A 144,179-nucleotide genomic window follows, 5' to 3' on the forward strand; every position below is an offset into this window, starting at 1 on the left:
GCACACAACACCCAGTCATCACGAGGCAGAGAAAATCCCTGACCCCGCCGGTAATCGAACCCGGGAACCCGGGCGTGGGAAGCGAGAACGCTACCGCACGACCACGAGCTGCGGACTAACTTTGTATCACACACCGTTTGTTAAACAGTACATACCTTACATCATTAGTTTTTTAACGTTGAAAATGACAATTACTGATCAGAAATTTCAAAAAGTATTAATAATTCATCGATCAAAAATAAATCATCTGTCATAGAGCAATGCTACGCTCCAAGTGGGCACCAAAAATTCGTCCAAATTCTACTTTGGCTGTTCCCGGAAGCCGAACAACCTGTGTCAATGACCAATAGATTGTCAGCTAGAGGGAAATGCTGAGCAAGTTGCTGCAAACACGGAAGCTATCGCAGCATGGAACGACCGAGAGCCGAAGTCTGCGAACGAAGTATAGTTATGTCATGTAAACCGGGGGATACCGTCACATTGGCGACAAAGCAGAGTGTCATAAGAGACGCTAGGTACAACGCGACAATAATTTTTCATGCACTGAACCAGTGGAAAATAGCCTCTGAAATGTGAAGCTGTGGAAGTCTGAAGTCTCTAGGATAGCTGACAGCGAGGGAAAACCAGTATACATCATGTTTAGGCCATCCCCACCGCCGCAGAGCTCTCCGGAAGCGCCAACATAAATATCCCACCCTTCTTAACAAATGTCTCATTACTGAGTGCTGATTGCCGACTACCCAGAGCGTAGTCTCAACCCTTGTTTCAGTTGCAGCTATTCAGTGAAAGAGGAAGTTATGGAGGTCAACCCTGAGCACACCTATAGCTACCTGAGATCGTCTACAGAAACACGAATATTGCTAGAAGAACTCTGCGGCACTGCCAACTTCCGAGGCAACACTGATGGGGCACGGAGGTCGCCATCAGCCTGGAAACCTGCTGTGTGACCTAGATGCTATCCGCCATCCGCCTTCGAGGGGGGGGGGGGGGAAGGGGGGGGGAGCACCGCCACCGATGTTCTAAACAGGGAAAGGAAGAAAGATTGGGTTTACTGTCCCATAGACATCGAGGTCATTAGAGGCAGAGCACAAACTTGGATTGTACCAAGGGAAGGGAATCGGCCGTGCCCTTTCGAAGGAACCATCCTGGCATTTTCCTGGAACGACTTAAGTAAATCACAGAAAACCTAAATCTGGGTTGTCAGACATGAGTCAGAACCTCTGAAATGTGAAGCTGCAGAAGTCTGAAGTCTCTAGGATAACTGACAGCGAGGGAAAACCAGTATACATCATGTTAAAGCCATCCCCACCGCCACAGAGCTCTCTGGAAGCGCCAACATAAATATCCCACCCTTCTTAACAAATGTCTCAATACTGAGTGCTGATTGCCGACTACCCAGAGCGTAGTCTCAATCCTTGTTTCAGTTGCAGCTATTCAGTGAAAGAGGAAGTTATGGAGGTCAACACTGAGCACACCTAGCTACCTGCAATCGTCTACAGAAACACGAATATTGCTAGAAGGACTCTGCAGCACTGCCAACTTCCGAGGCAACACTGTTGGGGCACGGAGGTCGCCATCAGCCTGGAAACCTGCTGTGTGACCTGGATGCTGTCCGCCATCCGCCTTCGAGGGCTGGGGGGGAGGGGAAGGGGCGGGGTGCACCGCCACCGATGTTCTAAACAGGGAAAGGAAGGAAGATTGGGTTTACCGTCCCATAGATGTCGAGGCCATTAGAGACAGAGCACAAACTGGGAATTGGCCGTGCCCTTTCAAAGGTACCACCCTGGCATTTTCCTGGAACGATTTAAGCAAATCACAGAAAACCTAAATCTGGATTGTCAGACACGAGTCGGAACCGTCGTCCTTTCGAATGCGAGTCCAGTGTGTTAACTACTGCGCCATCCGACCTAAACAGGGGCTGAGAGCCGACCCCTGCGAGCCAGCGAGTGCTTCAGGTGGACCTGGGGCGAGACTCCTGTGTGCAAACCTTCGACATCAACGAGAGCACTCTGGGAATTGATAAGAAGAGCTGGAGGCCGTCGGACTGCATGGGTCGACGACCGCCCCATGACGCAACAGAGACCAATCGACGCTCTGTGTTGGCAGCACTGCAAGTCGAGCTCACGCTGGCCTTTGCTGATGACAAGGCGCTGCTCAGTTGGCATGGCTGTGGCGCAGCGCTTTGGAAGACAGTCCTGTATTACTACCTAATACACTGAAGCGCCAAAAAGCTGGTATAGGCATGCGTATTCAAATACAGAGATATGTAAACAGGCATAACACGGCGCTGCGGTAGGCAACCCCTATATAGGAGAACAAGTGCCTGGCGTAGTTGTTAGATTGGTTACTGCTGCTACAATGGTAGGTTATCAAGATTTAAGTGAGTTAAAACGTGATGTTATAATCGGCACACGAGCGATGGGACACAGCATCTCTGGGGTAGCGATGAAGTAGAGATTTTCCCGCACGACCATTTCACGAGTGTACCGTGAATATCAGGGATCCGGTGAAACATCAAATCTTCGACACCGCTGCGGCCAGAAAAAGATCCTGCATGAACGGGACCAATGATGGCTGAAGAGAATCGTTCAACGTGACAGAAGTGTAATCCTGCCGCAAATTGCTGCAGATTTCAATACTGGGCCATCAACAAGCGTCAGTGTGCAAACCAATCAATGAAACATCATCGATATGGGCTTTCGGAGTTCTCTTTACTGCTTGCTCAGGGACTCATCAGCAGATCACCTACAGAATTCGCCATGTTACTTGCACAATACTTTACATGCAACTTCAAAGAAAAATACTGACTGGTGCTGTGAGCAACGTAGCACCCTTAGGAGCAGCAGAGATGAAGTAACATCAGAGCATGCACAGTCGAATACACACAGCTGCCTCCCTTCTCTGATTTGATCGTACGGCGACTGACCGTCATTTCAGCACTCAACACTGGTTTCTAGCTATCGCTGAGAGAACGCTACAAAACATGTTTTCGTCCTTTTTCTTTGCATACCAAACACATTCTAAGAGAAATGGCGTAATTTTAGTGCGATTTCTGTTTCGCATTTGAAGAGAAATGGCATTATTTTAGTGTGATGTTCACAGTGTGCTGCAGCACATTAGCACATGATCACAGAGAGCCACTGGTGCCAATACTAGATATCACCATCTCCCTTCTCTCTTCATCATACAACAAAAATATTACGCCAAAGTACCACCTTAAAATAGCACACTAGTCGGTTCGGAGCTCTGTAGATAGTCAAGAAGTGATATCAGGCAGTCATGTAACTCCCTACGGCTGACATATGTTATGACAGTAAAATGGTGAGTAAGTGACCATCAGTTATACTGAATTAGAGCAACAAGAAAAGTCGACTTGGAGACATGACCAAATGGCAGAAAGCAGCGATCACGTTTGGGTGTGCCCATGACCACACTGTTAACGAAGCTGACACATAACAATGTGGTCTATCCAGTGTGTCTACAAGGAATGGTGTACCACTTGTAGCCTTGTAACATGGCGTAGGAACAGTGGTCATAGAAAGATCCCAACCGACAGGGACCAAAGACGAGAGTCATGCATTGTCGATGGCTGTTGGTTTCAAACCCTACAGGGATTCCTGCTGACCGTGAATGCTGATCCGTCTTAATCAGTTTTTGGGCAAACATTGTGACAGAAACTGCATGCAAATGACGTCTAATTGGGTACCTCACAAAAGGCCATTGCTCGTGGCGGCACAGACAAGTTGCACGTCTTTGTTGGGTCAGATAACAGAATTCTGGACAGTAGCTGGCTGGAAGCGAGTTGTGTGACCCACCGAATCTCGATTTTACCTTTTTTCAAATGATGGAAAGGTTGAGTGCACCTATACATGCTCTCTAAGTGCGCCAACCGTCCAATGAGACGTTTAACCCGAAAAATGTGAGTGTGCAAAGTACACTGTCCTTAGGCATGAAGTATTACACATCATTGTTAATACTTTAGGCCATAGCATACTGTGTCAATTTTTTTCTTGTAGTGCCTTCCAGAGAGTATAAGCAGGTCTTGAAATCAAACAGATTTGGTCCAGAAGATTAAAGTCACAACATTCTTCAAGAAGTTCCCATTAGTACACATTGTAGGAGGTGAATTGTATAGTAAACAGCGCAAAGCAGATTTATAAAATTACACCATATAGAAGAGGAAATCTAAAATTTGTCACTAAAATTTAGTCAGGTGTCATTTGAACTTCGTTTTTATCTCCAGTAAAATTCTGGGGAATGGACTTATCTGCAAAATAATTTGTATTTTGTTCACTGTAGCTGATAACAATGTGACATGTTATTTTAAAAGTTATAAACGATCTTTTATATGCAGAGAAATTATTTATGCAATAACATTCCATAAGTGCACATTAAAAGCCTCTATATTATTTTTGGAGCATAGATTTACAAACATATGATTAGTCAGTGCAGTTAGTGTCATTGCTATCCAGATTGTAATGTCTATTTCAGGCTTTAAATTAAATGTTAAGAGGAGATTTAGAACATCAATATCTAGTCTTAGTTGTTTTAAGTAGTTAATACTGAAATATCCATTAGGTTTCTTGATTGTTTTGTTAATTTGTAAAGACAAGATTGAATATTTTTTAAGAGGATATCCATATAGCCTATATTTTCCCTTACTAATTTGATTCTTCATGTATTTAAGTCTCTTTCAATGCATATATCATTTATGAAATTAATAGGTACAAATTTTATACTACTTTTGTATCAAAACACCAACCTCTGGGCATCCACACAACTCTGTAGAAATTATTATTTCACACAATATTTTGAAAACATAATATTTATTTTTGTTCTTCAAGGCACTGTCTAGTAAGATATAACATAGCACAATTTAATAGTTCACCTTGTGACAACGCAAGCTGGAATAATTTTAATTCCCTCTTGTTTTGCCATCTGCCTCCTTAAATTCGTTTTGTTGCTTTTAACTAATTATCATTAACATACGTGAATATAATCTGCATATAAGAATATAACACCAGATCTAATTTTATGCTTAGTGTTAAGTATGTAATTTATTTTCTAATTTATTTTGACTGTTACTAATTAGTATCTTTCATTATAGGGTGAAATCAGTGATAGTTCTGCAACTTAAATTCTATTGTTGACTTATAAACAAGGATAAATTCTGTAATAACTGTAAACATTTGGAAGACAAAGTACTAGTAATCTTAAAGTTCCTATTTAGCTCTATTCAGAAACACGTTAGCAAAGGCAGCCCCTCATTAATTCCAAAGTAATTAACAGTTTTGTCAAAAGTATTGTTTACATAAACATATTTCTTAATTTCACGATTTAGACAAATAATTTGACATAATCCTCATAGTAGAAGAAACTACTAAAAAGAACCAATTTTTTGATGTATTCAGTTAATTTAATGACTTAAGTTTTAATTGTAATTTCTGTAAATTTTACTTCGAATAATGTGTGGTTTCAGTACTGATTATAGTGATGATATATAAGAGCCCGATTTTTGGTCACGAGACAGTCAGTTCACAGCCGAGTTTAGGACGAGGAATCTGTGTTGCGTAGAACGACAACAATGCTTCAATTTAACTCTGAAATAAGTCTTAAACAATTAGGCTGTGTGTAAAAACCAATGACAGTGACTGCTCCATATGTACCTGATTATTCTTCAAGAACTGTGAACTTTGTGGTTAGGTTTTACTGCTTGTAGATGTTCAACAAGAAACTATTGTAGCACTATGTGTAGTTTCACCTGCAAACTATTAATGAGGCTTGTGGAAAGTTTAAACAGTAGTGCACTGGTCATACACATATAACTGTGTATTGTTAGAGGGTTGTGCAAAGTGAAAACTAAAGTACTGTAAAATGTAACTGTGCATATATCGGCTACATCATTTAAAGTAGTCAGTGTCGGAATCCACAACCCATATTTAGCCAGTGTAGCAACATAGTACAAAGACACCAAGGAAAATCAACAAACATCAATCAACGAATAAATAAAAGCAGGTGGGACCGCCACAAACTTCAAAAACATCTAAGATTTTTTATTTCCTTGTAGCTGATTGCGCATTTTGGTGAAAGATTATCAATTTTAAAGATGCTACATTATTTGAAACTAGCTTGTTACGCTGCTTTATAGTTCTGTTTCTGTGTAACGTGTTTGCCAAGAAAAATAAAACATGACTTCTGTTTTCTCTTCTGGTTTTTCCTCATATTCTGTCTCTTAGTTTACTATCTCACAGTACTTATTTTCAACATTTCCAGCACATGGCTCATGTTAAATAAAAAATTTAGCGGTGTTCTGCATCAAGTAAACAGTGGCTGAAGTAGGTGGACATAGACTTGTATTCTCCTGATGGATAAACCATGCTAAAGAACGAGTAGAAATCGTGGTGGTTATGAGATCTACCTAAAAAAAGAGAATTAATTTTGAAACTGTGGAGGAGGTGAGTGCTTTTTCAGTGGAATTGTTACGTGAAGTATCAGCAGTGAGTACATGAGAATTAAGTGTCATATTTTTAGCTCTTTATTCAGCAGAAACACAAGGCAGTGCAGCAGATGAGATTATTAATATAGTAATATCTGTATTAATGTCTGTATGTGAAAGTACTTGCAAATACAGGGTGTAATGGGTAAAAGTGCAGATATTTCTATTGGTGACTGAGGACAGTGTACTGAACAACATTGCATAAGTGTTTATGTTATTTGCAGACTAATAATTACAGCCATTACAAGTCATATGTTTTTAGGTTGGTTAGTACCTCTAAGCACATGTGGCAAGCCATTAGTGATTATTTTCTCCTGGGCAGCAGGTCTGTAGTTGAACTGTCATTGCAAGAACACATAACGGCTATTCCAAATGGGCAGGTGTAGTCTGCATAGTGGTGCAGCATGACAGTGCAGAAAAAATCAGGTTTTAAAGTTTGTGACAGTTTGAGGGAGGAATATTCAACACAGAGAAATGAAGCAACCACCTCATTGATGTGTGTAAATTTTGATGTACCACATATAAAAATATCTGTACTTATACCTGTTACACCCTGTATGGATGTAGGATAATTATTTATAACGATTTAAAATTAAATTTCCGGTAGTCTACTAATAATAGCACAGAATATGTCAAGAGCTCATGCAATTCTGTTTTTCTTTGCATAAGAACTACAAAAATGAAGCGACAGACCAGAGGCTTAGGAAGTTGTATAGATAATATAGTTCCCTCATTTGAATTGTAGCGCCTCAAGTCGTATATAACTGAGACTTGGGTGTCTGATCACTGGGTGTTAGTTCTTAGAACCAATCTTTCAAGAAATGGTAAAACTAACTCAGTTTTCAGGCAAATAATGTACATGGCAAATGAACAGACCCTGAAACATCTAACTTTCATTTAAATAATTGTAAGAAGTTGCAACTATACTGCGAATATTCCACTGATAAGTTGATGATCTTCTAGAAACACTGTCCAGAATTGTTAATATGACATTACCCCATAAGAAATTAAGTGAGAAAAACACAAGTAGATTTAAAAAACGTATAATGAAGAGCTGCTGAAGATTAAGAGAGTGTGAATTTAGTAGTATAATTGGCATTGAATTACAGGCTCTGAGGTAATAAAGAAAATATGCTTAAGAAAAATAAAAGGTATGTCCAGACCTTGAAAGAAGACAAGTGTAAAAAGAATGTTACAGTAATGCTCACATCTGAAAATAAGATCTGAACCCTGTGGGACGATGATTAATAGTGTAACAACAAAAGGAGTAAACAGAGAGGATGTAGCGATCTGAATGCTACCCATTACAATAATCTTTTTTACTGATGAAGTACAGGAAATAATAAAGAAGTTCAACACTCCAACGATAGTATTGCTTTCTGCTTCAGACTGATTGAGATGCAAGATATTTGTAATGCATTGAAAAATATGAGCAACTGCTTCAGTGGTGAAGTTTAGGAATTGAATTCAGCAGTGTTACAATGTAGACCAGTTCACCTACTAGAAGTGTTGATGGATGATGTGAGCACATGCATACAGCAATATAACTGAATAAAGGAGAATTTTACAGTGTTATTGGAAATTCTGTTGAATTACTGAAATCTTATTTTAGCAGTGGAATTTAGAAAGCTGTTATTAATGGTATTTAGTCCAGGTTCTTCCCAGTGCATATTGGTGCTCCTCGAAGTGTCGTACTGGGTCCATTCATATATACTATTTGCATTAATGACTTGCCAGTTAACGATAATGAGACCAGCTACTTGCACATATTTATTTGCCAATGACCTATCTGTCTGCAACGTCAGAAACAATAGAGATGCTGAAATATAAAATGGCTCAGACAGCATATAATACTGAAGCTTGGTGTAGTTTAAATTCCCTCTGTATAAATTAAGACAAAGCACAAGTTCTACATAGTAAGTAGAATTATTACACACATTTGGAACAGGAATTAAGAGCTGTTAATTCTCTTGGGATAACAATTGATTTTAAACTGCACAGGGACAAGCACATAGAAAAAGTTATAGTTAATATTAGTAAAAGTATACTTGCTCTCAGAAAACTAAACCTTTCTGATACTATTCCATTACTGAATTTTATTATATATTAATACATGAGCTTATAATATGTAACACCATTGTGTGGAATCATCTAAAGAATGCATCTAATGTATTTAATTACAAAAGAAGGAATTGTGGTTAATATACATCATGGCACTTAGAGCTTCTTGTAGACATAGCTTCAGAAATTTAAAAATTCTGCTTCTGCCATATTTCTATATCTTGCAGTGAGTAATGCACATCAAGGGCAACTACTGCAGATAGCAGCAGTATGGCATATGCCATATGTATAATTTCTGGAATAAACATGATCTGGTAACACAGAAATGCTTTGTACATAAATCAACCTCTTCATTGTCATACTTCAGTGTATCAGGGAGCTACCAGTTCAATGTGCAAAAGGAAAATCACAGAATTTCTATCATAACTGAATTCTTATGCAGCTGATGATTTTTTTATGGAGACCAAGTAAATGATTCAGATTTTGACACGTTTATTATTGTAGTTGTAGAATTAAGAAGTGCTACATCAGTGTGCAGTAGCGTAATGCAGTCTTTTATTGCATTTGAAATGTGTTTTAAATATATGTAATGCTGCAAAAATTAATAATTTGTTATATTATTATTATTATTATTATTATTAGTGGTGTTTTGTCCTTAAAGAGTGCAGTTAGACTAAACGACATGGCCAATTCCTTTTGCTGCCTTCCTTGCTGCCCAAACTTCCCTCATTCACACGCTGCATTTCTGTTTCCAGTCCTCTGTCCATGCTTCTTGTCGGCTATGTGTCTGCTGCTTCATCTTGGTTGCCCTTTTGGTTGCCCATGTTTCTTTCATGTTCCAGCTGTGATCTTGTTTGCGTTCTTCTGTCCATTTTACGTCTGTTCGTTTGTCACAGTGTATCTCATGTAGTTTACTTTTCTTAATGATGTTTCCGGATTTTGTTCTGTCATTTATTGTGTCTGGTGTGATGTTGAGTTGGTTCGGGTCGTTCTTTACCTCTGCCATCCATTTGTTGTTTCTAGTGGTTACCCAGTCAAAGATCTGTTTGGTCAGTCTGTGTGATGTCCATAGAATTGTAGTCTGTGTTTTCTAAACTTTTCTGTGATTGTCTCCATATGTTTGTATAGTTCATCTGTAGGTTTCTTGATCCATATTCCATTGTTGTTAGTTGCGCCAAATATTTTCCTAAATATTTTCCATTCTACTTTTTCTAGTTGGCTGATACGTGTATGCCCTGGGATTAGTGTGGTCTGTGTTGCATATAGTGCTTTGGGGAGCACCACCGTGTCGTAGTGGTGTAATTTGGCTTTTTGTGAGATACACTTCTTGTTGTAATGATTCCACACTACTTTGTATGCCATGTCCACTTTAGTTTTTCTTTCATGGTTTGAGTCTCTGCTATGTCCGTTCATTTGAAGTTTTACATTTTGTAAATCGTGCCATACTTGGTGTTCAGAGATGAGAGTATCTTTGTTCTCATAGGCTGTGTCTTTTCGTAAGAGATCTGTAGTCCAGTTTGGAAGCGATTTCATGTAGTTTTTCAATAGCTTCTTTTGTTTCGTTTGTACCTTTTGTGACGATCGCCAAATCGTCTGCAAAAGCCAAGCATTTAATCTGTAGGTTTCCCAAGGTTATCCCCTGTTGTGATATTTCCCATTCTTTTATTATATATATATATATATATATATATATATATATATATATATATATATATATATATATATGTTGTATGTGTGTGTTCCATACCTCTATTAATGCTTGTGATGTCTCGAATGATTTCTGAGGTATCTACAGAAATATTAAAATTAAATTCAGTATATACTCACCAGCCAAAATGTGTAACTATGAAAAAATCAGCTATTGTCTTCTCAGCTAGGGATTAATTTGAAAATTTGTTTAAATATAGAGTGAAATTAAACCCCTTAAGTAGAGTTTTAATACAGGTGTAATTAATTATAGTAGTTACTGCAGCATGTAGAAGATGAGTAATATTAGTGTATTCCCCTGGAGAAGTTTCGTCTTGATACATTCTTAGTAATTTTTTACTCTGTCACAAACTTATCAAAAATGTTTTAATGCAAAACTGTGAGATAGTTTTATCATTTAGATATGTAATACAAAAATAAATTTAAATGGATGTTTTAAATGGTTTGTTCCATTGAAACATCTTCAAAACAAAGGAGATTACTGTATATATGAGCATAAGGCAGAGCATACCAATGAATTCAAATACTTCATCAGAAAATACAAACTTATTTTTAAGAAAGGGTGAAATTAGCCAAGAAAATCCACAAAGACCTGTTAATGTCAAGCACTTCCTCTAAACATAAAACCATATGGAATATTGTGAATTACATTAGGGGAAGAAAATTCAATATCAGCTAAAAAAACTATTTAAATTCTAAAGGTAAAACTATTGGCAGTGTGAATGATGTTCCTAATGATTTCAACTCATACTTTTCATAAATTGCAAATAATTTCATATGCAAAACAGTAAACAGAAGATCCATATTGTCTCTCAGCAACAACTTGACAATATCATTATGTTTATCTCCAACAATATAAAATGAAATTGAGAAAATTATGAAAGTAAAACTTTGGAAGATAATATCTGCTGGTCGAATTTTACTTCATAAATGCTGTCACCTTATTCATAAACATCTGTCATACATTATCAGTGCTTCATTTACAAAAGGTATACACCCTTAGCCACTAACAAACGACAACGGTAGCACCTGCATACACAAAAGCTAAATGAAAGATGATAATTAGTTACTGACCTATCGCCATCCTTTCTGTTCTTTTAGAAGTGTTAAAATATGCTGTATTTACTCATAATAGATGTTTCTCGGAAAAATAAAATTATTTTACCTTCCCAGTTTGGATCTGTACAAATAAAACAACAGTTCATTGTTTGATTGCATTTATAGCGAACTGCAAAAATTTAGCACACTGAAACAGCCAGCTGTTGGTCTTTTCCATGATGTGACAAAGGGTTTTGACATGGTTAATTACTCAATTCTACAAATAAATGGATGTGACAATTTATGGGTTTATGAAATTGAATGAATACATAGACTCAATTATAGGAAAGGCACGTGGTAGATTTCATAGCATTGGCAGGATACTGCAAATGCAGTCAGTCCATAAAAAAGACTACTCACAAATCGCTTGTACATCTCATCTTAGAATACTGCTCTTGTATGTGGAATCCATACTAAACAAGAACAACCAAGCATATTGAATTTATTCAAATAAAAGCAGCACAAATAATCAATTTTGTTTGGCTCAATGTAGAGCATCACAGAAATCCTGAAAAACTTTAATTTGCAAAATATTGAAGATGGATACCTATTATTCCGTTAAAGTCTACCTACAAAATCTCAATAAACAGTATGAAGTGAAGATTCTAGAGATACTCTTTTGCCCTCTATGTCTCACTCCTGTAGGGACCACGGAGACAAGGTTAGATTAATTACAGTGTGCACAGAGGCATTTAAACAGTCGTTCTCTCCCCACTGCAGGCATCAATAGAATTAAAGGAAACCCTTACCTGAAATGCAGTGCAAAGTACCATCCATGTACTTCTCAGGTGTTTGCAGGATATGTATGTAGACGTAGAAAATCTATTCTAGTATATGATATGTGCTACTGCTCACAGTTGATTTTACAGCTACCCAAATGGGAGATGACGGTTTGTTGAAGTCATAAACTATTCAAAATCTGGTGAAGAGCTACATTCAGAGTCAGTCATAGGCAGAACAGTGAATGGCGTTCCTCAGGGGTCAGTCTTTATTCCAGTTTGGTTCACTGTCCACAGAAATGATCTTCTTGTCTGTTTACATAATGCCAGTTCCTTCCTGTATGCTGGTGATACTAATATATTGACAACTGGCAGCAAAGGTATGTCAACAAGAAACTAAAGTACTTACCATCCGAAATGTTGGTTTGAGGCAAATAGGTTACTTAATAATCTTGATACACAAAACAGTGTGCCTGAACTTCCATACTACATAAAATTTCAATGCAGAAAATCCTTCTGTAGCCTTCTGTGAAAACAAACAGTTAACAAAATTCCTTCTGCTCTACATTACTGATGTACTTAGCTGAAAACCCCATATTGAAATGACGGCTAGGAAGTTGAGCAACATTTGTTTAATGCTAAGGACAATAAAAGAAGTGGTGAATACAGATACCTTGAAATCGATCTAACATGCATGCTTTGAGTCGCTCAAGTCCTATGGTTTAATTTTTTGGGGCAAAAGCACTGAATCTCAAACCATTTTCAAAATGCAAAAAAGAAGGCATAATGCTAATATTCTTTAAGGGGATACTTGAGCACTGCAGACCACTCATCACGCAGCACACAATTTTACCACTTCCTTCTCGCTGGAAATCTGAAATAAACTGCTTCGCGTGACAAAATTTAGACAAGTTACGCACAAGTAAATAAGTCATGGTCATAACATAGAACAAAAAGTCAGTTGCAGATAATAATAAGTAAGACAACATTGTGTACTGGTAGTGTCAAGTGTATGGCTATAAAGCTTTGAACAGCGTCGCACAAGAAATAAAATTAAGTAAATCAGAGGCAAACTTTAAATCCAATCTAAAACACCTAATATTGGAATAGTGTTTTTATTTTGTTAAGGTGCTTAAGAGAATTCAACTACAGAAGTTTAATAGTGTGTAAGAATTTGATGACGAAGCATGTCTGACATATTAAATTCTAGTGCCCTCGTAGGCCTCACTATGTAGATGTAATATATCTTTGCTTAATTATGTATATGCCTAATGTTAATTTTTAATTACGGAAACCTTCATGATGTAACGTAAATTCTAGTAAAATCATATTATAGCTATTTTGTGTCAGCATAGACTTAAATAGTCTAGAAATGGATTTAAAAAATTGTGCCATCTAAGTTTCAATTATTACTACATCCAAATTTTGTTAGGCTGAGTCTTCTACTCGATTGAAGGGTTTCGTCAAAGAAACTCATAAATTTAATGTCATAGCTTAGTGTACAGCTTAATTATAATTAGCATCGTAATACGTTAAGTTAATGTCATTTAATTGTGTTGCGCACTTAAATGTAGATCCCTGATTTCTCTTCGCATCCCAGCGATCACCTTTCGTAACATCCATGGTATATGACTAATCTAATCATCTCGTAAATCACGCACTATCACTTCATCACATTGACATGTCTCATTTGCTCTGTACAAGCCTAACATAATCAAGACCCCTCGTACAAATAAAACGTATGAATGAATGAATGAAATGAAATGAATGAATGAATGAATGAATGAGAACTATGGTCTGTGACTGGCACCCAGTAACGCACATAACATTCTTGTCAATATCACAAATTCAGCCCTAGCGATAAAACAAAGAGTGTTCGGAAAAATTGTTGTGATAGTAATCTGTTTGTTCCTCGCTTGTCGTCTATGGCAATGATTATGTGGGAATAATAAAAGGTCAATTTCAAAGTGAAAATTTATGCTGTATAAAATCTGTGTTGGGGACAGTGTATGCGTTTCTCTTTGGTAGACTGGTGGGAACCTGCTTGAGTAGTAAACCAAGGCGATGCTTGTTATTTAAGTGAAGGTTTGCGGATGTGGTAGAGGTGCAAGGGTAAGCCCAGTACATTGAAAATATTTGTGTAGGGCGATTAAGTTAATTGCCATGACATGCCTGCACTTTCTTCGCAATGGTGGTGTTGCCGCAGCAGCAAATTTTTGCCTGCTGTCAAATTGATCTTCTGAAAACAAGTTTAAAGGAACATTTGTAAATAATGCGTACTTTGTGTTTGCAAATAATCTTTTTGTTACTTTCCATTGTTCAGTCATTTAAGTAGTTGGCCTCGATTTGTTTAACGCTTGCCAGAGAATGTGGATTGGTAACCCCCATTTGACAGTAGGTGTAAGTTATTTATTGAAATCCAGTTGTTTGCAATCCATATTGGCCAGTTGTGTGCACACAAAACTTTATAATACGTCTTCTAATTGTTATTGATTCCGATATCACGTCGGCTACTTGGTCTTGTAATGCTGCTATGGGGCGAGGAGGCCAACGGCAATTAAGTCGTTAATTCGTAATGTATCAACGAAGCCGAACTATTTCAGCCAACGAGAGAGTTCTACTTGCTATATAAAATCTTACACCACATCATGCGAGGTAAATGTAGGTCAGTTGAGGTTTTCAACCACGGATCACCCATTTCATTTTAGCAAGGTTAGGAATAAGCTCCTAAAGATGTTCTAGTTTGGTCAGTTTCATTAAATGTAATTTGGATAATGCAATGTAGGACATTCATGATCAAAGGTCACTGTTTGAATACTGAATTGGAAGCTAAAGTAAATTTCAAATATAAATAAGTAGTTTAAATGTATCTTCTACTGCTGAGGTATGAAACAAGATGTAAGTTTTATTGTCAACAAGAAAATGGATAAAAATTATATCCTGTTTATATTAAGTCTGACTATAAGAATTCACCACCATTATTAGAAAGTGGTGGCTTATATAGTCCTCTCCAGCTATTGATCTAGATTTCTTACTGTGACCCTAAAACACATTTAGGCAGTTAGTGGACTGATTCTCTTACAGGTATGGTAAGTTCATTCCATAAATGAGGTAGTTCTCAGTTTTAAATAATTTATAAAACTGATAAGAAGTTAAAGTACTGTCCATTTTTAGTAGTGATACTGAGTTTGAAATTAACATAGCAGTGAATGGAATGTATGCATCAGTATCCTTGTAGTAAAATACTCCATTTGCTGTTTATGTAATACAGTTCAGAATTTACCTTGCAGTTTCAGTAGTGGTAATGGTATATACAAGGAATCAAACATAAAATGAAGCTGTACTGCAGATTAGTCTGTTAACACCACCTTTATTTTGGATTTCACATTTCTTGTTTTTTCCTATTTATTCAGATTGGCAACTTCCTACCTAACAAATGTTGGTGCACCACCATAATAAAGACTTTGTGTATACATTGTCACATGGTTTTCAAGTGATGTTAAATTTGAATGATTAAAATTACACAACTTAACAGAAGTGAAAGTTAAACTTGCTTATATTGAGACACTACAAACTTAGTTGTGTTGAGAAATGATAGAAAAATTATTTGCTGCTACTGAGCAGGGCAAGTAAATTGCACAAAAATATTGGACAAACTGAGCATTAAACATAATAGTAACAGAACTGCAATGAAATTAGTTACAAAAATTCAGAAACGCTATAGAAGTATAAAAGGAATTAGCATTAATTCGATGTGGAACAGTGAAAACACAGCTAGGAATGATGGGATGAGAACTTGAGAAATATAGTGGGGGTAGAGGAGAAATTAACACTACCGTGTTCACAGAATTCCTGCACAGGCTATATCCAGTGTTTGAACAGTAATACTTACATGAGAAGTAACAATTAGTGTGGAAAGCCTAGGAGGCCGTGTGTCTGTGCTAAAACTCACTTGTGCATGAAGTGTTAGATGAATGCATAACATGTGGTTAAATTTGGTGTCCCTGTACAATTCCTTGCCATAGAGATGTGGATGTAAGTACGTACTGGAAGTGGTTGTAAATCTGTCATTTGAAGTTGCTTGAAAATTGCCCATCCTTTGACCTTTGACATTCTCCAACATTTAAATGACATGAACGGTACAAAAAACTCTTGTTCCTTTGAGTGCCCTGGATGGTGATTGTGCAATTATTAGCCAGTGAAACCTCTGCCACAGTGGACCTGTTGGCAGTACTAATCCCTGAAGCTGTCTTAACAGGCACCTCACAGATGCAGAATCATACAAAAGCTGGAAGAGTGAGAGAGCAAAATCCAAGGAAAATCTTAATGATAAAAGCCTCCACCAAGAAACGGACTACGTCACTTCACCTCTCTTGAAGAGAAGATATAGTAGTCTGTCACATCTGTATTGGTCATACTTACCTCTCACAAAGCCAGTTACTACATCAAGAGAACTGCATCTGCAGAACAACCCCAACAGTCCAAAACATCCTTAAAACATGTAAAGTCTCACTTAAACTATGGCATAGATCACATCATGATGAATTGTTGCCACATATCCTAGCTAATACAATCAAAGCATCTACATCTCACTCTTTAAAACCCAAATTGTACCTCCATATACTTTAAGTGTATGTACATTGTCAGTTGCCCGTAATACATGGAATGAATTTTCATGATCTCCTCTTGTTGTGGTGATGCAAGGGGATGAAGGAAATAGTCCTGAAATGTTTTTCACCCTGGCCATATTCTGGAAGAACCTTTGTTCACCCACTTCCTCCTCCCACCAATCTACCTACACCTGTGCATGTTCTAAATTGTCTTTTCTTAACAAGGGAACCTCCCCATCGCACCCCCCCTCAGATTTAATTATAAGTTGGCACAGTGGATAGGCCTTGAAAAACTGAACACAGATCAATTGAGAAAACAGGAAGAAGTTGTGTAGAACTGTGAAAAAATAAGAAAAATATACAAACTGAGTAGTTCAAGGGAAGATAAGCAACAATAAGGACTGTAGGAACGCAGGAGTGCCGTGGTAACGTGAGCAGCTGCGGAATGAAAGGTCCTAGGTTAAAATCTTCCATCAAGTGTAAATTTTAATTTTTTATTTTCAGTTTATGTGACACTCTTATGTTTTCATCACTTTTTTGGGAGTGATTATCACATCCACAAGAAAACCTAAATCGGGCAAGGTAGAAGAATCTTTTTACCCATTCGCCAAGTGTACAAGTTAGGTGGGTCGACAACATATTCCTGTCATGTGACGCACATGCCGTCACCAGTGTTGTATAGAATATATCGGATGTGTTTTCCTGTGGAGGAATCTGTTGACCTATGACCTTACGTTCAAATGTTTTCTGTTCCCATTGGAGAGGCACGTCCTTTCGTCTACTAATCGCACGGTTTTGCAGTGCGGTCACAAAACACAGACACTAAACTTATTACAGTGAACAGAGATGTCAATGAACGAACGGACAGATAATAACTATGCAAAAATAAAGAAAGTAAAATTTTCAGTCGAGGGAAGACTTGAACCAAGGATCTCTCGTTCAGCAGCTGCTCACGCTACCACGGGACCACGGCGCTTCTAAGCACACTTCGTCCATGATGTTGCTTATGTGGCCCATGGACTACTCAGTTTGTATATTTTGCTTATTTTTTCACAGTTCCACACAACTTCCTGTTTTCTCAATTGATCTATGTTCAGTTTATCAAGGCCTATCCACTGTGCCAACTTATAACTAAATCTGAGGGGGGTGCGATGGGGAGGTTCCCTTGTTAGTAGTCTCATTACACTGTTTGCCATAATTCTTGACAGCATCACAGCTGTTGACCCAACTATCCATATTGCTCCCAGAATGTGTCTACTGGCACATTATAAGGCTGAAGGGATCATAATCTGCTATTGAGTTCCTCAGATACCCCACTCAAATCGAAGGAGTTGCCCATGTACCTTATCTGCTCAAATCATCAAATATTGGCAGGAGGGCAGTTGGAGAAATTGAAGTTGGGTTTGTGAATTCATTCATTAAAAGATTCCTGATAATGAGGTGTAAATGACAAATCACTGTGTATGTAATATGATGTGGGCAAAATTAGTGTGGAGGTATAAAGCTGAAGATATGTGGAGTGTCAAGTACGTGATTACAGATTAAATCTGCTCATAATGTAAAGAGAATTGTGAGCTCACAGAACAAATATAAAGCTGTATAGTTGTAGTGAAAGAATGTTAGGGAAAAGGTGAGTGCTCAGCATGTTAATTTCTGTGATTCGGAGAGACTGTTATTGTTATACCAGTGTTGGCCGAGATAGGCAGCTCAAAAAAGTTGCATGTTTGTGAAATTGTGTAGGCTTAGACTTGGAGCTGTTAATGCAGGAATACTCTCCCCCCTTCTTCTTCTTCTTCTTCTTTTTTTTTTGGGGGGGGGGGGGGGGTGGAGGAGGAGGAGTAGATAGATAGATACTGTTTGGTGAAATGTTTACATTTGTGAAATCAAAACCATCTGATGTACCATTTGCTAGTGTGTTCTCCTCTCTGTGTGTTATAACTTTCTGGGATCCTCCTTAGTAGGCTGTCAACAAGGTGGCCAAGCTGTTGCTCAATCCTGCCCTACTCTGTAGTGGGAACCATTCTGAGGTCATCCAGTGTGCAGAAGATTCCTCTGATGACACATTAAGTTTCAGCTAGTCCCAAGCATGTTCAGTCTGGTTCATCTTGGCAGAAAATTCCATTCAGTTGATTCTGGACTTGTGGAGGAAGGTATTCTTCAGGCAGATGCTGAGTGTTCAGGATCCTCTCAAAAGATGAACCCATCGCCAGAATGTTGCCTGTTGGGTTGGAAAATAGGTTGGATTATGCACTCTATTTATTGCACAGTCCTCAAATTACTGTCGTTACTAAAGACAGGTGTCATATATTCATCCATGATACTGGCCCAAAGCATGACTGACAAACCTCCCTAATGAATCTTGGGAGCTACGTGCTGGAGATATGCATTAGTATATATCCTCCTCCACATTATCAACAAGACTTTGTCTGTGAAGGGAGATGGTTTCCATAGGGAGATGCTTGCTAATGGTTTCCATTTAAACTTTCCGGCCATTCTGATTTAGGTTTTTCTCTGATTTCACTAAATCGCTTATGGCAAATGCTGGATAGTTCCATTGAAGGGGCACCATGGCTGCTTTCCCTCCCCATCCTTCCCTAATTTGATCTGGTGCTCTGTCCCTAATGACCTCATTGTTGATGGGACATTAAACACTAATCTCCTCCTCCTCAAGGCATTTGCATCCTATTTGGGTTAACACAGCTTGGTTGCTCCCCAGAAGACAGCACACAGATATGTTGCATTGGCGTCAGAGTAGCTACAAGGCATAATTTATAGGTAGCTATCCCATCAGTTTTGTTGATTGTGGGTGTCCCCTATGATGCAGATATTCAAATGTTTCATCTCATGATAGTGGTTGAATGTTCAGATGATGATGCTGTGGTGTAACTTCCAATGCTGACAATCCTTCTTGCTAGAAAGTAACAATATGCACAAAGTCATAGGTCAAACTGACCCTTTGAGCCATACCACTAGACTCAACAGACAAAAGGGCTGTGAAAAACTTCGACCAGTTTGTTAAATAATGACTTAATCAGTAATTGTAAAACTGAATAAGTTTTTATCACTGAAGAACACTTGCTTCGGCACAGTGATACATGAAGCAGTCTTGTGGAGATCAGTGGACCATACATTACTAATACTCAGCTACCTGTTAAACTTTCCTGGGGAGGGGAGAACAAGGTCATGTAGAAAATGGCAGTTTAATGTCTTTATTCAGTTAAAGATTTTTCAAAAATGAGAGCAGCAACACCTCACTATGCATGCATTTTGTTTTCTCCCTCCTCACAGTTCTGACCCAGACAATGTGGTAACTTGTGCTTACTGGCATTTTCTGTAATTTTACTCACAATGTATAAGGGGTGCATTGTGCTGCATCCACTTTTACAGCAAGATTGTTTTGGCCAATTAAAATGTAACTGTTTTTCTGAGAGGTTGTTGATACTTTGAGTTAATGTTGGGTACAATGTGGCTAAAAGGCTAATAGTGTACGCAGAATTTTTTTTTTTCTTGTCTGTCTGTCTTGTGAATTCGAGCAATTAAAAGTATTGTGTTAGTTTTGGGAATTTTTTTCTCTGTAGACATCCTTTAAATAATTTGAAAGTTCCTTTCATTTCCAGTAATAACCATTTCTGTTGGAATAGTCATCTCCATGTGTTTCTTTTCATCAGCTGACTAATGGCTTTATTCATCTTTTGGCACTATTTCCACCGATCAGAGTGGCGCAGTGGTTATCACACTGGACTTGCATTTGGGAGGATGACAGTTCAAACCTGCATCTGGCGATCCCGGTTTAGGTTTTCTGTGATTTTCCTAAACTGCTTCGGGCAAATGCCGGGATGGTTCCTCTGAAAGGGAATGGCCAATTTCCTTCCTTAATCCGATGGGACCGATGGCGACACTGTTTGGTCCTCTCCACAAATAAACCAACCAACTTCAGCATTGTTTCCAGAAACTTGTTAAGTATGAGTACTAGTAAGCAATTGAAAATGTACTTGCATGTGGCAATAGTCATGTTAAGACCTTACTTGTCTTACAGCAACTGAACTGATTTCAATGTAAACTTTCTAAATTCTGAGAGGAAAAGTGAACTAGAAGTGTTATTAACAACATATAACTTCGAATCAGTGATCAGTTTCCCTACATGTATGGCTAAAGACAATAGCATGCTAATAGATCATGTATTTGTACAGAAAGAGGATGAAAACACACATGCTTTCCCCTAACAGGGTGTACAGTTTATAAACCATTAAGTAAAAGTGTGAGGTTGCTCAACCCAGTATCTATAGAGCACTTCAAAGAAAGCTTAAGAAATGTTAATTGGGGAAATGTATATAATGAGCCAAATGCTAATAATAAATGCAACATATTTCTTGATAAATTTATATTCCTTTTTGAACATTGTTTCCCAAAGAAAATTACTAAATGTAACACCACACGCTTTTCAAAGAAACCTTGGATTTCTACAGGTATTAAAGTGTCTCCAGAAAGAGAAAGGAAACTTTATGATACAGCAAGAACTAGTAAAGATCCAAAAGTAGTTTTACACTATAAAAATTATTGTAAGATACTGAGAAAAGTTGTAAGGAAATCAAGAAATATGTATGTTAGAGAAGAAATTAACAACTCCAGCAATAAAATCCAATCAATATGAAATGTTGTTAGAAGGGAAACAGGAAAAGTAACCTCTGGGGAAGGTAGTATTACTATTAAGGAGAATGAGACCATCCTAACCAACAGTACACAAATGCTAATGTATTTAACAACCATTTCTTAAGTGTAAGAGAAAAAAAATTGGTCAGAACAGTTCAAAAGAAAAAGCCAGGCAGTACAGTCAGTTTGAAAAAATTGTTAGATTTTCACCTAACATCCTCTTGTGAAATAAGTAAAATTATTAAATCTTTGAAATATAAGTGTTCTGTTGGGGTAGATGACCTCTCTAAGATGATGATAAAACAATGTGGAGCAATTACAGCTGATGTTATGAGTCGTGTATGTAATGCATCGCTAACTCAAGGTATTTCCCCAGACAGGTTAAAATATGCCATTGTCAGGCTGCTCTACAAAAAGGGGAACACCACATATGTCAATAATTATCGGCCAGTATCCTTGCTTACAGCATTTTCAAAAATCTTGGAGAAAGTAATGTACTTGAGTGGTTAGCCATCTCAACAGTAATGGGATACTTACTAAATCACAGTTCAGATTTCAAAAATACTGTTCCACTGAGACAGCTATATACAAGTTCACTGTCCATATAATAGTCTTTAAATAGTAAAATGTCACCAATAGGAATTTTCTGTGACTTGCCTAAAGGATTTGATTGTGTGAATCATGACATTATGTTACAGAAATTACAGTTCTATGGTACAAATGGAATAGCATATGAGTGGTTTAAGTTGTACCTATAGAAGAGGAAGCAAAAAGTTTCCTTATATGGGTCAAGTGATTTAAATAAGTTTGTCACTTCATCTAACTGGGGTGAAATTACATTAGAGGTTCCGCAGGGTTCAATCATGGGTTCCCTTCTGTTCTTGATATATGTGAACGACCTCCCTTCCTATCTGAAACAGGAAGCTGAACTGACAATTTTTGCTGGTGATAAAAGCATAATTATTAATCTGGCAAAAGAAACTCCAATTGAAAGTGATACAAATAAGGTCTTTGGAAAAGTCATTAATTGGTTTTCTGCAAATTGGCTTGCTCGAAACTTTGAAAAAACACAGTACATCAAATTTTCTGCTGCAAAAAGTACAGTTCCTTCAGTAAATATAACACAGCAACAGTAGTCAGTAGACAGGGTAGAGCATACTAAGTTTTTGGGTGTACATGTAGATGAGAATCTTAATTGGAAAAGTCATATTTTGGATCTTCTAAAGCGACTAGTTTCTGCAACTTTTGCAATCAGAATAAGTGCCAATTTTAGAAATTAGTAAGCTGACATACTTTGCATACTTTCACTCTCTGATGTCGTACGGAATAATATTTTGGGGTAACTCAACATTTAGACAAAAAATATTCACTGCTCAAAAGAAAGTGGTTAGAATAATGTCGGGTTCATAGTCACACATCTTGTAGGCATCTTTTCAAAAGATTAGGAATTCTCACAACAGCCTCACAGTACATTTATTCACTAATGAAATTTGTTCTCAACAATGTGGACCAATTTAAAAACAGTGACATTCATGATTATAATACCAGAAAAAAGAAAGACTTACACTATTCTTTACTCAACCTGTTTTTGGCACAGAAAGGGGTAAAATATGCTGTGTGTGTGTGTGTGTGTGTGTGTGTGTGTGTGTGTGTGTGTGTGTGTGTGTGTTAAAAATCTTGTTTCATATGTGCATTTCTTGTGCGCTTGACATGTTCCACATCATAACGGCTACTGTACTGTGCGATTGATGAATCACGCAACTAACCAACCAACCAACCAAAATACTATCTTGTTGTTCAAACCTACTGGTAACATGTATAGCAACCCACCTCTCAATTGTTTTGCCTTCTTCCTTTAATCTGACCAGGTGTGCATCCCAACACTTGTGCAGTACTTGAGAAAAGGTCACACTAGTGTCCCTTATGTGGTCTTCTTTAAAGATAACTGTTTCCCAAAATTCTCCCAATCAATTGAAGTCAACCATTCACCTTTCCTATCACAGTCCTCACATGCCCCTTCAATTTCATATCACTTTGCAACATTACGCCTATTTAAGTGATGTAACTGTGTCAAGTAGGACACTACTAATACTGTATCTGAAGCGTATGAGTTCTTTTTCCTACACATCCACATTAACTTAAATTTTCCCATTCCTGACACCAACTAAAAATGTAGTCTGTCATCTTGTATCCTCCTACAGTCACTAAACTAAGACTCCTTCCTGTACACTGCAGCGTCATAAGCCTGTCCATCCTGTCGGACAGATCATTTATGTGTATAGAAAGTAAGTGGTCCTATCACACTTCCCTGGGGCACTCCTGCAGGTACTCTTGCCTCTGAACAACTCGCTGTCAAGGACAATGTACTGGTTTCTATTACTTAAGAAATCCTAGAGTCATTCACATATCTGAGAATCTATACTATTAGCTTGTACCTTTTAAGTCTGCATTGAGGTACCATGTCAAATGCTTGTCAGAAATGTAGTAATATGGAATCTGACTGTTACCCTTCATCCACAGTTCACAGTACAGCATGTGAGAAAAGGGCGAGCAGAGTTTTGTGCAAGCAATGCTTTTTAAAACCATGCTGGTTCATGAACATAATCTTTTGTTCTCAGGAAAATTTATTATATTTGAACTGAGAATGTTAAGATTATACAGCAAACCATGTTAGGGATATTGGTCTGTAATTTTGTGGGTCCATTGTTTTGTCCTTCTTATTTACAGGAATCACGTAGGCTTTTGTCGAGTTGCTTGGGACTTTGCACTGGTTGAGATATTTACAATAAATGCAAGCTACATAAGGGGGACAGTGCTACAGAGGTCTGTGTGTAATACTGAATTGGGATTCTATCCACACCTGGTGACGTACTTGTTTTAAAGTCTTCCAGTTTATCTACTCCAGGGATGCTTATGTCATCCATATCACACTGTGATAGATAGTCAAACGATAGTATGTTTGTAGGATTTTTCTGTCTGAATGATTCCTTAAATGATAAATTTGAAACTTTAGCTTTCCTTTTGCTATTTTTTTGACCCCCACGTCAGTCTGGTCAACAAATGACTAGATGGAAACCTTAGACCCACTTAGCAATTTTATATAGGACCAGAATATTCTTGGGTACTCGACCAAATCTTTTGCTGAGGTATGACTGTTAGTTGCAGTATGCTTTGCACATAGATCTTTTCAGAAGGCGTATGAATCTCTACTAACCTTTGCCTGTCGTCATTTGCACATTCTCTTTTGAACTAAGAGTACAACAGGCTTTGCTTCCTTAGAATTTTCTGAATTCCATTGGTAAACCGTGGTGGATCCACTTACAAGGCACATAGTCCTCCGTACCACAATTTATAATCTGCTTAAAACTTTTCCCATAATTCTTCTGTCCATCTTACTGGAACTAAGTGATGTCAGTTTGCTGTCTGATAGAGATGCTAGTGATGACCTCATGATCACCAGTCCCCATCTCTGTACTGATGGTCTCAACAAGTTCGGCCTGTTTGTAGGTACGAGGTCTAAGATATTTCCATTGCGCGTGGGCTACTGAAATAACTCCTCAAAACAGTTTTCGGAAAAATGTTCAGAATTGCTTTACAAGACTGCCTGTTGTAACCCCTACAGTGAGTCCACCGATGTCCCAGTCTATACTCGATAGATTGAAGTCGCCTCCAACTAGTGTTGCATGATTAGGTATTGATGTGCTACTGACCATTAACTTTTGAATGACTCTAGAACTGTGATAGTGGAATCGGGTGACTGGCAAAAACTTCAAACAGTTAACTTTTTTCACTTAGGCCTGTTATGTGACCAGATAACTTCACTGTCACATTCAACTTTGGCCTCAATAGAGAGAATATTTTTGTTCCACTCCTCATTCTTGTGGCACCTAATACATCCCTGATGTATGTTCCATGTCTCGCTAAATATCTCGGAGCTTTTCTGCTTCAGGTTTCAGCCAGTTTAGTCCCAAGAATAATTGTAATGCATGAGCTTTTGTGAAGAGCAGTAAATTTGGAAACTTTGTTATGAATACTTACACAGTTTACTGATAAAATTTTGACAGTCAGTGTCTTTACCTAAAACGCAGTCTGAATTCACTATCTATATTTCAGCTGCCAAGTGTTAGTCAAACTACCACCTTACCTAAAAAATAAAATTAAAAAAAAAAAACTTAAAAAAAGTGCACTCCACAGGTACTATGCTACTAAATTAGCTGCTTCCTTTGTGTAGTGGACCGCAGACCTGTCGAGGGGAGTTCTAAAATTCCCCACCCAATAATGCAAGTCCAGGAATCTGTAGCAAAGACTGTTGATGGAGCTTTTGGTTGAGACCCTTGACTCTGCTCCAAATCGAAGGCCACAATCAGCTCTGGGAACAATGCTGCAAATTTCAAGCTCTGCTTGCATCCGAGATGGGAGGCCAGCAGCAGCCTTTGCCAGCTTGCCAGTGTGAACTAAGAATGGCCTCGGAACACATGCAACAGCTGTCATTAGTGCTGACATGAGCCACAACTTGCAGATGACTGCACCCTGCATACTGGAGAGCCACCAAAGACCACCTGTACATCTCAGATAAGACCCTCTGGCAGACATACCAAGTGCACATTGGCTTTCTTGTGAGCCCTGAACAATAAACAATTACCTGTATGTCAATTTTCATTCTTTATTAGAGAAGGTTAACAGTTTATCGTTGCTTCAGAAATCGCTCCTTTTGTTGTGCTGTATGTTTCTGTTAATTTTTGTTCTAAAGATAATGTTAATATACATCCACTGATTCTATACATGAAACATATTTAAAACCTAATTATCCTATAACATTGCTGACCAGCCACTCCTTTTGTTGTTATAGTAGCAATTGAATTTGTAATAATTAAATTTGAAATGCAATCTTAAATTACTGTTATAAGAAAATTAGTTGCATTTGTTCAGTGACTGTTATTCTTTTCCTCCTCCAGGCATCTTGCAGCTGCACCAATTTTGGTGTTTGTACGGGACACTCAGATGGCTCATGGAGGTCAGTCTGCACCAAATGATGGCTGTGTTGAAGGTGTCAGTGCCTCAACCTCACAAACACCTAATGATGAGTCTCCAGATGAAAAAGATTCTGTGGATGGTGCTACCAGTACTTTTGTGAACTCTCAAGAGGATAGAACAGATGCTACAAACACAGCAAATACAAGCACTGGTGATGCTGCTGTCAATTCGCCCATTGCAGTACCTGGTCAGAAAATAGATTGGTCCATCTATAAATCAGAAGTAGAACGCCTCAAAACATTCCGCAACTGGTCAGTTTCCTTTATAGACAAAGAAAAACTAGCTGCTGCTGGATTTGTGTATTACTGGGGCAGTGATGGTGTGAAGTGTGCTTTTTGTCACGCTGAAATTGGACATTGGGTTAGGGGTGATGATCCATTCCAGGAACATAAGAAATGGTCTCCCACATGTCCTTTTGTATCTGGGTTTGATGTTGGTAATGTGCCAATAGATGAATCAACATTACCATTTCGGCCTCAGAAAAATCGTGCTTGTGATACCTGTGGAATATTTGGAATGGATGCTCCTGCACCTGGAGAGCTGATGGGTAAGCAGTTATTGATGTTTGTGCAGGGATCAATTATGGCCAGAACTACTGATTCATTTTTGTTGTCACTGGAATATTAGGGTTGTTCATAGCCGAATCATTTCATAAGAATGGGGGTGGGACATTAGTTTTGTTTGTTTCATGTGGTGGTAAGAAATGAATTTGAGATACAGAAACATGTGAACCAAAGTTGTAAAATTTGTGTGATATGGATTAATTTTTGTATTGTCATTACTTACATCCTGTTATTTCATAGTTGTAACTTCTGATGCAGTACAGTATGAGAATTTTTAAGTGTGCTAAGGCTTTGAGGATAGGTCTGATTTAACACGCATGTATATTTGCACTAAGATTTATATTTTCTGGGAATAGATATAAATTATTGTTTCAGTACACAACAGGTGTGCTTACTAATTAAAAAAAAAAAGATAATTTTGAAATGTAAGTGTAAAATGACACCATTGAGACTTACCTCTAAACGGATGTTGGGAGTACTCTAGTTAAGAGATTGTTCTTTCCTGTATGGTATTAGGTTAGTGCATAAGTTCATAGTGTTTTCGTGAGACCTTAACTTTTTCCTACGAATTGAATGTTCAAATAATTTACGGGTTTGCTGCTGGGTGACGTCGTCGACCACCGTCGATATTTCAGCAGGAGCACACCCTGCCATTCTCAAGGAACAACTGCAAGGAGGAAGCAATGTGCACGGGAAATTAATACCTCAGTTCACAGAGGAGAAACAAGGAAAATACCACACATAGAACAAGTAACCCCAAAGCCAACACACAACCAAAGAAAACCAACATCAGAAATATCGATAGTGACTATTAATCAACAGGTGAGGTAGCACTAATTCTGTCCCTCTGTGGTTTTTTTTTTTTTTTTTTTTTTTTTTTAGACAGAGCCGGATTCCAAGCAGCAGTTAGACAAAATCCACCATCTCTGTTTATAAGGTTGCTTGATAGTTTGATTTAAACAGCTTCCTTAATGACACTATCCCAATAGCTTGACATGCAAGCCAGAATCTCCGTGTTGTTTTATTCCATACTATGACAAGTGTTCGCAATGTTCTGCAATAGCGGATTTGCTCGGCTGTTGTAAGCGTGTGCTACGCTTATGTTCAATATACCGGTCTTCCACAGTCCTGATTGACCAATGTATGACATGCCACAACTGCAAGGAATAAAATAGGCACCAGCCAACCAAGATCATCTTTTACGGACGCCAACAGGGCCTTAATCTTAGAAGGTGGTCTAAAAACACATTTCACATCATATTTCTGCAAGATATGGCCAATCCTGTTAGCCTTTTTGCCGTACGCAGGAAGCATTTCTATCATCACTCACCTGTTGCATGGAAGGCTGATAGTGCAACGCACGTTTGATCTGCCTCTCACTATAACCATTCTGACGAAAGGTGACTTCGAGATGTGATAGCTCAGCTGCCAAATTTTCAGGGTGAGAGATAATGTGGGCCCTGTTAACCAAGTACTCCTTCACACTGAGCTGGATGGTGCCAACCATCAGCTCGCAGATACAAGGCTTCCTATAAACCGAATGTCCCAGTGTACCATCAGTCTTCCTTCTGACCAGCACATCAAGGAAGGGAAGGCATCTGTTCTTTTCCACCTCCATAGTGAACTGAATATTGGGGTGGATTGAATTCAGGTGTTCCAAAAACGGGTTTAAAGTCTCACTACCATGAGGCGAAACAACAAAAGTATCGTCTACATATCTGAAAAGACATGCAGGTTTCAAGGTCGCTGACTCCAATGCACTTTCCTCAAAGTCCTCCATAAACAAATTGGCTACAATAGGTGACAACAGGGTTCTCATTGCAACTCCATCAGTCTCTTTGTAGTACTGACCATTGAATAAAAAGTAAGTGGAAGTCAGCACATTTCGAAACAAATTTGCTAACTCTACACCAAACTTAACCTCAATTAGCTGCAACAAATCATAGGAATGCAAGTGAAAAGAGAAACGATATCAAAACTAACTAAAATATCAGTCATTCAAATGCAATCGCTGCAATTGACGTAAGAAATCTGCAGAGTTCTTGATGTGGTGTTCACACCTACCTACTAGAGGGCTGAACAAACTAGCAAGATGTTTAGCTACACAATTTGTTGGAGCACCAATATTAGAAACAATGGGCCTCAACGGGACAGCCTCTTTATGGACCTTAGGGAGGCCATATAGTCCAGGTGGTACAGCACAGTAAGAATTAAGACTCTTGATAGTCTCCTGTGACAAAGACTAATAACCTCCTAAAGAAAAGTTCTTTCTCTCAACACTCTTAGTAGGGTCAGCACCAATTTTGCGATACACCGAATCGGAAAGTAGTCACTGCATCTTTTGAATGTAATTGTGCTTATTCAACAAAACCGTGGCATTTCCCTTGTCTGCAGGTAAAATAACATCAGGATCGACTCTGAGTAAACGTAAAGCAGGCGCTTCAGCTTCTGATTTGGTGTATCGCAATATTGGTGCTGACCCTACTAAGTGTGTTGAGAGAGACTAATAACCTCCTGAAGAAACATTCTTTGTCACAGGAGGCCATCAAGAGTCTTAATTCTTACTGTGCTGTACCAACTAGATTATATGGCCTCCCTAAGGTCCATAAAGAGGCTGTCCCGTTGAGGCCCATTGTTCCTAATATTGATGCTCCGACATATCGTGTAGCTAAGCATCTTGCTAGTTTGTTGAGGCCACTAATGAGTAGGTGTGAACACCACATTAAGAACTCTGCAGATTTCTTACGTCAATTGCAGGGATTGCGTTTGAAAGACTCTGATATTTTAGTCAGTTTTGATGTGATTTCTCTATCCACTCTCATTCCTCTCTCTGATTCGTTGCAGCTAATTGAGGTTAAGTTTGGTGTAGAGTTAACAAATTTGTTTCGACATGTGCTGACTTCCACTTACTTTTTATTCAATGGTCAGCTCTACAAACAGACTGATGGAGTTACAATGGGAACCCCGTTGTCACCTATTGTGGCCAATTTGTTTATGGAGGACTCTGAGGAATGTGCGTTGGAGTCAGCATCCTTGAACCTGCATGTTGTTTCCAGGTGTGTAGATGATACTTTTGTTTGGCCTCATGGTAGTGAGAATTTAAACCTGTTTTTTTGAATACCTGAATTCAATCCAACTGAATATTCAGTTCACTATGGAGGTGGAAAAGAATGGATGCCTTCCCTTCCTTGATGTGTTGCTCAGAAGGAAGACTAATGGAATGTTGGGACATTCGGTTTATAGGAAGCCTACTCACACTGACTTGTACCTGCTAGTTGGCACCATCCAGCTCAGTGTGAAGGAGTACATGGTAAACAGGGCCCATGTTATCTCAGACCCTGAAAGTTTGGCAGCTGAGCTATCACATCTCGAAGTCACCTTTTGTCAGAATGGTTATAGTGAGGGGCAGATCAAATGTACGTTGAGTTATCAGCCTTGTGTGCAATGGGTGAGTGATGATAGCAACGAAGTGGCACCTAAGTCTATGGCCTTTTTGCCTTACGCAGGAAGCATTTCTAACAGGATTGGCCATATTTTGCAGAAATATGTGAAATGTGTTTTTTGACCACTTTCTAAGATTAAGGCCCTGTTGGTGTCCATAAAAGATGATTTTGGTTTGTGTAAGGCTGGTGTCTATTGTATTACTTGCAGTTGTGGCATGTCATATATTGGTCAGACAATCAGGATCCTCCAGGGGGTCCACAACTCTTTTGTGGATAAGTGCGTAGCTAGCACGGGACCCCGAGCTAATGTGGCCCTCCTTCCTTTCCGGGCTGCATACCTCCCTTTTCCGCATCCTTCCCCATCCCCCATCTTCGCCCCACCCCCCCCTCCCCCCCTCACCACCACCTCTTTCCTTCCCTTTCTGCCCCTCTGGGAGTATGTTTTGTGCCTACGTCCGGAGACGGACACTCGAAAGTGTAACGCTTTCTTCGCTTTCTCTGCTTGCAAGTCTTCAGCCTTCCTTTGTCCTTCCCTTTTTCCTTACCTCTTCTCTTTACCCTTTTCTCCGCTGTGGCGTTTGAGACCTCTCTTCTTTCCTTTCCTTTTCTTTGTTTTACCGTTTCTCTTTTTTCCTCCCTGTGTGTGTCTGAAGGCCGACCCATGCATTTCCATGCGTAGCCGGTGACGGGGTAACGCGTAATTCCCCGCCCCGGGTAGACAGGTAGGACATGTACGTACCCCTTGGTAACGGCCAGGCCCAGGGAGGGGTGATTACCCGAGCTGATACCTTCCGAAAGTGCCGATTGGTCCCTCTGTCCGTTTCTCGGGAGGTGTGACCTGAGGTGGGAGTGCCCTCAGAGACGGCCCCCACAAGGAGGAGCGCGCCATCGGAGACGCCGGTAATCATGGGGGATTCTTCCGCAATGGTTTCCTCATCTTCCACTATGTCTGCTCACAAGCGTAAGTTCACTGAGTCTCAGCCTCAGACAGTTCTTCCATCGTTGCCACAGCTCCTTGTTGTTTCTCGGTCTGACGAAAGTCGCGACTTTTCCACGGTCAACCCTTTCATTATTCAGAAAGGTGTCGACGCAATTGCAGGTCCTGTAAAGTCTTGTTCCAGATTACGAAATGGCACCTTGTTGTTAGAAACAGTCAGTGCCCTCCAGGCACAAAAATTGCTGCATACTTCACTGCTCCACACCTTTCCTGTCCAGGTGGAAGCGCACCGCACTTTAAATTCCTCACGTGGAGTCGTTTATACACACTCCCTCGACGGATTGCCGGACGAGGAAATTCAACACTACCTCTCTGACCAGGGTGTAACGGCTGTTTATAGTCATGAAAAGGGTTGACACAAACATCGTTCCAAACCCGTACTGTCTTCTTGACGTTTGACAGAGTTAAACTCCCATCAAACATAAAAGTGGGCTATGAGAGAATTTCCATTCGCTCCTACGTCCCAAACCCTACGCGTTGCTATCAGTGTCAGCGGTTCAATCATACCAGCCAGTCCTGTTCCAACCCGGCCAAATGTGTTAAGTGTGGCAAGGATGCCCATGAGGGTGCATGTCCACCTCCATCTCCTCATTGCATCAACTGTATGGGTGACCACGCTGCTTCCTCTCGAGATTGCCCCATTTTTAAAGACGAAAAGCTCATTCAGGAAATCAGAGTAAAGGAAAAGGTGTCGACCTTTGCTGCACGAAAATTATTCGCCAGTCGAAAGCCCACTGTGCCTCAGACAGGAAAATACAGCACTGTCTTTGCCTCTCCTTGGCCAACAAAGAAGGCGGCCACACAGACTTGTGATCTCACCTTTAGTGACACGGTCGTCAGATCGGCCAGCGCAAAGGTTGCCCGTTCAACCTCCCCACTTTCGCCTGCTCACTCTATGGCTCACCCTTCATCGGGTTCTGCTAAATCTCGATCCCAAAAGTCAGACACCCGGACTTCCAAAAAAGAGCATACTCGTGAAGATTTTTTACGTACCCAAACTTCACAACCATCGGTTCCTCAATCATCTAAACATCATGTTTCCAAGAAGGCTAATAAGAAACTCGGTTCCTCTCCTCCTCCGCCAAGGCGTGTGTCATCTACAGCACCACCTGGCAGTAACCGCCCTCGGCCGTCTTCTGTGTCGCCGAGGCGCACTGCTGGCGGCCGATTGCCGGTGGCAGGAGCTGCTCCTGAACAACCTATGGATCAGGATCTTCTGCCTTCGGCTGAGTGCCATTCCACGCTGTCGGTTGCAAGCTCTGAGCAGTCGTTGAGTTGAGGGCAACCTTGGTCACATTCTTCCATTTTCTGTCCACCCTATGTCCATTATCCATTGGAATATCCGCGGCATTTGAGCCAATCGGGATGAATTGACGATCCTCTTACGATCCTACTCGCCGGTCATCTTCTGTCTTCAGGAAACAAAGCTGCGTCCCCACGACCGCTTTGTTTTCCCCCATTTTCAGTCAGTCCGATTCGATCTCCCCTCTGTTGAAGGCACTCCAGCACATGGACTCATGATTCTTCTCCATGATACTCTCCATCACCCACTTAAACACTTCCCCTTAAACACTTCCTTCCAAGCAGTCGCTGTCAGTCTTTCCCTTTCTGGATACACATTCTCTCTTTGTACTGTATACATTCCATCGTCCACACCAATGGCACGAGCTGATCTCCTTCATCTTCTTGGTCAGCTTCCACCCCCCTATTTGCTGGTTGGGGTCTTCAATGCCCACCACCTGCTTTGGGGATCTCCACATCCTTGTCCACATGGCTCACTATTGCTAGACGTCTTCCACTTAGCGGATCTTGTTTGCCTCAACACTGGGGACCGTACATTTTTGTCTGCCTCCACGACAAATTTCTCTCATTTGGACCTTTCAGTCGGTACTGTTCCGCTAGCTCGGCGCTTTGAAGTGTTCACCCTTGCTGATACACACTCGAGTGACCACTTTCCATGTGTCCTTCGATTGCAGCCACAACTGCCATATACGCACCTGAGACGCTGGAAGTTTGCCCAAGCCGATTGGACACTTTTCTCGTCTCTAGCGACATTCGATGACCGTCACTTTCCTAGCGTCGATGATGAGGTCACTTATATTACAGACATTCTTACAGCTGCGGAACGTTCAATACCTCTCACCTCCGAATTGCCCCGGCCCCCCCTCCCCCCCCCCTCCCCGCCCCCCCCCCCCCCCCCCCAGTTCCTTGGTGGAACGAGGCATGCCGTGACGCAATATGTGAGCGGCGACGTGCACCTCGCGTTTTCAGACACCATCCTACTTTGGCCAACTGTATCCGCTCTAAGCAGTTCCGTGCGCGGCGCCGTCGCGTCATCCCTGATAGCAAGAAGGCAAGCTGGGACTTCTTTACCAGCTCATTTAACACCTTCACTCCCTCCTCGGAAGTTTGGACTCAGATTCGACGGTTATCAGGCGCGCCTTGTTTCTCCCTGGTCTCTGGGCTCACTGTCGTGCGTGATACATTAGTGGACCCCGTCGCAATTTCTAACTCACTGGGTCAACACTTTGCTGAGATTTCAAGCTCTTCAAATTACCCGCCAGCATTTCTCCCGAAGAAATGTGCAGCGGATGTGCGACCTCTTGCTTTCTCCTCACAAAATTGTGATAGCTACAATACTGTTTTCTCCATGCGGGAACTCCAACATGCACTCTCTTCTTCTCGCTCCTCCGCCCCAGGACCGGATGGTATCAACATTCAAATGTTGCTGCATTTATCATACCATAGTCTGCGTCACCTCCTTCGCCTTTATAATCGAATTTGGACCGACAGTACTTTCCCCAGACGATGGCGGGAAGCTATCGTCGTTCCTGTTCTGAAACCTGGAAAGGACAAGCATCTCCCCTCTAGCTATCACCCCATTTCTCTCACGAGTAGTGTATGTAAGGTTTTGGAGCGTATGGTGAATTGTCGTTTAGCTTGGTGGCTGGAGTCCTGCAGTTGACCATCTTGTTGCTCTCTCCACTTATATCATGAACAATTTTCTTCAGAAATGCCAAACAGTAGCAATATTTTTTGATCTGGAGAGAGCATATGATACCTGTTGGAGAACAGGCATCCTCCGCACGCTGTTCTCTTGGGGCTTTCGAGGTCGGCTGCCCCTTTTTCTTTGCGAATTTATGGCAGAGCGCAAATTTAAAGTGCGCGTGAACACTACTCTCTCCCGTACTTTCTCCCAAGAAAACGGGGTACCCCAGGGCTCCGTGCTAAGTGTTGTACTGTTTGCCATTGCCATAAATCCAATTATGGATTGTCTCCTTCCTGATGTCTCGGGCTCCCTCATTGTGGACGATTTTGCGATCTACTGCAGCTCTCAATTGACCAGCCTTCTTGAACGACGTCTTCAAGACTGTCTAGATCACCTCCACTCTTGGAGCATCGAAACAGGCTTCCGCCTTTCTCCCAGTAAGACTGTTTGTGTTAATTTTTGGAGTCGTACGGAGTTTCTTCCACCTTCCTTACATCTAGGACCTGTCAACCTTCCGTTTTTGGATGTCGCTAAATTCTTGGGTCTTATGTTTGACAGGAAACTGCTGGTCCTCCCACGTTTCCTATCTTTCGGCTCGCTGTCTGCAATCCCTCAACACCCTCCATGTCCTGAATGGTACCTCCTGGGGAGTGGACCGAGTGGTCCTGTTCTGCCTCTATCGCGCCTTAGTGCGCTCGAAATTGGACTACGGAAGCATAGTTTACCCCTCTGCTCCGCCGTCTATTCTTCGGCATCTCGACTATCCACCACCGTGGATTACATTTAGTGTCTGGAGCTTTTTACACCAGCCCTGTGGAAAGCCTTTATGCTGAGACTGCTGAACCTCCGCTGTCCAATTGGCGAGCAGGCCTTCTGAGTCGTTATGCTAGCCATCTGTCTTCCATGCCTGCTAATCCGGCCCATGACACTTTTTTCGACGCCACCTCTTTGGATTTAGGGTACTCCCTACTACCACTGGGAGTCCGCTTCCATCAACTGCTCCATTCTTTCCTTCCGCTTTCCTAAAACCCTCTTGACAACTTGGGGTACAGCACCGCCTTGGCTCCGTCCCCGGACATGCCTGCTCTGTGACCTTCGTCAATTTCCCAAGGCTGGTACCCCTTCACTTGTTTATCGTCGGGCATTTGCTGCTCTATGTGCACAAATGAAGGAAGCCACATTTATTTACACTGATGGCTCGAAAACATCGTTAGGTGTAGGGAGTGCCTATATTGTTGGCGACACCCCAAATCGATTTCGGCTTCCCGACCAGTGTTCGGTTTATACTGTGGAGCGTTACGCTGTTCTCCAGGCTGTCCAATATATCCGTCGCCATCAGCGGATACAGTATGTTATCTGTTCATATTCTCTCAGCTCTCTCTTCAGTCTCCAAGCTCTCTACCCTGTCCACCCTCTGGTCCACCGGATTCAGGACTGCCACCACTTGCTCCACTTGGGGGGGGGGGGGCATCTCTGTGGCGTTCCTCTGGATCCCAGGATGCATTGGTATCTGTGGAAATGAGGCGGCCGATATAGCAGCCAAGGCTGCAGTCTCTCTTCTTCAGTCAGCTATTCGCACGATTCCCTTCGCCGATCTACGGAGTGTTTTATGTCGTCGTGTTACTCTTTTATGGCATGCACATTGGTCGACACTTCCCAATAATAAATTGTGGGACGTGAAAGGTCTTCCCTGTGCTTGGACCTCTTCCTCCCGAACGTGTCGTTGGGAGGAGGTAATTTTAACTAGACTCCGGATAGGGCACTGTCTTTTTAGCCATCGACATCTTTTAAGTGGTGATCCTCCCCCACTCTGTCCCCACTGCTCTCAGCTGTGGATGGTAAGACACCTTTTACTTGAGTGCTCCTTTTTTACTCCGTTATGCGTCCGTCTCCAGCTGTCGCCTGATATATCTTCAATTTTAGCAGATGACGCGCTCAGCCGTTCGCGTTCTCAAGTTTATTAGTGCCAGTGAGATGACGTCAGTCATTTGAAGCTCTTTTTGGGGACAACCAACCCCCTTCTATAGTGGTTTTTTAAGCTTTCCTTCTATTTTTAGTTTCTCCAATTTTTTGAGTTTCGTTCCCATTTCTGCCTTTTCCTAAGCCACAGACTGGGCGCTAATGACCGTAGCAGTTTTGTGCCCTAAAACCATAACAAAAAAAAAAGACAATCAGGACTGTGGAAGACCGGTGTATTGAATATAAGTGTCACACATGCTTAAAACAGCCGAGCAAATCCGCTATTGCAGAACATTGCCTTGACACTAGTCATCCTATGGAATAAAACAACTCCGAGATTCTGTCTTGCACGTTCAGCTATTGGGATAGTGTCATTAAGGAAGCTGTTGAAATCAAACTATCAAGCAACCTTATAAACAGAGATGGTGGATTTTTTCTAACTGCTGCTTGGAATCTGGCTCTGTCTCTTATCAAAAAACACAGGGACAGATTTAGGGCTACCTCACCTGTTAAGTCACTATCGATATTTCTGATGTTGGTTATCTTTGGTTGTGTGTTGACTTTGGGGTTACTTGTTCTATGTGTGGTATTTTCCTTGTTTCTCCTCTGTGGACGGAGGTATTTAATTCCCTTGCACATTGCTTCCTCCTTGCAGTTGTTCCTTGAGAATGGCAGGGTGTGATATCGGCAGTGGTCGACGATGTCACCCGGCAGCAAACCCGTAAATTATTTCATCGTAGAATTTTCGTTTTGCGTGTTCATATTCCAGTTGCTATAGGTTTATTTACTGTCATTTTTTGTTCATACGATAGTTCACTGTTGCTATTTGATTTTACATGTTGTCATTTGGAGGTAGTGAGTGGAACTGTGGATGCCAGAAAATGGAATGTCAAGTAATGAAATCGGAACATTTCCAACTTTCTTCTGTTAATTCAATAGAGGGCTGACTGCAGAGCCCTCCAGAAACATATGCACCAGGTATGGGGATAGTGCCATTGGACAGAGCACAGCAAAAGAATAGTTTATTCATTTTGAAGAGGATCGTTTTGACATTAGTGACTCCCAAAGTTCAAGAAGACCTTCTGTGTTTGATGAAAATAGTTTACACACATGAATCTAAAATGATCAACGATAAGCCAAAATCATGAAAACCAACAGGTGGCCATATGGGCATCTCTGCTTGCTTGTCACAAATTGGCTTGGAACAATGTTGACCATCCTGCATTATTACTGATGACCAGAAATGGTATTTTCATGCTAACATAAGGGAAAGAAAGGAATGGTTGAACCCAAACAAAGCAACAACTCCCTGCACAAAGACTTGTACACATCCGCAAAAGATAATGTTACGCATCTGGTGGAACAGTGACCATGTGGTGTACTAGGAATTGCTTGCTGAGGTGTAATCATCACAGTCCTAAGACAATGGCAAAGAAGACTGTGTGAAGTGATGCTAATCAAAGATAATGCCTGCCAGCATTCTGCTAGACTGACAAACGTAATGATATAGGAGTTGGGTCTGGGAAGTCATTTGCCACCCACCTTATTCAACTCATCTTGTGCCCTCAGATTTTCACATTTTCCACTCTAGCAAACAACCTTCAAGGAACTTCCTTTCCAGCATCAGTTGAGGATATTAAACTAAATTAAGATTACAGGTACTTTCTGTGAGTCACGTGCCAAGAAGAGACAAACCTGTAATTCAGAATTTTAAGATTGTTTTCCTTAAATTTAGTGAACTGTGAAATTGCCCATAGACCAGACTAAATTAAAAAAAAAAAAAAAACCTGCCACTGCACCTTTGTTTTGGTCAGAAGAATAATTTCACTACAGGAAATATAGTTGAGGCCATGGTTTAATAGAAATTAATAACATTGCTTCTTCCCACAGTGCCATTCATAGTCTGCAGAGAGAGGTGGCAACAAGGGGCACTTACTCCCTTACACCCCCCCCCCCCCCCTTTTCCCTCTTGGAATCTCGAGTACAGAGTTTTCGTTAATTACAGAATTCTCATACACTTCTATAAGTGATTTCCCGTGATTCCTTTATACACCTCATTTTACCAGTTATGTCATTATGTGGCTGATGCGAGACAGTTCTATGGCATTAGCCATCTACAGCTATACTACACAAATCATTGGGAAGTGTATGGCAGAGGGTATGTCTCATTCTACCAGTTACTAGGGTTTCTTCCCATTCTGTTCACGTATGGAGTGCAGGAAGAATGATTGTTTGAAGACGCTGTGCCTGCAGTAATTATTCTGATCTTATATTCACAATCCCTATGTGAGTGATACGTAGGGGGTTGTAATATATTCCTAGAGTAGTCCTTTAAAGCCGGTTCATGGTACTTCGTTGATAGACATACTTGGGATGGTTTATGTCTATCTTGAAGAGTCTTTGAATTCATTCTCTGCAGTATCTCTGATTCTCCCATGGATCAAACAAACCTGTGATCATTTGTGCTGCCCTTCTCTGTATACATTCTGTATCCCCCTGTTAGTCCTATTTGGTATGGGTCCCACACACTTGAGCAATATTCTAGAACTGGCTGCATGAGTCATTTGTAAGCAATGTCCTTCGTAGTCTGATTGCAGTTCCCCAGTATTCTACTAATAAACTGAAATCTACCACCTGCTTTACCCACGACTGAGACTACGTGATCATTCCATTTCATGTGTAACATACTGAAAATGGCAATTGTAGATTCCTGGATAAATTTGTGGGGACACCCATGGCGCCATTATACGAATAAGGAACTTTAAATGAAGCATTTTAACAGCTTTTTGTAATTGCTGTGTAAATGGGAATTTACATTGCTTGAAATTTAGCTAAACTGTTTTGTATAACCGTACTCTTAACAGCTTTTAACTTTATTGGTAATGTGAATAATGAAATCGGGCAGTTTTGTAAGACAGGTACATTGAAAATGAATACCTTGATCAGAGATAACTATTTTGATGGACTATGTGTAATCAGTTTCTCTGAAAGTGCAGCAATAGAGGATGCCATTCCATTAATAGGTAAATTAGTTCTAATGGAAATCCATGGGGACAGCTTTTGCACACAACAGAAGTGTTAGTTTTATTGATTCCAAGAAGATACTTAGTATGCATAACATTTCACGTTTTTCCGTAGTGTTTCATATGCAGAGTGAGACAGTTTCTTTATGTAAATACATTGAAGTCATTTAATCAGAGTTGATAAGAGGAAAGTTTTTATCTTGGGTTCACTGTGTTCTAAATAAAACAACATAGCGGTGAGTGAAAAAGAGTGGTTAACTATGTTAAGTTATAAAAACATTTATTGTCTTTATCCCGAGAGGTACTGCATTAATGGGTGCAATTTATGGACAGTGACAACTGTAGTGGACTGCAGGGAGTAGTTTCATTACCATCTCTTTTCCATGGTGCACTGTAAATGGCTAGTTCTGATTTAGATTCTTTATTGCCTTTTACCACATGTAATGGAATAGGCGTTACAGTGATGATATGATAAAATAGCAATAATTGTATTAATGTATGTTCACAGTACATTCACAAATTAATCCTACATTAACATATTGTGCTGAATTGCAGTCATAATCTTAAAACAAATTTCTACCCAAATAGCCAAGAATTCTCTTAAACTATAAAATGCATTGTGTATTAACTAGTCATACAGCTTACTTTTAAAATTTGTGGGAGATACATTGACTGCAGAAAGTGGCAATTCATTAAACATTTTTGAGTAGTTCTCTGTGTGGAAGTAGCTTGTTTTTGTCAGCCTATGCTCAGGAAAGTCAGGACTAGTATTGTTTCAGGTGTAATGACCATGTATGTTCTCTCTGGTGCTAAACTCTGTGTGTTGTTTTTATTGTATATAGTGATGCATAGATAAATATTTTTATCACTGTCAATATTTTGATCGTAGTAAACCCTACACTGTATTTGTAGTGCCTTTTTCTGAATCAGTTGTGCATCCCTGACATGAAAAGGGTGACCCCATAGCAACAGCCCATCAGGTATGAAACTGAAGTAGTTCAAAGTAAGCTATCCTAAGATATTTCTCACCAGATCAGCTAATTTCTGTACGAGATAAGACTCCTGTGGTATCTTTGTGTGGACATGGTTAATGTGAGGTTCCCAGTTTAGCTTGGAATCAGTATGTTTTCTGAGCAGCTTAACAGAATTTGATTTTACATCTTTAGCTTGTCCCAGCTGCAAATGCCTGAGTTTTCTCGTGATGTTTTCTCGTGAAGACAGTAATTTGTTAGATTAGAACCAGTTACGTGTTAAGGAGAGATTGTCCTGTGGTTTCTGGTGTAACCTTGACGTATGTAGATATGCTGTTATTAAAGCTGTATTGTCCGTATAGCAGATAGCTGACTGAAGCACAAGATAATGTGGTGAATCATTGATTGCAACAATGAAGAATGGTTGAAGGGCAGAGCCCTGAGGCACATGAGATGTGACATTCCGCAAGGAAGAATGGCTGTTTATAATTGACGCATCTTCTCCTGTTCAGATAAGAATCTGTTACCTCTGCTGTTATGTTTATTCCACAATACTGTAGTTTGGCTAAGAAGCACTCAAATAGCACAGCTCAACAGACTGTATTATTTTCAAGTACAGTTGGTGTCTGATTAACAACTTAAAGGACTGGGGAAGTGGTTACTAAGATGTATGTGGAAAAACTGCTTCAGATATTTTGGAATAAGTTGCAGCAGTAGACACTGGTGTGAAGTTCTCAGGGAAATACTTCTCTCCTTTTTGCATATAGGTATAACTTTGAAATTTTTGTCTGGTCAGAGAAAACACAAAATTGTAGGCATTTATTCATAATAAAAGCAAGCAGTTTGCTAATAAAGTGTATTGTCCTTTTTCATCATGTTAAGTAGTTAGTAGCAGTAAATGCTTTTATTAGTCTGAAAATTTTGAAATGAAATTTACAAAATTTGTGGGTGTAAAAAGATCACAATGTATATCATGCCCTGCAGGAAGCTGATCAGAAAGTCTCTCAGTTGCTGATGTTTGGCTGGATAATTTTCGATGTTAAATCGTGTACTGCAGTAGTAAAGCATTGACCGAGCTGTTCTGGCTCAATCAGAATGTCTCAAATTTGGATAGAAGTGAATTCTTATGTAATAATATCCCAAGCAGCCTTGCACATGTTTGGAGCTCCTCCTATGTAATCTTCATAGGCAACTTGCTTTGACAAGTTTAATTTGGCTTTTATATACATATTTTTTTCTGTCAGATTTGCGGATTTGCTATTACTTTTATACGTTCTGTACAGTGAAAGAAATTTTCCCTGATACCAGCAAGGTCATCAGTGTACCATTTAAGCTTTTTAACTTTACAGTCATGAGCAAGAGTACCATTACTCAATATAGGTCTTAAAAAAATTATTTAAAAAATTTCAACATATGATTTATCTGTAATATTTATAAATGAAGTCCCAGTTTACATTTCTAAGGCAGTCTGTGGATAACTTCCTCTTTCTGAACTTTAACCCAGGTCATGCATGTCTTCTTATTTGCAACCACATAATCAGGAGACAGAAGCTGTAGTTTCTTAAATCAGTATGTCTTCAAATGGCTATTTGTATCTGATCTGGCATAATTTATTGTGGAAATTTGTCTAGGGTTTTATTTATACACAGCTGCACTTATTGGCCTTGTATCTACACTGCCAAATTTTAATAGAATGAAGTTTATTTTTGTAGTACTTAATTTGATAGAAAAATGTAGTGACAAGTAATCTGAAAAGTCGGACATAAACTAATAAATGGAAAGTAGAAATCTTGGCTGTTCAGCTTTTAATGTTGAGCAGCTCATATAACTGTTAACATTTGTGTCATTATTTGTTTCTGGATTGATGGTTAATATCATGACAGTTTACATTAAAATGCCATGGAAGTGTGCAATGGAATTAAAACACATCTTTCATTTTCTTAAATACTTCAAAATAAAACCCTTGCTAATTGTGTTTGTATGGGTGCTGAGGGCTGAATTTTCAGGAAATCCAATCCAAATTGGCCATTTGTTACTTCCCTTTCTGTGTTGTCTCCATGAGACTTGTGCAGATAAACTGTAAGCAGTAAACCATATTTGTTGTTAACTAAAATAAATGTGTGTCGGCAGCACTAGGTTAAAAGGTCAGATTCTGACACTTTGTAGTCAGTTAGGTAGGAAAGTGACTCTGTATCATCTGCATTACTAGCCATAAAGTGTTATCAGTACCATAAAATATTATCAGTAGTAGAAATTTTAGACTTAGATTTCAAAACAAAAAGACTACTTTTTGTGTAGTGAATTGTAACTGCCTAGTAAGATAAGTGCTTAGTCTTCTTATGAAAATGTTCGAACCTATCTTCAACGTAATTTTAGCAAGTTGACTGCCTGCATCAATCAGTTTGGAAATGTTTTTACTTTTTAGTTTAATGAAAGTGCAATAAAATCCAGTCAAGGAGGAAAGAATTCAACAATTTGAAGGCCAGTTTGTGCACCAGTACCACAGTGGTTATTATTAGGCAGTTCACATTATCTGTTACTACACAGCTCACCAACCAATCAAGGCAGACTTGGAATTAAACATTGGATTCAGACAGAGGACACACAGTGTAATTTACATATTGTGATTCAGGCCACAGAAAACTTAAGTGATTGCTAATTGTCTGTAGCTATTGATGGGAAAAACTTGTAAAATGCATTAATTGAAGGAAGAGGGTTTATTATTAATAAACCATTATTAGGTTATTCTTGACATGTCCTTTTAGTAATGTCTTTACTTGTCTGTGCAGGTAGCTAGCAGCTATCCATCACACTAAACTGCTTTACATGGTGCTATTTAATGCTCAGTTTGAATGTGTAGGACTTGGTTGAGGATGTTTTCATGTGGGACCTGCCTTGTATTATTTTATTACAGTTTTTACTCAGACTAGTTATTTTTTCCAGGTGGTTTGTCAGAAACTATGGAGAAGCTTGGAATTGCATATAGTTCCAAGCCCTTGTGGCCAGAGTTTGTCACAATTGATTCAAGACTGAAAACCTATGAGAATTGGCCTATTTCCATGAAACAAAAACCTGAAACACTAAGTGAAGCTGGCTTTTTTTATACAGGCAAGTAAATATGTGCAGCAGACTATACATACTTCCATGTGCACTTTACATAAATGTGCAGAAAATTGAAACCAGTGTTTGAATAATTCAGTTTCAACTAATATTACTGCCACAATATGCAGTTTACTGCCACAATATGCAGTACACTGTCTGGGAGTTACTGCAAATGTTGAGGCATTTCTGTACACTCAGCATGTCAGTGTTTTTTAGAGGAAAGAATGTATGTAGTTAATCAGCAGTTATCATACTTTATAGTGCTGACTCTGTTTCATGTTGCCTCCTGATACAGAGCATTAAATTTTTTTGCAGCTTTTGTTAGGTATGATGTGAAAAAAATTATTGTGGACTGTGATTTTAAAGGTATAAATATTGTTCCTAGTCATTTGTGTGTTATTTTTAAGGGATGTAAAATTTGGTGAAAATAGTGTTAAAAATACCTAGAAGTGCTATTTTGTAAGGGAAGGGCTGTGAGTAAGCAAGGTGTGTGCTGTTCATTGGACATTATGAATTTTTGCTTACATATAATTATTTAAAATATCTTCTAAGCTGCATGGAGACACTAGTCACTTCAGCTGTAACTGCCTTCTGATCTCTGTTTCCTACATGTATGGTGATCAAATTACAAAGTGCAGTGTTTGGGCAGAAGGTGGTCTTTTAGCCAATCTTCCTAAATCTTTCTGGTGTTGGTGCACAAATTTTTCACAACTACAATAACAGTAAGCGGTTGTGGAACTCCACTATTTGAGACAGATTGGTTACCAGTCAAAATTTTGTGGCAGGATGCCATTGTTCTTAGGTACAATCCTAAATCTTCATGGAATATTAAGAATACTTTGATGTAATGGAAAGTTACAGTATTGTTAGTCTGGAACTTGCTTAACTATACACCTATATGTCATGAGTTGTGTAACAAATAGTAATTGTGTTCTGTCAGAATTTTCATATTTCTGTAAATCATTTGACTGAAGAAAATTATCCTATTATTGAGTGGCTTGCCATTGCTAGTGTCACTTTTAAATAATTACTGTTTCAAAGGCTTGCTTTAGTATAGTGTGAAGTTTCTGCCGTGAATAAGTTTAATAAATAATTCTCTTTTCTTTTTTGAGCTCGGGCTCTGGAGAGGTAAACACACAATAGAAGGATGCAGTGAATTTTTAATACAGGCAGTCTTACCTGTGTACAGCTGAGGATTTGTTTGACAAACTCCTATTTGCAGGTATCACCTTGCAATGGTTACAGAATTTTCAGGATAAACTGTTAGCAGATGTACTGTGCAGCAAGACCACTGGGTCAAGATTGCTTGGAGCTGTATTGGCCTTGACCTGTGGTTCAAATATATCCTTAGAGGACAGCTTTGAATTATTAGTCAGTTCTTCCATGGGGAGTATAGTTCCACCAGAGGTAAATATCTTGTCACACTACCCTATTTGGGCAGATCTACCACCAAAGACTGAAAAGTATAAAATTATTTACGATAGCCATCAACAGCAACTCTTCAGGGATGATTTTTGTGATGTTTTGCAGCTATACAAATGTAACAGGGCAGCTGCAGTTAATCAGCAGAAGTCTGGAAGAATAGGCTGAAAACTGGTTTTAGGTTTTTAGTGTGAAAGTTCTAAATTTTAATGAGACATGTTTTGCTGTTAACGAACTGCAGTATAGTGGTGGCACTATTTCAAATCTTATTGAATATGAGATGTTTCTGGGCCTTGTCTGTGACAAGATGTTAATATAGTTAAAACACCTAAAAGACATGAAGACAAAGTGCATAAAATTGCTGAAAATTGTGAAAAATCTCAGCACAAACATGGGACACTAACAGGTCTTCATATTGTTGTTCAGTTTACTATATCATCTTTACCTGTCCCAAAAATGCTGCTAGATGTCATTGCATTAAGTTGCCTGACTCAGTAAATTCTTTTTTAATTGTGTTATTGCAGGTTTGTAATGGCAGAATAAGGGTGGTTCAATCTATTTGCACATCCTTACTCGTAAAATTTATGAATGAGTGTCGTGCAGTGACCAGAACTTAATGCTGTGTGTGTTCATTCTGAGAGATGAGACGTTTACAGGATTAATCAGTGAGAGATAACATGTGCGCAAGAAACACTAAGTGAAAGATACAAATCCAGGTGATTCAGACACAGATCAATAATTTCCAAGATCTTATGTAAGAGCTATGAGAAAATTGAACACATCATAGTTGGTTAGGATTTCAGGGTAAAGCTTCCCATCTCTTTTGTGTTCTCGCTGTACTAAATTTTACTGACCAACCATCTGATCAGTGATCATTGTGGTTAATTTTCTAGCTAGTGCTTTATTTGTGAACAATGCTTCCTGCATGTTACATGACTTGTTTCATAAACAGTTTTGGTGTCTAGAAATAAAGAAGCACAGCATCACAGTCTCAGTTGACACCTCTTGGCAATGGTTATCTAGTTTAGCTGAAATACCATAAAATTAAATTTGTTCCAAATGTACTCATGAAACATAGAATGTGTTATGTAGTTTCTCATAAGATGAATAGTGTATTGCATGCCAGTTAGGAAGCCTTCAAAGCAAAGGCAGGTTACTTTCACCATCCTTCACAAAATGAAAAGGTGCTCATTTGACAATGATCAGCTGCTAAGCATAAAAAGAATTTATATTGGTTGGTTGGTAAGTTGGTGGAAATATTTGAATTCTTCAATCAGGTGAAGCCAATGGCCAAGATTTGTTTCTTGCGTGTTTGTTCAGGCAATAAACATTAGGTGGCAGCATTTACTGGATTCTGTATTGCTGAAAATGTTGTAGCAGTGCTAATTTAAATTGGTCATACTTGATAAACCTTATTGTTTCAAAACTATGAAATACTCATAAACAAGGATGAAACTTGACATTTCCAATTTTTAGTGAGTGAGGGTGACTCAGCAATTTCTAAGTGGTGGTCTGAAATGCATTGATACCACATAAGTATGGTGGTGGTGTACATAATCTCCATATATTAAGTGGTTGGAGAGTGAGGCCTAATATCCATTGTGCAAAGCTTACTATAAACAAAGGACTTACATTTACTCAGTGAATACATAAAATGTGCAGACTTCATACAAATAAAATATTGATGACTTTCTCATGCTAATTTAGTCAATGAATCCCAAAAAGTTTAACGGAATTAGTCATTGGCATCATTTAAACTAGAGGAAATATTTACACTTACGATTAACAGGCAATTCATAGATTCCTATGTGCTAGCTATTTGAAGAAGATTACTGATTTGCTTTTATGTTCATTATCTCCATTGTGTGTGTGTGTGCGCGCGCGTGCTAATCGTGAGTCAAGTCATTCATGCATATTATGACGAGTAAAGGACCGAATGTGGAATGTCGTGGCATACCCAGTGATACATTCATACAGAACATTTGATCTCGTTGTTGAACTGAAGAGCTAATGTATCACTCATGTATGATCTGATTAGAGTTGTGAGCCTGTATCTGGCTGACAAATGTGTTACCAAGTTCCACGACATAGCATTAACAGATAATCTCTCTTCAGATGAGGGTGGTGTGAATGTACTGTTTTTGATTTTCACTGACAGATTGGGCCTGAAACCATGCTGATTGTCGGTTAGAATGATGATTAGATGTTGGCAGATTTAGAGCTGCAATCAGTATTATACTAATTTTGAAAGAGCGGGTATGAGATAAGTTGGGCGGTAATTAAAAGCATGTGATGGTCACATTTTTCGGTAGAGGTGTAACAGCTGTCATTTCCAAAGATGAAGGGGAATGACCTCTAGCAAATGCCCAATTAATCCATGACTTAGTAGAGATTGTATATAGCCACATCTTTATAAAAGAAAAGATGGAGAAACTATAAATACCCTCTATTTTTGAGTGATATAATTTGCTGTTGGAATATGCATGACCTCCATTTTACTGCAGAAACTAATTGCTCAGTGTTGGAAGTTCTTAGCATGATTTGAGCACTAAATTTGATCATTTATGGCATTGTTCAGTTGCAACATTATTCTGAATGAATGTGACAAGCATATGGGGTAGTAAAAAGGTTTCAATTATTTTTTTGGAAAATCAGTCGCCATGAAATTTGGTGTTGGACCTTCACATACTCATCCTTGCAAGTAACAAGATATTTCATAGAACCCCTTTCCCCATAGCTTTGAATTTGTCTCCATAATCCTATAACTAATTAAATTCCAAGTGGTACATGCAAATTTACAGATGCAGGGGAGGTAGGCTCCTGTGTCCTTGAAGCCAAAAATTTTTTAGACTTCAAAGTATTTGTCCATGCTTTGCAGAAAAGCTCAACAAATTCCCATTTATATGGTGTTCTCAGATTACTTCTTTGCCATTGAATTAAATAGATACTCAAACTGTCTTTGAATGCATTAAAGCTATGCTATACTAGAAGTTACAGCTGGCCAGTTGTGTCATAGCAGTTTTATGACAGCAACTTTCTTGTTCTTTTTTAATTACTGTGCTATCTAAATAACTGAGGTGACCATCCAACAAGAAAAGTAAAGGCCTCTTTTTGCAGTAGCACAGAAGTGACTGAAGTAGCTTGAAAATTTTGATACCATGAAACCTTGAACTTCATGAATAATATGTGTCGCTTAAATAAAGGATCTGCCAAAAATAAGTCTTGTCCGAAGTCCATATGTTCGTTCATCTCTTTGATGTCCACCTCTTCCAATACAATATTTCTCCTAGTTTATTGTAAAAAAAATCATAAATGATAAAGGGATCACCTGTAGTTCTTTTACCATTCAGTTAAAGACCTTCAGATTTCAACATCAGTGAATCGCGCAAACAGAAATTTCTGAACCATTTTGCAGAAAGATTGCCATATTAAGAAAGAATGGTCAAACAATTTCGTTCGACAGTCCTGAAGAATGACCATAACTTCAGCTCTTGTCAGTGGAAATACCCATTTAGCAAGTGTCTTAATGTGGGCACACATAGTTATTTTCTCTTGGTAAGTTGTCAAGTCTGTCTTACTGCCTTGCACACCTGAGTGGGTCTGCCCCAGGCAGCTCGCCACTCTTTGGCAGGTTTGTGCTTGGCTACAATGGGGCCCCAGCCTTTGCAGCATTTTTTCCCTTCTGTGCTGTATGTCTATCATCTTGCTATATCCCCCCACCCTCCCTTGGGGAACATGTCTGGGGTGTTCTTCAGAATGTTCTGCATTCTATTGCTGAAATATGAAGTCTCACCTTTGTTTCTCGTGCCCTTTCCCTTTCTTTGTTTCCCTTCTCCTCTCATTCCTACACTTCAGTATTTGAGGATCCTCTTTTTTTTCCTGTGCACTCCTGAAGGTCGGCCCATGTGTCTTGACACGTAACAGATGACTTGGTAACGTATAATTCCCAGCCCCAGGTTTACAGATAGGGTTTGCATGTACCCCCTGGTGCAGACCAGGCCCAGGGAGGGGTGACTGCCTGAGCTGTAACCTTCCTAAATTGTCGATTGGTCCCTCCATCAGGTGTTCAGGTGGTGTGACCTGAGGTGTGAACAATTACCTAAGGTGCGTGGGTCCCCTTGTGAAGGGGCCTCCAGTTGGAAGGAGCATGCTATAGGAGACATTGGTAGTTATGGGGGATTTCCTCACAATGAGTCAATCATCTTCCCACTCAACTTCTACAAAACGTAAGTGGAACAAAGCTAATGATTCAAAGTCCCTTCCTGCTGCACCATGGTTCCTCGTGGTTTCACGTACTGAAGACGGTCAGACCTTCGCCACGGTAAATCAGTTTATTATTCAGAAAGGTGTAGATGCAGTTGCTGGCCCTGTGAAATCGTGCTCTCGTTTACAGAATGCCACTTTGCTTTTGGAGGCCATTTCTGATTCTCAAGTGCAACAACTGTTTGCTGCCTCGCTTCTCCATGGTTACCCTATTTGTGTCAATGCCGACAGAACTTTGAACTCATCCCGTGGTGTAATTTACACCAGGCTGCTCGACAGCCTACCTGAGACTGAAATACAATCTTACCTCTCTGATCAGGGTGTCATTGCTGTTCATCGTGTAATGAAAAAGGTAGATTCCTCCTTAGTGCCCATCCGTACTCTTTCTCACCTTCGATAGAGCAGGCTATGAAATTATCACCATCTGGCCATACATTCTGAACCCGATGTGCTGCTACTAGTGTCATCTTTTTAACCACACTAGAACGTCTTGTCGACACCCAGCCAACTGTCACCTGTGGTAGGAAATGTGTACGAGGGCAATTGTCCCACTCCTTCGCCCCACTGTATCAACTGCAATGGCAGCCATGCTGCTGCCTCTTAGGAGTGTCCTGTTAAAGAGATCTCGGTAAAGGAAAAGGTGCTTTATCCAGTTGCTCGTAAGTCGCTGGCTAGTCTCAAACCCTGTGTTCTCCCGTCTGGTACCTATAGTTCTGTTCTTGTTACCCCTCGCTCCGTTATGGACATGGTCACGCAGACATGTGACCTCCAATTCAGCTTTGAGGTCGCAAAATCACCCAGTGTCAAGGTAGCATCAACATCCCCCATCTGTCCAGCAGTGCAACAAGCCATCAAACTCCTGCCTCAACGGGTGAAACCACCAGCTACACAACTGGTAGGCCAGAAAGGGCAGGAGGAGTACTCCCATGAAGACTTTCTCCGTCCCTCCAGCCAAACAACACAAGAGTCTTCATCTGCCGGAAAGGCTCAAAGAAGTCCTCCAAAGACAAACAGTCTTCTACTTCGCCACCTCAGAGATCCTCTTGGATGGTGTTGGCATGTGATACCTTAGCCCGGCCTGCCTCCGTGTCGCCGGTGCACACCGACCGTTTTTCGGCGCTGGACTCCACAAACCGACCGCACAAACAAGCAGATGCTTCTGTGGACCCCATGGAGCAGGATCCTCCTGCTTCTGTGCCCTGTAGTAGTGCCTCTTCCCCAGCTGTCACTCGGCAGCCGCCGAGGTGACATCCCCACGTCTCTTCAATATGACTCTCCTCCAATGGAATGTTAGTGGCCTTCGGTCCCACAAAGAGGATTTACGGCTGCTTTTAGTGTTGCAGCATCCCCTTGTACTCTGCCTTCAGGAAACAAAATTGCGCCATCACGACCACTTTGAGCTTTCACATTTCTTACTGATTCGTTTTGACGTTTCCCCTGAGATCGGCATTCCCTCTCAAGGAGTCGTCATGCTGCTCATACAAGATGACAGTCATAGTCAAGCCATTTTGCTGACTACAAATTTTAAAGCTGTGGCAGTTTGCCTTTTCCTTCCCTACTTAACTTTTTCCCCTGTACTATGTCCCTACATCATTTGCTGTCACAAGGGCAGACTTCCTTAAAGTTACTGGGCAGCTACCTCACCCACTTTTGCTACTTGGTGACTTTAATGCACATCATCCCATTTGGGGTTCCCCCAGGACGTGTCAGAGGTGCCCTCTTGGCTGACCTTAACCAACTTAACCTCTTCTGCCTTAACACTGGAGCACCCACTTTCCTTTCAGACTCCTCGCACGCTTATTCCCATGTGGACCTATCCTTTTGTACTGCCCAACTTGCCCATAATCTAGAGTGGTCTGTTCTTTCTGACAACTACTCAAGCGGCCATTTCCCATGTGCTCTCTGTATGCTGACTCCTACCCCATCTGCATGCACACTGAAATGGCAGCTTACTAAGACTGACTGGCAGCTTTACTTCTCCCTGGCGACCTTCGAAGAACAAGAATTCCCCAGTTGTGATGACCAGGTGGACTGTCACCAACATTATCCTTACAGCTGCAGAATGTTACATTCCTCGCACTCCCTCTTTACCATGTTGTCTCCCAGTCCCTAGGTGGACGAGGCATGCCATGATGCAATTCGTGCACGGAGACGTGCTCTCCATGTTTTTAACCAACACCCTATGCTGGAAAACTGCATTCATTATAAACAGATGCATGCAAAATGTCAGTGTTCTTTGGCATTGCAAAAGGGCTAGCTGGATTTCATTCACTACTTCTTGTAACAGTTCCACACCTTCCTCTATCTCGTGGGCCAACCTCCAACGGCTCTCTGGAACCATGATCCATTCCCCAATTTCCAGCCTGACAGTAACTGACAATGCTATCTCCAACACCTTGGGCCGCAATTGTGCAGAAGTTTCAAGCTCTTCCCACTATCATCCTGCCTTCATTCATCGGAAACAAATGGAGGCAGCTTGGGCGATACCCTTCTCTTCTCAGAATCGTGAGTGCTACAGTGCTGCCATAACTATGAGGGAGCTTGGTCACACTCTGTTCATCCTGATCCTCCGCCTCAAGGCAAGATGCCATCCATATTGCAATGTTGCAACACCTTTCTCCTGTGGGCAAGCACTTTCTGCTTCACATGTACAACCGCATCTGGGCTGAGGGCACCTTTCCTGGATGCTGGTGTGAAGCCACAGTCATACCCATACTTAAGCCCGGTAAGGACAAAAACCTTCCTTCTAGCTACTGCCTTCTCTCTTACCAGCTGCATTTGCAAGGTGATGGAACGTAAGATTCATGCTCGGCTGGTGTGGTGGCTCGAGTCTCGCCATTTACTAACCAATGCACAGTGTGGATTTTGAGCGCGGCATTCTGCAGTTGATCGTCTCTCTACTTTGTCCACCCATGTTGTGAATGGTTATCTGCAGAAATCGCATATTGGGGCTGTATTTTTCGATTTGGAGAAGGCCTAAGACACCTGCTGGAGAACTGGTACCCTCCGTACTCCTTCAGGGTGTATATGACCCGGGAAATCTGGGAAAAACCCGGGAGTTTTTTCATCCGGGAGGAAACCAGGAAAAACCCGGGAATTTTTCAGAATTCTGAGAATTTTTCATTTTTTAGGTTTCAGTTAAATTTTTGTAATTTTGACTGCGGAATTAATTCTCTAGTAAAGAGTGTTATTGTATCGTGCTACTGGAAAATGATACTGCAGCAATAAAATATAAATGAGAGGGAAAAAAATAAAACTTTAGTGGCAAGGGAAGTGTGCAATTTAAAACGACAAAAAACCATGCACGCACAAGCGTCTGCAAATAGCAAAAATATGTCAAAGGCCGTAGGACGCAGACTGTAATTCTTCGTAACATTGAACTGCTTGCTATGAGTACGACGTCACAACTGTTCACATTAGGTTCATTTGACCAGTTGCCAGCAGTCTGTTGCGCATGCACATTTGACTCGCATATAAGCAGTACCTTCTCCCGCTACTTGAAGTTTGGCTGTTAGCTGTATCGGTAGTAGCAGCAAGCAGCCAGATGCAAATGAGAAAAATTTTTCTCGCGCACCCTGGCTGCCAAATTCACGCTTGCACAGAGTTGTCCGAGTTGTAGTGGGGAGGGGGTTAACCTCCACGTGACCTGTGTTTACGTTAAGTGATTTCACTGCTTATCTTCGTGTACAGCTCCCACGTCAAATGAAAACAAAACAGATTTCTGTGGCCGGGAGCTATTAAGTGAATTAAAGTACATTCACATAATTATGGAGGCCAAAAATATATTATTAATTTCAGTTTTCTGATTTTATTTTATTTCCAAGTTAGTAGCAGTCAAGCATTAATCGCCTTGCAGAACAGTGAAGTTATTTTTGCAAGTTTGCTGAAGAAATTTGGCTTTATTAATCTTTCTGCTGAGGCAATCATTTTATCTGAAACGAAGTGTTTCATTCTACAGTATTAGCTAGTTACAACTGTTCGCTGAATTTCAAGTGCACGTTATCATCTGCCATATATGGCATTATGCCATAATAAAGAACCAAAAATGAGATCGTAGAGTACTGGTACTCCAAGAAAATTTACATCCCAAAAACCAACCTGAAAAGCTTAATATCAGATGGGACGTACTTCATTGTGAATCTGGAAAAAGCCAATTTGCACCTAAAGCCGAATTATGCATTTTAGTATGGTTTACGAAATTCCGATGCTCTTTGAAGTATCCTCTGATGCCCTGTTTCTTTTATGGTGTAATGTAAGCTCTCTTAGTGCTTTATACACACAAACATATGGGCTTCCTACACCGCTACAGTTGCACACGCACAATAATGCTTGTTTTCTGGCACTCTCTGGCAACTGTTAGATCGAACCTATTTCTAACAGTCTCCGGACAGTATTGCGAACGGTGGTTAGAAAAGCATTACTTTCAAAGTAAATTTCTTTTTACGTAAGATGAATTATGTTACGTGTGAGAAAGTGGAATGGATATCTAAATCACAGATCGTTCGAAACTGAACAGTTCGAGGACCAGCCACTTACAAGAATTTCGAGCAGAGACATTTATGTCATAATTTTAAATTTACTGGCACATTTGTGTGATGTATCTTAAAGTATAACACATGCAAAAAAAGTTCAGTATTACATGTGAAAGCTTAATCTTAGAGACTAATATTATATGTGAAAGCTTAGCTTTTCTTGTAGATATACGGTACTGTGTACATTAATGTAAACCGTTAACTTTTCCTCTTGTGTGTTCGCGCTATGTAACCAGTGATCTTGCTGTTGGCTGACTATAACACGTGTCCTATGCTCTGAATAGCTGCTGTCATCGGCTCAAGAGATCTCGTGTCTTGAGATATGACTCGCTTACAAAAGGACATCGAAACCTTGGTTTCAACGCTCCAGAAACTAACGCGCTGTGTTTGGTGCAATTCAAATTTATACTTTCGTAATACGAAAATATGCAGCGTATATGTTGCTGCAAATCAAAGGTATCTCCAAAACTTCTCTGCCCTGTCCCCCCCCCCCCCCCCCCTCCCCCCGGAAGTTCTACGCGGTTGTATAAAACGTTAACCATTCAAAGGAATGATAAGTTTTACAGTTCCGAGGGAAAATCTACGGAAAACCTACTGTCATTTAGCACAGCAAAAGTGTATTTTCACCCGGGAAAAAGCATATTTTTAAACGGGATATCTGGGAATTATTTTTCCTAGTCCCCGTATACACCCTGTCCTTACACGTGGGGCTTCCGTGGGCATCTGCCCTGTTTTCTTCGGGAATTTTTACAAGACTGGGTCAATTTGACGAGACTGGGTTTTCAAGTTTCTGTGTGTGTGTGTGTGTGTGTGTGTGTGTGTGTTTTCTGCCTTGTCAGACACCATTTATCCAGGAAAATGGTGTGCTTAGGGTTCCGTTCTGAGCGCTACCCTCTTTATCACCATTAAACCTATAATGGCCTGTCTCCTGCTGAACATCTTTGGCTCTGTTTTTTGTAGACAATTTTGCCATCTATTGCAGTTCTCCACAGACCCGTCTCGCTGATTGCTGTCTTCAGCGCTGTCTTGATCGTCTTTACTCCTGGAGCATCGACAATGGCTTTCGCTTAACTCCCCCCTACCCACCCCAGATTTCTCCCACCATCTCTACATCTTGGGCCTTATGCCCTTCCAGTCGTTGAAACTATGAAATTTCTGGGGCTCATGCTTGATAGGAAACTTAGGAAACTCTTGGTCCTCCCATGTGTCTTACCTGGCAGTCCGCTGTACACAGTCCTTCAATCTCGTAAGTGTCCTCAATGGTACTTAATGACATCCGTTGGCCCATGGGCACCTTTTACACCAGCCAGGTTGAGACCTTGTATGCTGAAGCTGCTGAACTACCACTCTCCTACCGCCGTAACTTCCTCCTCAGCAGGTATGCATGCTGTTTTTCTGCCATGCGTGGCCCCCCCTTCTTTGATGATTCCTTTGATTGTCAATATGGGGCTCGTCCCTCTTCTTTTACCTCCTGGAGTCAGCTTTCGGCAGCTTAAACTTCACACTACCTGCAACTTTACCAGTTGGTGTGAACCCTTCACCACCTTGGCTTCGTGAAGTGGCCCATGTTAACCTTGGCCTTCGTTCGCTTCCTAAGGACACTTCTCCAGCCTCAGTCTATCGCCTCCAGTTTCGTGACGTTCGCACGGAACTTTGCGATAGTACCTTTGTATATACTGATGGCTCTAGGACTGATTGTGGGGTCGGGTGTGCCTTCATCATTGGCACCTGCGTCTTTCAATATCAGCTTGCGGCACACTCCTGACTATTTACAGCTGAGCTCTTCGCCTTGTAGCAGGCCATGGAGTACATCCGGCATCACAGCCTTTCCAATTGTGTCCTCTGCTCAGACTCACTCAGTGCCCTCCAAAGTCTATTTGCGCTGTACACTGCTCATTCCTTAGTGCAGCGGGTCTAGGAAAATAGTCACTTGCTCACTCTTCATGGAGCCAGTGTCATGTTTCTGTGGGTCCCTGGTGATGTCAGCATGCCAGAAAACGAGGCTGTTGACGCTGCTGCCAAGGCTGCAGTCCTCCTACCTCAGCCCACGAGTACCTATATTTGATGTTGCCGTTTTTTCAGGTGGTAGTGTCCCTTTTGGCATCGCCAATGGTCCTCCCTTCATGGGAATAAGGTTTCGTGTTTTAAGCCTCTCCCAGCACCTTGGACGACCTCCTCTCGGCCCTCCTGCTGTGATGACATTATTTTAACTCGACCGCGCATTGGGCACTGTCTTTTTAGCCATCGTCATTTGCTAAATGACGCTCCCCCACCACTTTGTACACATTGCACCCAAATTTTAACTGTCCTCCACTTCCTGCTAGAATGTCGCTTTTTTAACAATCTACATTCCATCTTGGGTTTTGCCATTTGATTTATCAGCTGCTCTAGTGAATGAATTACACGTGGGAACCAAAACTATACGGCAAAGGCCATTTAATTTTTAGTTTTGGACTTCAATTTCTGTATGGTGTTTTTGGCTATTTTCCACGTGCCTGGTTTTAGCTGTGTCCTAGTCCCTCCATTGGGACTGACATGTCATTTAACTCCACTCTGTTATTGTGCCATAGTTTTGACTTGGATGTGAATAACTCCAGTTGTTTTCTGAGCCGAAAAGAAAAGAAAAGAAAAGAAAAGAAGTAAGAAAAAAAATCTGACTGGGTTTGTCCATTTTGTATTTCAGTGCTACCTGACAAAGTGAAGCTTGGTATTTCACCTGTTATTATTTCTGCAGCAATATCTTCTTCAATGTTTGGCGTTTAATTTTTCTCATATGAAGGTGTCATAGTATGCCTGTAACCAATACATATCTATAAAAGAGATTAAAGAGGAATAACACTCAAAACTTCAAGGTGTGTCCTCGGTGGCTGATGCACTTCGTGTGGACGGTGCAAGTCTCAGACTGTACTGTAGATTCAGTGAAGGGGCTCTGAGTTATAAACTGCCAGGTGGTATCTGCCTTCCCCCCCTGCCATCCGGCCCCCCTCCCCCCTGCCATCCGGCCCCCCTCCCCCCTGCCATCCGGCCCCCCTCCCCCCTGCCATCCGGCCCCCCTCCCCCCTGCCATCCGGCCCCCCTCCCCCCTGCCATCCGGCCCCCCTCCCCCCTGCCATCCGGCCCCCCTCCCCCCTGCCATCCGGCCCCCCTCCCCCCTGCCATCCGGCCCCCCTCCCCCCTGCCATCCGGCCCCCCATCCCCCCTGCCATCCGGCCCCCCTCCCCCCTGCCATCCGGCCCCCCTCCCCCCTGCCATCCGGCCCCCCTCCCCCCTGCCATCCGGCCCCCCTCCCCCCTGCCATCCGGCCCCCCTCCCCCCTGCCATCCGGCCCCCCTCCCCCCTGCCATCCGGCCCCCCTCCCCCCTGCCATCCGGCCCCCCTCCCCCCTGCCATCCGGCCCCCCTCCCCCCTGCCATCCGGCCCCCCTCCCCCCTGCCATCCGGCCCCCCTCCCCCCTGCCATCCGGCCCCCCTCCCCCCTGCCATCCGGCCCCCCTCCCCCCTGCCATCCGGCCCCCCTCCCCCCTGCCATCCGGCCCCCCTCCCCCCTGCCATCCGGCCCCCCTCCCCCCTGCCATCCGGCCCCCCTCCCCCTGCGGGTTCGGGGGCAAGAATAGGCCCGCGGTATTCCTGCCTGTCGTAAGAGGCGACTAAAAGGAGTCTCAAATGTTTTGGCCTTAATGTGATGGTCCCCCTTGGGGTTTGACCTCCATTTTTCCAAATTCTACAGAAGTACGAGCCTTTTGGGGAAGGACACCTTACATGGTGTACCACTGGTCCTAAGTGCACTAAGACCTTGGCACTCAGCATTGCACCGGCGTTGTCACCATACCCATTATTCCTCAAATTGGGCCTAAACGCCTGATGGGTTGTCCAAGTTACGCCCATAGTGCATCTCCATCTGCACCAGCGATCATGATGGACTTTCCATGGCACCAGAAATCCAGCACGGTAGCCAGCCCGTTGTGGTGGGGTCGTCATGTACCCTCTAGGTTGTAGCCCCCTGACAACACAGGGATCGTACTGCCGATACCTGAGCTGCACCCTCCCCACGTTGGCCAAGGAGTAGATGCCCGTCTCCTTGGGGCATCAGGACTCCCGGCAATGGTCATCCTGCCAGGTGGCCCTTGCTGCGGCTGGGTGGCGCCCGTGGGAGAGCCCCTGGTCGGAGTGGGTGGTATCGGGGCGGACGTTTCGCACATGAAACGTCAACATGTATCAGGTCGCTCTGCGGCCAAGTCTTCCAAAAGAAAAGGTACCGTTTCTAGTTCTGGTTCTCCTGCCCTTTCCCCCTTGGCCACTCCATGGGAGGAGGGACAGGCCCGCCGGCTTGGGGCGAAGTACTTCCCCCGCTATTTGGTCTGTTCTCGAACAGATGGGGGGACGTTCGCCACCTCCAAGCCCATGTTCTTTGTTCAACACATTGAGGACGTCTTCGGGGAAATCGAGGCTCTCAGCAAGATGCGATCAGGGTCCGTTCTTATCAAGACCACCTCTGCCACACAGTCGGCGGCACTCCAGGCGTGCGACCGCCTAGGGGACATCCCAGTCTCCATTGTCCCACATCTGGCACTAAATAGGACGCAGGGGGTTATTTTTCATCGTGACCTCCTGCTACAATCTGATGAGGAGCTCAGGGCCAACCTGGAGCGCCGCGGCATGCATTTCGTCCGGCGAGTCCAGCGCGGCCCCAAAGACCGTCGCATCGACATCGGGGCCTTTATCCTCGCCTTCGAGGGGGACGTTCTCCCGGAGAAGGTAAAGGTGATGTGCTACCGGTGCGACGTGCGACCTTACGTCCCGCCTCCTATGCGCTGTTTTAGGTGTTTGCGCTTTGGGCACATGTCGTCCCGGTGTGAGGCTGAGCCCCTTTGTGGCGACTGTGGACGTCCTCTTCGTGAGGAACATACTTGCACCCCACCACCTCGGTGCCCTAATTGTCCTGGCGTCCACTCGCCTAGGTCCCCAGACTGCCCCGCCTATCAGAAGGAGAAAAAGATACAAGAAATCAAAACTTTGGATCGGCTCTCTTATTCTGAGGCCAGGAAGAAGTATGACCGCCTCCATCCCGTGTCACTGGCCACTTCGTTTGCCTCAGTTGTCCACTCCTTCCGCTGTATCCTCACCTCTATCCTGTCCCCCCTCCGCCTCCTCTGCCCGTCAGGGGGCTCTGCCTCCGCCTCCCAAATCCCTCCCTTCCAACTCCTCCTCCCCCGCGGCCCCCACCCCCCCTGCCCCAGGGGCCACCCTTCCTCCTCCTCCTCCCCCCACGCCACCTGAGAAGCGATCCTCTTCTCAGGTTTCCATCGGGGAAACGTTCCGGACCCCAGCTTCCGAGGTCCGGCGTTCCAAAACGGACCCCGCGCGTGAGGACCTTCTTCGGGTCCAGCCCACCATCCCTGTGCCTCCTCGGCCTTCCAAGAAGGCCTCCAAGAAGAAATCTCTATCCCCCTCTCCACCCCGGCGCGTTTCATCTGACGCTTCATCCGTGAGTCGCTGCTCCCGGCCGTCCTCAGTTTCGCCGGGACGCTCTGCTGCCAGGCGTTCCGCCGGCCTTTCGTCGGCAAATGATGCGGCCCCTCCTACACAATCAGGGACAGCGGCCGCAGCTGGCGACGAGTCGATGGAACCGGATCCGCCTGCCGTCAGTTGTAGCGTTGTTGCCTCGCAACCTGGCCCTCCGCGGCCATCGAGGTGACCAGCTCTTCCCCGTCTCGTTCCCCCAACTTTTTGACTAGCAATGGCGTTGTTTCATTGGAACATAAGAGGTATTCGATCTAATCGGGAGGAATTACAACTGCTCCTCCGCCTGCACTGTCCGCTCGTCCTTGGTCTCCAGGAAACCAAGTTGCGCCCGACTGACCGTATTGCCTTTTCCCACTATACCTCGGAGCGGTATGACCTCGCCCCTGTGGACGGTGTCCCAGCTCATGGTGGGGTCATGTTGCTCGTTCGGGACGATGTCTATTACCATCCCATCCCATTGACCACCCCACTCCAAGCAATAGCTATCCGCATTACTCTTTCTGCTTTTACTTTTTCAGTTTGTACCGTCTACACTCCGTCATCTGCTGTTAGTCGGGCTGACATGATGCACCTGATCGATCAGCTTCCCCCGCCGTTCTTATTGTTCGGCGACTTCAATGCCCATCATCCCCTTTGGGGCTCTCCTGCATCCTGTCAAAGAGGCTCACTCTTGGCGGATGTCTTCAACCATCTCAATCTTGTCTGCCTCAATACCGGCGCCCCGACTTTCCTCTCGGACTCTACTCATACCTACTCCCACTTGGACCTCTCGATCTGTTCTACCACTCTTGCCCGTCGGTTCGAGTGGTATGTCCTTTCTGACACCTATTCGAGCGACCACTTCCCCTGTGTCGTTCGTCTCCTGCACCACACCCCATTCCCACGTCCTTCGCGCTGGAACATACTGAAAGCTGACTGGGGACTTTACTCCTCCCTGGCGACCTTTCCGGACCGCGATTTTTCCAGTTGTGACAGTCAGGTCGAATACCTCACGGCTGTTATTATCAATGCTGCCGAACGTTCCATACCTCGTACTACTTCTTCTTCACGTCGCGTTTCCGTCCCCTGGTGGAACGAGGCTTGTAGGGACGCTATCCGTGCTCGACGACGTGCTTTACGCACCTTTCGCCGCCATCCTACGTTGGCGAATTGTATTGAATGCAAACGACTCCGAGCGCAATGCCGTAGAGTCATCAAAGACAGCAAAAAAGCTTGCTGGGCCTCTTTCACGAGCTCCTTTACCAGTTTTACTCCCTCTTCCGTTGTTTGGGGTAGCCTGCGCCGGCTGTCGGGCATTAAGGCCCACTCCTCAGTACCTGGCCTGACCTCAGGTAATGAGGTCCTTGTTGATCCTGTGGCTGTCTCCAACGCCTTTGGCCGCTTTTTCGCGGAGGTTTCAAGCTCCGCCCATTACCATCCTGCCTTCCTTCCCAGGAAAGAGGCAGACGAGGCTCGGCGACCTTCCTTCCACTCGCTGAATCTGGAGACTTACAATGCTCCCTTTACTATGCGGGAACTCGAACGTGCGCTTGCACTGTCCCGGTCCTCTGCTCCGGGGCCAGATGCCATTCACGTTCAGATGCTGGCACACCTTTCTCCGGCGGGCAAAAGCTTCCTTCTTCGTACCTACAATCGCGTCTGGACCGAAGGTCAGGTCCCCATGCGTTGGCGTGACGCCGTTGTTGTTCCTATACCCAAACCCGGGAAGGATAGACACCTTCTTTCCAGTTACCGCCCCATTTCTCTTACAAGCTGTGTCTGTAAGGTGATGGAGCGCATGGTTAATGCTCGGTTAGTTTGGATTCTTGAATCTCGACGACTACTTACTAATGTCCAATGCGGCTTTCGTCGCCGCCGCTCCGCTGTTGACCACCTTGTGACCTTGTCGACATTCATCATGAACAACTTTTTGCGAAGGCGCCAAACGGTAGCCGTGTTCTTCGACTTGGAGAAGGCTTATGATACCTGTTGGAGAGGAGGTATCCTCCGCACTATGCACAAGTGGGGCCTACGCGGTCGCCTGCCCCTTTTTATTGATTCCTTTTTAACGGATCGAAAGTTTAGGGTACGTGTGGGTTCCGTATTGTCAGACGTCTTCCTCCAGGAGAACGGAGTGCCTCAGGGCTCCGTCTTGAGCGTAGCCCTTTTTGCCATCGCGATCAATCCAATTATGGATTGCATTCCGCCTAATGTCTCAGGCTCTCTCTTTGTCGATGACTTCGCGATCTACTGCAGTGCCCAGAGAACATGCCTCCTGGAGCACTGCCTTCAGCGTTGTCTAGACAGCCTCTACTCATGGAGCGTGGCAAATGGCTTCCGGTTCTCTGAAGAGAAGACGGTTTGTATCAACTTTTGGCGATATAAAGCGTTCCTTCCGCCATCCTTACATCTCGGTCCCGTTGTTCTCCCATTCGTGGACACAACTAAGTTTCTAGGGCTCACGTTGGACCGGAAACTGTGTTGGTCTCCACATGTCTCTTATTTGGCGGCCCGTTGTACACGTTCCCTTAATGTCCTCAGAGTTCTTAGCGGTTCATCTTGGGGAGCGGATCGCACTGTCCTGCTTCGCTTGTATCGGTCCATAGTCCGATCGAAGCTGGATTATGGGAGCTTCGTCTACTCGTCCGCTCGGCCATCCCTCTTACGCCGGCTCAACTCCATCCACCATCGGGGGATACGTCTTGCGACCGGAGCCTTCTACACTAGTCCTGTCGAGAGTCTTTACGCTGAAGCTGCCGAGTTACCGTTGACCTACCGGCGCGACATACTGCTGTGTCGGTATGCCTGCCGGCTGTTGTCTATGCCCGAACACCCCTCTTACAAGTCCTTCTTCGCCGATTCTCTCGACCGTCAGTACGGGTTATATGTGTCTGCCCTGCTGCCCCCCGGAGTCCGCTTCCGTCGCCTGCTTCGACAATTGGATTTTGCCCTCCCTACCACCTTCAGAGAGGGTGAGAGCCCGACACCACCTTGGCTCCAGGCTCCGGTTCGTATTTATCTCGACCTCAGCTCACTCCCGAAGGAGGGTACTCCGGCTGCAGTGTATTGCTCACGGTTTGTCGAACTTCGTGCTCGACTTGCTGGTCACACCTTTATTTACACCGATGGCTCCAAAACTGACGATGGTGTCGGCTGTGCCTTTGTCGTCGGGACCGCCACCTTTAAATACCGGCTCCTTGACCAATGTTCCAGCTTTATGGCCGAGCTTTTTGCTCTCCATCAGGCCATTCAGTATGCCCGCCGCCACCGCCATTCATCGTATGTCCTCGGCACTGACTCACTCAGTGCTCTTCAGAGCCTTGGGGCTCCGGATCCGGTCCATCCCTTGATTCAACGAATACAGCAGTCCCTCCATTGTTTCGCTGATAATGGCGGTTCTGTCAGCTTTCTGTGGGTCCCCGGACATGTGGGAGTGCCTGGGAATGAGGCTGCGGATGCTGCAGCCAAGGCTGCAGTCCTCCAGCCTCGGCCAGCCTCCCATTGTGTCCCGTCATCTGACGTTTGTGGGGATGTATGTAAGAGGCTTGTGTCCTTGTGGTGGGATGCTTGGTCATCCCTCCAAGGAAACAAGCTCCAAGCAGTAAAACCGCTCCCAACTGCTTGGACAACTTCCTCCCGCCCATCTCGGCGCGAGGAGGTCCTTCTGACCAGGTTGCGGATTGGGCATTGCCGGTTTAGCCACCGCTACCTGCTCTCTGGTGACCCAGCCCCGCAGTGCCCTTGTGGTCAGGCATTAACGGTGCGCCATGTTTTATTGTCGTGTCCCCGTTTTAGTCAATTTCGTGTTGTCCTGTCCCTGCCATCTACCTTACCGGATGTTTTAGCTGATGACGCTCGAGCAGCTGCTCGTCTTCTGCGTTTTATAACTTTAACTGGCTTGACCAAAGACATTTAACCTTTTTACTTATTTCATCTGCATCTTTGTCAGGTCCTTTTGATGTCCCCCCATCCCCTTGAGTTTTAGCAGGTTCCTTGTGCTCTAACACCAGTGACTGGGCGCTAATGACCTCAGCAGTTGAGCGCCCTTAAACCCTACAAAAAAAAAAAACCCTCCCCCCCCTGCCATCCGGCCCCCCTCCCCCCCCCTGCCATCCGGCCCCCCTCCCCCCCCCTGCCATCCGGCCCCCCTCCCCCCCCCCTGCCATCCGGCCCCCCTCCCCCCCCCTGCCATCCGGCCCCCCTCCCCCCCCCTGCCATCCGGCCCCCCTCCCCCCCCCCTGCCATCCGGCCCCCCTCCCCCCCCTGCCATCCGGCCCCCCTCCCCCCCCCTGCCATCCGGCCCCCCTCCCCCCCCCTGCCATCCGGCCCCCCTCCCCCCCCTGCCATCCGGCCCCCCTCCCCCCCCCCTGCCATCCGGCCCCCCTCCCCCCCCCTGCCATCCGGCCCCCCTCCCCCCCCCTGCCATCCGGCCCCCCTCCCCCCCCTGCCATCCGGCCCCCCTCCCCCCCCCTGCCATCCGGCCCCCCTCCCCCCCCCTGCCATCCGGCCCCCCTCCCCCCCCCTGCCATCCGGCCCCCCTCCCCCCCCCTGCCATCCGGCCCCCCTCCCCCCCCTGCCATCCGGCCCCCCTCCCCCCCTGCCATCCGGCCCCCCTCCCCCCCCTGCCATCCGGCCCCCCTCCCCCCCCCTGCCATCCGGCCCCCCTCCCCCCCCTGCCATCCGGCCCCCCTCCCCCCCCCTGCCATCCGGCCCCCCTCCCCCCCCCTGCCATCCGGCCCCCCTCCCCCCCCCTGCCATCCGGCCCCCCTCCCCCCCCCTGCCATCCGGCCCCCCTCCCCCCCCCTGCCATCCGGCCCCCCTCCCCCCCCCTGCCATCCGGCCCCCCTCCCCCCCCTGCCATCCGGCCCCCCTCCCCCCCCCCTGCCATCCGGCCCCCCTCCCCCCCCCCTGCCATCCGGCCCCCCTCCCCCCCTGCCATCCGGCCCCCCTCCCCCCCTGCCATCCGGCCCCCCTCCCCCCCCCTGCCATCCGGCCCCCCTCCCCCCCCCCCGCCATCCGGCCCCCCTCCCCCCTGCCATCCGGCCCCCCTCCCCCCCCCCCGCCATCCGGCCCCCCTCCCCCCCCTGCCATCCGGCCCCCCTCCCCCCCCTGCCATCCGGCCCCCCTCCCCCCCTGCCATCCGGCCCCCCTCCCCCCCTGCCATCCGGCCCCCCTCCCCCCCCTGCCATCCGGCCCCCCTCCCCCCCTGCCATCCGGCCCCCCTCCCCCCCTGCCATCCGGCCCCCCTCCCCCCCCTGCCATCCGGCCCCCCTCCCCCCCTGCCATCCGGCCCCCCTCCCCCCCCCTGCCATCCGGCCCCCCTCCCCCCCCTGCCATCCGGCCCCCCTCCCCCCCCCGCCATCTGGCCCCCCTCCCCCCCCTGCCATCCGGCCCCCCTCCCCCCCCTGCCATCCGGCCCCCCTCCCCCCTGCCATCCGGCCCCCCTCCCCCCCTGCCATCCGGCCCCCCTCCCCCCCTGCCATCCGGCCCCCCTCCCCCCCCTGCCATCCGGCCCCCCTCCCCCCCCTGCCATCCGGCCCCCCTCCCCCCCCTGCCATCCGGCCCCCCTCCCCCCCCTGCCATCCGGCCCCCCTCCCCCCCTGCCATCCGGCCCCCCTCCCCCCCCTGCCATCCGGCCCCCCTCCCCCCCCTGCCATCCGGCCCCCCTCCCCCCCCTGCCATCCGGCCCCCCTCCCCCCCCTGCCATCCGGCCCCCCTCCCCCCCCTGCCATCCGGCCCCCCTCCCCCCCTGCCATCCGGCCCCCCTCCCCCCCCTGCCATCAGGCCCCCCTCCCCCCCCCGCCCCTACCATCCGGCCCCCAACAATTTCCTCTCTCCTCCCCCCCCTCCTCCTCCCCCACAGACTTCCTGCTCCTCTTTTCATGTACATCTTAATCTGAATGATGTTAAAAACAGTTATTACTTTGACGTTTCCCTTAGCTGCTTGTCAACAAGGTTTTGAAAATTCTCATATCCACTAGACCACGTATATCTTGTTACTTTTGGGAAACACAGAAGTGTCTCAATTAGAGGTTCTTTCACACAGTTGAAAATGACATTTCTGGGATTAAATATGTGTGCTAAAGCTGCTGCCCCCCCCCCCCCCCCCACACACACACACACTTAAGATTGGTGTCCTTTCGTTTGAATACTTTAAGTACTGAATGTATTTATATTTACACTTCCTGGTGTTTAAGAAAGCAGACTTAACCACTCACAGCTTCATTTAAATCAGACATAGCTGTTACCCAGCATTTGCTAACCAAACTGAGCTTATGTGACCAACAGTGCCCATGGAATAGATGATCAGCAATGACTACCTTTAAAGTTTCATAACATTGGTAGCAACTAGACAGCAATACCATTAAATATATTTAAGAGGAAATGCTGAAAAGAAATGCTTGTGAATTTTTTCTGCGAAAAAAACTTAAACCTTTATAAAGAAAACAAATGTTAACATTATGCATCTTCATTTTTCATGTCTGCATATTTATTTCTCTGCATAGTCACCCTGGTAACGAACATCTTTCTACCAACAAGAGACCAGTTTGTTGATACTGTCACTATAGAATCTTCGACTTTGTTGATGGAGCCATAACTTCACCTCTGCTAGCACCACTTCATCACAAAGTGAAGTCCTAGGTGTTCATTAAGTTTTGTAAACAGATGGAAGAAAGATAGAGGCAAATGAGGACTGTATGGAGGATGATCGGGACAGTGAATGCAAGGCGTCAGGTTGTTGCAAATGTCGCAACACTCGTTTGTGGTCTAGCATTGTTGTGCTGAAGGAGAGGGTGCTCCATATGTGAACGAACTCTTAAAATTTGATTACAGTATGTATGCTGTTTCTCCCCCCACTGACGTAGTTCAGTAGCACATGGCCATGTTGCATGCCACAATTCAGAGCCCTCCGTTGACAGGGGGGCTGCAAATAGGTAGATGTGAAGAATAAAGATGTAGAACATTAATAACATTTGTTTTATTTAAAAAGCTGTAAGCGTTTACTTACATTCAGAGGCAGTACTTTCCAGCATGTCCTTGTACATTTCTATAGGTTCTGTTGTCCGCATCAGGTACCTTGTCGACAGTCTTGTTTGTGTACGTCTTCGTTCTTCAAAACTGTCTCACATTGTCATGTTTTTCCACATGGGACATATGTCTTGTGAATACCATAATGTGGCCTGCCTGTTTGTTGACCTGGTACCACTGCACAACTCGTTAGGGCACTGAAGCTTTTATGCACGATTGTGCCTTTCCTTTTCAAACACTTTGTTACTCATATTCTCTTTCCAAATTGGGCATTGCCAGATATTGAAAAATACCAGTACCCAAAAATGGATTACTTTGTAGATATTTATAGGCAGAAAATAAAAATATCAGTAATTATTGCTGATCAAATAGTTAACCTGGATAAAATTTCCTTCAAAATAATATTAGGTAATTTTGCAATCTGTGCAAGAATTCACATTTATCGCAAATGTTAATTTTTCTGGTACCTAGTTGTGGGGCATAATTTACAGTCGGTGTAGTGTGTTCTCATGTTTGTTTAGGTATGGTTCTGTTCTCGTACTTAAATTCTAGTAGATGAGTCATATCTGTTTTCCTGACAACATAGTTATCATGGCAGTCAGTCATTTTCCATGTACACCTAGTAATGATAGCTGGTTCTGTATTGTTTGAATATCCATTTTACTGTAGGGCATGTAAAATGTTTTTTCACAGTTGATATTTCTTAAAGCTAACACTAGACACATAGTGTATATGTCTGTTGAGTTCAGTTACTTGCATCTGTTTTGGTTGGTGAAAAAAGGAACAGAAATCTGGAAACAACAAAATTTCTATGAAATATAATTGTAAACGGTGCCAAATTTGTACAGGTAAAGGTGATCAGACTGTTTGCTTCCACTGCGGAAAGGGTTTGAGGTACTGGGAAGAGCATGATGACCCATGGATTCAGCATGCAGTTTGGTTCCCACGGTGTGGCTATCTTGTAATGGCAAAAGGAAAGTCATTTGTGGATCACATTCAGCAGAACAAAGCAAAACTAACTACAGCTGAGGTAAGAAAACTTTGTAAATGAATTAGTCAGTCCCCTCTGAATAACTTATTTGTGTAGAACTAACAGCATTTTCTGTGTAAGGAATGAGAAGTGACAAGTTAGTGTCTGAATTTTTAAAACCGAGACAATGTTTTTAAACATTATATTTATAACGAAAAAGTGTAACGTGTTGTATGTAATTGTAGCTTTAGCAGTATTCTTCTTTTTTATTCCATTAAATCCAGTGATTTTTGGTAATTTTAATGGAGTGATGAAAAGTAAAACTAGTGTAATTATTTATGAAAGTGTCTCAAAAGACATGTACCTACATCTGTTCCGTCACTAGAGGTAGAGCACACCTGCCTCAGTGCAGTAATACTCATATTTTAATTAATTGAAATTCAGTAAGATAGTACAACCAGTATACGTGATACACACACAATTTGAACCATTTCAATAGGATATAATTACCATACACAGTGGATCCACTTAAATATGAGAAAACTGCTAAATCTTCAAGGTAGTGCAATTAAAATGTAGGCCACATATGAACTAAATTTGTGTCTGAATATTTGAGTACAAACCGGTAGTTTTATCTTAGTCATATTTTCTTCTCTCTCATATATAAACCATTGTCAGAAGTGAATCACAACATTTTGAATTTAACTGTAGACTTTACGTCCTTCTAAAATTGGCTATGTGAACCAGTTCAGCTTGAAGGCTATAGCATACCACCTACAAATAGGATTGCCTTGCAAATTAAGGTTAAATCAACCTGTGCATTGATTGCATGACTGTTACTAACTAAAGAAAGCAAATGATGTAAGTGTGCAGAACTGTGAAATAATATTGCTTACTCAAAGTCAGTATTTTATGTTAAACACACTGGGGGAGGAATGGGGGTGCTGGCCTATGAATCACAGGTTTAGAATGTGCCCTGCAAATGGTCTTTCAGGTAGTTGGAAAGCTACATAATTTTATTTCTGTACTAGAGTAAGAATCTTGAAAATGCTGTGCAATATAAGTTGCACCTGATCCGAGCTGCCAGAATCTTTTATGGAAAGGGTAACTCTTTGAGCTATGTAAATTTCATGGTCTAATGGTTGTTGAGTGCCTACGTGGTGGTGGTGGTGGTGGTGGTGGTGGTGGTGGTGGTGGTGGTATTAATTCTGAAGACTGGTTTTATACAGCTTTCCATGATAGTCTGTTGGTTGCAAGCGTCTTCACCCTTGCATAACTACTGCAACTGACATCCATTTTAACTTGCTTATTGTAACTGTTCCTTGGTCCCCCATCTACAACTATTGTCTCTCCCTCTCACATTTCCCTTCATTACCAAATTGATGCTACATTGATGCCTCACAATGTGTCCTACCAGCTGGTTCCTTTTTCTTTGCAAGTTGCGGCTTAAATGTCTTTTCCCAAATTAGATTCAGCATCACCTCATTAGTAATTAAGTCTAACAATCTAAATCTTCAGCATTCTTCTGTGGCATCACATTTCAGAAGTTTCTCTTCTTATCTTGTCAAAGTTGTTTATCCTCCCTCTTTTACTTCCCTCCATGACTATACTTCAGATACCTTCAAACAAAGCTTCCTAACACAATCTATATTTGATATTAGCAAATTTCTATTTTTTCGGAAATGAATTTCTTGCTGATGCAAATCTAAATTTTATATTCTCTGTACCTGAGCCATCACCAGGTATTTTGCTTCCCAAATAATATTTGTCTATTATCTTTACTGTTTGATTCTCTAATCTAATTCCCTGAGCATCACCAGATTTAATTAGGCTGCATTCCATTAGCCTTGTTTGGCTTTTGTTGATATCTTATACCCTCTTTTCAAGACACCGGCCATTCCCTTCAACTGCTCTTAAGTCCTTTGCAGTCTCTGATTGAATTACATTGTCATTGGCAAACCTCAAAGTCCTTAGTTCTTCTCCCTGAACTTTAATTCCATTTCCAAACTCCTGCTTGGTTTCCTTCATAGTTTGCTTGATGTGCTGGTTGAATGAATAACATTGGATAGCCTACAACACTGTCTCAATCTTTCCTGCACTACTACTTCCCTTCCATGTCCTTAAATTCCTACAGCTACAGTCTGGTTTTGATAAGAGTTCTTACATTCTGCTTGGAGTCTGATGGTATTGCTCCTTTCTAATATACAAGAGCGGTCTGGAAAGTAGCCTCCATTTGGCTGTAATTAAAAAACTTGTCTAGAAATTTTTTTATCATATACTTCTTGAAACTAACAGGTTTTTTTCCCCATCTTTCAGCATAGTCACCATTTAATTTAAAGCATTTGTCATAATGTTTCACTAATTCAGATTCCTTCTTTGTAAAATGCTTCTGCCTGGAACCATAACCAATCTTTCATGGCATTTTGAAGTTTGTCGTTATCACCGGAGTGCTGTAATGCAAACAACTTCATGTGAGTGAAGAGATGAAAAGAGAAATGATTAATCTTCAATTTTCATGGACTATTTCAAGAGTTTTCTTGATGGGATCATTAGTTAAAACAGAAGGCCTTAGACTCCTCTCTTCATCATGAATGTTGGTTCTGCTACTTATAGAAAATCAGAACCATTGCCGCACATCGCCACTACTAATGACGTTCGGACCATACACAGTACACATTTGACAATGAAAGTGTGCTGTTGAAACGTTTGGTGCCAAAAGAATTCTTATTACTGCTCGCACTTGGATTTGTGCAGGATTTTTTATTATAGTGCTCATGTTTGAAGATTATAACACGTGATTACTTGAAAGAAAGAGGTTCATACTTTCACAGCTGGATTCATACTGAATCAGTGTGCAGATGTTAAAACAGTGGCACTCTGCACAGAAACACTAGCACCATTCTGGAACAGCAGTTACTTCAAGAACCATCCTAATCTTACACACTAAGTGGAATAGTTTTGTCATGGTTGGATCTCCAAAGAGTCTCAATGATCATGAAAGAATGTCATCGACTCCAGGGGCCTTGTTTTGAATTTGGGCTCCTGGTGCTCTGGAAAATTCTTCTTGTAATGTCATATCCCCCAATCTAATCTTTTACAGTTTCCTCTTTCCTTTCAATTATATTATCTTCATGTTCATTTCCCTTGTTTACTCAACTTTCTATATATTCTTTCTTCCATTGAGCTTTCTGTTCTTAACTTTCTTCTGGTTTCCCATCTGAGGGTTTGATACTCTTAAAACTGCTTCTCTTTTCTCCATTGTACTCTGCGAAACCACAGATATTGTGCCAGGTGTTTTCTGGAAATGATAGCATGTTTTACATCTCTTTCCTAGTACTTAAACATCTGTGTAGTCCATATTGAAAGGCATTCGTTACACAAGATAACTTGTTACTATGCTTTTGTAGCAAAAGGAAGCTTCAGTTTGGCATATTCGAGGAAATTTGCGCATGGTCCACAAGACAGCAGATACAGTTGAACAGGGGTTGAGCAACAGAGCATTATTGCAAACATTTCAGTTCTGGTAGACAGATACTCTGTATTTCCTCACTGATGTGGAAACAAGTGGGTACTTTTTGTTGATACCCACTATTGGGAGTCAGGACACACACACACACACACACACACACACACACACACACACACACAGTCTCTCTCTCTCTCTCTCTCTCTCTCTCTCTCTCTCTCTCTCACCATTTACTGGATAAATGTTGAACTTAAATGTCATTTGCATTACTCAGTTGAAAGGTTGAAAGGAGTGTGTGTGGTGTATGAGTGTGACTTAATTCTGTGATAATGCTTTGATTCTCATTTTTAATTTGTTTCAGGGCCAAGCTAACCTTGGGAGGCAGATGTCTGATATTTCAGCCAACAGGTACTCATTAGCATAGGCATAATGCCTGTTTAAGCAAGTTTATTTTATAAATACTGTAGTACTTTGTACAACACAAGTTGAATTAAAGATTTTTCTTGTAATCTTGAATCTGGATTACAAAAATGAAAAATCCCTGGAAATGGAGACAGTCGAGGACACCCCATTCCATATTATGTTTATAATCAGTTTCAGGAAGAGTATAATAGTGAACTGTTCTAGATCTGAAAAAAAGATATTAACTTGATGTTACATTTAGCAACTGTTTACTCTTTTAGTTTGTATTTAACAGTGATGGCAGTTGGAGTGAATCAATGTCTGTTAAGTTTACAGGATTGTTTCTTTTTTTCTTTCCTCCAAATAAAGCTTGTGTTGTAAGCATTTGTGTTATACTTTCTCCAGCCTTGCTTGAGCTGATTCCCTGTCCACCCCTTCATTGCATCATCTTAGAAAATTCAATTAATATTTTGACATTAATTTTAATATTAATTTCCTTAGCTGCCAGTTGTCTTGAAATACTTCATTACTTTACCCTACCTGAGTAACTGTTGGTTTTGAAGTAATCACAATGTATGATGATGCCAGTGCCCCTTCCATATTTTAGAAATGTTTGCACAATATTTCATTTATTTGTAATGTACACTTCTCCAGCTAGTGCTTGTTTAATGTATACAATATTTTAATACACTGCAGCAGGCTAACTAGTGAAACAGCAAGTGAATGCATTGAGTTTTATAGATGGAATCCATATCTTGCAGACAGTTGTTTAAGCAAGTAGTTATGTGCTCAGGCAAATTGTGCTGAGGCAACTATAACTGATCAGTCAGAACATTGACACATGCCCGGTGCATGTAGTATCAGTGAGTGTGCTGTCCATGTATAGAATGGAGGAACATGTAATCTATCAGTGTAAGACTGAGGGCAGATTGTGATGGCCCAGACTTGGCATGAACATTTCGGAAACTGCTCAACTTGCCAGGTATTAGAAGAGTGCTGTGGTGAATGTCTTCAACACATGGCAGAACCAAGGTGAAACCACGTCCAGATGTCATGGTGTTGGGTGGCCACCCCGCATTGCAGATGTTGGACATCATAGGCTGGGCAGACTGGTAAAACAGGACAGGCAGTGAACTGTGGCAGAACTAACAGAGACTTTATTGGTGGGCTAGGTAGAAGTGTGTGAACACTCAGTGCACTGAACCCTCAGTGCACTGAACCCTCCTATCAATGGGCCTCCACAGCCAATGATCCATACATGTGCCAACTTCTGCTACTAAGACCAAAATGGGAATGTGAACATCGGCACTAGACATGGCGCAGTGACAGAGCATTGCATGGTCTGATGAATCCTGATACATTCATCATGCCAATGGGAGGTCATGAATCTGTTTCCTTCTAGGGGAACAGCTCCTTGACACCTGTACTGTGAGACAGACAAGCTGGCAGCGGCTCCATTATGCTCTGGGGGTCATTCACAGGCGTATCTATGGGCCGAATGGAACTAGTGCAAGGCACCATGACAGCCAAGGAATATCACGAACTGGTTGCGGATCATGTACACCCCTCAATGACAATCGTGTTTCCTGAAGCGGTGGCGTTTTTTGACAATATAATGTGAAATGTCACAAGGCCAGGAGTGTAATGAAGTGGTTAGAGAAACACAGTGGCGAGTTCAAATTGCTGTGCTGGCCCCCCAACTCACCAGATCTGAACCCAAGCAAACACATCTTGAATGTGATAGTAAAACATGGTGTCAGAGCTCATCGCGCACCCCCTCCCTGGAATTTATGGGAATTAAGTAACATTTGTGTTACTTAATTACTTGCATGCCATGGTGAGTTTCTGCTGTTGTGTGTCAAACGTGGACATACCAGCTATTAGGTAGGTGGCATAATGCTCTGCCTGATCAGTGTATACTTGGACATTTAGGTCATCTGTTGAATGAGTCCCAAAACTTTTAAGTAGTTCATACAATTCCTTTCATGGACTGTAGAAAAGCAGATGTGGTTAGTTGTGCTGCCTGTGAAAGACATCTGACATTCCGTAACACTCGATCTTAACTTTTCGTGGTTTACACCAATGCTTCTCTGTATTGAATTTTTGCTCAAAATTTGATTAAATATAGACGATACAGTGCCGAGGAAATGGAATAAAGATATTCAGCACATAAGAAACATTTTCCACACTGAAGTTAATTTATATGCCCAAACTTGTTACCCCCCCCCCCCCCCCCCCAAATAGTCAAATTACTTTACTTGTACCCCTCTAGCACTACTTCAGAATGTTAATCCCAATTTTCCAATTGTCCAGAGTGGAAAAATGTAGTCCACGAGATGAATAGTAAATACCTGGAAGAATCAAGAGTGCAGTGCCTAACTGGGGAGTGGTTAGCCGCCATTAAACAAAGTGTGGCTTTGCCGGGCAGTGTTCAAAAATCATTTCAATGAAAATTCTGTTATGCAGTCTGTTCAAAAAGTGTGAAATAGTAGTGCCCAAAGAATGGAATATGGGCATCTTGGTAAATCTTAACAAAGAAGGGAAGCTTGACAAGTGGCAAAAAGTGTAGGGTGATCGTGTTTTTATTCTTAACTTGTAAAGTGTTGTCATGGATCTTCTTAAATAAAATGAACTACCTTGAAACCCACCTGCAAAGAGAACCAACTGGTTTTTGTAAGAACCAAACCTGTGTAGACTAGATTAATGTACTTTGAATAGTTATTGAACATTTTATGGAATTTATTTAGTGTTAAGAGTTTGACGCTGCTAGATTCAAGAAGCGGCATGTGGAAAACCATGTCATGGTGTAAGTGGTAAGATTCTGAATATAAAGCAGGAAATGTGTAGTGGATACGCCTGCAAAGTAATACACAAAGGAAAACTGATAACTATTAGCATGAAGTCAGGGGTAAAACAGGGTTCTGTTGTCCTGCCATTTTTCTTCTTAAGTATGATGGAGAAAGTGATGAGACATACGAGGACAAGAGAAGGGTAAGCTGGAGTGTCAAAGATTAATTACAGGGCATTGGTTTTGTACACATTGTCCGTTCGAAAGTATCTGGACCCTTACTAGTGGACTTCAAGCAGTCATAAAGGCAAAGGGTGAAGACGGTCTATATTGAACTTTGCTGTGTGCGATGTCAATAGGTTGTGTGAATGTCTGTGGTGGAATGACAACCCATTCTTCCTCAAGGAGCTGAAACCAATGAACATAGTGGTGATGGAAGCTGGGACCTAGAGTGAAGTCAACATTTTAACTTGTCCTAAAGGTGTTCCATGGTCAGGACTCTTGGTGGGCCAGATCATTTCAGGAATTTTCTTGTCCACAAACAATTGCCTTACAGATGCTGCTTCATGACAAAGTGCACTGTCATGCTGATACAATCACTTGTCTCCAAACTGTTCTTGTACTGTATGCAGAACACAGTGCTGTAAAATGAGTTCGTACCCTTCAACAGTTAGCATTTTCCTAAGCACAATAAAGGGGCCACATCCTAACTGTGGAAAAACACTCCCATACCATCACACCACCTTCTCCATACTTCATTTTGGCACTACATCTGATAGTGGCTAATGTTCTCCAGGCATTTGGCAAACCCCAATCCTTCCACCAGATTGCCCCCGAGGGATAGCTTAACTGTAAATGTGGGAAAGACCAAATCTACAGCTAAATGTGACTGATGGGAAGTTCCAAATAAATGGAAGTAATGTAGAGGATGTTAGACTTTAAGTATCCTGGAAGCATTGTGGCCAAAACTGGAGGAGCCAAGGACAATGTCTGAAGCAAATACACCTTTCATCCAAGTGCATCCCATCTGGGAAAGCAATAAGATTTCCCTGTGAACAATACTTCGAATGGTTAATGGCAATGCAAAATCAGTGCTGCTGTATGGGTACAAAACCCAGATGATGACAAAATCATTCACCAAGAAAATAGACTTTTATAAACTGGTGCTTACAAACAGTCTTGAGAGTATTTTGGCTGAATGTAATATCCAGTGAAGAGTTGGAGAATCATAAATAAGAAGCCTTTGGATTTACTAATAACAGCAAGCAAATGAAAGTGGGTTGGACATATGCTGTGCAAAAATCAGATGGCAGTAAAATCAAAAGCCCTGAATTGAAAGTCCCAGGGCCATTTCAGAAGAGGAAAACAGATTAATCTGGAGGTGGTCAGTGGACAGAGAAGCAACATAAGCAGCAACACCATGGGGAGAGCTGAAGGCAACAGCACACAACTGAATCCACTTGTGATGCTTTGTGAAAGCCCTCTGTTCCAGCAAATGATACAAGAGGACAAGTCATAGTAAACACAAATTTAATGGGTGTTCTTCTCATATTATTGTGATAATTAATTTTTATGCCTTTGGTTGGCCATGGAAAGATGGAAATTCAGGTTCCTTATTCATTGGTTGTTTTAGAAACATCTCAATGCCAGCAGCAATTTGTGGGTACTGAGGCTAAATCAGAAAGACTGCACCAAGAAATGCCTCTTAAACAGGAAGGCCCCTAAGGAAGCCTTTTCAGTTCACTAATGGTGATAAAAAGCCTTCAGAAGTAGTGTGCCCTTGGTTTTAGGTGTTGCCTGGGTTACACAGGAAAAATATTAAAACCAGTACCTTGCTTAGTGGTGCCATTTGCAGTGTTTGTGGAGCTTTATATCATGTTTCCACATCACTGCTCAGATATGACCATACTCCAATGCTGCCACAGCTGTTACTGGCAATGCAGTATCATATAAAGTATGTGACGGAAATGAGTACATCCTACTGTCTGTGTGGGAGTAAATATACACATTTGAAGCCACCTGGTAGATAAGCCGCAGGAATCTAAAAAGTGAAGTGATACAGAAACCTAAGAAGGTGACACCCAGCCTTTCCACTCGCTGAATACGTGTAGGAATATGCGTTTCTACAGTGTTGTAAAAGCATAGTTGAGATACTTCTAGTATTATACCAACCTGTTATGAGTGGGGTTGCTGTGATGTAGAGGTGGTAGAGTGGCTGTTGTGGAAGAGATGGTGCCGAGGAGTGGATAGTAAAACTGTGGTACGGGCGATGCCGTTGATGTCAGATGGTCGCAACAGTGGGATGGCTGTTTGATGTTAAAATCCTGCTTTGCTGACACTGTTTACTCCACTCAGTGCATGCATGAGTTAACACTGTGACCGTTAGTGAGTAGTGCTAGTGGTGCAAAAGTCCATTTAATTTTCATCCGTGTCCACTGCTACTGGGTTAGACGCAGCCTGCCCTGGTACTGGTGGATGGCTGTGAATTCCTACCCTCCAAGACAGGAGTTCGTTGAGGCTGTGGAGCCTGGGGATGACTCATGTCATGTCATTCTAAGTTCACAAGTGCACATTTATAACTGTGAGCTGGTCTGCTGTAGATGGCTGGCCAGACCAGTATTGGCTGATGGCTGGCCCATAGCATGCTAGATACTTGGCATGGACTCAGTGTCATGGATAGTGCTTCCAAACTGCAAATAACAGTGCTAGAATTGGAGGGTATTTGTAGTGATGAATAGCATGCTTTGTGTGCCGATACATTGCTTCCAGGCATGTACTGATCAACTACTTCGTGTCACAGTGGTGTGTAAATACTCAGCAGGCCAGTTCATACTTCTGCAGTGGAGCTGCTGCTCACCCAGGAAAACGCAAAATTACAGATGGCATTAATTACTTCCCCTCTTTGGGAAGACCTAGATCTGTGGTCTTAATCCCTGACCATTCTGCAACAGAAGACTTCACATGCATGGTTATGACAAAGATTAACAATTTTCTGTTTATATTAAGCAGGGAAGCTCCGAAGTTCCACATTCCCTCTGCATTCTAGGTTCCTTGTCTTCAAAATCACAATTATATACAACTACTTTTTTTATTAGTATACCCACTTTCTTGCACACCTCATGTACGAACAGCTAACCAGTTCAGCAGCATCTGATGTACTGGAGGATTGCATTGACAAAATGCCCTCCACCGAAGGTAGACAAAGGCTTTGCAGATCAGTCAAAACAAACACGGTGTCTGTGGCTGTGATACTTATGGCCTTGATCGTGTGCTGCTGCTCCTCACAATATTGCTGTACATGTGAAAGCATTTGATGTACTGAAAAACATCCCTTTTGCATGCCTATTAGCTGGTGTAAGGTTAGGAACCAACATTTCATTCAAGTAGGTCAGATTTCTTACTGGAATGATTGCTTATGGCCTCTGACCAGTAGAAATGTGTCTGCTTAATGTTAAACTGTTTCCCCTGTAACAGAGGCTGGCAGGTGAAGGGTGTGCTCTGTTGTGTTCATCTGCCCCATTAATAATTTTACTCCCATTCAGTTTCAGACACTTGGCACCTGAAAGCCTACCTTGGTCATAGCAGTTCACAACTACTACTTTAGTAATGTTTACAGAATAATCCCAATGTAAACCTGCTTGCTAGGATTAGGGTTGCAGCTCCAGGATGTCACTTGGACATCTTGGAGCTAAGTTCAGTTGCATCTCGCATGTGCCAGTACCAATATACGTGATGTAGCTTGGGCAGGTGGTAATGCTCTCCCTCTGACAATGTTAGTTTGGTTAGCAACACCACTGCATGACTAAATTCCTCTTCTGCAATCAGCAATATCTCCTGTGTATTTACCAGGACAAACTCCCCCCTACCCCACCTCGCCAAGGTTCCCCAGGTTGATGGGAATGCATGTAAGGTGAAACATTTGAACCTATCACTTGTTGCTAATTGCAAATCGTATTAATACAATCGTACTGGATCTGTCCTAATCTCAACTGCTGCTTGTAGTAATACACTGGTAGACTTGACTTGTGTAGTTCAACTAACCTCGTTAGTTGAACCTTCTGGGAGGGGCATAGTTATGAGCTCCCACTTTGCCTGCTTGTAGTGTGGGTAGGCACCTATCACACCCTAAAATTGTAGGTGCCACTGCAGCCATGTTTTTGAAATATTGCCAGTTAAAGTTTGGGCAGCTCTTTATATACAGAAAAGTTTAATTATTGTGGCAAGTGAGCAAGTACTGGAGTGGCAAGCGAGCGAGACTCCAGTCCAGGTGACCCTGGTGCTAGAGACCCATCTATGCTTCTCCTCCCCCAAGTGCCTGTTTTAATTTATAATTAATCATGAAAATTCCGCAAGGAATTGATTAAAAAGAATTACAAATTACACATTGAATGTCAAATTTTGTTTCAATCTTTTGCGGTTTTTTATTTTAACAGGAAATTAACTGTAATGTAATTTCTTGAAATATTTTATTATTGTTCAGTTTTTTCGTTGTATTTTTACTTTTGTTCCGTTGAGGCAGGGAATATTTTAAAAAAATACCAACGAATGGTGGATTAAAAATATGTTTCATTTAATGGAAACTTAATCGATATTTCCTATATTTTGACAAGTACTTTCTGACGGATGATACTTGTTATAAAAACAATCAAAACATTTGTACTTTCGACACCACGAACATTGTACAAATGCATATTCATTTTCGTCGCAATCGCGTCTGTATTTTCTCAAGTCCGCAGGAAACGTCACTGCATTGACGTTACGAAATACTTCTTTTTGCGATGGATCTAGCTTCACGGCACGCCAGGCATATCTGTAACAGTATTAACGATGAAATTGTAGGTATATCTGAAAATCCAAGCAAGCTATCCGAAAATTGAAAATAATGCTTTTATTCACGTACCTTACCATGTTTTTATATATCGGAGCCAGCAGTTGATCATGTACCAGCGAATGGATTTTTACCATGTCCTCCCTGGATGTAATTTCTACATTGTGTTGCAATAGGTACGGAGCGTTTTGGAAGTGGTGAATGTAATTCTTTACTTGGTGATAAAAATATACATTGCATGGCTGACAAAACGGTGTACATGGCGGTGGTATCACTGATAGAGTAAAAGTTGCTAGGCCATCTTCGTCATTGAATTTCATTTGATGCAAGTCCGTGGAGGTTTGCCCACTCAAGAGTCAATTATGTAGAGGAACTGATTATTTTCCATGTATGGTTGAATTACTTGATCCAGAAACTCTCTGTACCTTTGTTTATGCAGTTTCTGGACTTTGTCGACATGATGTGAACATTCTGGTATTTCTCCATACATGTCTTTTCGGACTCGTGGGGGCCGAACATTCCAGTCACTTCTTGCAGGCGAACAAATACTTTAGGCAGCGGTTTTCCAGACAATGTGATTGCATATTGCGCAGTATATGAGTGTGTCAATTCAGTTATTTGTCCCACAGCAATTTCGGTGACTTTTCACCTTTGTGGGACAAAGTGCGCCAGCTGCTTATTTTATATTCACATCCAGTTTGATCTGTATTTATGATATAATCAGGGTTGAATCTCATGATTATATTGCTTGTTTGCTGCTGATATTTTGTAGCGATTTCCAGAAGCTCGCCCAAAGCTCTCTTGTCTTTCTCAGACATATTTTGTTTCATGCCATTGAGATATCCCATGCATCAATTTGAAGTGATGAATCCAAGATTCTGACGCTTTGAAGTCAAAATTTCCGTCCAGAAACTGAAAAGCAGCAGCCATTGCCTACTGTTGGAGCATCCGTGTTGTTACGAGGCCTGCTCTCTGGTGTCTCGCCTCAATAAACTGGTTGTAAACATACAAATTGATTACTTCCAGTTTATCATTTCACGTCCCTCCTACTGCGATTTGGAATTTCCACTTTGACAACTGAATTTTGCTTTTCAATAATCTCGTTGAATGTTTTTGTAACGTTTTCAATGACCAAGTTGGATGAAGTTCTGCCATCTCCACTGCCTTGACTTTCACTGCATATGGGATTCTAGTCCACTCATCTCTATCATCTTCTTCATTAGAACCTGAAGAAATAGGTGTTATTTCTATTTTTTGTCTTTTCCGTGAGTCACTTTCATTGTGGCTTGCGTCGGTTGGACTCGCAACCTCTTCATTGTCAGAAAATTACACTTCTTGGTCCGTGAATGTCATAGTCCCGTACATGTCTAGAAATCATTTGAACATTTCTCTGCTGATTAATGAAGATTGTTCGCTGATGCTGGAGCTCATGGATTCCAATATAAAGTTGTTTTTGATAAGTAACTGCCGTATACAGTGTATTGCGTCTGTTAACTCCTGCCGTTCTTCAGTGTTGGATGGAGCCCACAAAAGACCTCCTTGGTCTTCCACCAAATGTTAAATATTGTCAAAATTGCACTCACTGAAAACTCATGAACAACTTGCACTGTCCTCCATTTTAAAGGATAAACGTCTGCCCACTTCAAAGCCAAGCTGTCAACTGGCGAGAAACGTTTATTCAGCAGTTATAACTGTTCCAAAACACACACACACACACACACACACACACACACACACACACACACACAGAGTAGAGTCCCTTTATTCAAGGAATATCAGGTGCAAATAGGGGAACGCCAATGGCCACGGACCATAAACAGGATTAGGCGTGGCGATGCATCAACGATCAACAGGTATAAAATTTTCTAGGACCGTGTCCCAACATTTGTATCACTGGTTTATGACTATTTTTGAAGAAGTTTAACAACTTCTCTCAATTTTCAGGTAAGTAGGCAAATTTATGTATGCCAACGTTTTAATTACGGTTAAGATTGAAACAAAATGTGACATTCAATTTGTAATTTTGATTTATAGAGGCTTGTAATTCTTTTTAATAAATTCCCTGCAAAATTTTCATGAGTAATTATAAATTAAAACAAGCATTTGAAAAAAACAAAAAGGAAACAAAAGTAGCATAGACTGGTCTCGAACCAGGGTTGCCTGGATGGGAGTCTTGCTCGCGTGCCACTCAACTACTTTCTCACTTGCCACAATAGTGAAACTTTTCTGTATATAAAGAGCTGCCCAAACTTTAACAGACAATATTTCAAAAACATGGCTACATAGGCACCTACAATTTTAGGGTGTGATAGGTGCCTACCCACACCATAAGCAGGCAAAGTGGGAACTCATAACTCGATGCACCTCCCAGAAGGTCCCCTTGTAAGAATTCAAATACTGGTGGCAATTGCTTCTGCACTTTCTGCAGACCTACCAAGAACTTATCAGAGCTGGACTCAGCTGACACTGTGCTGCACGTAAGATTGATTCCTGCACCTAGCAAGGTGGCACAGTGGTTAGCACACAGGACTCACATTCAGGAGGACAAGAATTCAAACCCACATCAGGCAATCCTGATTTAGGTTTTCCGTCTGTAGATCTCTTCAGGCAGATGCTGGGATGGTCCCTCTGAAAGGGTATGGTCAATTTCCTTCCCTATTCTCAGCTTCTGCTCCATCTCTAATGGCCTCCTCAGTGTGACATTTAATACTAATCTCCTCCTCCTCCTCCTCTGCTTTCTGCACTCAGTTACCAGTTCCCAAACAGCCAACAAGCGATCAGCTAAAGGCTGCAACAATCTTGCTGGTGCCTTTCTGTTATCGAAAGTATCCACCCAAGCCTGTAAAACTTTCATATCCCAGTTCACAGTAGTTACTTTCATCCTTAGCCTGAAATAAGTTGTGCAGAAATTTTTACGGAATCTGACGGTGTTCAGGAAAGATAGATTAGGCAGAATTGGTGGTGGAGTGTTTGTGTCTGTCAGTAGTGGTTTATCTTGTAGTGAAGTCAAAGTAGATACTCCGTGCGAATTGGTATGGGTGGAGGTTATACTTAACAGCCAAACTAAGTTAATAATTGGCTCCTTCTACCGACCCCCAGACTCCGATGATACAGTTGCTGAACAGTTCAGAGAAAATTTGAGTCTCATAACAAACAAATACCCCACTCATACGGTTATAGTTGGTGGGGACTTCAACCTTCCCTCGATATGTTGGCAAAAATACTTGTTCAAAACTGGTGGTAGGCAGAAAACATCTTCCGAGATTGTCCTAAATGCTTTCTCCAAAAATTATTTCAAGCGGTTAGTCCACGAACCCACGCAAATTGTAAATGGTTGTGAAAACGCACTTGACCTCTTAGCCACAATCAATCCAGAGCTAATAGAGAGCATCATGACTGATACAGGGATTAGTGATCACAATGTCGTTGTACCTAGGCTCAATACTGTTTCTTCCAAATCCACCAGAAACAAACGCAAAGTAATTTTATTTAAAAAAGCGGATAAAGTGTCACTAGAAGCCTTCCTAAGAGGCCATCTCCATTCCTTCCGAACTGACTGTGCAAATGTAGACGGTATGTGGCTCAAATTCAAAGATATAGTAGCAACAGCAATTGAGAGATTCATACCTCATAAATTGGTAAGAGATGGGACTGATCCCCCATGGTACACAAAACAGTTCCGAACGCTGTTGCAGAGGCAACGGAAAAAGCATGCGAATTTCAGAACAACGCGAAATCCCGAAGATTGGCTAAAATTTACAGACGTGCAAAATTTGGCACGGACTTCAATGCGAGATGCCTTTAATAGGTTCCACAATGAAATATTGTCTTGAAATTTGGTAGAAAATCCAAAGAAATTCTGGTCGTACGTAAAGTACACAAGCGGCAAGACGCAGTCAATACCTTCGCTGCGCAGTGCCGATGGTACTGTTATCGACGACTGTGCCGCTAAAGTGGATTATTGAACGCAGTTTTTCGAAATTCCTTCACCAGGGAAGACAAATGGAATATTCCGGAATTTGAAACACGATTAGCTGCTAGCAAGAGTTTCTTAGATGTAGATACCTTAGGGGTTGCGAGGCAACTCAAATCGCTTGATACGGGCAAGTCTTCAGGTCCAGATTGTATACCGATTAGGTTCCTTTCAGATTACGCTGATACAATAGCTCCCTACTTAGCAATCATATACAACCACTCGCTCACCGATAGATCTGTACCTACAGATTGGAAAATTGCGCAGGTCGCACCAGTGTTTAAGAAGGGTATTAGGAGTAATCCATCGAACTACAGACCTATATCATTGACGTCGGTTTGCAGTAGGGTTTTGGAGCATATACTGTATTCAAACATTATGAATAACCTCGAAGGGAACGATCTATTGGTATGTAATCAGCATGGTTCAGAAAACATCGTTTTTGGGCAACGCAGCTAGCTCTTTATTCACACGAATTAATGGCCACTATCGACAGGCGATCTCAAGTTGATTCCGTATTTCTAGATTTCCGGAAAGCTTTTGACGCCGTTCCTCACAAGCGACTTCTAATCAAGCTGCGGGCCTATGGGGGATCGTCTCAGTTGTGCGACTGGATTCGTGATTTCCTGTCAAGAAGGTCGCAGTTCGTAGTAATAGAAGGCAAATCATCGAGTAAAACTGAAGTGATATCAGGTGTTCCCCAGGGAAGCGTCCTGGAACATCTGCTGTTCCTGATCTATATAAATGACCTGGGTGACAATCTGAGCAGTTCTCTTAGGTTGTTCGCAGATGATGCTGTAATTTACCATCTAGTAAGGTCATCCGAAGACCAGTATCAGTTGCAAAGAGATTTAGAAAAGATTGCTGTATGGGGTGGCAGGTGGCAGTTGACGCTAAATAACGAAAAGTGTGAGGTGATCCACATGATTTCCGAAAGAAATCTGTTGGAATTCGATTACTCGATAAATAGTAGAATTCTCAAGGCTGTCAATTCAACTAAGTACCTGGGTGTTAAAATTACGAACAACTTCAGTTGGAAAGACCACATAGATAATATTGTGGGGAAGGCGAGCCAAAGGTTGCGTTTCATTGGCAGGACACTTAGAAGCTGCAACAAGTCCACTAAAGAGACAGCTTACACTACACTCGTTCGTCCTCTGTTAGAATATTGCTACGCGGTGTGGGAGCCTTACCAGGTGGGATTGACGGTGGACATCGAAAGGGTACAAAAAAGGGCAGCTCGTTTTGTATTATCACGTAATATGGGAGAGAGTGTGGCAGATATGATACGCGAGTTGGGATGGAAGTCATTAAAGCAAAGACTCCCAGCGAGGTCGGAGATTTTCTCTGCTTAGGGACTGGGTGTTGTGTTGTCCTTATCATTGTCATTTCATCCCCATCGATACGCAAGTTGGCGAAGTGGTGTCAACTCGAAAGACTTGCACCAGGTGAACGGTCTACCTGATGGCTAGGTCTTACCATTCCTTTGTATTTCCATCGTCATAACGTGTGCTTCATGGATGTCACTAATACTGAATGAACTGTGACCTTCTGTTTAGTCCCTTATTCCTCAACCAACCAACCAATCAGGCGTAAACAGCCCTCATCTGAAGAAACAGAGAAACTGACGATCCCAACATCCCAGTACCTATTCATATAGAAACAATCAGTCAAACTCAAAATACAGATTAGCCTGGAAGCTTTAACTTATGCTCAGAACATTGTGAAGTATCAAACTTTTAGTTCCTTCTTGTACAGCTAACTGGTATGATGATTTTGTCCGACTTCTGAAAGGTATCATTCACTTGGGCAATGTTTTTTAAGTCCATGCTGGTTTTGTGTAGTTTTCTTATTCTCTTTGATGTTTGATTTGTCATGAAGAGCCAACTATTTTTGGGTCAGTTTTATTTTGACCAACCATTATGTGGTTAATGGGTTTGAATCATCAGATTAGCAGCTATGAGCAAAATTGAAAAGGTATGGAATAGTTTATGCCCTGTCGGTACACTGGAAGTTAAATGAAACTACTATACAATGGAAATGCCGTGTGGCTAGGGCCTCCCGTCGGGTAGGACATCGAAAGGGTGCAAAAAAGGGCAGCTCGTTTTGCATTATCACGTAATAGGGGGGAGAGTGTGGCAGATATGATACACGAGTTGGGATGGAAGTCATTAAAGCAAAGACGTTTTTCGTCGCGGCAAGATCTATTTACGAAATTTCAGTCACCAACTTTCTCTTCCGAATGCGAAAATATTTTGTTGAGCCCAACCTATATAGGTAGAAATGATCATCAAAATAAAATAAGAGAAATCAGAGCTCGAACAGAAAGGTTTAGGTGTTCGTTTTTCCCGCGCGCTGTTCGGGAGTGGAATGGTAGAGAGATAGTAGGATAGTGGTTCGATGAACCCTCTGCCAAGCACTTAAATGTGAATTGCAGAGTAATCATGTAGATGTAGATGTTACTTAGATTGCCAACCTTCATAATGCGAGTGTGTTGTTCAGTACCCTCTTGTTCCAAACTGGTTAACTATGTAGTGTGCCTGTCCATAGTGGCCTTGTTCCTCCTTGCTAAATCACTTGCTGTATCATACCATTCAGTTCCCAGATGCCACAAGCATCCACAGTCCCAGAAACCATTTTCAGTAGGGTGCTGCTACAATGGAATGGACCTCCTGTAAACTACCTCATATGGTGATAGTTCCGTAGGAGAATGGATTTCTGAATTATACGTGCTTACAACAAAAGATAAATACCTGTCCCAATCATTGTGATGTGCATCTACATAATGACAGAACATCCTTCAGGCTGTGTGATGTACCCTCTCCATCCTACCATTAGCCTGAGGGTGCAGTAGACTTTAGCACATTACACAGCTGCTTTAACAACTCGGACAAAAACTTTGTCCCTTGATCTGTAATCAAACTTTTTGGTGTTCCAGCTGTATGCTACCATTGCTGGCTGTTGGTTAGGGATTTCAACCATTTCCAAATATTAAAAAAATCAGTAATAGTCAGCACAAATATATTCCCAGCTGGAGTTGGGTTCATTGGCTCGAGGGTGTAGAACTCAATCAATTCCATCACTTCTGGCAACCTCTGCAAATGTATTGACTTATGTCTCATGCCTGTTGTGTACAACACATACAATTCTTTTCGTACCGGTCCACATCTTCCTTCCATGACTTCCACTAGTAGTATTCTGCCACTTGCCTATTCATTGTTCTACAACCTCATTACCTGACAATACCTGGTCATGAGCTGCTTCTTCTTTTAGCTACACTGCCGCTATCACCTGCAGCCCCAAATTAGTCATCTCGCACAACAATCCGTCCTACACCAGTGAATTGTGGCTGGAATGCATACCATTTACTTTCCACCTCAGCTCGTTGTGGCGATTTCTTTATTTCCATTTTGGCACTTTCTTTCTGTTGTGCCCCTTTCGTTCCGTTGGACAAGGTCATGACCCAATGTTTGTGCTACTGTTTGGCTTAAACCATCTACATTCGTATGTTTCTTACCAGGATTGTGTAAGACTCCATACTCGAATTCACTAACCTCAGTGACCATCTGCTCAGTCTACTGAAATGATCCTTATGCCACAACAACCACTTCAGAGCTGCAGGTTACCACTTAAAAATTCTTTCCATATAAATAACATCGGAAATACGTGATTCCATAAATCACACTAAGCATGTCTTATCTCTTGGGGAGCAATTCTTCTTTGCTATGTTCTGCTGCCTAGAGGCTTATGCTAATGTTTACCACTTGACTGAGAATACATCCTATAGCACAATTAGAAATGTCAATTGACAAACTCTTTTTCCCGTAGTTGAGAAAAATTAGTATAGGACTTGGTGTTGATGTTTTCTTAAACTCTTCAAACACATCTTGGCATTCCTTTATCCATTAAAACTCGACAACCTATTTTAAGTCACATAAGCGGTCACACTATATCTCTAAATCATTTTATGAATTTTCAATAATAATTCCCTATCCAAAGAAAGATTTTTAACTCTTTGACATTACTAGGAATTGAAGTTCCTGTGTCAACCTGGAATCCATCTTTGACCCCCTTCACTGCTAATAACCTCTTGTAGATATGTAACTACTTCAAATGTGCAGTTTCATTTTTCTGTGCTTAATGTTAAGTTCACTGATCATAATCTTCTAAAACCCTCTTGCAAATGTTGTGTATGCTCTGGTGTGCACGGGCGAAGTTTCAACAGTCCATCCCGCAAACACCAAAACGTTAGAGTATTTGCTAACCCAGACTAAATACTTTGATACTGAAAATGGCCACAGAGGTCCATGAATGCTGTTTTTGGACAATCCTTTGGGAATACCTTTCTCTGATGGTACCCCCTCCTCAGAGCTAAGGTAGTGAAGTATTTGCACTGTCCAAAATTATCAGTAGTTTCAATGATGTTAAGGATTGTATATGCATGCACTCCATGGACTAGTGCTGTCTGCTATTACTCCATTCACCAGCTTCAGGTCAATGAATTCTAATACTGAAAAAAAAAGCTACTTTCACACGTTGCATTATCAGAAAGTGTAATCTGAGATCATGCGGTAACAATCACTTACCTGGGGCTCGACTTCTGTGGATTGCTAAAAATGCTGTTTCTAAACCTGAAAATCTACTATTGCTGAACCCAAGAACTCCACATCACCATCTCCAACTCCATGTAAATTACAGTGTGGAGTTGTTTGATCGCTTCTGACTCGAGATCTTTACTTGCTGCAAACTTGTGCCCCTATTTCGAATAAAAACTTTTGCTTTCTACCCTTTAATATTTTTCACTATACTAAATTCTGCCTCTGTATCCGTATTAGGTGCCTCGAACTTTAGCAGGAGCTCTGCACGGTGGACCTAGATTTTTCGTTTTGCGTTTAACATGTGCTTGCTCTGCTTATTCATGCTCTGTTCCTGCTTACAATTTCTACAATCAGGTTGTAGTGTTGTTGAACACCACCACATCCACCACGCTGAGGTTGGTGACATTACCTCTGCACATGTCCCATCCTCCCACATCTATAACACCTCACAGTAGTGGAGGATACTGCTCTCTTACCCCACATTCCTGTTACTACATAAATTTCCTCAAACTTTATGGCTAATTCTTCAAGGTGTCCATTCTCATCCTCCTTGCTGTATTGGAGGATGAGCCTCTTAAAAATGCATCCAGTGCACTCTGTTTTTCTTCATGGAGTAAAATTCTATTTGCCTTATCTCTCCCCTAATTCATGTCAGCACATTCACTGTCCGTATTCTGTCCACAAAATTATCTACGGACTCATTATGCTTCTGTGACAGACTGCCCAACTGCTCGCAAAAAACCTTGTGCTGTTCTGCTTTGTGTACGTTTGTAGCAAGCCCTTCTTCAGTTCGTCAAATGTCTGCATGCCTCAGCTGTAAGAACTGATCCTGGTCAGTGTGGATGGGGGACAGAGATGATTTGGGATGTTGTGAAGCTCATAGTTTCCAACATTCTCCAGAACTGATCATGGCCCCTTGGTTGTGAACTGAGTATGACTGAACCAGATACTTTGAAGGTTCTGTTACAAGCTAGGCTGCGACTTCCTGCACTTGCACCCTGGGGTTAAGAACTGTCAGGTGTGCACTACACACCAGCAGCTGCTTCCCATGTAGCTGAATGTGTGTGGGATGCACACAAGTTTTTTTTAGGTTAGGCAACTCCATCCAGTCCAGATAACCCCATAACTGTAGGAAACCCAGAAGTATCAGTGTAAGATTGGAACAAGTGCCTTACACAGGTGGGAGTATTAAAATCCTAGTGGTTAACTGCTGAAGTATTTGCAGCAAAGTGCTAATATTTGAAGTGCTACTGAATAGCAGTGAAGTTCACATAATACCATGTTAGAAAGCAGGTTGAAACCTGAAATTGATTTTTGGGGAAAATTTGTGTATCAAAAGGATAGTCTAATGGGAAATGGAGGTGGTGTATTTGTTGCAGTAGACAAACTCAAAACCACAGAGGTAGGAATTGAAGCTGTATGTGACACTGTTTGGCTGAGACTCGGTCTCAGATGTGGGCATAAAATGGTAATTGGATCCATCCACTGCCCACCAGACTCCTCCCCTGATGTAACTGAAGACTTTTTAGAAAACTGAGTTCATTTATATGTAAGTACCTCAATTGTGTTGTAATCATTGGAGGAGACTTTAATCATCTGATAATCAGTTGGAAATACTGTGGTTTTATTGGTGGTGGGCATGAAATATCACTAAATGCTTTCTCTGAAACTACCTAGAACAGATAGTTTAGAATACCACTTAAGACTGAAATACATTGGACCTAATGGCAACAAATAGACATGATGTCTTTGAGGTTGTCCACATCAAAACTGGTATCAGTGACCATGATGCAGTTGTGGCAACAATGATTACCAGAGTGCAAAGGACAACTAAGACAAGCAGAAAATATATATGTTCAGTAAACTAAATTAAAAAAATCAGTGCCATATCTCGGTGAGGAACTTGAAACTTTCAGAAGAGGGCAGGGTAAGTAGATGAAAAGTGGCTAAAGTTTAAAAGAATAGCTGACCATGCACTGGAACTTAAAATACTACTGCATAATGGGCGTAAAATGAAGCATAGATAGATGATTACTGAAATGTATTTGGTTGTTGAGACCAATGTGTGAAGCCTTCAATGACTACCATGGCAGAATATTGTCAAATAATCTTTCACAAAACCCAAGAAATTCTGGTCATGTGTAAAGGCTGTTTGTGGCACCAATGTTAGTGTCCAGTCTTTTGCGAATGCGACAGGAACTGAAATTGAGGATAGCAAACAAAAGCTGAAATTCTTTTAACTCTTCTCAAATGTAAGCCCATGAGAATTGCCTCAATTTAATTCTTGTACCATTGTAAAGATGAGTGAAATAAATTTTAGTCTCAGTGGTGTTAAGAAACAACTGAAATTGTTAAAATTGAACAAAGCTCCAGGGCTTGTCTGAATTCCTATCAGTCCCTATACTGAATTTGTGGCAGGGTTCTCCCCTCTACCAAATATAATGTATCGTAAATACCTCGAACACACAATGGTGCCCAGTAGTTGGAAGACAGCATAGGTCACACCCATCTACAATAAGGATAGCAAAAGTGATCTAAAAAACTACCGTCCTGTATCCTTGACGTAAATTTGTTGTAGAATGTTAGAAAATGTTCTGAGCTCAAAACATAATGAGGTGTCTTGAGCAAAATGACCCACCTTGATGCCAACCAGTGCGTATTCGGAATACATTGATCATGTGAAGCCAAACTCGCACTTTTCTCACATGACTTACTGAAAGCTTTCGATGAAGGCAGTCAGGTAAATGCAATATTTATTGATTTCCGAAAAGCATTTGACTTGGTACCACAGCCACGCTTATTGTCAAAACTGCAATCATATGAGGTATCAAGTGAAATTTGGGACTGGATTGAGGACTTTTTGATAGGGAGGATGTAGAAGTAACTTTGGGTGTACCCCAGGGAAATGTGTTGGGACCCTTGCTGTTGTATATTAATGACTTTGCTGACAATATTAATAGTAACATCAGACTTTTTGCAGATGATGTAGTTATCTGTAATGAAGTACTGTCTGAAAGAAGCTGATAGGTCTTCAGTCAGATCTTAAAAGATTTCAAAGTGCTGCAACTTGTCAACTTGCTTTAAATGTTAAGAAATGTAAACTTGTAACACTTCATACAGATACGAAATGGAATGATCACATAGGCTCAGTCGAGGGTAAAGCAGGTGGTAGACTTCAGTTTATCGGTGGAATACTGGGTTCTCTTCAGTCATTGTTGGTCCCGTTCTTACAGAATCTTTTTCCGGCTACAGCAGTGTCAGAGATTTGATGTTTTACCAGATTCTTGATATTCATGGTACACTCGTGAAATGGTAGTCTGGGAAAATCCTCACTTCAACACTATCCGAGATGCTGTGTCCCATTGCTCGTGTGCCGACTATAACACCATGTTCAAACTCACTTAAATCTTGATAACCTGTTAAACATGTGCGCCAGACACTTGTCTTGTATATGCATTGCCAACCGCAGCACTGTATTCTGCCTGTTTACATATCTGTGTATTACAATATGCGTGCCTATACCAGTTTCTTTGGTGCTTCGGTGTATATGTTATTGGAAAATTACTGTAGCAGTTAAGGTACTTCGTTTCTTTGAACTGACGAGGGCATGGAAGTGTGAGTGTGTGTGTGTGTGTGTGTGTGTGTGTGTGTGTGTGTGTGTGGAGAGAGAGAGAGAGAGAGAGAGAGAGAGAGAGAGAGAGAGAGAGAGAGAGAGAGAGAGTGTGTGTGTGTGTGTGTGTGTGTGTGTTTTCCAGCCCATATAACATGTACATTATTAGGGTTCATAAAATTTGCTGCTGGAAGCAGTGATTGCAAAATAGATAAAATCGGTGATTATTCTGAACATCTTGATTCCATAGAATGAACATAGTAATTAAAGATGTAAATAGTTAATGAAGATATTTTTAGGGAAAATGTTATTTTTTATTTAAACGTAGTGTGTCCACTGCATTGGTATTCATGTTTTCATATATTTCAAGTAAATCTAAATTTATTAATGTCTGTGGGATTAGTGCTTTTCAGAGAACGGATTACATTGCTAGGTATGAATAATTTTTTTTTCCAAATTAATCCCAAAGAAAGCAATTTTTCATTGTAAGCCAAAGAATAGTCACTTTATTTTTGCAGATAAAGATTACAGCCCTGTGTTTCAATGATATTAGGTTTCTGTCCAGAATATTATATACTATCAGTTATTATTTATTGCCAGATTAACATCTTGGGATTTAGTAGACAGGATTATAAGAAGGCTGAATTTGTCATTGTCATATCCTTAATCTTAGAGGTGCTGTGGTGCTTTTAAGAATTTAACTTAATATCTGAGTGTATAATCTCATTATGTTTTCAACATCTTACTCCATTTTTTGAAATATAACAATACGCACCACAAAAAACTGTCAGTGATCTTACTTTGATCAAGAGGGTCAACCTTAAAATTTGCTCTCCTTATTGGTGTAATCTTCCTGTGTATTTTAAATTTATCAAAAGTATCTTTGTTCTGGCTGCCTGCATACATCTTGAAATTGTTGTCATAAATGTTTACCCTGATAACAAAACAATGTAACTCATTCTTGGATATAGTAATTGAAACATGTTTTATATCGCATATGTCTCTCTTCATTAAGTTTTGAACCTTAAACATTTAACACAGCTAATACTCTTCAACGTTTAAATCAGTTCATCATGGCAACTCTGTGCAAAATATCAAGTCAGTATTAAGACTCTTGTCACACATTCTGCAACATGTGTGATGTGATTGTGCCGTTGGTATATCTGACTTCTTGTTGTAATTTCACAATATTAGGAACTGCTGTTCAATTCACAAACATGTCTAGGTAAACATATCACTTACAGTGCTTTCAAGGAAGAAAAATTAGTCACTCACACATTAATCCACACCACACTAACTTTTGGACTGTCCTGAATGTGTTCCTGTTAGACATGAGGATTTTCTGAGCCCTAGATCTGGACACTATGGCAGTTAACTTAGTCACAAACATGAAATGTTGCCTCATCAGAAAAACAGACATTTCAAGAAATCGTCGTCCTCATTCAAACAATTCAGCGTGTCCATTGAAAATTGTTCACATTTTGGACAATCATCTGGTTGTAATGCCTGGACAATTTGGACCTGATACACATAAAATTAGTCATTTGCAAACCACGTTATGCACTATACTCTTTGACACTTGAAGCTCCTGCGGAGCGTATCTAATACATTTGTGGCAAACTCGTGAATGTGGTTTGAACTGCTTGCAATCTCCTCTGAAACAGATAGTCTACCACTGTGTGTCTGTTTCTGAACTGACCCTGTCACTAAAAAAGTTTCCATGTTCCGATTGACTTGACATAAAGTACTTTCTTTCCATAATGAGACATGAACTTTCGCTACACAATAATCAGTGATCTGGTTTCTGTTAGTGACACAAGACACTGAGCTTTCTTCTGAAGGGAAACCATTTTTACAGTATAGCTCACACAGTGCTTCTTCTGGCCAAAGTGTTGAATGAGACAGCTGTACGAAGACTTCATGGGTTCCACAGTAGAGGTGTGTGTAAAAAAAAAAAAAAAAATTCATTACAGTCATGAATGTAATTAACATTCAATATGGAAATCATGGTAAATGGGTATTAACACACAGTAAAACACAAAGAATAAAAAGTACACCAGCAGTGACTAAGCAGTGCTGCTGCAGGATGGTAGCAGTCAGCGTGGGCCATGGTGATGCTGTCACTGCTGGAGTACTGATCGTTCTTCATGTTTTACTCTCTCTGTTAATACAGGTAAATAAAACGGACTAATCTGGGGCCACTCAATCAAAGGGGCAACATAAAATTCCTCTTTAAAAATTATTTTGTTTGCAACGAGAAATAGACATTTACAATCAACACTGTCACATGAAACAAATGATGAGCAGTATTTGTTAGGGCTGCCTCCATGTACATATTGCTAACGTATGCAGAGGCACAAGGGAAAATGTGCCTGTCAACTCATAGGAGAGAAAACCCTGTAAAATGCTGCTTTTTTTTTTTTTTTTTTTTTTTTTTTTTTTTTTTTTTTTTTTTTTTTTTTTTTTTTTAAAAAATTACATCTAATTTGTATGGAACATTATCAAAGAAGGGGGAAATATTATGGAAATAAAAATTTGCTACAATTGACAGATGAATCTCAATAGACCAGCTATAGTGTGAGTTGCACATTAAACCATTTGTACTGTGCAGTATGCATGACTGCACAAGTTTGGCATTCAACTGTTGGGGCACTGTTTGTTTGGTAAGCCCATTTGCCACAGCAAGGTTGGATGGGAAAACCAGTTTTCAGTTGTCCTGAGGCAAAAACTGCAAAAACAAAATAAATAAATTATTTTTTAACTGTCATGACACCAGTTTAGTATCTGAGGGCAGCGTGCAGGGTAAAAATTGCAGAGGGACACACAGATGAATACATTAAGCAGATCCAGAAGGATGTAGGTTGTAGTAGGGACTGGGAGATGAAGTTTACACAGGATAGAGTAGCATGGAGAGCAGCATCAAACCAGTCTCTGGACTGAAGACAGCAACAACGTGACGTGTGCAAGATGTGTTTAATGTTGTGTCCAACGTTTTCTACCACAAGTCGAAATTGAGAAACGGCATGTTCCACAACAGATAGTGTCTCAGGGGGCACATTCAGAATGCAATGTGCAGTTAAGCTATTTTTGTAAACAGCACCAAACACGGCATCTTTCAGATTTTCTAGGTTTGGGTCCGGGAACATTGACAAATTCGGCATTTTTTAAAATCCTATTTCCTTCTATTGCAATTTTGACTGTAGTACTTGTTGGTTTCGTTGCTAATATAATCAAATAGATCATTCCCAATACACAATTCTATGATATCCTTGATGCTCTGTGTATCTTTGGGAAATATGTTTGGACTGGGAGATCTTTCAAGTTTATTATTGGTCCTCAGTAGATCAAAGTCTGACCACTGACAACTGTGCACTGTCATCTTCCTCTGATTCATCCGAATCAGTTGGCAACCATAGCATTCGCGGAATCCTTCTTGGATGTATTTCACTATCTTCCGACGATTCTGCTTCACTTTTAATTTTTTTGATATTCAATGTCTTCTTCCCACTCGGCCAAGTCTACTGAAAAGTCAGACAAGATGTCCACGCATTATTCATAAATAATCCTATAGTCTTTTATTTGCCATGATGAAAGGGCACATACTTGATGTGTGTAACTTATTGTTACCTAAACAAAACACGAACAGAATGCAAAAGATACTAAAGTGCTGTCGCTGGCAACTGCGCGGTACTATGCTCATGACACCACTGTATTGTTGCCAGCCACTGAGCGATACTATGCATATGACACCACTGTGGTGTTGCTGGACGGCATAGTGTTAAGAGTATGTGCAACTACCAACAGATGGTATGTGTAAGTCATTATTGTGAGGGAGTCATGGGAGTGTTTAAAAGCAATATTAGAGAAACTATTTTTTAAAAAAAGCAGAGGAAGCTTCAACAGAATAAAAGCAATAGCCTTGTTGACAAATCAAAGCAGAAGGTGGGAAAATGCATGCAAGGAGAGCAGTGGAAGAATTGAATGAATTTTATGTGTTGACTTACATAACGTAAAATGAAACTGCTTGGGAGCTTTTGTCAGTTAAGTTAGTTACGGCTTTGTCATCTAGACATACTGCTGTCAATCCTGCTTGCACTGAAACAGAACGACACAATGTCATATCCTGAATGGTTTTTTAAAATAGTTGCTCTGAAAATCGTGCCACTAAAGTAGCAACTCAGTATGAATACTGAAATGACAGAACTAATTGACTGACTGAAAATAAACTTAAACTACTAAATAGAGGAAAGCCACAAGAGCTGATAGGATGCCAATTAGATTCTGGCTCAGGGCACTTGCTTTTTGAAATAACTTTTCTGCCATGAGTAAGACGAAGCGACATGTTGTGTTGGCTTTCTATGACCTTCTGATTGCCATAATCTTCTCAGTAGGAATTAATTGTGTATTCTGTGAGAAATGTTCAGGATGAACTTGGCTAACATGGTTCATAGTCACGGAAGGCATGATTTTGTAAAGACGTTACAGTTTTGCAGTGTCACTTCATGAATGGATTAAGAGTGTGTGAAATATTGAAGCACTTTTCCAACTTGATTGAAGACCTTCCTTGTAATTAAAATCCTCTTGATAAGTATCAATGAACAGTGTTAAATTAGTTCTGGATGTATCTCAAGAAAGTGTAACATGCCATTACTTGTATAAGGCTGGAAACTCAACGAGGTTGCTAATGGATATTGCTGCTGTATCTAAAGAACTAGCAACACCACATTATTTTATCAAAATGCAGGAAGATGCTGAGGATCATAAATTGGTGCAAGGACTGACAGTTATCCCACATGGTAAACAAATGTAATATTGTATACAATAATTAAGCCAAGATAGATACGAAGCCCACGCCTACCACAGTAGTACAAGTTTCTATGCCAACTAGCTCCGCAGCTGACGAAGAGATTGATGAAATGTATGATGAGATAAAAGAAATTATTCAGATAGTGAAGGGAGACGAAAATTTAATAGTCATGGGTGACTGGAACTCGATAGTAGGACAAGGAAGAGAAGGAAACATAGTAGGTAAATATGGAATGGGAGGAAGGAATGAAAGAGGAAGCCACCTGGTAGAATTTTGCACAGAGCATAACTTACTCATAGCTAACACTTGGTTCAAGAATCATAAAAGGAGGTTGTATACATGGAAGAAGCCTGGAGATATTGGAAGGTCTCAGATTATATAATGGTAAGACAGAGATTCAGGAACCAGGTTTAAATTGTAAGACATTTCCAGGGGCAGATGTGGACTCTGACCACAGTCTATTGGTTATGAACTGTAGATTCAAACGGAAGAAACTTCAAAAGTGTGGGAAATTGAGGAGATGGGACCTGGATAAACTGAAAGAACCAGAGGTTGTAGAGAGCTTCAGGGAGAGCATTAGGGAACGATTGACAAGAATGGGGGAAAGAAATACAGTAGAAGAAGAATGGGTAGCTTTGAGATATGAAATAGTGAAGGTAGCAGAGGATCAAGTAGGTAAAAAGACGAGGGCTGCTAGAAATCCTTGGGTAACAGAAGAAATATTGAATTTAATTGATGAAAGGAGAAAATATAAAAATGCAGTAAATGAAGCAAGCAAAAAGGAATACAAATGTCTCAAAAATGAGATTTACAGGAAGTGAAAAATGGCTAAGCAGGGATGGCTAGAGGACAAATATAGGGATGTAGAAGCATGTATCATTAGGGTTAAGACAGATAGTTCCTACAGGAAAATTAGAGAGACCTTTGGAGAAAACAGAACCACTTGCATGAATATCAAGAGCTCAGATGGAAAATCAGTTCTAAGCAAAGAAGGGAAAGCAGAAAGGTGGGAGGAGTATATAGAGGGTCTATACAAGGGCGATGTTCTTGAGGACAATATTATGGAAATGGAAGAGAATGTAGATGAAGATGAAATGGGAGATACAATACTGCATGAAGAGTTTGGCAGAGCACTGAAAGACCTGAGTCGAAACAAGGCCCCGGGAGTAGACAACATTCCATTAGAACTTCTGACAGCCTTGGGAGAGCCAGTCCTGACAAAACTCTACTATCTGGTGAGCAAGATGTATCAGACAGGCGAAATACCCTCAGACTTCAAGAAGAATATAATAATTCCAATCCAAAAGAAAGCAGGTGTTGACAGATGTGAAAATTATTAAACTATCAGTTAAATAAGCCACAGCTGCAAAATACTAACACGAATTCTTTACAGACAAATAGAAAAACTGGTAGAAGCCAACCTCGGGAAGGTCAGTTTGGATTTCTTAGAAATGTTGGAACACGTGAGGCAATACTAACCCTACGACTTATCTTGGAAAATAGATTAAGGAAAGGCAAACCTACGTTTCTAGCATTTGTAGACTTAGAGAAAGCTTTTGACAATGTTGACTGGAATACTCTCTTTCAAATTCTGAAGGCGGCAGGGGTAAAATACAGGGAGCGAAAGGTTATTTACAGTTTGTGCAGAAACCAGATGGCAGTTAAGAGTCGAGGGACATGAAAGGGAAGCAGTGGTTGGGAAGGGAGTGAGACAGGTTTGTAGCCTATCCCCGATGTTATTCAATCTGTATATTGAGCGAAGAGTAAAGGAAACAAAAGAAAAATTTGGAGTAGGAATTAAAATCCATGGAGAAGAAATAAGAACTTTGAGGTTCGCCAATGACATTGTAATTCTTTCAGAGACAGCAAAGGACCTGGAAGAGCAGCTGAACGGAATGGACTGGAGGATATAAGATGAACATCAACAAAAGCAAAATGAGGATAATGGACTGCAGTCAAATTAAATTGGGTGATGCTGCGGGAATTAGATTAGGAAAAAGAGACACTTACAGTAAAAGAATTTTGCTATTTGGAGAGCAAAATAACTGATGATGGTCGAAATAGAGAGGATATAAAATGTAGACTGGCAATGGCAAGGAATGTGTTTCTGAAGAAGAGAAATTTGTTAACGTCAAGTATAGATTTAAGTGTCAGGAAGTTATTTATAAAAGTATTTGTATGGAGTGTAGCAATATATGGAAGTGAAACATAGACGATAAATAGTTTGGTCAAGAAGAGAATAGAAGCTTTCGAAATGTGGTGCTACAGAAGAATGCTGAAGATTAGATGGGTAGATCACGTAACTAATGAGGAGGTATTGAATAGAATTGGGGAGAAGAGGAGCTTGTGGCACAACTTGCCTAGGAGGAGGGATCAGTTGGTAGGGCATATTCTGAGGCATCAAGGGATCACCAATTTAGTATTGGAGGGCAGCGTGGAGGGTAAAAATCGTAGAGGGAGACCAAGAGATGAATACACTAAGCAGATTCAGAAGGATGTAGGCTGCAGTAGGTACTGGGAGATGAAGAAGCTCGCACAGGATAAAGTAGCATGGAGAGCTGCATCAAACCAGTCTCTGGGCTGGAGACCACAACAGCAACAACAACAACAACAACAATGACAATTAGGCTGACAGATTGTTTGATTATGTCATTGACGATCCGTTGCTAGAATTCGTGACAACTGTGGAATATTTAAGTTTGAAGAGCAAATGTAACTCTGTATTATTCCACAAGAATGTATTATGAACCGGTTTTCAACTTGTAGAGCTATCCTGATGTGAATAAAAATAGTTAATAAGCTGTGTAATACATAAGAGTGTGCTTAGTCATTTAAAGTGGAAAAACCTCATCAAACTAGTTGGCTACAAAGAGGAAATTGAGCTTGAGAATACTACATTGATGGCTGAGAAAATAAAGTGCAAAGTTGCATTTGATCTCGGAAAATTTTTGAAAGCCGATGTATAACAGGTGTCAGTTAGTATAAGGGCAATCAAAAAGTTACCATTTGAGGGTATTGCTGCAGTATATATATACACCATAGTGAGACCACGCTGCAGGTATATAAGCCCTGACAGACTAGTATGGCACTCGTGTCCTTCAGACATGTGTGCAGTAAATGCAGAAACTTGAACTATGGTCACATTATCATCAAATGTGTCCAAACAGGCCCAATGTGCAAGTATTCTTCTTTTGACTGCCGAAGGACACGCACCGGTTAGGCATCCATCAAGAATGAAGAATGTGTCCAGGGCGGCATGTGTGTCAAAAAGCACCATTGTTGTATGGTGTACCTGCTGATGCTGCCACCTCATAGCACCCTATATTGCAAATGTTGCAACGTGGAAATTTTGCTAGCTCAAGTGGGAGACAGTCAAGCACCTGCCCTAAAGTCCAGATTTCTTCCCATGCAATTGTCACACCTTTGGTCCCTTAAAGTCCTTGAGAGGTTGGATATTTCTGTCAGATAAGGATGTGCAGCAGGCAGTTACAGACCTCTTCATATACACTACTGGCCATTAAAATTGCTACACCACAAAGACGATGTACTACAGACGCGAAATTTAACCGACAGGAAGTAGATGCTGTGATATGCAAATGACTAATTTTTCAGAGCATTCACACAACGTTGGTGCCAGTGGCGACACCTACAGCGTGCTGACATAAGGAAAGTTTCCAACAGATTTCTCATACACAAACAGCAGTTGACCGGCATTGCCTGGTGAGACGTCATTGTGATGCCTCATGTGAGGAGGAGAAATGCGTACCATCACGTTTCCGACTTTGATAAAGGTCGGATTGTAGCCTATCGCGATTGCGGTTTATTGTATCGCGACATTGCTGCTCGCGTTGGTTGAGATCCGATGACTGTTAGCAGAATATGGAATCGGTGGGTTCAGGAGGGTAATACGGAATGCCGTGCTGGATCCCAATGGCCTCGTATCACTAGCATTTGAGATGACATGCATCTTATCCGCATTGCTGTAACGGATTGTGCAGCCATGTCTCGATCCCTGAGTCAACAGATGGGCACGTTTGCAAGACAACAACCATCTGCACGAACAGTTCGACGATGTTTGCAGCAGTATGGACTATCAGCTCGGAGCCATGGCTGCGGTTACCTTTGACGCTGCGTCACAGACAGGAGCACCTGCGATGGTGTACTCAATGACGAACCTGGATGCACGAATAGCAAAACATAATTTTTTCGGATGAATCCAGGTTCTATTTACAGCATCATGATGGTCGCATGCGTGTTTGGCGACATCGTGGTGAACACACATTGGAAGAGCGTGTATTCGTCATCACCATACTGACATATCAGGTGGCATGATGGTATGGGATGCCATTGGTTACACGTCTTGGTCACCTCTTGTTCACCTCTTGTTCACATTGATGTCACTTTGAACAGTGGACCTTACATTTGTTATGACCCGTGGCTCTGCCCTTCATTCGATCCCTGCAAAACCCTACATTTCAGCAGGATAATGCACGACCGCATGTTGCAGGTCCTGCACGGGCCTTTCTCGATACAGAAAATGTTCGACTGCTACCCTGGCCAGCACATTCTCCAGATCTCCCACCAATTCGAAACGTCTAGTCAATAGTGGCCGAGCAACTGGCTCGTCACAATACGCCAGTCACTACTCTTGATGGACTGTGGTATCGTGTTGAAGCTGCATGGGCAGCTGTACCTGTACACGCCATCCAAGCTCTGTTTGACTCAACGCCCAGGCGTATCAAGGCCGTTATTACGGCCAGAAGTGGTGGTTCTGGGTACTGATTTCTCAGGATCTATGCACCCAAATTGCATGAAATTGTAATCACATGTCAATTTTAGTATAGTATATTTGTCCAATGAATACCCGTTTATCATCTGCATTTCTTCTTGGTGTTGCAATTTTAATGGCCAGTAGTGTACATAGCAGGACACAATGTTTTACGAAATGGGTATTTCCAACCTGGTGCATTGGTGCGTTGATCACTTAAGTGCTCACGGTGATATTGTCTGATTGGTATACCGGGCGAGGTGACGCAGTGGTTAGCACACTGGACTCACATCCGGTAGGACAACAGTTTAATCCCGCATCCGGCCATCCTGATTTAGGTTTTCTGTGATTTCCCTAAATCGCTCCAGGCACATGCCGGGATGGTTCCTTTGAAAGGGCAAGGCCGACTTCCTTCCACATCCTTTCCAAATCCGATGAGACTGATGACCGTGCTGTTTGGTCTCTTCTCCCAAACAATCCAATCCAATCCAATCGAATCCAATCTGATTGGTATACAATTTCTGGACTGTACGGCTTTGGAATGGAAACTTCTTGATTGCACCATATGGCTCTCCTTCTTTGCAGATTACTAGATAAAGTATGACTAACAGTGACAGACTCACTCATTTTCTTGGGTAAAAAGTACTTTTAGATCTACATTACAGATAAACCTGGTATTGTCATCATAAGTAGGGATGTATATTAAATTGGGCTTCTTTCTTGTAGTGTTATCTAATTGAAGCCTTGGTTATCCACCTCTGATACATCTGCATTTACACTAAGTGTGAAATGTATTTCAACACACAGATATTTTGGCTTTGGGGTTAGTTTGGGAGACTGTGTTAACAAGAATGTGCAAGTGCAGCTGCTGTAGTACGTATTTTACACATGAAAATATGCAAAATAATTGAAATTTAAAAATAACATAAAGTAAAACTTTAGATGTGCAATTATTTAGACACTTAATGTTTTCTGCTTCTCATGCTGATGAAGTGACACTATCTGGAAACTTATATTTAAAGAGAGTATTCTGAAATGAAGGTAATTTGATGTTTATGCTTGTATAGGGATGAATTATTGTGACACATAGGGGACACTGAAAATTTGAATTTCTTATTCACAAAAATATTCTCTCAAGACTATAAGGAACATTGTCAGACTAATGCCATTGTAAATGAGGCATATTTATACGGTGAGTGTGTTCTGTGGAAGCACACCCTAATTGTACTACTTTAGGTGTTGCAACTTCCAATGCTTCGTTCCAGACTTCTGGAAGTTACTAATTCGGATTACTTTTATTTACATTTTTATTGTTTTTAGTACTAGATTCTCAGATGTCCTTCAGATTTTCAGAATGCTTAAATCGTGAGACCATGGTGTGGCTTAAGCCGTTTGTGTTTACGTGATGCACATTTTGTCATGCCTTGTAAAACTGTCCTGTTGGTAGATAAAATTTTCATCTAAATCCGTACTCTGCAAGGCACCTTTTTTAATACAATCAAAACTGATTTGTTCATGGTCATTTTTTGTAGTATTATCAATTTCTTGCATTAAAAATGTTTTCTTTGTAAAGAAACAGTGTTTCTGATTTGGCCAGCTTAAAAGTCTCATAGGATCTGCCTCAAAAACTGTGAATTACTGCTGATCCCCAATGAACAAACTAAATGCTTATTTCAAAGTTTTCCTTCATGGTAGCTGTATGGAGAAATACAGAAATGAGAACACAATGAAAAACAGAGGAAATTGATAACTTTTTATTTCACTGTAATGACGAAAAAATGCTACAGCTGTGGGAAGGCATGTCAAACTGATGTCCAGTTTTCTTCTAACATTTGAACTAAGCCTGATCATAAATTTGCTGTCAATACCTCAGTGTCTTAAAAAGTGAAATCTGTGGCTTCCCACTCTCCTGTGCCAGTAAAGTCAATGCAGAAGCCCAACCCATTTTGACAAACTCTTGTCAGATATCAGTTTTAAAATCTGTAGTTATTAACTAGCATTTAACAAGCTTGTTTCCTTCTTATTGGAAAATAATATAGCAGGAAATGTGTTGTGAAAGTTCTGAGGTAGGTGGCTAGAGATGTGTAGTAGGCAGAGGAAGTACACTATGCACAGTGTCAGTGAACTGTTACTTCTGGAATATCTCAAATTTTTATAATATACTTTATTTTTATTGCAAGTTAGGAGCCAGGGTTCTTGTTATTGTAGTTGGTACTACTGCTTCTTTGAGTAAAATTTGCACACTTCATTGTGTTCATTCAGTAGGATATGTCTACAGTTCAGATGTACCTAATGAATGAACAAAAAGTGTACATATCACTTCTAAAAGTAGTAGTACCACCAGTAATACAAGTAATTCAGTAATTGGTTAGTAATAGTTTTATAGTGGTAGAAAGTAGTTTCCTTTTTCCTCTTTCCTTATTTTGATGTTAGGTTTTTTCTTTGTAGTTTCTGGCTGTGCCAGGTAGTAATAATTACACACACTTATTATACACAGGACTGGGAGTTGTATGGCTTTATTTTATCTCCCCAGGCAATAGGTTGTAGCTGTCAAGAAGTAATTAACAAGTAAATAATTAACAAGTAAGTAAATATTTACTCGCATGTCTGGATGAACAGACATTGGCGATTGACAGCCATCGGAAATAAATTTGCTGAATGCAAATAACTTAGAATCAGCTGTGTTAGGTATAGATATACTACCTATTGCTGATGGGTGAAAATTTGTGCCAGAGACTTGAACCCGAATTTCGTGCTGGTCACAACTGATTACTTTAACAACTATCCGTACACACTTCCCGGACTGATCCAAACTTCCATGTGTCACACTGTCAACATCTCTGTATTGTAGCCCATACATTAATCACTCAAAGCTCACACCTTTACTCTGTATTCCATTCACCAGTGAGGATGAGACTGAGGGTTCAAGACCCATGATATTATCATCTTGTGCACACCCTGACACATTATTTACTTGCATGTTTGGATGAACAGACATTAATGGTGATCGACAACTGCCCGAAATCAATTGAAAATCAATTGAAAATAAATTCGCTATTACCCATAGTCTTGTTCTCACTGGTGTGGTAATGCAGAGTAAAAGCTGTGAGCATTAAGTAATGAATGTAGGACCTATTGTGCACACCCTCCTGCCATTGTTCCCATCTACTAGTACCTGTGATCATCCTAGCTACTTTCATATCTGTAACCTCAACCTTATTGATAAGGTAACCTGAATCCACCCAGCTTTCGCTCCCATACAACAAAGTTGGTCGAAAGATTGAACGGTGCACAGAAAAACTGGGAATGAACTCTATAGACGTCGCAGCTGTCTAGTGTGTCCATAACTGGGCCCTGAACCACAGATATCAATTTTCCCCTGCAAAATCGAGAGTTATGCATTTTTTTATGACTCGGGACTGTGCACCCACACCTAGAAATTGATCTTGGTGAGCAGTTACTTGAAGTCATTGGCACTTGACAATTCTTAGGTATTTTATTTTACCACAAGCTAACTTGGGTGCCCCATGTCCACTGGCTCAAGGTCACTTTCATGAAGAAGCAGAATGCTCTGTCTTCTTAGTCACTGCTTGTGGGATGTGGACCTCACAGTTCTTCTGAGCAGTGATTTTATCCCCCTTGGCCTGTGAATGGGTCGGCAGCACTGTCCTTACAGAGCCTGCTGGAACCTATTCACCACACTGGCATTTGGTTGGCAACGGGTGCATTCCATACGAGCCCTGTTGACAGCCTCCTGGCAGAAGCCGGTGTCCCACCACAGCAGGTTAGTCTACAACTCAGTCTGTCAGATGCCTACCCATCCATGTCACTCAACTTTGTTCCACTGGGATCCGACTCTATATTCTACTGAAGGACCTCCAACAGCCTCCGTTAGTCTTGTGTTCCTAGAGCCCTCTTGACATCTGCCATGTACTGTGATACAGATGGATCTGTTTCGTGGCCCGAAGGAGGATGCTGAGCCTACCCTTCTGACACCTGTTTCTTTCAATCTTCCACAATTATTAGAATTCGGTATGCATCTACAAAGAAGGATCAAAAGTAAACAGCACGGTCGGCTACACTTTTGCACATTCATGGGGTCATGAGCAACACACTCTGCCAAGCACCTGCAGTGTATACACTGCACAGTTTGTTGCCATCTTTCAGGCTTTGTGGTACGTCAAATCCCAGGCCACGATGAACTTTATGATCTGTAGTGATTCCATTAGTTGCTTAAAAGGTATAACCCTGTGCTATCCCAAAACTCTTTTGGTCGCAAACATCTGGGAGCTACTGGCTAACCTCTACAACTCTCCAGAGATAGTGACCTTCATCTGGACACTGAGCCATATAAGTATTCCAGGAAATGAACTCATCAACCGTCTACCTAAAGACGCAACTACAGGAAATAAACTTGACGTCAGGATACTGGGTCCACACTTAAGGTTAAAAATGCGACACAATATTTCGAGGCTCTATAAACTGGAATGGCAGGCTGCTACGATCCAAAAAAAGTTGAGCCATTAAATTGTCCACTAAGGTGTGGCATTCATCTTTCCAGGCCTTTCAGAAAGATGGCATTGTACTGATTGTGGGTTGGCCACACGACTCGTCCACAAGTTCCTGCTGTGTCTGGAGGATCCTCCTCACTGCAGCTGTGGTGGTCTGATGATAGTGTATGTTCATGTTGAGTGTGCCCTGCTGGCCAATCTGCAGCATGCTTTCAGCTTGCCTACCTCAGGTGCTTGTGGATGACGTGACAGCTACTACCAAAGTGTTGCATTTTCTGAGGGAGAATGGATTTTACTGTAATCTGTAACACGCTTCCATTTCCAGTGTTAGGGGCAGTTGTGGGGGCGAGGGCCCTGCCTCTACCCCCCCCCCCTACCCCCCCTCCTCTCCCCTCCCCTCCACTCCATGGTAAGTACCCACAAAGCAACTGCAGATTCCTTTCTTCCCCCCCTCACCTTGGGCTTTTAGCTCCCCCTGTACAAGATGCTGCCTCATTTATCTCTTTTCTTTTGCCTATTGTTGTCCAACTACTGTCATGCCCTTTTAAACTCCTTGACTTGTTTACATAGTTTGAGCAGCCTACTACTCATTGTTTTAGCTTTTTACATTTTGGCATGTTTCTCTCGTAAGGAGGAACTGATGACCCCATTGTTTAATCCCTTAAACACACAGTCGTCATTGTCATCACGGCGTTTGTGGAGACGACCATCGACCTAGTGTAGAAAAAAATGTGATTTACCCAAAGAGCCAACAGATTTCCATTGATTGACGGTCAAATCTCGTGCCCATTGCAATCATAATTGACAGTGTCATTGGGTAAACATGTGAACATGTAGCGGTGGTGTGCTGTGAGCTCCACGACAATGTAAGGTAAATGCTGTGCTCCAAAACGCTTGTACGTGCACCAACATTGTGCTATTTCGGCAGAGATGCGACAGGTCACTATCTATCTTACTTTACAGAGCAGACGAGCCTCAGAGCCCCACATTCTGTGAAGAGTCATGGTTGTCCAACCATTTAGTGCCTGGTGGTAGTTTCACTGCCCTTCTACCTTTTTTTCTGTATATGCTCTTGGTAGCACATGAACGTTTGACCACCTTTGTCATTTTCAAGACACTCGATCACACGCTCTGCATAATTAAAATTTCTCTTGTTGTCCAAGTCGCTTATCTCCATGGATTTTTCCATTTGCAGCCCATACCTTCACTAGAGTGATCCCCTGTCTGTGTATGCTGTGCTTACATACTTTTGTTATGTCACGTGCCCACAGTGCCACCAGGTGGCATGCAGCATGATGGACAGTAGTCAGTTTTGGCTTATCAGTGTACATTAAGATTCTGGAATTGCTAAATATGTGGTATCAAAAATAAAGGCAATCCAGAAATTGTACTGATTGTGATTTTCTGCCATACAATTTTAAGTGTTGTGAAAATTCATACTAAAACATGTTGACACCTCAGGAAGCTCACTCTTCCATAAACATATGCGTGGCGAGCATGGGCCCCAAGCTATTGCAGCACCCACTTTCTTTCCTATACGGCAATCTCTCATCTCAGATTATCATTCCATCTTCTGCTCTTTCTCATGGTGGCAGCCTTTGATGTCAACCTGGCTATTCCCTAGCTTCTACCTTCCTTTCTTGGAATATTCTTCATGAAGTACTTTCACTTCTCGTTTCTTCCTTCTTTGGTTGGTTCCTTTCTTTGTTCTTCTCCATCTCACTGTCTTCCTTACTCTTTCCCTTGCCTTCTTTCCCTTGCCTATAGCCGGATCTGTCAAATCTTGTACCAGGTTGCGTAATGGTACCTTGTTACTAGAAACTGAGCGCACCTTTCAGGCACAAAAACTGCTTCAGGCCACACTCCTGTACACGTTCCCTGTCCGGGTGGAGGCTCACTGAACTTTGAATTCGTCTCGTGGTGTGGTCTATACTAGATCTCTTGACGGATTGACTGACGAGGAGATTCAATCTTTCCTCGCTGAGTAGGGCGTGACGGCTGTCCATAGGGTCATGAAAAAGGTCAACAATGACCTTGTACCGACCCGGACACTTTTCTTGACCTTTGATAGTGTTAAGCTGCCATCGTGCATCAAGGCGGGCTACGAGGTTATTTCTGTTCGCCCCTATGTCCCGACACCTACGCGCTGCTACCAGTGTCAGCGTTTCAATCACACTCGACAGTCTTGTTTCAGTGCGGCTAAATGTGTCACTTGTGGCTGGGATGCCCATGAGGGTGACTGTCCACCTCCGTCTCCTCGTTGTGTGAACTGTCAGGGTGACCATGCCACATCCTCCCGTGACTGTCCCGTCCATAAGGAAGAACGCTGTATCCAAGAAATTCGGGTCAAAGAGAAAGTGTCCACCTCGGCTGCTCGCAAGCTATTGGCTAGTAGGAAGCCCACGCTGCTCCCAGCGGGGAAATAAAGTACTGTCCTCGCCTCTCCTCGGACTACCAGGGAGGTGGCAACCCAGACATGCGATCTGACCTTCAGCACCACGGTCGTCCGTTCGGCCAGTGCTAAGATCGCGCGGTCGACGTCTCCTCTTCCTCCCATCACCCCACAGACACCAGCCCCTTCATCAGCTTCTGCTAAGACGAAGACCCAGAAGTCAGATGCACGGGCCTTCAAGAAGGAACCGTCCCGTGCAGACTTCCTACGTACCTCGACCTCCCAGCCATCAACCGGTACTTCCACCAAACGACCTTCCAAGAAGGCTCATAGGAAGCACAGTTCTCCTTCTCCGCCACGGCGCATTTATTCTCCTGCGCCACCCAGCGGTTGCTGCCCCAGGCCGTCATCCGTTTCGCCTGGCCGCACCGCTGGTAGCCGAACATCTGGCCGTTCACCGGCGGAGGAAGCTCCCCCTCCCGGCCATCTTACCAAGCTGGCCAATGAATCTATAGAACCAATGGACGATGACTGTCCGCCTACTGATAGCGGCAGCAGTGCTCGCTCGAAGCCAGGCCCTCAGCGGCCTTCGAGGTGACCCCTTCTTTCATCTTCCTTTTCTTCTTACGATGGCACTTATTCACTGGAATATTCGCAGCATTTGCTCCAACCGAGAGGACTTGAAGTTGCTGCTCCACTTGCACCGTCCGCTCGTCGTAGCCCTCCAGGAAACAAAGCTACGCCCATGCGATCAAATTGCCTTGGCACACTACACCTCTGTGCGTTTTGACCTACCCCCTGTGGTAGGTATCCCGGCTCATGGAGGGGTTATGTTGCTGGTCCGGGATGATATTTACTACGATCCCATCACGTTGCACACCGGCCTGCAGGCAGTTGCCATCCGCATTACTCTCCCCACTTTTACATTTTCCATTTGTACCGTTTACACTCCATCGTCGTCTGCCGTTACCAGGGCAGATATGATGCAACTTATTGCTCAGCTACCTGCACCATTTTTGTTAACTGGAGACTTCAATGCCCACCATCCCCTTTGGGGCTCTCCAGCATCCTGCCCGAGGGGCTCCCTGTTAGCAGACCTTTTCAACCAGCTCAATCTTGTCTGCCTCAATACTGGCGCCCCTACTTTTCTTTCGGACACATCTCACACCTATTCCCATTTAGACCTCTCTATATGTACTCCCCAACTTGCACGCCGGTTTGAGTGGTATGTACTTTCAGATACATATTCGAGCGACCACTTCCCGTGTGTTATCCATCTCCTGCAGCATACCCCCTCTCCGTGCTCATCTAGTTGGACCATCTCCAAAGCAGACTGGGGGCTCTTCTCTTCCAGGGTGACCTTTCAGGATCAAACTTTCACAAGCTGCGATCGTCAGGTCGCACACCTCACGGAAGTCATTCTCACTGCTGCTGAATATTCCATCCCTCACCCTACTTCTTCTCCACGTCGCGTACCGGTCCCCTGGTGGACCGCAGCATGTAGACGCTTTACGTGCTCGTCGACGTGCTTTACGCACCTTTAAACGCCACCCTACAGTGGCGAATTGTATCAATTATAAACGATTACGTGCACAGTGTCGTCGTATTATTAAAGAAAGCAAGAAAGCCAGCTGGGCTGCTTTCACAAGCACCTTCAACAGTTTTACTCCTTCTTCTGTTGTCTGGGGTAGCCTGCGCCGGCTATCTGGCACTAAGGTCCACTCACCAGTTTCTGGCTTGACGGTCGCGAATGACGTCCTTGTGGCCCCTGAGGCTGTCTCCAATGCCTTCGGCCGCTTTTTCGCGGAGGTTTCGAGCTCCGCTCATTACCACCCTGCCTTCCTCCCCCGCAAACAGGCAGAGGAGGCTAGGCCACCTAACTTCTGCTCCTCGAATCGTGAAAGTTATAATGCCCCATTCACCATGCGAAAAACTTGAGAATGCACTTGGCCGATCACGGTCCTCTGCTCCAGGGCCTGATTCTATTCATATTCACATGCTGAAGAACCTTTCTCCTGCGGGTAAAGGTTTTCTTCTTCGTACTTACAATCGCATCTGGATTGAGGGACATGTTCCCGCATGCTGGCGCGAGTCTATTGTTGTCCCGATCCCTAAGCCGGGGAAGGACAAGCACTTGCCTTCCAGTTATCGACCCATCTCACTTACCAGCTGTGTCTGTAAAGTGGTGGAGCGAATGGTTAACTCCCGTTTGGTTTGGCTGCTCGAGTCTCGACACCTACTTACCAATGTACAATGTGGATTTCGTAGGCGCCGCTCTGCTGTTGACCATCCAGTTACCTTGTCGACCTTCATTATGAATAACTTCTTGCGGAAGCACCCGACCGCGGCTGTGTTCTTTGATTTGGAGAAGGCTTACGACACCTGTTGGAGGGCGGGCATTCTCCGCACCATGCATACATGGGGCCTTCGCGGTCGCCTCCCTCTTTTTATTCGTTTCTTTTTAATGGATCGACAGTTCAGGGTACGTGTGGGTTCTGTCCTGTTGGACACCTTTCGCCAGGAGAATGGGGTGCCACAGGGCTCAGTTTTGAGCGTCGCTCTCTTCGCCATAGCGATCAATCCAATAATGGATTGCCTCCCAGCTGATGTATCCGGCTCCCTTTTCGTGGACGATTTTACCATCTATTGCAGCGCACAGCGTACGTGTTTCCTGGAGCGCTGTCTTCAGCGTTCTCTTGACCGTCTTTACTCCTGGAGTGTCGCCAATGGCTTCCATTTTTATGCCGAGAAGACGGTCTGTATTAACTTCTGGCGCTACAAAGAGTTTCTCCCACCGTCCTTACAACTCGGTCCCGTTGCTCTCCCATTCGTGGAGACAACAAAATTTTTAGGTCTTACATTTGACAGGAAACTTAGCTGGTCTCCACATGTGTCATATTTGGCTGCCCGTTGTACCCGTTCTCTAAATGTCCTCCGTGTTCTCAGTGGCATGTCGTGGGGAGCGGATCGAACCGTCCTACTTCGCCTATATCGGTCGATCGTCCGCTCCAAGCTGGATTATGGGAGCTTTGTATACTCCTCAACTCCATACAACATAGGGGTTTACGACTTGCGATCGGAGCGTTTTATACTAGTCCCGTCGAGAGTCTTCATGCTGACGCTGGTGAATTGCCACTCACCTACCGGCGCGATATACTGCTTTGTCGGTATGCCTGTCTGCTACTGGCAATGCCCGACCACCCGTCTTATCATTCCTTTTTTGATGACTCTCTCGTTGTATGTCTCTGCCCTGCTACCCCCTGGAGTTCGCTTTCGTTGCCTCCTTCAACACCTTAATTTTTCACTCCCTGCAACCTTTCGAGTGGGCGAGAGCCACACGCCACCTTGGCTCCAGGCTCAGGTTCGCGTCCACCTTGACCTCTGCTCGCTCCCAAAGGAGGTTACCCCCGGTTCAGTCTACCACTCCCGTTTTGTCGAACTTCGTTCGAAGTTCATTAATATGACCTTCATTTATACAGATGGCTCTAAGACCAATGACGGGGTCGGGTGTTCTTTTATTGTCGGGGCACAAAGTTTCAAATACCGGCTCCATGGCCATTGTTTGGTCTTCACAGCTGAGCTCTTTGCCCTCTACCAGGCTGTTCTTTACATCTGCCGCCACCGACATTCTGCATATGTCATCTGCTCCGATTCCCTGAGCGCCATCCAGAGCCTCAGTGATCCGTACCCGGTTCACCATTTCGTGCACCGGATCCAACGCTCTCTTCAGCAGCTGGTGGACGTCGGTTCTCCGGTTAGCTTTATGTGGGTTCCTGGCCATGTCGGTATCCCTGGGAACGAATCTGCAGATGCCGCGGCCAAGGCTGCGATCCTCCAGCCTCGGACAGCTTCTTGTTGTGTCCCTTCGTCAGATTGTAGCAGGGTAATTTGTCGGCGCATTTTATCGCTGTGGCATGCCGATTGGGCTGCACTTACAGACAACAAGCTTCGGGCCTTGAAACCTCTTCCTGCGGCTTGGACGTCCTCCTCACATCCTTCTCGGCGGGAGGAGGTAGTTTTGGCCCGGTTACGAATTGGACACTGCCGGTTCAGCCATCGCCATCTGCTGACTGCTGCGCCGGCGCCGTTCTGCCCATGTGGGCAATTACTGACGGTCCACCACATTTTAACGTCCTGTCCGGATTTTAACACACTGCGTCTTGATCTTGGCCTGCCATGTACTCTAGATGCCATTTTAGCGGATGACCCACGAGCAGCTGCTCGCGTTCTTCATTTTATCAACTTGACAACCCTCTCTAAGGACATTTGATTATGCTGTTTTTTTTTTTTAATCCTATGCCTGTCAGTCTGTCTTTTATCGTGTTTTTCGTTTCGTTGCTGTTTTGAACTTGTAACTCGCGGTGCATTCCGAACGTAGTCTGGGCGCTAATGACCGTTGAAGTTGTGCGCCCTAAAACAAAAAAAAAACCACACTTATGTACTCAAACTGTGACAAAGACATTATTTTTTGTGAAACATATTGAAGATAAATTTGGAGAATTTGTAAATATGTCATCCTAATTAATTGTTCAGCAAAGGCTGCTTCATGGCAGTATTTTATTTCACCAGCAAGTCTCAGGCATTGCCAGTCATCAGCGGTATCTTAAATGTAATACTCTCTAGCGTATCCAAATGATAATATTTCACAGTGTTCATTTAATATTATATTTACATGATTTATATATACAGATACGTAATCAGCACGAGGAATTTTTTACAGCTGTATATATTTCATAAAAAATGCTTATGCTGATTACATATATGGGTATATAAATTGTGTAATCATATTACTACATGAATATTACAAAATCTTGTCATTGCGATACCCCAAACAAAGTACATCACGTATAAGATACTGCTGATAATGGGCAAGACCCATAACAAGTCCAGTGAAATAAATTATTACCACATAGCAGCTTTGTTGAACAATTAATTAATGACATATTTAAAATTCTGTAAGCTGCAGAACACTAAACATACAAAAAAATCTGGAGAAGTTGAGTCATTAGGAAAATTGCACTGTGGATTGTGCCAGCTTCAAGAACCACTTCCAGCTTCCTCCTCTGGTGTATACTGGTGACAGGCCTCTCTCAGGAGTCCTCTCCCCAGAAACCCACATATCAGTGGCCCACTGAAAGCCAGTTGCTAAAGAACAGCCAGTTGCTGCCTTCACATGCTCATCATGAATAGGTCCTCAGAAGAATCCGGCTACAATAGGCTGAAGAAGAAGAAGAAGAAGAAGAATCGGGACGATGACACCAATGCTCATTGATACGGTTCCACCCCATCGGGGAGAGGCAGTGATCCTGGGGCATGACCGGTTCTCCCAGTCCCTTCACACCTAACCTAGGCACTGGTAATGTGATCATTCAAGAGTACTGTAACTTCAGTACTGTGGAAACTTTTCAGCTGTTGATCTAATAATCTCTTCCCAACACTCTTGTGACTTCACTGCGTTTGTCACCACATGACAATCTTCATGACAGTGATGACTTTCTGTTGATCCTGTTACTTCCTTGTCGTCTCCAAACCAGCTATCACATTGTGCTTTGAAGAACCAGTTGGCAGTTCTCTAATTGCATTGATGAGGTTGTGCAAGATATCTCCGATGTGATCAACCATGCTGCCAAAAGTGCTATTCCCCTTCCTATAGATCCCCTCCACAGCCAGCCAGTGCCATCTTGGATCAATGACATTGCAGTAGCTGTTTAGGATTGCCAAAGAGCCATGCAGTCTTTAAAGTGACATCCTTTGCACATCAGTTCACCACTTTTAACTGACATCATGCTAAGGATAGCCATCTATTTAAACATAGTAAGAAAGAGTGCCGGGAGTGCTATGTCTCCTCCCTCTTCATCTCAGGCGTGGGCTAAGCTCAGTATAAGATTGTTCTGGGCCTTGTCCTTCAGGATGGTATTTGTACTGATGCATCAGTTCTTACTGAACACCTTGTGATCACATTTTGCAGCAGCATCAGCATCTTCTCCTTACCTGACTACCTTTCTATTGCAGAAACAACAGATTGAAAACCTCCCCTTGTATTTCAGTCCACTATGCTTAATCATATAATGAACTTTTCACTGACAGGGAACTGCTTCAGCCTCTTGCCTTATCTCATGATATGCTCCCAGGCCCTGATTAAATTTGTAATCAGATAATTAAGCAGTTAATTATTATACAAAGATATCTGCTCACAGTCTTCAGCCATATTTGGCTTAAAGGAGTCTCCCATATGGTTGCCTGCAGATAACGCTGATTTCTCTAGTCTAGGTGACTTTTGTCCCCCTGTAACTGTGGTTTCTGGAAGGGTCAATCCACAGCCAACTATGCTAAATGCCAGCACCTCAGGGCAGTTTTTCTTGATGTACATATGGTATAGGACACGTTGTGTTGCCATGACATTTAACTTACTTTCCGTAACTGGGGATTTTGTGGCTCCCTATCAATTTTTATTTCAAGGCACCATCTGATAGGCCTCTGTGTGGGCCCTTCCTCGTAGTTTCTAATTCTCTCCTCCAAAAATGCAGGTCATGCGTTTCTGCCATCATACCAGGGTTGTTCCTGACCCAGAAATCTATTTGGGTACCCAACACTAGGAAGAGCTTTTGCACATTTCAATTTTTTGGGCCTACTTTTTGATAAAAAGCTGACTTGGCTGTGCCACTGTCATCAACTAGACTAGTTGCATATAGAAGCTTAATGCACAGATTTCTTACCCACACCTGTTATGGTGCAAATCGTGTTACTCTTCTCAGTATGTACCAGGCCCAAATCTTCTAGAGAGTCCAGATTTGTGGCTCAGTGGCACCTTCGGTATTGAAATACTTAGACTAAGTCTATCATCGTGGAGTTCATCTGGCCACTAGTGCCTTCCAGATGACTCCTGTAGACTTCTTGATGAAGCGAGGATCTTTACTCATCAGTTCCAGTGATACCAATTCTTGGTCTCCCATGCAACTGCCACTCACCAACTCCCTGATCATCCAGCATATCCCACTCTTCTTACATATAAGGGACATCGACTGCCTGATATCTGCTCTTGGGTGGCATTACCAGTTGGAAGGCACCTTGCAACCTGCTGCAAAAATCTTTGCCTCTCCTACATAGATTGTGATCCCCATGTTTTCTTGCACACCCTTCTTGATTGGTGCCCAAACCATGAATTGGGACCAATCTTCTTCAGGGTCCTAAAATCTGTTGTCCCATGACATGTCGGCATCTATTACATTTAGTTCTTCATGGATTTCAGGGTGCTACCATCTATGTCACTGATGGCTCTGAAACTGTGGAGAAGAAAGGATATGCTTTTACATCCCATGTTGGGGACCTACGTTGTCAGGAACATTTAGTGTTTCTTATGTGAAGCTGGCTGATCCATTAACAGACCCTCCACTTTCTTTAATGGGGCCTCCCTTGACCACATATTAATATGTAGTGACTCGATGAGCAGTCTGCAGGCAACTGACTGACACTCTTCTCACCGTGTGGTATCTGCTATTCATGACCTTCTCATTGAACTTAGTCATAATGACTGCTTGGTTGTCTTTCTGTGTGTCCCAAGTCATGTTGGTACCTTGGGGAATGAATCGGCTGAACATTTGACTGGAAGGGGCAGGGGCAGAGTGATTGGGGTGTCCCATGCTGGGTGGTTGATTTTGGGGATCTCTAACCCTAACTGTATTACTGTTTTAATTGATTTAAGATGTAGTTTGTCTCTGTTTCTGCCATACCCTATTTTCTATTTCAGAGGTGTCCGCCCCTGGTAGCTGAGTGGTCAGCATGGCGGAATGTCATACCTAACAGCCCGGGTTCGACTCCCAGCGAGGTCGGAGATTTTCCCTGCTTAGGGACTGGGTGTTGTGTTGTCCTTATCATTGTCATTTCATCCCCATTGATACGCAAGTTGGCGAAGTGGTGTCAACTCGAAAGACTTGCACCAGGTGAACGGTCTACCTGATGGCTAGGTCTTACCATTCCTTTGTATTTCCATCGTCATAACGTGTGCTTCATGGATGTCACTAATACTGAATGAACTGTGACCTTCTGTTTAGTCCCTTATTCCTCAACCAACCAACCAATCAGGCGTAAACAGCCCTCATCTGAAGAAACAGAGAAACTGACGATCCCAACATCCCAGTACCTATTCATATAGAAACAATCAGTCAAACTCAAAATACAGATTAGCCTGGAAGCTTTAACTTATGCTCAGAACATTGTGAAGTATCAAACTTTTAGTTCCTTCTTGTACAGCTAACTGGTATGATGATTTTGTCCGACTTCTGAAAGGTATCATTCACTTGGGCAATGTTTTTTAAGTCCATGCTGGTTTTGTGTAGTTTTCTTATTCTCTTTGATGTTTGATTTGTCATGAAGAGCCAACTATTTTTGGGTCAGTTTTATTTTGACCAACCATTATGTGGTTAATGGGTTTGAATCATCAGATTAGCAGCTATGAGCAAAATTGAAAAGGTATGGAATAGTTTATGCCCTGTCGGTACACTGGAAGTTAAATGAAACTACTATACAATGGAAATGCCGTGTGGCTAGGGCCTCCCGTCGGGTAGGACATCGAAAGGGTGCAAAAAAGGGCAGCTCGTTTTGCATTATCACGTAATAGGGGGGAGAGTGTGGCAGATATGATACACGAGTTGGGATGGAAGTCATTAAAGCAAAGACGTTTTTCGTCGCGGCAAGATCTATTTACGAAATTTCAGTCACCAACTTTCTCTTCCGAATGCGAAAATATTTTGTTGAGCCCAACCTATATAGGTAGAAATGATCATCAAAATAAAATAAGAGAAATCAGAGCTCGAACAGAAAGGTTTAGGTGTTCGTTTTTCCCGCGCGCTGTTCGGGAGTGGAATGGTAGAGATATAGTATGATTGTGGTTCGATGAACTATCTGCCAAACACTTAAATGTGAATTGCAGAGTTGTCATGTAGATGTAGATGTAGGCCGTTCACCTGGTGCAGGTCTTTAGAGTTGATGCCACTTCGGTGACTTGCGTGTTGATGGGGGTGAAATGATGATGGTAAGGATAACATAACACCCAGTCCCTGAGCGGAGAAAATCTCCGACCTAGCCGGGAATCGAACCCGGGTCATTAGGTATGACATTCTGTCGCGCTGACCACTCTGCTACCATGGGCGGACATTATACAATAATGATAAAAATAGAGAACCATTAAAATTGAAAAACCTGTTTAAGAGACTGAAGGGAGGGAAATGAAGAAAAAGTGCAGTTACAAGATAACAGGGAAACAAAGATACAATAGCTGTAAGTTCATCTAAAGTGATTGAAAGTAGAAATTTTTGTGCCGATAAGCTCTTTCCCATTTCCACAACTGAAACGTAATGACTAGTTTCAAGAAAATAGCTAAAATAGCCAAATGATGCCGTCAAGTTCCTGAAATTGTACCGTAGAGCTTGTTCTAAATGTCTGTATTTGGTTAATTCCTGGAGGAAGTTTGCCACTGAATGTTGTTGAGAGTTTCCAAGCAGAACTAATGTTATTAAGAACTGTTGGTGATCATCCAAGTGACTGACTGAATGCTTGCATAAGTCCTCACAAGTGGAAACCTGTCAAATTCCGGTTATGGTGGTAAGAATGTACATAGAGATAACAGTACAATGTCATTGTTTATGTAGTCAGTGAGGCCGGCCGGTGTGGCCGTGCGGTTCTAGGCGCTTCAGTCTGGAACCGCGTGATCGCTACGGTCGCAGGTTTGAATCCTGCCTCGGGCGTGGATGTGTGTGATGTCCTTAGGTTAGTTAGGTTTAAGTAGTTCTAAGTTCTAGGGGACTGATGACCACAGATGTTAAGTCCTATAGTGCTCAGAGCCATTTTATGTAGTCAGTGACTTTAAATGGAAGAAAGAAAATCAGAACGGGTGACGGTTGTCACATTGTTTCTAATTTATTGTTGTTGCTCGTGAGATTTTTGGTTTGTCTGTGCGTCTGTTTCAAAGTGCCTTCAAAATTCTAAAGCCTTACCATCCACAACAGGTGGCAAAATACACTTGTCTCTCTGTGTGCGCGTGCTCAACTCTAAAATTTAAGTGTTTGGTTAAAGGGTGTCGTATATTAAGGTCTGACTTGTTTTAAATGTAGAAGTGCAAGTAGCACTAATGGTGTGTGTATGTAATTCTTTGTTGCAGAAAACAAGTAGAAGAAAATGCCATTATTGGTTCATCCAAGGAATCTCGCATACATTTCTGTAAAATCTGTGCTGAAAGAGAACGTGGACTGGTGTTTCTTCCATGTGGCCATGTGATTGCATGTGTGGAATGTGGCCCCTCCCTTTCTGTGTGCCCTGACTGCAACACAGAAATATCAGCAAAAATGCGTGCTCACATTGCATGAAGTCAAAGGAATGTTTGTGACAGTCTCCCAGTGCAGGATTTTCACGAATTTGCATAAGTTATTACTTGTGAAGAGAGAGACATTTTTCTAACAGCCTGCAACAAATTTTGCAGCACTAACTTTTTAGTATTTACAGCTAGATTTTGAAGGCTGTACTGATGTTCCTTGGTTTGATAAAATTGTGTTTTTACTGAGTTTGTGTGTGTGTGTGTGTGTGTGTGTGTGTGTGTGTGTGTGTGTGTGTGTGTGTGTGTGTGTGGCAAACTTTGGACTGGTAGTTACAGCAGTCAGTTTTACCAGCCAGCTTCTTTCATATAGTTGACTTGGAACTGGTACAGTATTTGGAAAAAAATGTATTTTTTGAATAAAATTAATAAAAACGTGTGTGTGCAACCAGTATACTGACTTTTACTGTTCAACAGATTATCACAAAAATGAATTTGCAGTTGGTGAAGTGCGTTAAGTGTTTGATATTAAGAAATTTCATTAGAGTGTACTACTTGTGGGTCAAGCTTTCCAAACAAACATTAAAATAATTAGATGATAGTGAGGTTCAGAGTACTAGAAGTTTACTGTTTTTTTATTATCTCCCAATGATTTATTTTTAGTCTCTTGTCTTTTAATTTATTACTAATAATTGGACAACATATATTGATTTCCAGTTATTGTGCTATAAACCTACATTATTAGCAGTAATTATTGTAATTTTTTGATTACATACAAACAATGGGATTTTTCTCATGTTGTAAGAGACCACAATTGCAGAAAATGCAGAAAGTTACTTTTTATATCCTCTCTGTTTATTGATTACTTCTTGCTAGCTATTGACTGGTTGTGCAGAAAAAAGAATTACATAATAATACTGTGAGTAAATAATTTGCCGTTATTGGCCTACTTTGTTGTCTAGAAAACTTAATCTCTTTTTAGATCACTGTATAAAAACAGTATCATCTGCTGACACAGCTGCAATAAAAGGGGGACACAATAGCATTCAATCCTAGTAGTGGAGTTAGTGAGTGAAGTTTATTTCATACAGTGTAGCAGAATAAAACAGAGAAAATGAAAGCAAACTATGGCATATTCTTCAAAGATGTTATGATGAATGAAGCTTTAGACATTATTTATAATGATAATTTTGAAGGACTGAGTGAAGACAGTAAAAATGTTGAAGTGGCTGTTGTTCCTCTGGATGCTGCTGCTTTGACAGATGAAGATGAGACAGATGATGGTGCAAGAGGTAATGCGAATGTTCTGGATGTTCCTGGATTGGTGGAAGTTCATTTTCAAAGTTCTGAAAATACTTGTTTCAAGACTGGATAATGTAGTGGGTGCTTGGGATACACTAAAGGAGTCGGATGAAACTTTGCAGCCAACTTACAGTAAAATGAAGCCAGTATATACCGCAACTCCTAAAAATGTTTCAGCTGATGCAATACTAGAAGAAATGAAAAACAAAATAATCTCATGCCATTTGAAGTTGGAGAAGATTTCTTGAAATATTTTGTTTCCTGAAATCTAACATTCACACTGGTAAAGGGCTATATTTTTTAAAAGTGTCTATACCAGACCAGTGTACTTCATACTGTTCCAATTGTAATTGGGTGTTCATGGAATTGCATCAAAGCAAATTGTTAGTTAGAATAAATTTTAGATGGCATATATATAAATCACTGTAAAGAAAAAGATGCTTATAGGAATTTTAGAGAAGGGAGAGGGAGCAAATTGTGGTAGGGGCACATAAATTTTCAAAAGGTGCAGATAGTGAAATTATTGGGAAAGGTCTACATTTAGAGTTTGATTTCAAGTAAACTGCAGACAATACACTTCATGCTCTTAGCATAAATTGGGTGTTTTAAAACTCTTGGGAAGTCGCCGTAAGTGCTATTGTCACTAAATAATAAGACATCCGTTTTTACAAGAAGTGTGGCACACTAATAAACATGCATTTGAAATAAATGCAGAATGCCACTGAGTATTTCCTAAATAGCTTTTTTTTTTTTTTTTTTTTTTTTTTTTTTTAAATGAATAAATCCAACTTTTGTTGTGATTAACTGCAACTGGTAAAAATTTTGAAAATGCTGTGTTTTCTATGTGGCTACAAGTAAGAATTTTGTGCTGTGTACGACTTCTGTAAGCATAGCTTATGGCCCTTAGTCTCAGAATACGTTATGAAGCCAGGTGTTTTCTCTGATCTGAAAGATTTATATTTCTTGCAATAAGTTTTCTAACTTCAATGTGGAGTATTTGAAATGGCAGTACTCAGGTGGGCATTACTTCATTGTTCTGGAAAATGAGAACATGGCTTTTAAGGTGTGCAAAAATGACTGTAAAATTTAAGCAAACTTTTGATATTGCAGTTCCACACATTTGGTGAGAGCAAGGACAATAGGCTCTCTCATGTGGAATGAGTCCAGTAGGCTGTCATACTTGGAGGCCTTGCTTCCTATTCACAGGAAATAGCAACACCAAAAGACACAATAAGATACTTGAGTCATTTCATTTGAGCTGCATTGTTTGTTTGGTGAGAGTAGAAAAGAGCTGCATTACATGAAATACCTTTAATCAATATTTATAGCTAACAAAGAGGAAATCATGGGCATGAAAGTATTTCATGGATTTCATTGAAAAATAAAATACAGTGTCATGTAGTTATATCCAGTACATTAGCTGATAAAGGTGAAATGCAGTGGGAGTGATACACAATTTGAAGAACTAAAATAAGTTTTTTGTATGTACGCAAAGTATAGCTTTTGTTTCCCTAAATATGTAGTGTATTAGATAAGTTTTCTTTGCAGCAGCATTATGTAATTACATCCTTCCTTACCTACCTGTGCTCTATAGTGATATAAATTAGATTGGAATTGTATTCAAACACTTAGCTATTTTGCCTTCAGTGTGTGTTTAGGGGACAAATTAATGTGTGCTGCAGACTATAATCTATAATATATACAACTGATGTATACAAAGTAATTAATACTTCAAATAAAATAAAGTAACATCAAACTACAAGCAGTTGCTAACTTTAGGCATGCAAAATGCTTTGGACAAACAGGCTTTCTTTAATAGTTGCTGTGATCAATTTTTTTATTTAACTTTGTTTCCAGATACATTCAATCTGGCATTGAATCGTGTTTGGGAATGAATTATTGTGGCAATATCAACATACAAGAATGTCTGAAAATTCCAAATTGACTTACATTTACAAAAACTGTAAATGGACATCTTTTTTCTGTTGTCTAAGCATTCTTTGGAACTATTTGTCAGTTGATTCCATCATTGTCAGTGACACACTCCCAGATTTTTTTTTTTTATTTTTTTCCTCTCAGGCCTTTGGAAATTGCTTATTCATCACTTGGGTTTGCAATGTGATCACTTTTTAATCTGAGATTCCTAAATACAACACCAATTTTCAATTTATGTAAATTCGAAGACTGCAGTCTTCTACAGGAACCATATTACAGGGTCTGTGTAGTAACCTGAGTACTACTCTTCTGTTGGAAGATAAAATTGTTTTTATTTACTACATTTATACTTAAAACTCCGGACACAATATGGAGATCTGCTGTGTCAGTCCTTTGTGTAAGTAAACTATTGTTTCTGTATTAACTTAGAGCAGATATTGCAGGTCATCATACAAAAAATTGTTCCTATTGCAGCATCTTGACTACCTTAGAGCCATCAGTGGCCACAGCATCCCATGCATGACATCATGTGCAGACTGGCCTGGTGGTGAAACACCCACCACTATGCGTGTGACAATCTGTGTGTTAAAGCTGCATATTAATACAACTGCGTTTTATGCGTGTGACAACCACAGTCATAACAACCACATTTGAGAGCTATACAAGCACTACCCTACATGTAGCTTAACCCAATAGCTGCAGTTGTGGACTAGTTCTTACACTAACAGTACATAAATTGCGTATCCAGTCAAGAGGGTAGCACAGTTCCAACATTTCTCGAGATTCTAAAAGAGCTTGTTGAGAATTTGGCTATTTTCTTGAGGCACTTCAAGTGAGACATATGTTCATTCCTAGTTACTATTCTGTCGTAAAATGTTGAATATTTTTTGATTTGTAATTGTTTACTCACTGTCTGATGACTGAATAAACTGTGGAGATGAAATTGGAGTATTGTCAAAATATTTGCTCTGAAATGCCATTTGTGACACAGTAAATTACCCACTTTCATATATTGTCACCATATGTGTTGTTAACAACTTCGAGATTCTGGTTTCCCACAAATAACTTTTTTTAGATTTTTTATTTATTTTTTTTTTCTTTTTTTTTTTTCTTGTAATATTGAACCATTTGCTGATCAATGCTCAGGCTGTCAGAAAAAAATTAAACATGAAAGTTCATTCAATTCCTATTCAACAATCCATCAAGTCACAAGTTTTGAAAAGTTCATCCCTTTCTTCAACTGGGATTCTGTTCAGATGTGTTTTGTCGTTGAAGTGGATGATCACTGAAGTGAAGGTGCTGCTTGATTTCTGGGTATCTGTTGTGGCTCATACATTGCTGTATGCACCTTATATCAAAGTCCTTATTTTCATTCAAAAACAACCATTCCAGTGGGAGAGCATGCTATTTACTGAAGAGCAGTATACCTAAGAACATTTTTATGCATTTATTTGATAACTAATAGCTGCAATTATTCTTTTGTATTCCATACCAGACACTTTAACTGGCAATAAAGCGCAGTACTTGTTCATCAAAAAATTCTTCAAATTGCTCAACTGCAGACTTTCCTTTTAGTGCTGCTACCAAACCACATAAGCCCTATTCAGTTTCTGCTGGAACGGTGTAGGTATTGGTGTAAGTTACTTGTTCTGTTGTGCAATTAGAAATATTAGCTTTCATTTTCTACACACAATGGCCTTTCTAGACAACAATGCAATATAATAAATACAAAATTTGTTACAAAGACAATTCCCTAGACGGGGTTTATGGCAGTTAATGGGTAAATGAAAATGGAGATAATGAATCATATTATTGCAAAACCAGAATTCACTTCAGATCTCTGACGTGTGTGCTTTTTGCAGCACTACAACTACAGATCCTTACAGATTCAGTTTTGTCAGACTAACAAATTTTTAGGTGTATCTTAAACTTGCGTAAATAGTCTTACATGGACCGTTGTGATGCGTGCTGTCATATATTAAAAGATGATGAACAGAAATAGAAGTTAATTATGTATTTGTAGCAAGTTTCATACATTTTTTTGTTAGCAAATACATTTGTCCACTATCAGCTAACACTCCACCCACTCACTTTGTCCCTGGCTTGTAATCCCCCCTTGGTGTTTTCAGCTTTTTCAAGTCTGCCCTCAACCAAAATGGAGATAGTATTATATACTGGGCTAAGGAGATATGTAAATCTATTTTTTTGCAGTTGGGTTTTTACTTTTTGTCTGGCCATATCAGCACTGTTTTTGGCAACTGCAATAAGTTCACAAGAATTCCAATTCAGTTGACTGTTGTACTCTTGGGAAAATGTGCTGCATTACTTGTTTTGGTGTATTTTTGTATTTCTTTACATTGGCTACAGTGTTTATGCATATTAGCAGTTTCTTTTCTACACTTATATCTTCATCCTGTCCTAGAAATGAAAACAGAATGGTGTTAGGTGCAGAGATCTTTGTGCTCGGTGATTAGAGAAAGTGAAGTTGAGGTGGTGCCCTATGTGTATGATAGTATGTGAACTAGCTCAATGGTGCTGAAAGTATGTTACTTTCCATGTGGCCAATGTAACATCAAGTGATTGCTCATTGTGTCTTAAGACCAATGGGACTTCACACCCTGTCTTCCTTGCTTGCGTGGTTGCTTCCTTCCTTCCTTTTCTAGGTCTTCAAGTAACGCAGAAAAAGACCTATGTATTCATTCTTCAAAATAAATGGTACTAGTTTAACAAGAAGGGATGGTGAAGGGACAGATGGAGAAGGGAGGGGAGGGTGATTTTGACAGGAACCCTTGTATGAGCAGTAGTGGTATTTTCCAGGAAGTGTTGTTTTTCATTGCAAGTGTTGTTTTTTCATGTTCAACTTTTTTCCTCCTCAAAATAAATGTTGAAATGTATAATAAGTTATCAACTAATTCAAACTGATGTATGTCATGTATCTGTAAATGTAAACAGTTTTCTGATTGTGTTCATTGGTCTAAAGTTTGTAAATTATCTATCTGAAGTATGAAAGATGGAAGAAGCCAGACATTTGTGCGCAACACTGTTGCGAGAACACCTAAAAGCTACACCAGTGTATTCACCACTGCACATCATACTAACTCTTGTATTTACTTTTGCTGATGGATTAGGGAATACAGAGTGCCATTTTGGATGATGCTTTTACAGATCACAGCACAATGTACATAAGAAGCTCCACTATTGCTAATGATTTGATAATATTTAAGAAACTGTTATTAACTAGTTGAAATTACGTAGATAAAAAGGATAAAGTATAACTTGCGTGGAAACCAGACCACAGTTATGAACTGGACATAAAAGGAAAAACGGTAATTGAGAATGCAGTGTCACAGGGTTGTGCTATAGTGTCATTCATTTATTCTGTACATTTAGCAAGCTGTGAAGGAAACAAAGGAGAACTCTGGAAAGGGAATTGGAGTTCAGAGAGAAGAAATCAAAACTTTTGTGTTTGTTGATGGCATTGTAATTTTGTCAGATGGAAAGGGATTTAGAGGTCCATTGAAGAGAATGGCAGAATCAGGGTGTATACGCCATGGGGCAACCGGGAAAAACCTGGGAATTTTTCATTGTTTTAGTTTTTAGTTTTCAGTTAAATTCTTGTAATTTTGACTGGTAGGAACTGATGCTCTGAAAAAGAATGTTACTATATCCCACTACAGCAGAATAATACTGCAGCAGTCAAACATAAACAAGAGAAAAAAAAAAAATAAAACTTCAGTTGCAAAGGAAATGCGCCATTTACAACAACAAAACACCGTGCACACATAAGTGTTCGCCAACAGCAAAATGTCAAAGGCCTTATGATGAAGACTATGCAATACTTCGTAACAATAAACTGCTTTCTACGAGCATGACGTCAGAAATGTTTACATTAAGTTCGTTTGAGCAGTTGCCAGCAGGATCCTCCACATGCACTGTTGAGTCGCGTATGAGCAGTACCTTCTCCTGCTTCCAGCTACTTGAAGTGTGGCTGTTAGCTGTATTGGCAGTAGCAGCAAGCAGCCAGATGTTATCGAGAAAAATTTTTGTCGTGTTCTAGCTGCCAGATTCGCGCATGCGCTGAGTTGTAGTGGTTATGGGGGGTAGTCTCCATGTGACCCGTATTTACCTTTAGTTATTTCGCTGTTTCCTTTTCGTTTATGGCTCCCACATTGTATGAAAAGAAAACTGAAGGCCGGGAACTACGAAGTGAATTGAAATACATTCACATAATTAGGGAGGCAAAAATACATTACTAGTTTCAGTTTCCTGATTTTATTTTATTTCCACATTTTTGGCAGTCAAGCATTAATCGCCTTGCAGAACAATGAAGTAATTTTTGTCAGTTTGCTAAAGAAATTTGGCTTTTTTGTCCACCGAGATGGTCAATTTATTTGAAACAAATTCCACAGTATTGACTAGTTCAAATTGTTCGCTGAATTTCAAGTGAACGTTGTAATCTTCTGGCGTGTATGGCGTTTCCCATAATAATGAGCCAAACATGAGATAGTGCAGTACTAGTACACCAAGAACATTTACATCCAGAAAACCACACTGAAAGCTTAATGTCAGGTGGGGCGTACTTCATTGTGAATCTGGACAAACCAAGGTGCACGAATTATGCATTTTAGTATAATTTACGAAATTCCGATGCTGTTGGAGTATCCTGATGTCCTGTTTCTTTTATGACGTAATTTAAGATCTCTTAATGCTTTATACATATGGGCTTACAACATAATCACAACTGCGCACGCGCAATAATGCCTGTTTTCAGGCGCGGTCTTGCAATGAATCTATTTCTAACAGGTCTCAGGAAAATATTGCGAATGATGGTTTGGAAAGCGTGACTTTCTAAGTAAATTTATTTTTACGCAAGATGAATTATGTTACGTGTGAGAATGTGGGATGAATTTTACATCGCAGAGCTTTTGACTCTCGCTTAAAACTTAACACTTTGAGGACCAGCCACTTAGAAGAATTTCGAGCCCAGAAATTTGTCATTATTTTACATTTTACGGGCACATTTGTGCGATGTGCCTTAAAGTGTAATACACGCAAAACAGACCAATATTACATGTGAAAGCTTAGCTTCTCTTGTAGCTTACTAATCTTTGCGACAAATATTATATGTGAAAGCTTAGCTTTTCTTGTAGCTGCACTATGTATGTTAATGTAAACCATAAACCTTTCCTCTCTGTGTGTTCACACTACTTAAGTGATCTTGTTATTGGCGGACTACATAATGTATCCTATGCCCTGAATATCTGCAGTCATCGGCTGGCAAGATCACGTGACATGAGCAATGATTGGCTTGCAAAAGGGCATGGCAATCTCGATTTCAATGCTCCAGAAATTGTGCTGTGTTTATTGGAATTCGAGTGTATACTTTTGTAATACGAAAATATGCAGTGTATGTATTGCTGCACATCAAAGGTCTTTCCAAGTTTTTTTTCTGTAAAGTACCGCGAAGTTCTACGTCGGTATACAAAAAGTAAACCATTCAAAGGATTGATAAGTTTTATAGTTCTGAGAGAAAGATCTACTTTCCTTTAACATGGATAAAGTGTATTTTTTAACCCAGGTATATGGGAATTTTTGTTCCTTGCCTGCATATAGACCTACACCCTGAGAATGGATAGTGTCTTGAAAAGAGGTTATAAGTTAAATATCAACAGAGGTAAAATAAGGGTAGTGGAGTGTATTCAAATTAAACCGGACAGTGCTGGAGGTAGATGATACAGACAGTTAATTTGAGGCCCTTTCATCCACTGTGCTGGAATCTGAGGGTGAGCACTGGTGTGAAAGAGATGACGATGAAGCCCAAACCTTACGAATGTTGACAGATGATGAAGAAGTGATGTCTGGTGATTTATTTATTTATTTATTTATTTTTTTCCCCCACTCAGAAGACTTTCAAATATGTTGGGCAAGTTGTGAATACCGATGGGAAAGAGGAAGTGTATGTTTCCTATCTGCAAAAAAAGGATCTAGATTTGTATTCCCTATTGTCCCAGATGAGTCAGTAGTGGAGAGGTCTTATATTATTTGTCTCCTGCCTTGTGCAAAAGCAACCAGGACACAAAGGCACGGGAGGATGCAGAAGTTCAGTGTTAATTTTGAAAAGTAGAATATTTGTTAAAAAAAAGCAAAACAAATATCTTTAGGTTAATATTGTTTTACATTTATCAAGGAATAAATAAAACCTTTATTTGGGAAACTTGGCTTTATTTCATCTCACTCACTCACTGCCGGTGAGAGTGGCTGAGCGGTTCTAGGTGCTACAGTCTGGAACTGCGCGACTGCTACGGTCGCAGGTTTGAACCGTGCCTCGGCCATGGATGTGTGTGATGTCCTTAGGTTAGTTAGGTTTAAGTAGTTCTAAGGGGATTGATGACCTCAGAAGTTAAGTCCCATAGTGCTCAGAGCCATTTGAACCACTCTCTCTCTCTCTCTCTCTCTCTCTCTCTCTCTCTCTCTCTCTCTAAGCTGGTGGTCAAAATGCTGAAGATACAAAGAATTGCTTTGATTCTGATAGTGTGAAAACTGGTGAATCCAAAGATACAGAATTTAAAAGAATTGCCTCAAATCGTTTTAGGATAAAGCATGAAACAAGAAATGCCAACACTAGCCCCCCCCCCCCCCTCCATATTTGAATATGGCTATACATTCAGAGGACTGTAAATGTTCATAGAAATACAATGAGCACATAGAAAAAAGTTCAAATGGAACATAGTCATATTAGACTCTGAAGGAAGAGCCAAGTTAAGCATAAAGAAAACTTTAAAGTAACTCTTTGTTAATGTTTATGGTTTTTGAAAACTGTAAATTCAGTTGAGACAAACAGTAATATTCGCATTGTAATTGAAACTTATGTTGACACCCAATCCACCATTATGAGCTTAACTGTAGTGGAAACTATTGAAACTTCAAACTGTACTATTGAGACAGAAAGAAATGTTCTTGTTGCACAGGAAAATTGTGTGGACACAACCTCACCATCTACGCTTACCTGTAGTGGAATGTAGGAAAACTTCAATTTGCATTTGTAAAACTGCCAGGAGAGTAAGCAGAAGAAAATGTGAATTGAAAGCAGAACTTTTTATTGAAAATGTCTGTGGTACAATTTATTACTATACTTTAATGTGGACTGTAATGTAGTAGGTTTCAGTAAGGATTGTGGCTTTGGCAGGCTTTAGACAAACATTAAAGTTGGAATGTGGATAGGTCTCTGTAAAATTGATTTTGCTAGTAACATGCTTTGGTGCATATTTGCAGAAAACTCAATTAAAAGGAAGTGTAGGTATTTTTCTTGGTAGTGTGTTGCGCATACAATGAACAGAGAAGTGGTAAAACTGGGACTCAGTATTCAAACAGAGACAGTGCTTGAAACAAATGGGAACCAGAAAAGTGGTTTAAAAGAATTGTAATAACAGCACCCTCAGGGTCTCAATGCAGTACTATTTCTGAGATTTCAGCAGCTCAGTGCTTGCTTGTGTGAATATATGTGTGTGAGTTTTGTTTCTGATGAAGGCTCTGGCCAAAAGTGTGTCTTTTACTTGTGCCTGTCTGCAGCTTAATGTGTCTTCTTTATGGTAAGTAGCAATCTATATTTTGCTTACATAGATGATATTCTAATCTGAAGTTTCCTGTGTAAACAAAAGTTGAACGTGAGCAGATTTTTCATGCTCTTCTCAAACATAATTTACTTTTTATAAATATTGTATAGAGAAAAAATGGTATGTTGTTTGCTGCTGAAGTAACTGAAGCTAAATGGCGATGAAATTTTAATATTTTGGGAACCTTATGCATAATTTAAAAAAGAAATATTTGGTTCTTACATAAGGAGAAGTCAGACTGGAACTGTTTTGCTGTTTTATGATTAAAGTCGACTGTTATTAGCATCATGAAAACATCCAAAGTGTTAGTGAGTGAAAAAGTTGAATAGGAAATTGAGTTATATTTTTTGCAAGTTGGTCACCTCCATGCACTACCATAGAAGATGTGCAGAGCAAAGGGGCCACCAGGTCTCCACAATGCTGATACAAGTAGGCCACTGCTGACTGCATGTCGAGGGCCACTGGTTTGCCTCAGGCCTTCCTTCAACATTGTAGGGTGCATAGGGGGCAACCACTGCAGATACGTCAGCACTGGCCAGGGACAACAGAGAAAGGCGTGTTTGCCTCGCTGAACTGTAACAGTGTTTCCACTGGGGCTACTGGCCTGTCACCACCACCCACTCGCTCCCCCCGAGTGCAACAGCACTCTTCAGAGTGGTATCAGAAGTGGGACAAAGAAGTTTAGACAATGTGAGGAAGTAGTGTCACATTAAGAGTGAGCTACAACATGATGCTAGGAATAGAATTTTTGCATCATCATCGTGGGATAATTGACCTTTGATGATGTGTACCGTATTTACTCGAATCTAAGCCGCACTTTTTTTCTGATTTTTGTAATCCAAAAAACCGCCTGCGGCTTAGAATCGAGTGCAAAGCAAGCGGAAGTTCTGAAAAATGTTGGTAGGTGTCTGCTGTCGAATATATGTAGCGCTACACAGGTATGCTTTGTAGGCACAAAGATAAATACTTTCGCCAAAACCTCTGCGTCAGTAAATAAATTAAAAAAAAAAAAAAAAAAAAAGAAAGGTGGAAGACGAGCTTCTTTTTTCTCCCCCCCCCCCCCCCCCCCCCCCCCCCGAGTTTCGACCACTGCATTTTCATAAATTATCCAACGAAGTAAATACAAATTCCGTATTGTTCGTCTTCGAATGTAGCAGAATTTCAATGTACTACGAAAATCCGACTGGCAAGACTGTTTAGGATGTTTGTCAATATGGCCAACTCTACGTTCTGAATTTTTTCCTGCCAGTGAGAAGAGAGAGTTGCTAATAGGAACCTGATGAAATGTGAATCACATGCAGTATTCTCTTCACCATAAGAATAATCGAATATAAACATTTTGCCATGTATTGTTTCGTGTTTGCTGCTATCTCATTTAAATCCTGTCTGCCTAATAAACTACGAAACTAGAGTGGGACAACAGCAAACGCGGAAGAATATACGTATCGTGTCATGTTTATATTCGTATTATTCTTATGCCTAATGTGATACAGTCAGAAATGAAGCACGGCAACTGACTAGATTTTTAAATCTAAAATGACTCTAATTTCTGTGCAGAATTTGATGTACTAAAGAAGCGGCCGCAAAGATTTTCAAACGGAGAAAAATTTTCGCCGAACTCTCGTTCAGAACATGTTCTATCATATGCAGTCTATTATTTGGTTCTTGTTGATCATTATCAAAGAAAGCAGCAGTGTAAGTAACAACAAATAGCAGTCTCTTGCCATTGTTTCGCTAATAAGACGATTCTTATTTCTTTTTTTAATTGGTAGCGCGCACAAAAGCAAGGCATGCCGCGAGCGGCGACAGACCGTAAACACGCACTTTCAGAATGCGACAAACAATGCATGACAGTACAGTAATGCATTTTCAGCTTAGAGTGACGTAAACATCTATAACAAAGAAAACTGCACTTATCAGATCAAAGCAAAATAAGCAATCGATTCAAACCAGACGAAGCACGTGAAAAAGGAAGGGTACCCGTATAAATATGGATGGAGCGCCTGACGCATAGCAATGGCTACCTGGTAAAACTTAACTGCTAAGCTTACGACTCGAACCAAACTACTGTAGCTGTATCGTCATTCATTCGACCTAAATTGTGTCTCATATTACAATGGACCAACTTTGTTTTGATCTGGATGTGCGGCCTAAAACTTCTCTCTCCCCTTGAATTTCGAGTCGCAAATTGCAGGTGCGGCTTAGATTCGGGAATTTTCTTTTTCCTTTATTTCGAATCTCATTTCTCAGGTGCGGCTTAGATTCGAGTGCGGCTTAGATTCGAGTAAATACGGTAGTGGAGCTTACTAGGTAGACATCGCAGCTGGGGGAAGCTGTTGTCAACATTGTCCTGTAGTGAGGAGTGTCTTGTATACGAGGCAGTCCAGTTAAACCATGAGCAATGACATTAAGGTTTGATTTGCATGATTGTGTATTGAGTGGCATTGTAAAGTCACTGTGAGTGAATATGGAGCCTTACTTACCAGTTAACATGTATAGTGGAGCTGCTAGAAGATAGTGAAGTGTTGCACACAGTGTGTCGTTTGGTGAAACATAGTATTGTACACATAAAAGTGAGGGATGGAGGCAAGATAGTACCCATCAATGTAGACAGTTATGGTGCCAAGGAGGTTAAGTTATTGAAAGGAACATTGTTGCCCAAATTGGAGATTTTAGGTGAGGAAGTATAGGCTGCTTCTAAGACTGAATTTCGTGAAAAATTCAAGCATTTGAAAGGAATAGACACCGCAGGTGGTGGATGTGGTAATGGAGTAACAAAATCCGTTTTTTCCTCAAAAGCCGTTGCCTCTTACATCAACAGCACAGCACAGGATTTCAACAGAGACTGAAGCCCCAATGTATCGGACACTGTACAGAATACCACCGTCACTGCATCAAGTTTTGGAGGAATTTATAAATCAACAGTTGGCTGATTAGATAATAGAAGAAAGCAGTAGCCCACAAGGAGTGGGAATAGTAATACTACCCAAGAATTGTATGGATGGATCAAAGAAGTATCACTTTTGTTGCTATTACTATCATTTGAATAGTAAGACTATGACAGATGCCTACCTGATTCCGAACATCATACAAACAATAGATAAACTAGGTCAATGCCAATACTCCTCAAAAATAGACCTGATGAGTGGATACCATCAATTAGAACCTGCCCCAGAGCATAGACTTAAAATGGAATTTTAAGAACCTCAGGGATGCTATGAATAGAGAAGGATGGCGTGGATTATAAAACACACCGGTCTATTCCAGTTGTTATTGGATGGGATGCTGAAAGGATTAAAACCACATCAATGTCTGTTATATCTCGGTAACATAATTCTCTTTTCAAGGGATACGCAGGAGCATAGGCTGTGATTGAGTGAAGTGCTCAAGAGGTTAGGAGCAGCTCATTTGGCACTAGTGACAGAAAAATGTCACTTTTCACTGTAAGAAGTCAACTATTTGGGCCATATCATTGGTAAGGATGGCGTGAGGACTGATCCTAGATTAATACAAACAGTGCAAGATTTTCTGTTACTGGGAACAGCCAAGGGGTTAAATCTTTCCGGAAACTCACAAATCATTTAGAGCAAGTTTTTGAGATTTGCGGATATAGCATGACCACTTACACAGTTGTTGAAGCAAGATAATAAGTTTATGTGGTCAGAGGAATACCAAAAAGTGTTTTTCGAGTTGAAAAAGTTGTTAACATCAAGTCCAGTGTTTGTACTTCCAGAAAGAGTTCATATTATCATGTGATGTGTTGATTCACGCTCTTGGGTGTGTTTTAAGCGAAGAGGTCCATGGTCAAGAATATCCTATTGCTTTTGCATTGAGGCAGTTGAATGAAGTGGAAAAGAATTATCCTATAATGGAGAGAGAGAGAGAGAGAGAGAGAGAGAGAGAGAGAGAGAGAGAGAGAGAGAGAGATGCTTAGCTTGGTGTACCTGTGTGGCAGAAAGTTCAAAGTAGTGTCAGACCATGCTACTTTGAAGTGGTTACTAGGTTTGAAGGACTCCACCCAGAACGCAGACAAGGTGAGTAATGACACTTGGGCGACTAAGCCTGATCATATCTCAGGTCGCAAATTTGTGTTAAAAATACCGTGCCTGAGTATAGGTTGGAACATGGTTCTCTTGATGCTTGATCCACCTATTGCTAGTAAACTGGACTCGTTTTGAATGGGAACAACGTACAAACGTCTCTCGACCTCCCCATTGACTGCTGTTGCCTTCTGTTGCCAATTTCCAGAATTATTTCGAAAGAAACATTAGCGAATGTAACAGCTGTTGTCATGAATGGATGAGCCAATATGATTACGTTGATGTAATTTCATTCGTGTACTCGTTATGTTTCAAAGTTTTGCCATAATTTAGCTACAAATATATCACATTTGTTGAGTGTGCAAGAAATTTTATAAGCTCAAGAGGAATAAATTCTCAATAACTCTCTTTGCACTTTTTTCCTTGGAAAGATGATTATATGTACTGTTTGAGACTTTCCCAATGTAATACCTGCTTCATTGGTTCATGGGCATCGCGTCAGGTAATGTTGTGGAAGCTGCATACTATTTCAATGAGGCAGCTGCTCATCATCTTCAGGTGCTTACTGACATGTTGCTGCAGCGGCTCGCCAATAAATACGCTGACTCGCTATAAAAGCGCACGCGCCAATGGGTGGAGCTGTAACATCATTGTAGATGAATCATAGAGCACGGTAATGCATGTGCGACGCGGGAAAGTACGGCCATAAATCATGACACAGCACTCGCGCGCGCTGTCTCAGTACCCGGTTTAAGTGTGCGGAGTCCAATTCTCCATCCGTGTTGATTCAGATTCGTTTGTCTGTGGCCAACAATGCCTTAGTACCGCCATTGCTGGTTCTCATGCCTTGCTGATTTGAAATCCCGCATTTGTATTAATCAGGTTGTTACTTGTATGTATTTCGACTGCTCCTTTAATGATGGAGTCCCAGTGCATGGAAGTGGGCAAAAGGCTCTCCATCTCTCCGTAGCTCATTGTGTGTCCCGTGTCAAGACAGTGTTCACCCACAGAAGACTTTTCCGGCTGATACAATCTAGTGTAACGTCTATGTTCAATGCATCTATCTTTAACAGTGCAACACATCTGACATGGTTTTCCACACTGGCACAAGATTTTATATATCCCTGGTCTCCTTAGACCTCGATTGTCTCTAACGGAAGGCAGCATAGGTTACACTCGTGCAGGAGGGCAGAAGACACATTTTATTTGATGTTTCTTGAACAGCCTGCCGACCTTAAAGGATACGCCACTGACATAGGGTAGGAAAACCATCCTCCTGGAGTTCTCCATTTCTTCTAGGTGTTCTTTCTCCAGCAGGGGGCACTTGATGTCGCCATGCTCTATGATTCATCTAAAATGACATTATAGCCCCATCCCTTGGTGTGTGCATTTTTCTTGCAAGTCAGCATATTTATTGGCAAGCCACTGCAGTAAAACGTCAGTAAGCACCTGAAGATGACGAACAGCTGTTTTGTTGAAATATTGTGCAGCTTCCACAGTATGAACCGACGTGATGCCCGTGAACCAGCAAAACAGCTATTATGTCGGGAAAGTTTCAAACAGCACTCGGTACCTCTATGGGGAGAAGAATGTGAACAGAATACATGAGCTCGACAAACTCTGCAACGAAAGGAACAGACTGTTGTGCTCTCTCGCATTTTTATTGACATGTCAGGACCAGCAAACCATCCCAAAATTCACCAAGTTCACTCATATTATATAGACTCTGTGGCTGCCGAGAGGATCAAACAACTAGCCAGCATGGTATTGGTAATAGCAAGAATATTAGGCGAGAATTTGAGTCTCCAGGAGCTCGCTTTCACTATATCTGAATATCTCGTTGTGTCTGTCAGTGGATTGCTGGGAATGGGTGGACAGTGCTATGTGGTTGCTTTCTGACTGGCCGTGGCACGTCAAACTTCCAGTTTCCATCGTCTTACATGACAATCGTCGCAATAACATAAACCATGTAAACGTACTGTGTTTAATTTCACATATAAACAACTGAGTGACACTGCGATAGCGGTGTTGGAAAAGGGACTAAATTTTGCGCCCACTCCAAAGACCTTGCCTATCAAGGATTTTATCAGTGCCATTGAGCAAAGTGTCTTGAAACATCCCAGTGAGACTGCTGAAGAAACAAGGGGAAATGCTTGCAGGGCCACAACCAGTATTCCTGCACCCAAGCAGAACACCAGCACTGAAGAAAGGCAAGCTCTCCGATCCTTAAGAGAGGACACAGAAATAGTGATTTTACCTGATTACAGAATAAACACTACTGTTCTTTTGCTTACAATATCTTACTTAGGCGAGATTACGGATTTACTGCAGGACTGAGCATATCATCGTCTCCAGAAGGATCCAACTGATGCAGTGCAATGGAAGACATCCACACTCCTCAAATCCAGCCAGGTTCCTGAACATATTAAGAAGAGGTTAAAGGTGCAAACGCCAGTTCCAGCATGACTTTATGGGCTGCCTAAGATCCATAAGGAAGGAGTTCAACCTCATACCAATATGAGAAATATAGAAGACCCAACATATTACCTAGCAAAACATCTGGCTTCTCTTCTGAGCCTTTTGGTAGGAAAATGTGAACATCAAATTCAGAACTCAGAAGATTTTATGCAACGACTGAAGACTTTGTGTCTCAAACCACTTGACATGTTAATGAGTTTCGATGTGGTCCCTTTGTTCACATGAGTACCTCTGGTGGATTCATTACAACTTTTAGGAACATGGAAGACATTGAGGAAAAAGCAGTTCAGTCAACGATATTGAAATCTAAATGTTTCTGGAGATATGTGGACGATACTTTCGTAACATGGCCAAAGGGAGCAGCAATGCTTCCTGCATTTCGTGAACACCATAACTCCCTCCATCCGAGCATTTGCTTCACTCATGGAAGAGGAGAAAAACGGATACCTCCCATTCTTAGATCTTTTGGTCCGCAAAAAACAAGATAGTACCTTGTGTCACGGTGTCTTTAGTAAACCACCTCACACTAACCTATATCTACGAGCTACGAGCTGCCATCACCCATCTCAATGCAGTGGTTATTATGAACTCTCGCTCATAGGCCTAGAGTTATCTTAGATGCAGGGAGCTTATCAGCAGAGTTTAGCCATCTTCACTCTGTGCATGTACAAAACAGATACATAATCCATTTCAACCTGCACCCACTAAAGGTCAAGAACAGCCAGAAGAAATGGAGAACTCCACAGGGATAGTTTTTCTACCTTAAGCTGGTGGCGTGTCGTTTAAGATTGGCAGGCTGTTTCAGAAACTTCAACTGAAATGTGTTTTCTGCCCCCCAGTGTGAGTGCAGAATATCCTGGGTTCTGTTAAAGACAACCTAGGTCTAAGGAGACCAGGGATACATAACATTCCGTGCCAGTGTGGGAAGTCATACATTGGCCAGTCGTGTCGCACTCTTTAGGATAGATGCGTTGAACATAGAAGTCACACCAGATTTTATCAGCCAGAAAAGTCTGCTGTGGCTGAACACTATCTTGTCACAGGACACAGCGTGAACTAGAGAGAGAAAAAGATGCTCTCGTCTACTTCCACGTATAACTGCATCTACAAGGATACTCTGCAAATCACACTTTATTGCCTGACAGAGGGTTCATAAAACCACCTTCACAGTAATTCTCTATTACTCGATTCTCGAACAGCGTGCGGAAAAAACGAACACCTGTATCTTTCCGTGTGAGCTCTGATCACCCTTATTTTATTATGATGCTCGTTTCTTCCTATGTATGACAGCGTCAACAAAATATTTTCGCATTCGGAGGAGAAAGTTGATGATAGAAATTTCATGAGAAGATTCCACCGCAACGAAAAACGCGTATGTTTTAATGATGTTCACCCCAAATCATGTCCATGATACTCTCTCCCCCAATCCTCGGTAATACAAAATGTGCTGTTCTTCTTAGAACTTTCCCGATGTACTCCATTAATCATATCTGGCAAGGATCTCGCACCTTGCAGCAGTACTCCAAAAAAGGTCAGACAAGCATAGTGTAAGTAGTCTCTCTATTAGATCTGTTGCATCTTCTAATTGTTCCACCAACAAATTGCAGATTTTGGTTCGCCTACCCACGATAATTTCTATGTGTTCTTTCCAAATGAAGTTGTTCGTAATTGTAATTCCTAAGTACTTAGTTGAAATTAATACAAAATGTGCTGTTCTTCTTTGAACTTTCCCGATGTAGTCCATTAATCGTATCTGGCAAGGCTCTCGCACCATGCAGCAGTACTCCAAAAAAGGACAGACAAGCATAGTGTAAGCAGTCTCTCTATTAGATCTGTTGCATCTTCTAATTGTTCCGCCAACAAATTGCAGATTTTGGTTCGCCTACCCACGATAATTTCTATGTGTTCTTTCCAAATGAAGTTGTTCATAAATGTAATTCCTAAGTACTTAGTTGAATTCATGGCCTTTAGATTTGACCAATTTATCATGTAACCAGAATTTAACAGATTCATTTTAGCAGTTATGTGGATAGCCTCACGCTTTTCATTATTTAATGTCAATTTTCACACCATCCAATATATTTTCTAAATCGTTTTGCAATTTTTTTTGATTTTCTGATGACGTTACTAGACGATAAACAACAGCATCATTTGCAAATAACCTAATACGGCCTATAACACTACCTTGGGGAACGTTAGAAATCATTTCTGTTTTACTCGATGATTTTCCGTAAATTTTTACGAACTGTGACCTCACTGATAGGAAATCACAAATCCAGTCGCATAACTGAGACAATATTCCATAAGCACGCAATCTGATAGAAAGCTGCTTGTGAGGTACAGTTTCAAAAACCTTTTGGAAATCTAGAATTAAGTAATCAATTTGAAATCCCTTCTCAATAGCACGGAACACTTCGTGAGAGTAAATAGTCAGTTGTGTTTAACAAGAACGATGTTTTCTAAATCCGTGTTGACTGTGTGTCTATAGACCATTATCTTCGAGGTAATTCATAATGTTCGAACACAATATATGCTCCAAAATACTGCAACATATCGATGTTAATGATATGGGCCTGTAATTTAGCGGATAACTCCTGTGGTCTTTCTTGTGACCTGTGCAACATTCCAGCATTTGGGTGCAGCTCTTTTGTCGAGCTAGCAGTTGCATATGAAAGTTAAGTATGGCGCTATTGCATTAGCATATTCTGAAAGGAATCTAACTGGTATACAATCTGGACTGGAAGACTTGTTTTTATCAATTGATTTAAGCCGGTTCACCACTCCGAGGATACCTACTTCTAAGTTACTTATGTTGGCAGCTGATCTTAATTCAAAATCTGGAATATTTAATTCGTCTTATTAGGTGAAGGAATTTCAGAAAACCATGTTAAGTAACTCTGCTTTAGTGGCACTGTCATCGACAGTACACACATCAAAAAAAGTTTTGCATCATCACGGTTCCGAGAGTTCTGGAACCTGTACAGAAAATTGGAATAGAGATCAACATAAACATCATTTCACCCTTTTTATTGCTCATTAAAACGACACATTGCACCTTGTACCACCATACAGAGAGACCTTCAGAGGTGGTGGTCCAGATTGCTGTACACTCCAGTACCTCTAATATCCAGTAGCATGTCTTCTTGCATTGATGCAAGAATGTATTCGTCGTGGCATACTATCCACAAGTTCATTAAGGCACTGTTGGTCCGGATTGTCCCACTCCCCAATGACAATGAAGCATAGATCCCTCAGAGTGGTTGGTGGGTCACGTCGTCCATAAACAGCCCTTTTCAATCTATCCCAGGCGTGTTCGATAGGGTTCATATCTGGAGAACATACTGGCCATTCTAGTTGAGCGATGTCGTTATGCTGAAGGAAGTCATTCACAAGATGTGCAATGGGGGCACGAATTGTTGTCCATGAAGATGAATGCCTTGCCAGTATACTGCCGATATGGTTTCACTATCGGTTGGAGTATGGCATTCACGTATTGTCAGCCATTACGGCGCCTTCCATGACCCCCCCCCTCCCTCCCCATACGCCCCCTGCCCCCCCCCCTTCACTCACGGGGGCCCTGATTCCGACCATACAGCCGTTCACTCCTTCCACGGTACCATCTGCGCCTGCTGTGCCGGCCTTCTGCCTCATTTCCGAGGTGGACAATTTAAGTACTGTGCCTTTAACCTCCGGTCCAGTTTACGGGCATACCTCACGTGCCACTCACCTGTTTGTTCCCACGGTACCAACCGTGCCTGCCTCGTCATGCTTCCGTGACTCATCAGGGAATTGGAAACGGCTGTTGCTCGAGATGTGTTTGCTAGTAACACGCCCACACCAGTAGTACTGGGTTACAGGACAGCCTATCCTACACGGGACAGCAGGACTTGCAAGATACGCCGAAGCCCCCCCCCCCCCCCCCTCCCTACACCTGATCGCACCCCACTCGGCCCAAAACTTCACGTCAGGACTAGAGATGGGCAAAACTGTTCTTTTCAGAGATCGGATCAGAACTGTTCACTCCCTGAATTGAATTAGCTCTTTTTCATGACTCACCACTCATTTACAATAGAAAATAAATGGAAGGCACATTGCCCTTTAAACTTGGTTTATTCCAGTACTATACCTGTATTTTGATCTTATTTGATCCTATTTTGAAGTAACACAGATAATGAGTAAGAATTTTGTATTGTTTATTGAAATTTCCACGATATGACAAAGTTTTTGATTATTGATTTATTTTGCACTATCGTGGTTTTTTGGGTGATCGGAAAATGTTGTAACTTGAGATTTACATTAACAATATATTTGGCTACAATTGATTAAAATTTCATTAACCTCATACAAATACATCGCAAGCCATATATTTTTAAAGTGAACGTTTCCTTCCGAAGACGCCTAAAATCGCAAAATCCGTACCAGAATAAGAAAAAATCTATAAATTTGACTGTAAAACGAAAGTGCTGCATATAGCCTTACGCAGAATAAAACAAGGAAAATATTGGTGTATCACATTTTGCGATACGTTTATCGGTTCGCTCGTAATTAAAGCGTAAATTCGAGTGTCCATAATAAAAATCCTATAGTAAGAGGAGTCGTCAGGAACCTAATCTAATCAGTTTAAACAAATAAAAATAAAATAAAAACAAATGATGTATACATAACATAATAATGTAATATACGTAGCGGTATTACTACGAAGAACAATATCCAGTAGAGACGAACTCCGATGCCGAGCCGCTGAGTCGAGCAGGTCGAGCCGCGAGCTGTATTACTGCGTGAGCCGAGACCGCAGAGACCAGAGTGACACCTGAGTCGCTTTGCTCAACGCTCTGGCTAGAGTCGAGACGGTGGGGTGAGCGTTGAGCGGTCGAGTTCCGAGGGTGGGGGGAGCGGTGAACTCACCCGCTCCGAGACAAATCGTCTGCTCTCTTGCGAGCAGGTTGTTGCAAGTAGTTCCTATGTTATCCGCTAGGTGGCTCTCTGTCCTGTTGCTCGCATCAACTGCCCAGAGGGCAGGACGTGCGACTGAAACGATCGCCGACAGAGTGCGATGCGAAGTCAAGCTGCGCCAGACACTGCGCGCGGCAGACGACGCACAGAGACGGCACGGCATATGTGAAACACTAAATCCAATGGGGCACTGCACAATGGAGGCAGCCAAGGTAGAAGCAGGGCAGAGGCCGGCGCTGGCTGTGTTGTGTGGCGTGCACTGTGCTGTGACCAGCAGAGGCGCCGCTGATATACTCCGTCTCTGTCTCTCTCTCTCTCTCTCTCTCTCTCTCTCTCTCTCTCTCTCTCTGCCGTGGGAAACGTTTGGAGCTACCGTTCTTTTTTTCTGAATCACTGATTGTTCACTCCTTTGAAAGATTCAACTCTATGAATTAGTTCAAGAGTGCATCCCCCATCTCTAGTCAGGACGTTACTCAGCCTTGTGTGCAGTTCTCAGTCTCTTCCATCACTGACGGAATAACACACAAGATAATTACCACTGCTGACCCTCCTATTAGGCACAAGGTTAGACGCCTCAACCCCATTAAGTTGTGCGCAGCCACCAGCAAATTAACGAACTTCTAGAGGCAGGCATTCTACAGCCATCGGACAGCAATTGGTCTTCACCGATTCACCTCGTCACCAAACATGACGGTTCTTTTCAAATGTGTGGTGATTACAGATGCTTAAACGCTCATACCGTCATAGACAATTACCCAGTGCCGAACATAAACGATTTCACCCATATGTTATCGGGTGCCACAATCTTCAGTGTGATTCACTGTTAACATGCCTGTCACCAGATTCCCGTAGCGCCGGAAGACATTCCAAAGACTGCTATCATCATGCCACTCAGTTTGTTCCAATACAACTTCATGCCATTTGGCTTAAAGAATGCAGCACAACTGTGGCAACGTTTCATTGACTCAATCTTACGAGAGTTCGAGTTCTGCTTTGCATACCTCGATGACATCCCCATTTTCAGCAAGTCGACTGAGGACCATGAAGATCATTTATCCCAGGTCCTAAAGATAAATTCCAATTGCGCCAGTCTTCTGTGACATTTTTGGGTTACACCATCTCCGCAGACGGAATACAGCCTCCCAAACCCCGCGTGCAGGCTATCACGTCATTGCCTCCCCGGGCTACATACAAATAACTCCAATGTTTCCTGGGTCTTATAAATTACTACCGCCAACATCTACCTTCTGCCGCCACCGTGCAGGCCCCGCTGACGGACTTTCTGTCCGGTAAACAGACTTTGGGCCTTAAGCCAGTCCGTTGGACTGAACCTATGCTAGAGGCTTTCAGGGCTCTAAAAACAGTGTTAGCTCATGCCATCATACTCGCCCACCCAGAACTTTCTGCCTAGTTGTTCATCACTATGGATCCCAGCAACATCGCGGCCGGGGCAGTATTACAGCAACGCAAAGGCGACATGGTTTCACCCCTTCATTTCTTCTCTAAAAAACTGTCTACAACACAGAAGAAATATTCCGCTTTTTATAGAGAACTTCTGGCGGTCTATGAAGCCGTCAAATACTTTCGCCCTGACATAGAGGGCCGTTCTTTCTTCATCCTTACTGACCACAGACCACTGGCGGACGCCTTCTGCAACCCTCCTGACGACCCACCCGTTCAGCGTTTCCGCCACTTCAACCTGGTATGTCATTTTACTATTGACGTACGCTACATCAAAGGCACGGAAAACATCCCCACTGATTTCTTTTTGTGAGTCAATACTGTCTCACACATCATCGATTTATCCGTCCTCGCCACTCTCCAGGCCCCTGACGAAGAATCTCAAGCACTCCTCACAGATCCTCAGACATCGCTTGTGTTTACCAAAGCCAAGTTCCCCGGCGTTTCGGACGAAGTGTAGTGCGACTCTTCTACCAGCACTCTGCGGTCGTTACTCCCTCCCACATTGCGCCGAAAAGGCTTCGACACCTTGCATAACCTCGCCCACCCTGGCATCTGGGCCACCACATGCCTCATCACAGAGTGTTTTGTTTGGAAAAATGTTAAGCAGGACTGTCAAACCTGGGCACGCAGCTGCATTTCCTGCCAACGCAACAAAGTCAGACGCCACATCTCTCACCCCCTTGACAAGTTCGACATTCCACAAGGACGTTTTCGTCATGTACATATCGACCTTATCAACCCTCTGCCACCATCAGAGTTCCACAGATACATCATCTCCACAATCGACCGCATGTCTCATTGGGTGGAAGCTGTTCCTTTACCCAACATCACTGCTGAAACCATGGCCAAGGGATTCGCCTCATCATGGATCGCTAGGTTCGGTTGCCCATCCACCATCACCACCAACCAGGGACGACAGTTCGAGTCTGCACTTTTCACGATTCTACGTAACCTTTGCGGTGTTAAAAAAATTCGTAAAACAGTTTACCACCTGCAAAGCAACGGTTTAGTGGAACGATGGCATCGCACCCTTAAAACAGCACTCAGATGCCATGACTGCCTCTCTTCTGAGGTGCTTGCTTGGGCATTACTCGGTCTCCGTTTGACCGTTAAACCTGACTTGCAGCGGACCATCTCCGAATTCGTTTTCAGTGAGAAACCAGTTCTACCTTGGGAACTTGTTCTGCCTCAAGCACCTGAGGATTTCCCCACCTCCTCAGACTTTATTAGTAGAATGCACACCCACTTTACACACACACAGCTACACCCGCCAGTCAGTCATTCCCCGTCGGACACTTACGGGCCAACCGTACTTCGCACATGCTCCCACGTTATGCTCAGAGATGATTCCGTTAGACAACCCCTGCAACCCCCATACCTTGGCCCCTTTAAAGTACTCCAGAGGGGCGAGACGACGTTCAGCATTATGGTTAAAGATCGCCCGCAGACCGTTTCGCTACACGGGCTCAAGCCTGCTTTCATGGGCTATGGCGCCCCTCTGCTGTCCCAGTTGGACCATCTGGACGAATTTTCCATTGTCAAGCCCGATAATGAGTTACCTCATACCATGGTAGGGTCTTCTCCTTGTCACCGCAGTTTGCGAGTTTCCCAAGCGTGTCGTCATCAACCCCATGTGCAGGTTTTGACGATGTTTCATCTACTGTAGAGACTTGCTGCACGACTTTCAACTTGCGCTGCAATGTACCACCTAACTGCTTCGACGACGTGTTGATTGTCGCTTTTGACGACTGTGTGCTCTTGCTCCTTACAGACACTGCAGACTTGACACTCGACGAGGAATTAGATGTCAACCACTCTGTATACTAATAAACTGGACTTTCATGAGCTGTTCTTATCCAGCCTGCTGAATGATACCAGAAGTTGTCCCTCTATATAAAAAAGGAGGCAAGTCATTTATTGATAACTACTGTTCTATTTCTGATGAACCAATACTTTTGAAAATAGTAGAACATTGCATGTATAACAAATTTACAGACATTTCACCTGCAATGAAAAATTGACAAAAACTGGGTATGGCTTCAGGGAAAATTCATCTATGCTGAAAGCTGTTGAAAATGTTGTTTTGATAATACTCTGTGCCTTTAAAGCAAAATTGTCCATTTGTATGCTACTGATTGACCTGAACAAGGCATGGAGCTAGGGCATCTGCACCCAAAGCTGCAGAAGTTATTAGTGGAGAAATGGTATTACTCGGTATAAGAATTTATGAATGATGATGTGGAAGTCTGAGCAAGGAAACATCACCTGTAAATTAAGCTTAGCAGTTTTGTGTCAAATAAATGTGTAAAAATATGTTCACTATGTAAATGCTGTTGTTATATATTACTTTGTAATACATGTAAACTGGAGTGTTGATATATTGTTTTTGTAATACTGTATATACAAATTGTAATTGTAATGTAAATGTAATGTTGACAAGTCCCCAGTACATCAGATCTGTGATTTGACTTTGTATGTTATGGGATAATAAAAATTCTGATGGCATTTAACTCTGTGACTCCTAAGATTCTAATAGATAAACTGAGATGCTACAGCTTCAATATATACATAGAACTCACTCTTATAGAATTGCATCTTGCTAATAGGAAACAGAAGCTACACATTAATCTTATGTGCTCTGGATTCTTAGATGTTTTGAGAAGGGTGCCTCAAGATGCCATATAGGGACCCTTATAATCTGTATTAGGACATACCTAGTATCATGCCATGTAAATCTGTTCTGTGGGTTTCATAAGAATTTCTATTATCTGGTTTAAAGACAATGAATTAACTGTAAACCGGAATA

At 42.1% G+C, this 144,179-nt stretch overlaps 1 protein-coding gene across 1 annotated transcript; it reads left to right on the plus strand.

Moving 5' to 3' along the window:
• Positions 1–14,037: 14,037 nt before the first annotated feature.
• LOC124556515 (baculoviral IAP repeat-containing protein 7-like) lies at positions 14,038–118,040 on the plus strand. The gene is made up of 6 exons (XM_047130470.1): positions 14,038–14,193; positions 26,297–26,922; positions 43,264–43,428; positions 67,018–67,199; positions 70,967–71,013; positions 117,439–118,040. The coding sequence occupies exons 2-6, from the start codon at positions 26,343–26,345 to the stop codon at positions 117,641–117,643; spliced, it is 1,179 nt and encodes a 392-aa protein (XP_046986426.1). The 5' UTR covers positions 14,038–14,193; positions 26,297–26,342; the 3' UTR covers positions 117,644–118,040.
• The last annotated feature ends 26,139 nt before the right edge of the window (positions 118,041–144,179 follow it).

The sequence above is a fragment of the Schistocerca americana genome, chromosome X (genome assembly GCF_021461395.2).
Source record: "Schistocerca americana isolate TAMUIC-IGC-003095 chromosome X, iqSchAmer2.1, whole genome shotgun sequence".
Classification (NCBI taxonomy): Eukaryota; Metazoa; Arthropoda; class Insecta; order Orthoptera; family Acrididae; genus Schistocerca; species Schistocerca americana.

Excerpts from the sequence above, each read along its gene's own strand:
- LOC124556515 (XM_047130470.1), top strand. The coding sequence starts at position 26,343 with ATGGCTCATGGAGGTCAGTCTGCACCAAATGATGGCTGTGTTGAAGGT. Across the intron at positions 43,429-67,017 it reads AGCTGGCTTTTTTTATACAG|GTAAAGGTGATCAGACTGTT; the intron begins GCAAGTAAATAT and ends AAATTTGTACAG. Across the intron at positions 67,200-70,966 it reads CAAAACTAACTACAGCTGAG|GGCCAAGCTAACCTTGGGAG; the intron begins GTAAGAAAACTT and ends AATTTGTTTCAG.